This window comes from Lytechinus pictus, chromosome 18 (genome assembly GCF_037042905.1).
Source record: "Lytechinus pictus isolate F3 Inbred chromosome 18, Lp3.0, whole genome shotgun sequence".
Lineage (NCBI taxonomy): Eukaryota > Metazoa > Echinodermata > Echinoidea > Temnopleuroida > Toxopneustidae > Lytechinus > Lytechinus pictus.
In genome coordinates this window covers 21,695,156-21,836,212 of record NC_087262.1, presented here as the reverse complement: position 1 = coordinate 21,836,212, position 141,057 = coordinate 21,695,156, and the positions used below count along the sequence as shown (strand labels likewise).

Genomic DNA, 141,057 nt, shown 5'->3' with positions numbered 1-141,057 from the left:
GCGGATATTTCGTATATTGCACAGTGTCTACGGGGATTCTCCAGCTATTGCGCAATGCCAGCATGTAGTGTAGGAAAACCACTGCAATAATCCCGACCTTTCGTTGGAGAACGCGAACGCTTATTTGCGACGGTAGTTGATTTTGGAAGATTTTTGGGCCCGTCGTCATGGTCGTAAAACTCTGTCCTGCAATGCAAATTGTGTGACATGAGATTTTTTTTCGTTTCGCATCTGGAACGGAAACATTCAATCTGCGTTTTGTGTGCAAAATTCTGGTTGCTACTATGGTAACAGCGATATATCCGATTTAGGACGACTTTCCAAAGCCACATTTGGTTCCTCCCAGAGCTCGAGAGGCCGCATGGGGGGCCCACTTCCATTGAAGAGTGGATACCAGGCGCGACCACGCGTAAATAGGAAAGAGTGGGCAAGTACGTTACGTATAGGCCTATGTAACGTTATAAGGGTTTCAAAAACGATGTTTAAAATACTGAAAAGGAGGATATGTTTTCAATACTTGTAGGGTTTCACAAGCTAAATACTTGTTAAGAGATGCATTTTCATAATCTGGAAAAGACTTGCTTCCCTTGTTTAGGGTGCTTTTCGAAACCCCATGGTCGTGCCTGGTATCCACTCATCAATGGAAGTGGTCCCCCAGGGAATTCGAATCTAATCCCCATTTCTGGGGAAAGTAAAACATAATGCCCATTGCATTGTGTGCTAGAGGCATATCGTTTGTGTAGGAGTAAACAAAAGAAAAAACCCCGCAAATTCGGCTGGTACGTGTTCAGACGTATACATGCTGTGTACATAATCAACGCATGCGAAATGGTTTCGACTGGAGAGGTGATTTGACCCATGGAATCAATTGCCAGAGATCCACCAATAATCCACATAAAATGCAATATCGATTCGATAGACTGTAATGATCTATATATATCTAAGCCTTAATTCAGTAACTTATTCCTCACTCAATATGTACTCGATTTGTTTGAAAAACGACTTTCTTATCCATGTCATAATCTATTGTAGGTCCTGCATTTCGAATATCTCCAGCCATCAGTCGTAATGTACATGCATGTATGGTGCGGGTGTTGCGGGAAAGAATTTTGCACACGAAAAGCAGATCTGTAGGGCCTGTAACCCCCTGTAACTCAAAGCTTATCATTGATTGTAGAGCGGTTTCTACGTTTGATTCTATTTACTATAATGTACAATCAATCTTAAACATCAAGTGTATGATTAAGCGTTAACTTTTGTGTTAGGGGACCCTAATATTAGCGTCCGTGAGGATTGCGAAAGGTGGCTAATATATCTACACTTGAACGTCTTTTGTTATGTTGTTCTATTGTTCGTGTTCTTGTGTTGGTAGCAATCTGTAAATAGTTTCAACATAATTTCAATGCCTGAGAAGTTTCAATGAATGTCAGATCTAGTGCGTCGTTCCCGGGCCGCCGTTTTATGAAAGTTTTTTTTTCTTTTTCATGACCACGTCACTGTTCTATGTTCCGGAGGGGGGGGGGTATGTGATTATATTTTTATGCAACGGAACTGGTGGGTGTTTAATAAAGCTGTTCGTAAAGTAACGAACGACTTTAAGAACGACTGGTGATCATTTCTTTTGGTAAATGGTACACCATTGGCGTAAGAAAAGTTCACCAGTCGTTCTTAGAGTTGCTCTTAACTTACGAACATAGCTTTATGAAACGGCCCCAGGACACAAAGCAATTAAGGTTTATACGTTGTTGGTTAAAACAATGCAAAATTTTGATTTTAACTCTTAGTTCATGGACAAATGGTTCTCTTCTTCCTGCTTTGATCTATGCTGGAAGAGTGCCAAGAAATGTGATAACGAAAAACAATAACGTACTTAAAGGGGCTATTCCAGGCTGAAGATAACTATATCTGGTTAAATAAAGTTAAATTCATCGGACAAAATGCTGAAAACTTCATCAAAATCTGATAACAAAGTAATTAAATTTTAAACTTTAGTTTATAAAAGCAGTTAAATGCACGTCATCATGAATACTAGCATTCATTATGTGGGCTGATAATACCACATTCCCACTATCCTTTTTCTATTATATGAAATCATAATTATGTCATATTATATATGTGTATTAAACGTCTCTCTTATGCTAAAATAAGTTACAGAAATAAATATCTAATAATGCACTAAACCAATTATCAATTCAAAGGTTTTAGTTCGTCGAGGACAAAGTTTGAATAAAGATATAATTTCATTTAATAAAATGAAAAAAAGTGGGGACATGACATCATCAGTTTGCTCATTGAACATTCATGAAGACCTAGAACTGTTTCACCGAAATAATGCAAATCTTTGAAATGTCATGACTTATTCCTTGTCCGATTTTGTTCAAATTTATATTGTTTTGTTTGTCTGATTTTTCTTTATCCGTTGAAGTCATATTATTTTTAGCCTGCAGTACTCTTGTAGAATAGCTTATTCGTTAGAATAAGTATGTATTCAACATTTATTCATATTTATTCCTTATATTGTATTATCATTAGTTTCGTAAAACTCTCGATATCTCAAATGTTATTGAAATTAATTGTTTTGAACTTTTAACCCCAGGTTCTTGCCTTTTTTGTAAACATTAGGCTATGTTTGATAATCCTTTATCATTTTATTCAGTTAAGATACCAAAGCTTTGCATTTAATCACATAATATATTCTACGCAAGATGTAGGATAGTTCGTAGCTTAAGTATGTATTCAACATTTATTCATAAAATTATGTATATCATACTGTATTTTCATTGTTGTGCTACTATTATGTGTTAATGGTACAAGACACGATTAGCATTTCATGCTATTTTCTGGTCCCATTTATCATTTTAATACCTTCGTAAAACTTACAGTTTCGCAATGTTTTGTTACATGTACTTTTTTTGGACAATAAAACATCAAACTCAAACTCCTTTAAGATGGTCACAACCCATCGTGCGTGTCTTTGCACGTATGTGCATCCCAGCTCCAATCAGTACTAGTATCTGCGATCCGTCAGTCTTATTAAAGGCCAAGTCCACCCCACAAAAATGTTGATTTGAATAAATAGAGAAAAATCAAACTAGCAGAACGCTGAAAATTTCATCAAAATTGGATGTAAAATAAGAAAGTTATGGCATTTTAAAGTTTCGCTTATTTTTCACAAAACAATAGATATGCACAACTCAGTGAAATGCAAATGAGACAGTCAATGATGTCCCTCACTCACTTTTTTTTTTTTTTTGAATTATACAATAATTTTTTTTATTTTTACAGATTTGACAATAAGGACCAACTTGACTGAAACATGTAGTATTAAACAATGCTAATTCCACATGTTCATGGAGGAATTAATCGTTGTTTCACTTGACAATGAGGAAAAAATCAGAATATTTCATATTTCTCACAATAAAATACAAAAGAAATAGTAAGTGGATGACGTCATCAGTGTCCTCATTTGCATACCCACCAGGATGTGCATATAAATGTTTTGTGAAATTAAGCAAAACTTTAAAATGTCATAACTTTCTTATTTTACATCCGATTTTGATGAAATTTTCAGTGTTATGCTTGTTGGATATTTCTTTTTTTATTCAAATAAACTTTTTGTTGGGATGGACTTGTCCTTTAAGGACTTTTCGCTTCCATGATGCACGAGGGATTCTTTTTCTGTTTGTTTCTGTTTATGGTAACTCCCGTGGGAACTCGGCAAGACGGCAATTTTGCTGGTAAACGCCACGCTAGTATATAACCAATTACCTAGGAAACATTTAGGTCTAGGTTAATCAGTGATAATGGCTGACCTTATAGACGACAGATGTTACTCTCCGGCCGTTTTATCAAAGTGGAGACAGTGGCAGAGTGGGGATTCGAACTCACAACCTTCCGATTATGAGTCCAATGCTCTCACCACTGGACCACACGACCCGTGTCAAGAACATATTCAAGAACATATAAAATGTATTGTCAAATGCCTTTCATGACAATGCACATCCAACAAGTCTTTGTCAAAAATTGATGAATCAAAACAGCAATTTCGTCCTGGAATCGGGACAAACGACATATTTGTAAGTTTTAATAGTCAGCTTCGAAACTTAGGAAGAAAATGCTGTTCCCGTTCACCAATTTTGACAATGACCTGCCAGCTGTTCATTGTCATTCGACGGGCACTTTTCAATATATTTACTGCGTGCCTGTGCCCGTCGTGCGTCGAAAACTCCTATAATGTCGTGGTCACATCCAGCCGCACCTGTCTGTCTGCGCGGTTCTTTGACATTTGCTCCTGCGACGATTTTAATTCTAGCCCTGCATGCCGTCTGAGACCAGAGCAAATGTCGTAGGAGCATAAGTCGTGTCACCGTCTCCTCATTCTCTTTAGTCTCTTTACCATCCTACTTGTTATGATAAATTTGAGAAATCGAGAACATTTGTATATTGACTTCCTGCGAGCTTGTCAGAAGCAATCGTGGTCATCTTTTCTTATCATTTCGTTATTTCGCTACACGCGTGACACAATTTTTTTTGTGGTGAATGGTTGGGGGCGCCATAGATCTGATATTAGAGCTAAAATGATTTGCAGTGCACCATTGGGGTGATAATAGACTACACGATTTTTTCAGCATTGCATTATATTATTCATTGATTTATTAAATCCTGAAGGAAAACCGACAGGATTGTTAAATAGGTAAGATACAGCATTGACCCTTTCCCCTTTTGTGATTAAACATTACCAATACGTTGTTAGAGTATAATTTTTGTTAACAACGGAGCGTGATCACCATTCCCCCCTCATCATCAGCCTCTGAAAAGTTTTCAGTCTTCGGTATTCTGGGGTATCATTGCTCTTCAATAAACGTTGTTTGATAGTTTTTATTAAATGTATTGGAGGGGGGAAACAAGGCCTATTTATGGTAAAACAGGTGAGAAGTGGTGTAGCGAGAGAGAGAGAGAGATAGGAGGGGAAATCGTCGAGAAAAAAACGATGACACAAAACACGTTTACATACCCACCACTACACCATCACTTGGAGGCAGAGATGAGAAATCAGAGAGAGAGGGGGAGGGAGAGAGAGAGAGAGAGAGAAAGAGAGAGAGAATTCATCTTGAAGGAAGAACATGGACAGATAATGACAGGATGCCATGGGTAAAAGAGTCAAGAGAATTTATTTTTAGAAATGACTAGAATATTTTGTGGTATCTTACACATGCGTACACCCCTTACTAAAAGGTCGTCATTCAATCCTTGGCAATCGAGTATCACAGTCACAGACAAGCTGATGTATCCAATGGGTTACCTAATTTGGCGTGAAAAACATATCATACGACTGGATTACTGTCTCCCATGTGGAAAGTAATTGATTGTTAAGTTTGAAAACGCTGATTGAATAATCACTCAGTATTGTGCGCCATAGCGTGGTGATCTCTGAGAGGTGAAGATTCTTCGGTCACTGATTTGCCTTGCTTCTCGGTCAGTGGATCTATCGCCTTGCTCCAAAGAGCGTATATGATAGACCGGTTGGAGTTACTTCATGGACAATTTTGGTCAAATGACCATTCATTTATTTCATTATGATAGGCAGATTTCAAAGCAAGATATTACGTAAGCATGACTTACATAGCGGTATGAAGAAATTGAATAGACCAGGGTACCGTAACACAAAGGTTAGCGATTAATCGTACGCTTGATTTTCACGATTGATTGTGTATTGTAGTCAATGGAATCAATCGTAGAAAAGCGTTTCTACGATCATTGCTAAGCTTTGTGTTACGGGCCCCAGGTGACTAGAATATCACACCAATGAATACTCCATGAAGGTATTGTTGCATTTCTACTTTGAATGCATTTTATAGCATGTTGTACAATGTACTTGGCAAACTGTAAAATACCAGTCGTTCGTTGACGCATTGTTGTTGTTTTTTGGATATAAATGAAACACACGATGCAAAAGAATATATGAATAATCAAGACATCAAAGTTGGTGCTTATCTCATTAAATTTTAAACCACCATGTAACTTTAGTACCAATGACCTTCCTCTGATCATGCGCAGAATCTTCTGATCATGCGCAGAGTGGAACTACGAGCTGGCTTATCAACTCTGATATTGTCAAGCTTTTAATTGTCCTGATTGTTTGGACCGTCAACCCCCCCCCCCCGTCAACGTTAACGGGAGGAATCGAAAGGATGTGCACGCAGCGGACAAAGTGGAATTTGATTTACGAAATCAACCCGTCGATGCAGTGATCGGAATGATATGGCTGCAGCTGGATGTTTAGTTTGATCGTTTAATTTGTGAAGGAGACACGTACAAATGTGAACATCTCAACCTTCATTGCTTACGAAGCCGATGCGTAAGAATCATCCAACTTTATGACTTGAAAGATCAGTTCACTGGTTTGCAGTAGAAGAAAAAATGTGGAAGCGTACTTTAATGACATATGTTGGAAGTCTATCACGGCCTACATAAACAAAATGGACAAGATATCTATTTTATTCGCAACGCCTTTTATGCGGATTATATAATAAAAAATAGTAGTAGTGTGTGAGAAGCTCTCATCATCATATTTCACCATATGGTTACGGATGAGAGGAAGTGGAACTTTTATTAAATCAAGGAGAACCTGAATCCGGGATGGCGAAGCATGTCTTAAATCTTAAATTGAACTGTGTTGCTATCTGTCAATAATTGATTAATTGGGCACTGGCCTGATTCTTAGATGAAACGAATTTCAACGACATCCTCTTTTCATTTGCCTTTTAATCACTGAAGAGTTATAATTGGCTAACCGATATGGAGTTTACGAAGCTTTGTTGTCTTTTATTAATTGTTACCTATCAATATCTTCCAATCAAATGAATAAAGCTGCTGATTTGATCGCCATGAACACATGTTTTGAAAGGATATACAGTTATTGCACACCTCTAATAATCAGCGCCGGCCGCACAGAAACATTGTTAGCCTAACAGAGTGCTAACAGTAAGCCCAGTCACATCTTTCGGATTGTGAAATCAAAACATGTATTTCAATGTGTAAGTAATGCATTGTTGTAGCATTAGGCATCGCTGCCACATTACCGGTTGTAACAGGGCCTCTGTTAGCGCATTGTTAGCGCTAACAACGTTTCTGTGCGGTCAGTGCAGAAAGCTAAAGATCACTTTCAATTTACAGTTGAAGGAAATATCTGAAAGCCTTGGTAAAAGGCACGGTCATCGATTTAATACATTCAAACGAATAGATGGATGCATTCAACTCAACGGCTGGGCTTGAGGGGGAATCATCCAGCATAGTGCCAATTGTCGTCGCTGTCGTTGTGAGCCTCGTTGTCGCAGCGACAGTCACGGGTAACCTATTGGTGATTCTCGCGTTCTTTACGACGCGCCGTCTCCGGACATACAACAACCATTTCATACTCGGATTGGCCATCGCGGATTTTCTCGTAGGTGCTATCGGCATGCCGATGTTTGGAGTGGTCTTTATCCTCGGTCGATGGCCGTTTGGGGCAATTTTCTGTGATATATTTTCGTATTGCGACCACGCCTTCAGTCACATAAGCGTGGTCTCTGTAACGATCATCAGTCTCGATCGCTTTGTCGCCACCGTTTATCCTCTCCATCATCGTTCTCACTGGCGAAGTCGATCACAAGCCCTCCTTCTAGTATCAATTGCGTTTCTAGTCCCCCTGATAACTTGGGCACCTCCAACTATCTTCTGGAGTCACGTGCATATTGGGAGTGAGAACAATACCTTTATTGCCTCGAAAGATTGCTTACCCGACTACTTGGTGAGTGATTTCTTCAGCATTCTATCTCCGGTGTTGTTTTTCTGGATTCCTTTCACTATCACAACGTTATTTTACATAAAGATATACAGCGTCATACATGCTGTCGTAGTGCGAAAGGGTAACAACTGGACAATGCGGAATTTAACCAGGCGAAGATGTTTTCAGACTGAAGATTATAATCTACCAAGAAAACATAGTTTGGACCATGCTGACTTAAGCGCGATGCCGTCCGTATTTAGTTCCAGCACTTCCAGGGAAGTGAATGGCAAAGGAAATATATCAGAGAGGAAAACGGAATGTCCATCAGAGCGATATTGCAAACAGAGAAGCTTCCTCTTGCCATTGGATTACAAATGTTCCAATTTTGCCTTCGTAAACAGTGCCTTCGAACCTGACACTCAAGACAACCTAACCCAAAATGCTCTGGGTCGTCGATGGGTTTCTGAGCAATCAATGAACACAGTTTCTTACGAAGCGGGTGCATCCGTCCACCGAGTAACCCATAAAAGTAGATCTCACTCTGCTTCTTCAGTATTTGACAGATTTAGAAACGAACGAAGCAGTAGTTGGACAGTTGAGCTCGCTAGTAGCAAAACAGATGCAAATAAGTGCCATACATGTTACGGAAACATTGGTTCTAGTTTCTATACGAAATCAAATACTCCCAAACAGCTTTTTGATAGACCAACTGATCTTCAAAGTAGACCTACTCCATCGGATATTAACAAAGTTAGTAAATCATGTATAGACCTAGATAGTGATAAGTGTTACTTTTCAAATAGTTTTGATTATATGAGTTATAGCAATAGTATGGGTAACGTAGGCCTATCCAATCAAGTGATCATCACTAAAAGCCTTTCGCCTGGAGGAGCTTATGTGACCGTTGGTAGGACCAATGATGTAGTAATGGTCCGAAAGTTACCTTGCAAATTTATGAAGGATTGCCGCAACCAGAGATATATAGATAACAGTGAAATAACACGTTCAGGTGAGTTGGCTACCACTTACTCTATGCCCCAAGAGACAAACTCTGGAAATAACTTACGGGGTACGACCGGAAGTGGGTTCATCCAATCGAGGAAGGCATTGCAAGGCGAGTATTTTGTAAATGGAAGAAAGTCGAAGGTCAAGACTAACTACACATCTGAAAACGGTGATAAAATAGAAGACTTTGTCGAGGAAGGATCATTGATAATTGACCCACAAACTTCTACCAAACCTCAAAGTTTGTCTGGCAACTCTGGCATATGGTGTGGTGATGACAGTCAACAAGATGTGCCCCTGGATGGCATCGATGATATGCCTCAGTTAATCAAAAGCACAGTGACGGATAGGCGACTCAAACATCAGAACACAAAAGGTAAGTTACTATTGTATTACCTTACTATTGTATTGCTATTAGTCGGTACAACTTTTGTTTGTTGTTTGAAGCGTAATAAAACTTGTCACTTTCCTTAGAAATACCCTAAACCATGGCTATAAATCTAGATCAGACTGCTGTTTATTTAATGCATTCATTAAAATTCGAAAACTAAAATCAAGTTGTTGAACTGTTCATGAAATTTAGGAAATTAATTACATCGATAAAAAATAATAACTTCAATTGACAACACATGTGACACTTATGAGGTAATAGTTACTCCCACATAAAATATATCAATGAATCTGTATTATTCTTTTTTTTTACAGGGATTCGAACTCTGGGTTTCATCATCGTGGCCATGTTTATTACTTGGGCGCCTTGGGCTGTTATCGTCATCATCTTAAGTTTGTGTGAGGACTGCATTCCCGAAATACTCTACTCGGTATGCATGTTCAAAATTTCCTTCCAAAGGTGCAACTATGCTCGTTCCGCGAGCCAGAATTTGACTTTAATCTTGCAGTACTTCAAGTACATAAAGCCATTTTCACCCCTTTACTGTACAAAACGGGCAAGATTACCCATATACTGGCATCATTATTCTTTTAGTACGTAAAAGGGATTTATTATCCGGGACCAGAAAAACAAGTCCCTTACCATTCCGAATGCAAAATAGATAGGCAGATCATTTTGGATTTCGAGTACCAGCTCATGTGAAAAAATCCTTAAAAATCGCAGAGTTTCTTGTTTGCGAGCATAAAAAAATAAGGATAATGATAGAAATTTAGAAACTATGATGGTCACATACCATATACAGCTTACGAACAGCGGGCTTTGTTGAACCGTGTAGTAGGTCCATGGTTCAAAAGATCATATCAGATACTGAGGAGTGACACTCATTGATATGCTAAGGTGTGTGTGCGTGTGTGTATAGAATTACGTGGGGTGAGGCTGTGAGTCAGTGTATTTGTTAGGACGCGTGCTATTCTTCTTTTTTTTTCGGATGGGGGGGGGTAGGCGGGTGGTGTCCATGCCTCCTTAGGTGGCTGGGTGTCTTCTGGGGGTATTTCAGACAATCAAATATGACTGTTGAGAGGAAATAAAAATATTTCAATCTTCATAAAACTCCTTTCACAGAACACTGTGAATTTGTTTAAATTAATATATCAGATGTATATCAAATGGAGTGAAAATGTGATTTTGACATTATTATCATTGCAGTATTTGTATCCTTGAAATCATCATTACCGCACTTTAAATGTTTTGATTTCGTTTTGTTTCGACAGAGCTTTTCACAAATCACAAACATTGCATTTTTAAACTAAAGTTTCCATTAACTTACAAAAGAAAAATGTATATATGGAAGAGCCGTGGTCTAGTGATTCTGACTCTCGCCTTGAAAACAGAGGGTCGTGTGTTCAAATCCCACCGCGGTCTAGCGTCCTTTGGCAAGGCGTTAATCCACACTTTGCCACTCTCGACCCAGGTGCTAAATTGGTATCCGGTAGGATGATAAAGCCTATGTAGTATGCCTAGCAACTGAGTCTTGGAACTCTTGTTAGAATGCTCCCCAGGGAGTGGAGAAGTGCATACACTGTATGCAGGCAAGCAAGGATCCGATGTCCTGGGTAATAATATGCTGTATAGCGCTTTGGGCCATTATGGGAAAAGCGCTATATAAAAAAATAGCTATTATTATTATATCATTAAGCTACAGAGAGATTGACTTTATTCACGTGAATAAAATTAATCGAATCAATTGATTAATCTTATTTGGGAAAGAGTGTTAAAATTTAATCATAAATTAAGTCAAATTGTTCGAAAATAGCAAACGATATGCCAATACTAGTTCAATACTATTAGATGTCATGAAAATTAAACAAATAATTAAGTCTCGCCCCATTGTTTAAAAGGATATACGATGGAATAGAAATGAAAGAAAATAGGCATTTCTTTATACATGTAGAGTGCTAGGGAGTTTCATAATTTATTTCAAGAAGAATGAAAGATTTTACCATAATTAAGAAGGATTTCTACCTAAAATTAAGGTTGAAGTTGTCATGACTACAGGAGTAAGATTCCCACAAATTAACTGATTAAGGTCTAGTATGATGAAAGTATAAGGTGATTTTCACAAAATAGGGGTGGATGGGCATGTGATGACAGTCTACGTTTGATTGATTGATTGATTGATTTTATTTGTCAGGTAACTATGAACAAGTACAAGGAAATATAAACAAAAGTGTATACCTTGACAGGATTACCAATGAAAGCCGAGATGGCTTATTTCCAATGGGGTCCTTACATCAGTAATTGAAGACAATGTACATCTATGAAAAAAACACCTATAGAAATCTACAAACTACATCAATTAAGTCTAGACAACTAAATTTACACGATGAATTGTAAAACTTAATATATAAAATGACAAAAACAAATAAGTTTGCCATGAAAAACACTTACGCAGTCCACAAAATATGATTAAAATAATTGTAAAACAGGTTGAGTAAACGATCATTACTTCTAAGTTACATATGAGAATTACACTAATAATCAGTGTTTAAGTAGCGCTAAATGCATTGTAACTAATACAAGATTCATGAATCTTAAAACCTAAGATATGAAAAAGTACAATAAGTTTGACATCAAACTTTCACGCAAACAACAAAATATGATGAAACAATGTAAAACAAGTTGATTAAATAAATCATAACTAAATAGTTATATATAAGACTACACGATACACATGAAATTAGAAAGAATATTTAACATTACAGAGTGGGGACATTTTTAAAGTATTGTTTCAATACTCTTTTAAATTGTGTAAAAGTCTTAACCGATTTAACATGATTAGGGAGGGAATTCCAAAAATGTATACCTTTATAATAAAATGTATTACCAATTTGACCTTTTCTCATAGGTACAACAAAGTTAAACAGACTATTTCTTGTTTCATGCCCGTGAATATTAGATGAACGTGTAAAATTTTTTGATATATAATGATATTCGTTTGAATAGAAAATGTTATGAACATGGTGAAGTATAAGTTGTTGCGACCTCAAGTATATGCGAAGAAGGCCAGTTTTTTCGATTTCATTCTTCCCAACATGTGTTCTTGGGTGTAAGCAAGTAATAAATCTAACAATCTTATTTTGAATAATTATAAACTTTTTTTGATCAACCTTTCCAAGACTGCAGTACCATGCTGCATTAGCATAATCAAATAAACACTGTATTAATGAAAAGCTTAAAATGCGTCTGGATTTCGTATTCATGCAATTTTGGTACCGGTATAGAAATTTCAAGCGAGCATTAGCTTTTTTGACAATAGAGTCAACCATAGATGTACATGAGAGATCATTATTTAATATCAGGCCTAAATACTTCACGGAATTCTGTCTCTTAATTAATTGATTGTTATAGTATATATTGAAATCATCTGTATGCTTAGACTTACCCCGCGAACAAAACAAAATACTTTCAGTCTTACCAACATGTAAGCTAAGCTTGTTATCTGTCATCCATTTAACACAATTTGATAATTCTAAACTAAGTTTTTCACCAATCAGCTTAGGACTTGTATCAGAGTAGAGTAAAACACTGTCGTCTGCATATAAAAGTAATTTACTTTCATTAACACAAATACACGTATCGTTGATATAGCACATAAAAAGAATGGGACCTAATATGCTCCCCTGTGGAACTCCACACTTTATAGGCATAGAATATGAAAGTACATTTTGCATGGATACCACTTGATGGCGATTGGTCAAGTAAGACCTAAACCAATTTAAGCATGCTGAATTCAAACCCATCACTTCTAATTTCTTTAAGAGTATTTCATGATTAACCGTATCGAATGCTTTTTGTAAGTCAAGAAGAACCATCCCAACATAACGGCCTTCGGAAATTTCATTCCTAACAAAATCCAACAAGTGAATTAAACATGTTTCAGTAGAATAACCATTCCTAAAACCAGACTGAAATTCATAAATGATTTTGTATTCTTTAAAGTATTTCTCAATTTGAGAATACACGCATTTCTCCAAAATTTTCGACACTATGCTTAACACACTAATAGGTCTATAATTCCCAACGTGAGTTTTTTCTTTCTTTTTGTGTAGTGGTGTGACTTTAGCGATTTTCATTTCATCAGGGAATGTACAAGTTGAAATAGATAGGTTAATAATGTAAGTTAAAGGTATAAAGATATTTTTTGCACCATCCTTTAAAAATCTAGCAGGAACCATGTCAAGTCCGGTACTTTTTGATATTTTCAACTTGGATAATTCATCTAATACAAACTTTTCTGTGACAGGAGAAAAATTAAAACAGCCTTTTTGTATACCTTTATTGTCGTATAGTTTTTTTAAATTAGGACTGTCCGCCCCACGTTGTAGTGGAACTGAAGTGGAGGGGGAGGACTAGAGGTGACTGCATCATTTCGACACAACGGGTGAGGGGAGCTTCATCGAAAGGTTGGGTCTAAGGAGGGTAGTAAAATTAACGCACCCTTGGGAGACTACCGGGAACGTCTTTCACAAAATTAGTTTTCTGAACCAGTAATTTTTATGGAAATTAAATCAAATAAAAATCAATCAAATTAAATCAAATCAAATAGTAATAACATAAACAATTCAATACTGAGAAAATAGGAAAGGAGCTTGCATTTTTGCTTTTTTTTTAAAACAAATTTGCATAATTAATGAAGATCAGAATTCTAGAAACCCCCACTATCTTACACAGACACACAGCCTTCCGTGAAATCACCCCCTTCCCCGGTTGTCTCGAAAGGTTGCATTAATTTGGTTCCATGCCATTTGCACCGTCGACAACGCTCCTCTTCTCAATTAATTCCACACGCTTATCGAATGACTAACTTGATTTAACAATATACCATACTTTAAACATAGCCCTAAACCTAATTTTTTACGATACTGCAACAAATAATGAAAATTTAGTTTTAAATTTTATTCCCTTTTTTTATTACAAGAAATAGATCAATCTTACACTAAACACTTTTGAAGTGTCAGATGTGCAATCCAAAGTTATGATAGTCCTGTATTAAATCCAGATAAAATCCAAGTTGGTTGGCTAAGATTCCTTAAATTAAATTCACAATGATGGTGATGAAATTGATGTTGAAGCACGATTAATAACAAGAGTCACTATTAGTAACGAGTTGAAATGTCTGCGAAGACGATGTTGATGATGATTATAAGTAAATTTCGGCAATCCCTTGGTTGAAAAGCGTTCATTAAAACAGGTTGATAATCTCGATGAGAACTGAGAATTCCTCTCCCAAAATAATTGCGAAAACAGTTCATTGACGGCGTGCAAATAATTCCACAGAAGATAAATGTTGTATTCCAGTTTGAAAAAAACTATGCTCTGACATAAAATCTGGTGTGAAACTCTAAGTTCTGATCTGATATCATGATGTAGAAACTGTCAGCTTATATATATATGTTTTCACTATTCTGGAAGCTTCTAGTATTGTCTTTAAAAAGAACATTCTCCTTTTTTCTAGAGCAGTTCGATTCTAGAAGACTCTTGAATGACCTCAGTGAAATTAACAATGTATACAACATAGCTAATCCTATTGTCTTTTTCCACTGCGGGCAGGCTCTATTGTTTAGCAGTCTATATTGTGTACATTCCAGAAATAACAAAATTACTCAGCCTATTAAAAATGCATGCCTAACAAAGCTTTACTGAGACATTCTGGAATATTCTTTATCATTATATGCTATGAATATCCTTAAAGAGTAAATAACTAGATAAATGAATGTAATTGCTCTTACAATTCTTATATATAACACTAACATAAAACCCCAGTGCTACCCTAACCCTACCTCTAAAACGAAATGTAGCATGGATCAACTGTCGCAGGAGCAAATGTCGTGTCACCTTTCCGTCAACACACCATTTCGAGGGGCACAGGGAAAAAAGGGCACCTTTTCTTTCGAAAAGGGCACTATCTTAAACATGGCCGTATGCAGATTTTTTTCGCTGGGGGGGGGCAGCACACGTAAATTTTTTGGGGAAAAATCGAAAGTGACCGAGCTTATTATTGAGGTGCTTTTGCATTTTGCTGAGTGGAATTGATGGATTTGTGCATACTTTTGGTAGATTTTTGTGAAAATCTGCGGTAAAACAATGTGAGTTTAAAAAAAATAGGGGGGGCTGCCCCCACCCGCTGCGTACGGCCATGATCTTAAAACAAAGGGAAAAAGGCTTTTCTACCCCACTCACATGACTCATGAAACTTAAGCCACGTAGGATTATTTTTACAATTTTTTTCATTAGTTATGCACTTGTAGAAGGAGCAGAACGGCGCTAGATAAAGAAACCGGGCGCCCACGGGCACGAAAATAGTGGTTTTTATATACAAGCAAATATATGGATACAAGCCGATTTGGTGATACTCAGGAAATCATTACAGTTGAACAAAGTTGCGGATAACATTGCTCCGAATAAGCAATTAAGATTGATGAACAAAAAATTAATTTTCATCTTGAATCAGGTTTTTGTGTGTCTACACAAAAGAACAATCGGGTATACCATATGCAAATTACATTGCCAGGCAAGCTGCATTTCTCCATCCATATACATATAGGCCTATATTTATATAATGGATGGGGGTGTTAATCACAATATTAAGTGGTAAGAAATATGTTGATCAATACTGAAATCAGTATTCATGAAAAGAATCACTTTGAAGACATAATAAAATATTGCATTCAAATTCGTGCATGACTGCTAGGAACTGTTGGGAAAGACAAATGACTAGAGAAATACCCCGGGGAGAAATAGGTCTTCCACAGAATTTCTAAAAGCCTTTTGTTAAATTGTGCATGATTAAACATGCTTATAACTCGTTCCCATTGTCGTGTGATCCGTTGCGAACGCCACGATTGACTTTTCGTAGCTGATTGCGAAAAAGGTGAACCATTAAAACAATTTCTACGATCAATACCATTGCCCTGATACGATCTGACACGATCTGATACGATCACTACAATTACTCCACGATGTAGACCAGTTTGAATAATGGCTCGAATCGTAGCAGTGGGAACTGGGTATTAACGAATATGCTATTCAATCCGAAGTTGGTGAAGCGGTCAAGGTAAGCGAAGTGAAAATGACTGAAAAAAAATTATACGGAAATTCTATAAATATACTATGCTTTATCTTGTTTCTGTTTTATAAGGAAATTTTCGTAGCAAAATTGATGCAGATAGTGGAAATAAAAAAAGTGTGGCTAATGCTTATTCTTGCCTTTGTTTATAACATTTTCATCAGTGAAATGAGATTTGCCATTATTTGAATTAAAAGAGTATAGATTAAAAATTCATAAAATATGATTTGATTTTGATGTGAGAATAAAGAAAACGTTAATGCGATCTATAGTGTGACTTAAGAATCGGCAAGACCTCCGTAGCTCTGCTAAAGTAATTGTGGTAATTTCCGTTTCTACTGTTAATAAATTTTGATGATTATGCACTAACTACTATATATTATATTGAACAATTTTGTAATATATTTGACTTTTATATGTTACATGTTTGGCTGTACTTTATCAAATCTATGTAGATAATCAGTCATAATATGCTTGAAATAACACTGTGTCACACAGATTGACCTCGGTGTGTTCACGATGGACTGTGTGAAAATATAATTCATACTGTTAGAATGCTCAAAGTCAACAGTGTGAAGATAATTTCACACTATGGACATCTCGACAGGGTGACTGTTCACAGTGTTTTCACATGGTCGATTTCTCATTTTCGCGTACAGAATTTTACGCGAATCGCGGGAGTCCTGACATTTTCGCGGGTTGTTAAATTCACGATCGGAAGATGTACGAAACACTTCCACAGCATTTCAAAGAAGCAAAACTAGTGCAAACCATGTGCAAAACTATGCTCCTCAAAGTACCCATGCCGATGTGTGTTTTGTACATAACTACTATGTCCCGGTGTACCACAAAGTGTGGAAAAAAGTGGCTTAAATTTCATTTTTTTTGTACCTTTAGATCTTTAGATCATGTCACAGTTTGATCTGTAAGAGTAATCTTTTGAAGATGTTGTTTGAAGGTTTGCATGGTGGTATGTACAATCGCTGATGTGGTTTACGGTACACCATGTGTAGTGTCATAGAAACAGTGGATAGAAGAAGAGAAGAAATGGATAGGCGAGAAAGTGGAGATTTGAGAGTAGAGTATTCTTTCTTGTAAGTAGTCCTGAAAAGGACTGTAAACCAGGAAAGATTGAAGAGTTGAGAACAGCTTGAGTAGTAGAGCCGATGAGGAGATGCTGGCTTGAGTAGGCGAGTAGAGATGGTGAGTAGTAGAGAGACTCGACGTTTCGGGCAGGTTGACTGTCCGTCTTCAGGAGTGAGTGTTCGCTTGGTGTGCGGCGGTACTTATGACGTTCGTGCGGACGTGGGGGAAACCGCTGGGCCGGCGGTCACGGCGGGCTGTCGTCGTAGGTGGCGCTCTGTGCGTGGGTCGGCGGTTTTGGCGGGAAACAAGTTGGCGTGGTATGCGGACGCGGTGTGTAGACAATGGGGTGAGTTACGGCGGCGTGTGTGTGTGTCGGCGTGGTAGGTACATCAGTTATGGCGATCTGTGCGTGTTGGTCGGCGGACTCGTCGGGTAGGCTTCGGCGGGATTGAGTGGGTGGCCTGGTGTGCGGATGAGGTGTTGGGTCGTCGGCGGAGGTTGTAGCGAGGTGTCGGTGGCGGCGGTGTGTGTGTTGGCGAAGTCGGTGGCGGCGGTGTGTGTGTTGGCGAAATCGCTGGTTGAGTTGGTGATTCGATCAGACTGCTGTGTTTGGTAGGAGGGCTTGGTGAGGTGACGGTGGTTGGTGGCTTGTTGGAGTTGGTTGTGGATTGGTTGGAAGTTGGGTGGTGACGTAGGATTGGGTGCCAGATGCTGTTGATGTGGAGGCCAGGGTCTTGAGGCACAGTGTGGTGTTGATGTATCTCAATGGCTTCCCTGACCCTTCTGGTATTCCAGTGCCGGATGTTGGTGATTAGATGGCTATTGTCCCAGTCTATGCGGTGATTTTCCTGTTGTGCGTGTTTGACAATGGCAGATCGGTCCCAGTCGCTGCGTCGGTGGTGGGTCTTATGTTCCTTTAGTCTGGTGTCGAAGTCTCGGCCGGTTTCTCCGATGTAGACTTTGCCACTCTTTTGAAGTTGTGTCTTGTTCGATTCACTTTTTAAAAAGTTGGTTTCAGTGCAAAAATGTTGATTTTTTTAAACAGAATCTTACACCCTAAAAGCTCTGGTCATGTGACATATGAATATTAATGAATATGCAAATAGTGCCAATACGTGTGTATAGTCAATCAGATGACAATAAAATCAAATTATTTCATGGAAAATACATTGTTATATTACAGTGAGTGAATAAATATCCATAAAATTATGTTAAAAAATAGTCAGGCTCTGATTTTGTTTGAGAAAAAAAAAGTGAAATTCGAGCTAACTTTTTGAATCACTAACTGTACTTTCTAAACCTTATTTTTGTACATATAGAGGTGCATATCTCAACATTTTCGTTACACAGGATGTGTTCAATAACAAAGCTTTGCTGTTGGGGATATAATGTTTCAATATTTTCCCGTGTTGTGAAATTAGCGGCCAAACGGCAATTCGCGAAATCTGCGAAAATAAAACCCTCGCGAAAATAACAGCTTATACATATGTTGATCAAATGAAATAAGGAATTGAATTAAAATTGAATTTAATAGCTCAAATATAACAGTGTTAATGTGATTTCGCATTGTTTTCCTCACTGTGGTAAACACTGTGGGACACTGTGGTAAACACCGTGGGACACTGTGTTCTTTTTAGTGGGGAAAGGCGTCTTATGGGCAATCAGATTTCAGTATGTTATAATTTATTTGTTTTTGTTTTACTCACGTAAAGGGTCATATTGGCCCAGTTTTCCTTAAATAATTCAGTTGTTTTTTTAATAAACCTTCAGTGTTATTAAGCCTAAGCTCACAAACATGGAACCTGACCTCCAGCTAATAATTTATCTAATTGATTGGTAATGAATACTGTCAGTCAAAGAATGACCTTGAGGCTAGCTATTGTAGTCAGATAGGCCTCGTGAAGATCTAACCCATCGCCGATGTAGGTCCAATCCCGACCCATTCATATAGGAACCTCTTTAATCACAAAATTTAAAGTGCAAAGAATTACAAGTGAGTCCTAATTAACCCCTGTGCTTTCCAGATGCTCTCTAATTTGTTCGTGTTTTTTTTTTTTTTTTTATGTTTCGGAGAGTCGTAATGGATTTTTCACTCTTCGACCTATAGAAGATTGAAGAACAGAGAAAATGTATTGTCAAATGCCCTCCATGACAATAACAACCAAGAAGTCTTTGTCGAAAACTGGTGAATCAAAACAGCAGTATAGTCTCTGACTCTGGACGAAGGACGCGTATTTGCCATTTTTCTAGGACGAAACTGCTGTTCCGGTTTTCAACAAAGACATCCCAGCTGTTCATTGTGATTTGACGGGCATTTCCGATAGATTTACTATGTTCAAGAATTCGTTATGCGTGGCAGTGCAAAAACTTGCTATTATTACGATGCGAAGGCTGAAGCAGCCCAAAAGCTCCAAAGCTGCCTTGAAGACATTAAAATTTGGTCTCAGAATAACAAACTCTGCCATAATGAACGAAAATCTGAGATTATACACATATCCTCACAATTCAGAAACACTACTCCATTCCCTGACTTATCTACTGATAATGTTTCCCTGAAGGGCAGTGAGTGTGTACGCGACCTTGGTGTAATGATTGACAACAATCTTACACTTCAAGATCATATCAAGCAAATTTGCAGGTCTGCGTCATATGGTATTTTAAAAATTGGAAGGATTAGGAAATTACTTGACCGACCCACAACTGCTAAACTAATACATGCATTTGTTTTCTGTCACCTAGATTCCGGGCCTAGATTACTGTAACTCAATATTTTTCCACCTCCCTCATACATACTTTGTTCCACTTCAACGGGTTCAAAACTCTGCCGCTAGATTGGTCTCTCTCGGTAGGAAATCCGAGCACATAACTCCAATTCTGCGTTCTCTTCATTGGCTCCCCATACATCACCGTATCTCTTTCAAAGTTCTCCTTCTCACCTACAAAATTCTTAATGGCCAAGCCCCAAAATATCTTACAGATCTCATTTCCTTACGCTCTAGTACCTCATCAAGACCCTTTCGTTCATCATCTACAATGCAGTTAACTCCTGGACCTCGAACCTCTACAAAATATGGTGACCGCACTTTTTCTTCAATTGCCCCCTCCATTTGGAATAAGCTACCATCTTACATTCATAATGCCAAGTCTGTGAATTAGTTCAAAACCCTACTCAAAACCTACCTGTTTAATAGATGATTCACAGTTGTGGGTCGGTCAATTGGAGGTACACACCAGATTTGATTTTTTATTATTAGTATAGTTTTATTAGCTATGTCATTTTCCCCTGCCACATTTTTTTACCCAAGTACAAACCATAAACAGAACACAGTGCGCTTAGAAACATCAGTAGTAAGCACCTTATAAATGTTATGTATTATTATTATTATTATTACCATGTTTTTTTCTTTGTATAGATCAACCCCCCCCCCCCCCCTCAAAAAAGGAAAATAATAATTACATTACTGTTTCCATCTCCATCATCCCGAGTATAAAAAATAAATAAACTATCTTTTAAGCAGAAGAGTTTACTCGGACAACTCCTTAGAATGCGATACAGCCTCCTGAAATCGGTATTTTGCCGATTGCTCTGTACACCCGCTTTGCTTTGTCTATCTTCCATTTGGCCTCAACTCATATGATCTAATCGCGATTTAGCTCATTTACAGTTCCGTCTAAGGCTAATAAGGCACTATTGATTTCGTCTAATATCCACTTGGTCTGTATGGTAAGGGAATTCTGTTTGTGTAAAACAGTCATTGGTAAGTAGACCAAGTGGGAATTTAACCACTTGGGCATTAGACTAAATAAAATTAGAGTAAGTGACTATTAGACCAGTGCAGAAACGTTGTTAGCCCAAGAAGATTTTATGACTGGAGTTCCAACAGGTAACAAATTTATTCAAGCAACTGTTCATTTCTAAAGAAGCACAAAAGAAAGAACGGCAGTCAGGACCTTTTTGATGTCCGCCTTCGAAGCCGCCAGTTTCAGTGAAGAAATCAGAGGAGTGAAACTTTACGAATATCCATTTGTATCAATTTTCAATCTTTCATATTAATAAAAAAAACTGAAATTTGAACGGATTACAAGACATCAATAACCGAGCACTATTACGCCGAGATATTCTCCCAGATTATATCAATTAACCTTTAATTAGTGAAAAAAGTCAGAATTTGACCTTTACTGAAACCAGATTTTAACAATTTTCCGATCGTTTGCGGCGAATGAAAATTTCAAATGTGGTCGGTGGAATATTGTTATTTATTATTGTATATGCCAGATGAGTGCCCGTACATGCCCAGTCGAGTAAATTTGAGTCATATTTCAGGACATATTGCAGAGTTTATTTTTGCATGCCTTCGAATTATGTACTACACATATAACCACACCAAGATGCAGCGAAAAAGTAATTATCATCACAAAAGCATATTTCCCTTTATATATGACCTATAGCTGCGGAGTCATGCGGGAATAATTTATCTACACAAATGCAAGAGATGTTCAGCAAAGTGCATGCCTGACATACTTTCTGCAGGCGGTTTTTAACCTTGTTCAAACAGATTTTATTTGCTGTTACTCCATCTCATTTGAAACCTCCTTGGTTAGCCTAACAGAACGCTAACAGTAAGCCCAGTCACATCTTTCGCTAACAACGTTACTGTGCGGTCAGTATAGTGCCTACAGCTGTAAAGTGGATTAATAGCAAAACAAAAGGGTTGTTTAGCCCATTGTATACACAAGATGGGTTGCTTCGGGTATATAAGACTATACCTGAGAAGCACTGGCGGATCCAGGGGGGCACAGCCGGCACGTGACCCCCCCCCCCCCCCATTTGGAGACCCACAATCAAAATTTGTGTTGTAAAAATGCCGTTATAACACAAATGTGCACAACCCTTTAAAACCGATGCCCCTTTGTTTTTGCTTGTCAATTTTTTTCGCGGACGAAATGACCAAAAATTTTAGTTGAAACCCTTTTTTTTTCCTTGTCAAATTTTCCTCTGGAAAATGTGTCCACCCCCTTTTGGAAAATCCTGGATCCGCCCCTGCTGAAAAATATAGCATCTTCTCTGGGACAAAATGAATGTAAACCTTGAATTTGAGAACTTGGATAACTATACTAAAGAAAATATAACTGTCTACGTTCTCGCCATGTGTTCAATATTTCGGAATGGAAAATTGGTAATATGTATTGGAGGGCAACACATAAAAACACTTTATTATATCAACTTGACCTAGATGCTCTTCTCTTAACAATTTTTTTCAATGGCCAGCATAAAATGAATTTATATGGGAAGGATGTTATACAATTATGAAAGAGAGCGAATGCGTTTACAACGTTTAATTGTAAGTGGCCTGTGAGCGATAAGTGTGATAGCCTTGTAAATGAAAGTGTACTTTCCGTGAAGTCTTTGGTTGTATGAATGAATATATATATACGTAAGAAAGTAGGAATGAAATCTCAATTGCTATTCATGAAGTGACGTAGTTAAGTGCCATGACAGTCACTTTAAAATAATAGACCAAGCGCGCAAGATGTAACGAGAAAAAGGTTTGAATGCAGTTGAGAGGCGTTCGGGCTTTGTCCCATTCATCGGCATGATCGGAGATATATTTTTTTTTAAATGACCGTCTCTAATTAAGCGATTTGCAGATGCGTGTTTGTTTGTTTTTTGTTTTTATACAGAAACACTATGGTCTCATTTTATTCAAGGCATGCTTTCTAAAAGGTTCAAATCAACCAAATTTACGTTGAGCGTGTATAGAATTTCACTTTATCTCACTTTATCTGCATTACATGAAACGATTTCTCGGTATTCTACATGACATACACCCCTCATCAATTTATAATATGATTAAGTCAGGTTGCATCACACAGCTTCATTCACAATGTGTGTGGTGTTTTCATCCTTTAGCAAATTCATCCTTTCTCACTTTAGTCCCTTCACAAAATGAATACACATGTAAATTTTGACTGAACGGATATTAGCATCGGCGACAATAATAATTGAAAAGGCGCAATATACAGGGCAATACCCTTTCAACATTTTAATTTCATCTTGCTTTAAATGTTATTTTCTTGCACTTATTTCTATGTAATGTGTATAAAAGTAGTTGAAAGAGTAGATTCTCCGAAATGATGTTGAATAGCATGCAACACTAAACTGCTAAATGATACGAAATAAGTAAAATATATGAAAATAGTGTGAAAACAGTTTGTTTTCTTAATGAAGTCGGAAATAGATCAAAAGGAAAAACCAGTGTAGTAACTATAGAGGAGATATCATGAGAGTCTGTATAATAATAATATATAATAATAATAGGCATTTATATAGCGCCATCTAACTAGAAATATTCTATTCCGAGGCGCACAACAAAAGAAAGAATGAGAAAGTTTGGATGAGTGTCAAAGTGGCAATAACTAATACTGTTAGAAAAGATAAGACTTCAGTTTAGATTTAAAGGTCTCCAGTGATGGTATGATTCTTAAATTCAACGGCCAATTATTCCAGAGAGGTGCCGAGGTCTAGATTATTTACATGTAATTGCTAGAATATTAGTGACTGCGGCCTCAAATTAATTTAAATTTATATTTCACGACTGAGCATAGCAAGCGATAAATACAACTGAAGATTTTCTTTGTCTAATTTACATAGTAAAGCCCGTGCTGCAAAAAAAAAAAACTTTAAAAAAGAACAACCTTTTTAAAAACTTTAAACGACTTATGTGAATCAACGTGCTTAACGTTTCAAACAGCGTTTTACAGTGTACGCATGCATCATCCGTAAGCCCACACATCCTCCCTCACATCCACCAAAACACACACACACACACACACACCCACTCACATGTCCACTGTCACGCCCCCCTCTCTCTCTCTCTCCCATTTCTCTATCTCGGCTGTCCGCCACAAAAGCACACTCACACAAGTCATATTTGTCATTATCGTTGCCGCTACACTTTGACTATAATCCCTTGGTGATTATCGATAGATTCTAGAATACTCCGTCATCTAGCGGAGATATGAACAAAGTGTTCGTACTTTTATTCGGTAAAAGCGGAAAGATTCGACGAAAGTAATGCGATATTTTTTTCCCAAGAGGCAATGAAAAAGATTTCAACCGTACTATCGGAAAGTACATCATACAAGTGTTAAGTTATTCTGTGTCCAGTGAAGTCTTCTTTGATTTAGATCAGGCAAAGAGATTACTTCATTACTGACATACTGTACTGCAATTTTTTTTCGCATTATTCCTACCAAGGGTAATCCCAAATTAATAAAATTGAAGGAGTTGGGGTTATCATTTTGTTTCAAAAATAATAATTATATCGACTTGCTTTAGTATTTAAATCTCAAATGTGATATGGCCTTTATGATATACCTATATATCAGGTGATATGTGTTGTATAGAATGCTATTTTTCTATGTTATTCTAACAATTTTATTGTTATTATTTTCATTATTATTATTATTATTATCATCATCTACATCATCATTTTTATTGCTGTTATTGTTATCATCATCGCTTTGAATACAGTTAGAAGGCGTCTCTATCACCGAAATGATGGGGGAGTCAAGCATTCTTAGCCTTCCTAACAAAATTGTATTCCTCCCCTGGAGTTTCAACGCAACTGATTAATTCATAACCTATTCGATCAGTTTCACATTTTCTTCGACTGTCATTTCCTATTCCAAAGTTATCCTTATTCGGCAGTGAAAAAAAAGAAAACGACGGCTTTTCGAAACATTAATGAGTCATGACTGGTTAAGAAATATTGAAAATTCAGGCATGACAATTTCTAAGATATTCACCAGTTGTTAAACACGTGACAGACATGCACAATCCACACTCACAAGGAATTTCATGTCGTTGCCATGGATACATAAATCATGTTTTTATACCATGTGTGCGATGTACTTTATTATTCCAAATTGTGTGCGGCAACAGACTAATTTCCCGATTTCCTCAATTTTTTCATTATTTATGATGACGTTATGGTGTCACGTCCAATTGTTTGGATTCATGCGTTACCATGCCGACATTGCCGGGTGTCTCGGGTAGTTTTGAAACCGATTGATTATCGTTTTAAAACCTTTTACAACACCTTTCAAATCGACCATAAAACGGTTTGATGCTTTACCCCAAGAATTAATGGCGAACCCAAACCTGAGGGACATAATACATCGATTCAGTACACGAGTTAACTTTAACATTGAATAAAATTGCATTGCTGTAAAAATGATTGATTATAATCACTTTTTTGTTCCATTACTGCCGCTGTACTATTGTCCCATGTGTAGCTAGCTGTTCACACGAAGAGGAGAAAAATTGTTTCCATTTGATACGAGGAAAAATGCATAATGGTCCAGGTTTAAGGGTATTTTCCCTTTTCTTAATGATCCGCTCAAACTATACTGCATACTGCTGAGCCAGCTGGAAAGATAAAAAAGACACTCATATGTCTTGATGACGAAATGGGTTACCTCTGCAAAAATATATAAATTGACTATGTTTTAAAAATAGATTGAATTCTAACCACAATGACAGAAGACAATATCAAATATTGTTAATGATTCGATCACTAATGTATTGATTGGGAAAGGCACTCTTTAGGGAGATTCTGACATTGTGCCCCCCTTGCCATTTTTATGAGTGCTCTCACATCAGTAGACTACTTCTTGTCAGCAAATTTGAAAGGAATTTACCAAACAATTTTGAGTGACAAACTTTTGTGGAAAAATAACAGAATATCAAAGATTTTTATGCTCTTTTATTAAGTTCTGGATGCATACCTCATAATAACTATTAGGCTCATCGACATCTTTTGAATGAAATTTTAATAAATATTGTATATTATGACTTAAGCGACAGCCAGGATCGGACCCAGTATTTTTTGGCCTCCTCCTTCTCCTGTCCTCGTATTCAACTTCTAACTGATATTGTTGTAGAATGCTAAGATGTATAAGTCCAACCAAATTCTGGACATCCATCTTGGTCGGAGGTTGGCAATCGACTGAAGAATGTCTCATGTGCCGCGATTAATATGCCGATTGCTTGAAATCGTTTCAAGAGCCCATCATGAACGTAACACAATCGCTCCATTCGTAGCACCACCGTACCGAGGTCCTAATTAGCGTATGAGCCTCGTTGTACGGTCGATTTGATTGCAGAAGCAGCGCATCACATCTGCCTCGAATCGTGGCAAGAGAGTGGCATCGTCGTACTATCAGCGTATTACCATCACCTTCAGCGCAGGTCGGCCGCAGAGAAGTTGCAGTGCAATCGCCTCGCAGGCTAAAAATATAATTCGACGAAGATTCTGCTACGCTTTGCGGAATTTACACAGATCGCCATGATCGCCTTCCTAGTGAGATCTTAGTTAAAGAACAACTTTATGAAACAGCCCCCTGAAAAAAAGTTTCAGACCGATCAACCTTTTCATTGATCAACTAAGCCATTAAACAGTAATACAATTATTGCGTAATAGCTTTTGAGAAAGAAAAGAAAAATGTATGCTCGCTGAAGTGAAAAAGCCGGGTGCATTTGGTGTGAGTGGGTGTGGGAGTGAGTGTGCATTTTGAGGGGGTGTGTATATATGTGTCTGTGTGTACGTTTGGAGATGTGTGTGTGTGCTAGAATAAGCCAGTTCGTAGATCCACTCTGCGCATGATCAGAGGAAGGTCATTGGTACTAAATTGACATGGTGGTTAGTTGAGATAAGCACCAACTTTGATGTCTCGATTATTCATATATTCTTTTGAATTGTGTTTTTCATATACATCCACAAAAAACAATGCGTCCACGAATGACTGGTATATTTCAGTTTGCCAAGTACATTGTACAACATGCTCTAGTATGCATTCAAAGTAGAAAGACAACAAATACCTTCATAGAGTGTTCATTCTAGTCACCTGGTCTATTCAATTTCTTCATCCTGCTATGTAAAGCAAGCTTACGTAATATCTCGCTTCGAAATCTGCCTATAATAAAATAAATGAAAGGTAATTTGACCAAAATTGTCCATGAAGTAACTACGAACTGGTCTATATACGAGGGTGTGTACTTTGTAGTATATATTGCGGGTGTGTGTGTGTGTGTGTGTTCAGAGGTGCCATTTGATCGCAAATATTCTAATCACCGCCACGCCCGATGAATCCGCACACTGAAAGTCACCACACCATACACTCTCTAATATGAATATTCGCCATTATATTTTCCTTAACTATTTTTTTAGTTGGCTTTTTAAGAACTCCAACTAAAAATTCCCTGAATCACTTGAAGTCCGCATTGCCAAAATATATCAATCATATTCATTTTTGTGGAAAATTTCCCGAATACGACCTTTTCTTATTCCAGCGAAGAAAGGTCCATATTTTGCCATTGCATGAACTAATCTCTTTTAATACTTTAATCTGTATGTGCCCGGTTATGAATGGGATTTTTTCATTGAAATATTGTAATATGTTTACTGTCAATTCATATTTTCATTCCTACGCTACTCGACAAAAGAACATTTTCATGTTCATAAAGCGAAACCTTCTTCCTCTCTCAATTCGTAAGCTTTTATCGGCATAACAAAATTGGAATCAGCTTCCAACTTTCTAATATAAATATTCGCCATTTTTCTATGCTATTTTTTAGTTAGCTTATTAAGAACTCAAAATGAAATTTCCCTTAAATATTTGAAGTCCACATGGCCAAATGTATCATATTTGTGGAAAATTTCCCGAATACGACCTTTTCTTATTCCAGAAAAAAGAACCATATTTTGCCTTCTTGGCATGAACTAATCTCTTTTCATACTTTAATCTTTATGTACTCGGTTAAGAATGGGATTTCCATTGAAATATTGTAATACATGTATGTTTACTCTCATTTCATATATTCATTCCTACGCTACTCGACAAATTATCATTTCCATGTTCCTAAAGTGAAACTTTTTCCTCTCTCAATTCGTTAGCTTTTATCGGCATAAAAAATGGAAACAGCTTTCAACTTCTCTCAAAAATTGTATAATTCTATCCCCTTTTTAAGGACTTTGTAGAAATTATTTACTTGAAAAGCTATAACATTCACGGTTTGTATTGGTTGATGTGTGAGTGTGTGTATGTGCGTGCGTGCGTATGTTTGCAGATTGAATTTTACTTTATTTTGAAAGTTGCGTTTTATATTGTTTTGTAGCTAATTTTGTTATTTTTGTTTTTTGGGCCATTCTTTACAATTTTTTTTAATGGCCCAAACCATATACCGTATCTTTCTTATCACTTGTGCAATCATTTGTATAAACACTATGATTTTGTTGTATTTATATTTTCAATATGGTTGAATAAATTGAATTGAAAGCATATAGATTAGGAAAGCAGGGAACTATGACAACGATTTTTAAAATACACTGTGGGCCAAAATGATTAATCAAAGGATTATATTAGAACCTATCATCTTCTACGTGTATAGGCCCTATTGTTTTCCTTCCTAACGACCTTTCAAAAATATTTATTTGCAACTGATACAATAGAGATACTCTTTTATCATGTTTATGTTCTCTTCACTATTTTAATTTAGGTCACCGTATTTCTAGGTTATATGAACAGCACTGCAAACCCTATCTGCTACGCTCTCTCCGATCCGAAATTCAAACAGGCATTTCGTCGTCTGCTTCGTCTAGACTGTCGAAGATCGAAGTCGGTGTCATCCACGGCAGACCACTCGATGACATCCTATTGAGACGGTGGGGCGGACGTCTTCTTTGCCAGTAAGGTGTTCAAAGGCGATTGTCTGTATTTCGAACCGTAGATAAGGCTATATCATATACGTTTTCTGCGCATACTCAACTTTATTTATTTATTCATTTTGCTCTATTTACCAAGGGTAGTCTCTTCAGTACAAAACTGCTTTACAAGAGAGCCCTGTTGAATGCAAACATAATACAATGTTATACAATATAAAAGAGAGTAAAACACACATTTATTTAAACAAATACAATCGACTATAAAACCAGAAAACAGCAATAAATAACACCAGCATGATAAAAAGAAATATTTAAAAATAGGGTATTACATTAAAATCAGTGAAGAATGAAGACAAATCATGTAAACAGCTGCCAGTTAACGTCATTAAAAACATAATAATGGAGGTCTAATCCTTAATTTTTTATTGACTGCTTTGTTTGAATATTTGCATGATTTATTAGATCGCTGCGCTGAGCCAAGAGAATCACAATGACCTGATCAAATTTAAAGGATTATCGAGATTCTGTTTAGATTATTGAGTAAATAACTGAATTTAGAACATAATATTTGGATTGAAGCTATTTTTCCCCACTTTTTTCTATTTCAACGCTACAGTGACGCATATCGAGGCGGGCAAGAGTGTGTGATAATTAGGACGCACAGACAGGAGATGAAGGAGGAAGTTAAAGAGAAAATGATGAAAAAAGAGAACAAAAACCATTGAAGTTTGAAAATTCAAAGAAGTTATAATACTGTCAAGTGCTGCAAGGGATATGATTTCAGCCGTTTCTCGTAGGTTTGTCACTGGCTCGTGCTCACCCCTATATTTAAATATCTGAGTTATCTAACATGTCTAAAGGACCTGAATAATGTCCGATCCCATAGGATATGGACTGGCAGAGAAGAATGATGCTGACGTGTCAAAAGAAGTTCTAACCGACCAAATACCAATTATCAGAAATAGTATGACAAATCAAATTTCTCGCACTATCACATAAAACAAATTTTATGGTATAGCCAAATGAAAAATGAAATGCATGCAATCTAATTTTTATACAAAATCACTAGTATAAGAAATAATACTTCTAAATGACTCTAAATGTACTCTAAGATCGTTTACAAAAGATGTGACATTTGCAATGGATACAAAATTATCAATTGTGTGGAAATGGTTGATATCATCTCCAGTTTGAACTCTTGAGAAGAATCTCACCTGTGTAAAGGGAAAATGGATTGTAGATAAATGAAATACGTTAATAATACAGAATGTATAACTTCATTACAAAATCATTTGTAATAAGAAATAATACTCCTGAATGATAGTGAAATACTCGAAGGTCGTTTACAAAATTTACGACATTTACAATGGATATGAAAATAATTTATGATCCATTGCATGGAGATGATTGGTATCACATCCAGTTTGAACTCTTGGGAAGAATCTCACCTGTGTGAGAGAAAATATAATACTTGGTAAATAAAATAAATTAATAATAGAGAATGTATAATTTCATGAGGAAGAGTCTGGTAGTGATCCCGATTGGTGGAGAATGAACTCAATTTGCCCTATCTGATCGGAGAAACAGACTTTTTCTTGAGATAATTATTTGAGTTTGTATTCCCTGGAAGACAAGAAATCAATGCAGCTATTGTTTGGGTTAAATTATTATTCATTGTTATCATTATAATCAAATACTTGAAGGCGATTCAATGATGTAAGAGTAATTAATTAGAAAAGTTTGTCTAAACTACGTCCCAATGATGGACACTATGAAATTGTAAAGGAAATTACATTAACAATAACGACAATAGTGACAATAATAATGATGATTATCAAAAATAATAATAATTAACAATAATTATAATAAATAATAATAATAACAATTATAATAATGTTAATGATAATAACAATAATATAATAAGTTCAATAATGATAATATAGAAATAATAAAAATGATGATAATAATAATGATATCAAAATTGAAAATAAACAATAACAATGTTAAAATCTACTCTGTAATGAGCAATAGAACCGCATACACAAAGAACAAAATTGAACCAAAATACGTCAATCACCAAATTTAGCACGACAATGTGACAACAAGGTTTTTTAATGAGGTTATCATTATTAGCGTGCACATAAGTGACTGACAAGTGTCAGTAAGACATAAATCAAGAACAATAAGAACTAGATTTCTAGAGCAATGTTTGGGCGAGTCCGCTGATATGTTTTACCTTCGATTGGATGTCATAATCAGGGAAGAGAGCATCAATTATTGATTATGGTCGAAAATGCGAAGGGAAAATTTATTTCTTAAACTATCAGAAGACATCTGAACAAATAAAAGGTACAGATCCCCAGGCTAATACATAGTTGAGCTTTTTGTGCGTGTGTTTATGATCATGGTACAATGTAGCTTTCCCTTGCACTTAAAAAGCATTTTTTTCTCAATTTGTGTGTTGTGTTTAAGACTATGAAATCATGATATTCTTCATTTGTATATCTAGAATGTATTAATGTTTTCATTTGTAAGTATATAAAACGAAATGAATATGTCTTTAGTGATAGAATTCCGGTTTTAGCATTGTTAATGATGTTGCGCAATACTAGTACGTCGCACAATAATGACAATGTAAAAGAATAAGGAGATGATGAAGAAGAACACAACTTTAAAAAAAGTAAGGAGAAGAAGAAGAAGGAAAAAGAAAGAAATGACTATGAAAAGGATGAAAAAGAAAGAAAAAATAGAAAGAATGAAAGAAAAATCAATAAAGAAATGTAAGAAAGAAAGAAATGAAGAAAGAAACAAGGAAAATAAAAAAGAAAGAAAGAAGCAAAGAAAAAGAAAAAAATGACAAATAAATATTAGTATTCTAATTCAAATTACTGGATCTCCTAATCAGCTTTTTGTCCTTGTCATATCATTTCATTATAAATGACCTCCGCTTATTGTGTGTCAGCCAATTTCTTAATGGCTTGTTTCAATTTATTATTAGAACAGATGCTCATTATAGAAAAACAACTTCCAAAAGAAAATCCTTGTCATGCTTTTTCCAACAAGCTGCTGATTTTTTGTTTTGTTTTATTTTCATTTCTAAATTGAGCCATTGCCCTGTCCAGATTTCGACTCTGTGTAAACTGATACAACTAACTTATCATACTTATCATGCAGCGGAAGATATCGTATTTGCACATTTCAATTCCATTTATTTTCATTAATTCCCTATACATGTTTATTACTTTTTCTTGTTCATGATTTCAAAATGATTATCCGTTCACCCTGAATATTTTTTTTTGACGGCTCTAATCAACAGCTTGATCGATTCGTATCCAAAAATTCCCCCCGAATTTATTATTTTCCCAAGTCTTATTCTATGATTTTACATAACCTTCTATTAATATTACTTATTTATTATCTAATTCAATCTCTCTTTCTTGAATATGCAAAGTTTATGTGTACCAATCGCTCTTGAAGTGGGAGTATGTGATATAATGGGATGAGGGTCGGCTCAAAAGATAACGCAGGAAACCATTCTTAACTTTCGTCTTTATTAAGACTTAGTCAGAAGCGGTCTGAAAAATACAAGGGGAACATCCAAGTTTCGCTTATAATCACAAATTAATGCACATCAATGAATTATCATCAAGTTGAATATATTCCATAATCTTATTAGACAGATGGATTATCTACTTCTTTATTCATTCATCTGTCTAATGAGATTATGGAATATATTCAACTCGATGATAATTCATTGATGTGCATTCATTGCGATAATAAGCCAAACTTGGATGGTGTATCCCTTTGTATTATTCAGACCGCTTCTGATGAAGTCTTAATAAGGACGAAAGATAAAGCTAAGAATGGTTTCCTGCGTCATATTTTGATATATATATATATATATATATATTAAACTTAAGTCTCATAGAATTATAGAATCAACTGCAGTCAATTTCAGTAATCATCAATACAAGTCTTCGGTGATTATTATTGGATGTATGCCTTGTTCTGGTTTATGTGAATCACATCTAGAGTGACTAGATAGGGCGGTATTGATTAGGCCTATGATCATGATGATGTTATTTCTATCGTTAATTTTGGATTGACCATTAAACTATCGGTAAAGGTGATTTGTATTTAATAATTAACATGTTTTTAATTTTGTAACATTGTCCAGGTTTATTCAAATTTGTCTTCAATGGTCTTTTACAAACAACCATGCCTACCAATAAGTAAAATTTAAAAATCATTATCTATTCGAATTGATAATTTAGGGTTTTTCTGTTATCGTTGGTTCCAAATTTCGATGTCACGTTCAACATTATCAAGACAAGTAATTTTGAAGTGTTCATTTCCGAAAGATATTGATCCAACTATAATAGAGCTTAAAAATCTCACAAAATCATCATGATTATGGGTCTACTTATCGATCAGTATTCTGTAGAGAGAAGCATTGTAGAATAAATATTCAACATTACTGAACAAAAGAAAATAAGTCTGAAAAATATTAAAAATAATTGTCTGATGTCTCACACTTCGTTGAAATTGTGAATATTGATATACAGTATTGAAAGACAGTTGCAAATTGTTTTATGCTCTATCAGTAATTTATAAAATTTAGCTAGTTTGCATTTTTAATATTACTTCGTGTTATACTATGTTAATATCTATGTCTTACACTGTAAGGCGCATATACAGAGCTTTTTCTATTATGCGCTTAATATATCAATCTTTATTATTATTACTATTTTCACAAACCTAATGGATAATTCAATGTTTGATAATTATGAAACTTCATGTATAGTGATCAACATGAAAATTACAGGGGCCGCGGAACCTAGGGGCCTCAGCCTCTACTTTTTTCCGAAACAGTGTTATAAAAACGTAACAATTTACCATCTGATTGCGATTTTTGCATGATCAGCCCCCCCCCCCCCCCCACTTTCTAAAACTTTCGACGGCCCCAATATAAAAGCTGAAATTGGTTGAAGTTTGATATTCTACAAACGCATGTCCGTCAATATTGATGAATATTTTGCCAAAGTAAATGAAGTAAACTGGCTCTATTTCTTGTCGATTACAAACATTTGATCGTAAAGTCTTTTAGATAATCAAAGTCTGATTTAGTAATAAAATATTCGAACCGTATTCAATGCTATATGTCTATCCAACAGATCTGTTTTTATAATATGTCTATCTGGTTTCATTGGCGAATATAAGCACGATTCACATTCTGGCATTAGGGACAATTCTGTGAAATCCTTGCATTTTAAGTTGTCTACATATTGGGAACCCTTATGGGAATTTCAGAAGGCAGTCGCCAACCCTCCCACGTCCCATCGTGTACTATTTTGGAGGAAAATATTATTTCATTTCGATTTAAATTGCATTAATCGCAAACAGGAAATAGGTGACGTCATTAGCCATGTTGGGAACCACTAGACATCGGTCTTAAAATCGTGAAAATTTTACACGCACATGACTCCATCATCAATCCAATCCAGCAAACCATGGCACGATTCAGAATTGTGAACGTGATTTCTATTGCAACAAAATTGGTCATATCTCTTTTATTGAATGAACCAAAATAAGCACAATACCTGTGACTATATTCAAGAAGCAATTTATTGATTTTTCATGCATTCTATTAAATTCTTTAAGAATGAATTCAAATTTAATGATTTTTCAGGTATATCACAATATCTTATAGCATTAATCAAACTTATAAGGGTTCTTTTTATGCGCCTGTACTTCGCTTTGTACGGATCACTGCTATAGCGTGATTTGACTGATATTTGAAAGTTGTGGAAAGAATGAAATAAAGAGAAAGTAATTTTACCTCAGTAGCACAATACTCTAATCAGAGCAGTATAATTAGCAACCTTAATCATTATTAGGGTTAATGTATTTTGGGTGGCTTTATCACGTGTTGCAGTCGCTTTTGTATACAGCGTACGTGTAATAAAACAAAATAATAATAGCCTTGATGAAGCTATATAGGTGTGTTAATTGTGCCTGCGCTTTTATCAATCCGCTCGTCTACCCATTAATTATTTAGCTATTTTCCTATTAATCTGTGTCATTAATTAGTATTTGGCCTTGCTCGAATCCCTCTACCCCCCCCCCTTCCCCTCTTTCTCTCCGTGAATTGTTATCTTCGCTTTCTCTTATTCTGTTGCTCCCCATATTCGTGGACATTCTCTTCAACCCTCTTTCTACGGTCTCTCATTGAATTCTAACCTCTCCACCCCTCTATTTCTCTCTTCTCTATCTCTCTCTCTATGTCACTCTCTCTTTCACACACTCACATCTTTATTTATTTCAATATCATTATGATTTTATCAGCAGCAAAGTAACAAAAGGACATTTACGTTACATATAACAATTTGACTAGATTAACTTAGATAAGCTAATAAAATCTGAATGATATGTACTGATTTTTCTTTTCACATTATGAAATAAAAATCATTTGTAAGCCTAACTTTGTTATATAAATTGATTTAAAAACAAACAATATATAACAATTTGACTAGTTTAACTTAGATAAGCTAATAAAATCTGAATGACATGTGCTGGTTTTTCTTTTCACATTATGAAATAAAAATCATTTGTAAGCCTAACTTTGTTATATAAATTGATTTAAAAACAAACAATATATAACAATTTGACTAGTTTAACTTAGATAAGCTAATGAAATCTGAATGACATGTGCTGGTTTTACTTTTCACATTATGAAATAAAAATCATTTGTAAGCCTAACTTTGTTATATAAATTGATTTAAAAACAAACAATATATAACAATTTGACTAGTTTAACTTAGATAAGCTAATGAAATCTGAATGACATGTGCTGGTTTTTCTTGTCACATTATGAAATAAAAATCATTTGTAAGCCTAACTTTGTTATATAAATTGATTTAAAAACAAACAATATATAACAATTTGACTAGTTTAACTTAGATAAGCTAATGAAATCTGAATGACATGTGCTGGTTTTTATTTTCACATTATGAAATAAAAATCATTTGTAAGCCTAACTTTGTTATATAAATTGATTTAAAAACAAAGAACATATGGCAAGAAGTTCTTTGTAAATGGACCCCCCAAAATGGAAGTAGTTCAAAACGAGACAAAAATGCAGGAATGGAGTAACGTGACTATGAAATGATCAGGATGAGACAACGTCCGTCAAGGGAAAGGGTGAGGTGAGTTAACAACAACTTTCCTGGTGGGTGTTCTATAAAGCTTTTCGAAAGATAAGAGCGCGACTTTAAGAATGACTGGTGATCCTTTCTTTTGGTAAATGGTATAAGAAATTAGCGTGTAAGAAAGGTTCACCAGTCGTTCTTAAAGTCGCTCTTAACTTGCAAACAGCTTTATGAAACGGCCCCCTGCCTTGAACTCATCAAGAACGCCACTGACGTCAAGATAGTTTATAGATTGATATTTTCTTTTTCAAAAAAATCAACGAAGGTTACATGTAATTGTCTTCGAGCACGGATTCTTTCTACTCCCCTCTCAATACAAAGAACTCGAACGTGTTCAAAAGCGAGCTCTTCGATCGCTGCATTGCATTCCTGAATGTGCCCAATGTCGAACAGCTTACGTTGTACGGACTTAAAACTCTTAAAGGGGAATCCAACCCAAATAAAAACTTGTTTTTATAATGAAAAGAAAAATCAGACAAGTTGATAGGTGAAAGTTTGAACAATTCTGGACAAACAACAAGAAAGTTATGAATTTTTAAAAGTTGTTAATATTGGTAATCACTATACCCATGGAGACTTCAAATTGGCCGCATATGGGTTTCATAGTGATGTAAGGCAAGGACTACCCTTCCATGTACTCCAATACATAAAATGGCTAAAATGTCATTTTTCCCAAAAGTTTTATTTCAAATTATATTTTTCTTTCATGAGGACATACAACAATATACTACCTGGGTTATATTTAGATTACTGCCCCAGGGGAATGGGTACCTAGGAGAAAACCACAAATCCCTGATAATAAAGTACATGGCCTATGGAAAGTTGTCCTTGCCCCTTGTCATAATTTACTTACGCAGTTGCCAATTTGAAATCTACATAGTATTAGTGATCTCAATTTTAAAGCAGCTATAACTTTCTTATTGCTTGTCCGATTTCTTTCAAACTATCACCATTCTGTTTAATTTATTTTTCTCCTTCCCAACACAACATTTTATGGCCAAGGCTGGATTCCCCTTTAAAGAACGTAGAGATGACCTCCTGCTTCGCTTTGGACTTGGATTACTAAAATCTGAGCGTCATCGAGATATGCTCCCCCAGTCCCTCCTACCAGATGATCCCAGTCACGCTCGAATCTGCGGAACTCTGAATGCTTGGACATGTACCATTTTGCAGAACTCGACGATGTGAACAATCCGCGATACCATACATTGTATCTGTGTTGAACTCAAAATGATTTTTTTTTTTTATGTATTCACAAGCCTTGCTCAATTCCTTTATTTCTCAATTTCCCATTGTTTTCCCTTTTCTGATCATTCTCTTTTACTCTCTTTTCCTTTATACCTCCTCCTTTCTTCACCTTCTCTTTTACTTTACCTCAAGCGAATATATGAGCTCACTGTGATTTTAATTTTGTGCAATATTCAAAGTTTGTTGCTGCCATATTTTACCTGATTATATTTGAAATTGTAATGTTTTCTGTACCGGTTTTTATACCCCGGCAATCCAGTAATCTGCACAATTTTGAATTTTTGATCAAATTAATGTAACAGTTAACTCTTTGAATATTGAATTTTGTAACAATGCATGTATATACTAAATTATAACTCGTACCAATGCTTATCTTTCTTGCCATTATCTCATCGACCACGCATCTCACCTTTTTATTTTCTTCGTTGACTTATATTCTTGGTAAATTTTTATAAGTTACTGCTATATTTTTTACAAGGTTAAAACCAGCTTTGCGACCACATTTTCCTCCTATTTTTCTTACTCTCCCCTTTCTGTTGGTCTTTTCCATATTTACTTTCATCTTCCCCTCCTTTATCTTTTAGTTTCCTTTCTGTCTCTTTCCTCCCACTCTTCCTTTTTCCACTCTTTTTCTCATTCATCCCCTCTCTCTTTCTTTCTCTTCCTTTTCTCTTTGCTTTTTTATATTTACTGTTTCCCGTAATCTTGGTTTCCTCTCTCTCCGGCTCTCTCTCTCTCTTCTTTTTCTTTTCTTTATTTATGCATGTTCCCGTATTCCATGGTTATACATGTAATATAGCATTTAATACCCTAATTGCGTTCTGTTCGATTTACACCTTCACACTTCTTGACGTTTGTACATGCTTCATCGATCAACATGTTACTCTTAAAAAAAATCATTGTTTTTTCCTGGGGGCCGTTTCATAAAGCTGTTCGTAAGTTAAGAGTGACTTTAAGAACGACTGGTGATCCTTTCTTACGCGCTAAATAATCACCAATGAACATTTAATGGTGGATATCATTTACCAGAAGAAACGATCACCAGTCGCTCTTAACTTACGAACAGCTTTATGAAACGCCCACCTGGAATATCTTTTATGATTGTGTAATATGATAATCGATTGGTTGTAAGATTTTGCTCATATTTCATCTTTATAATATTGTACTTTGTCTTTGTTTATACTGTATACTGGAGTTTTCAGTCTTTGGACTGTTTTTCCAGTTTTCTTGATTGAATAAATACCAAACTACATACTACACATGTCCTTATAATAAGCCAGTTCACGGTTAGCTCATGATCAACTCTTCTCAAATGACCTTTGTGATTTTTCATTAGGATAAGCACTATCATTTTCAAATGTAAATGTTGCGTAAGCTCTACCAGTAGAGTATTCAAATTCTAAGAACAAAAGGCATTGTATAGACCAGGTGACTAGAATAGTACATCAGGGATAAAGTTTGGAAATCTGTTTTATTGTCTGCCTTTGGCACATTTGACTATTGTTTAGGCTACTGTCAAATACCAGTGATTATGAAAGCTCTATTTATTACTCTTCAGCTTGGATGTGATAGATATTTTGAAAGGAATACATGAATAATCATCAAATCACAAATGCCTATGTCAGTGAATTTGAAAGCCACCTTCATGGTTGTCTCCAATGACCTTTTTCTGCTCGTGCGCAGTTTACAAACGTGAACAGGCTTGTTCAGGGACAACTTCACTGGAGAATGATTCTGGCAAATTGATATAATTTGGGGTTGGAATGGTGCACTCGAGCTTGCCGTTGTCATAATGCGATACAGTGATAGCCAATTATACCAGGCAAATCAAATTAAGGCATGGTCCCACTGGCTGACGGACACAAATCGTATTCATAACGGATACAGCAAACAAGCAAAATTTCGGGGTGGCTCCATCGGTTTTCATCCGCTCCAGACAATGGACAAAATGGGCGAACAATGAAATCACAGTGGACGGATGCTCGATGGATATATAGCATATGAAACACGTATGCAAAGAGTACACAACGGATACATTACGTTTTCCAACGGATGATAAGATTCTTTTCCGCTTTACATCCTCTTGCATCCGTCTTTAGTTATGATCACGACAACTTTTGTTTTGTAACGGCCTTGAAAAGTTCAGACAATGGTTAGTACTTAAAAAATAACTTTTCAATGAAACAAACAATATTATTTTCATTCAAGCAACATACCACACAGTATGCAAGGACTCACGGCCTGTATTGACCCCCACCTCCCACAAAAAGAGCACTTGATTTCCTATACCAGTTTCATGATTTCAAAATCTACTGGACACTATTTTCCATCTTAAAGGGGAAGTTCACCTGAAGAAAAGGTTGTTGTAAAAAATAATAAAAAATACTGGTGAAGGTATGAGTGAAATCCATAAAATATTAAGAAATTTAATCGAATTTCAAGTTATGGATTTGTGACATCATAAACGAGCAGCTGCCCTATATGTTTTGTAATATAAAATGCATACATATTAATTTTTCTGATTCGTGATGACTTATTTTGGTTTCTATAAATAATTGATTTTCTGAGAAAAATGGCATTTCATTGATTTTTTACCGTTCGATATGGAAGAAAGCTGCTCACATTTTAAGAGATCACAAATCGAATAATTAAAATTCTAATAACTTTTACATTCTTTGATGGATTTTTCTCAAACCTTAGGCAATATATTTTAATACTTTTTCTGCTATTCTTACAATGAACTTTTCGTCAGGGTGAACTCCCCCCTTTAAATCTGTGCATGTCAGAGATCATTGTATGTTTGTATGTAAATTGAATAACAACGTACAAAATACAAATGCCAATGAATACACTGATATAGAAGAGAGAATTGATTCTAAATCATCTTTATTAGTCAAAGTTCATTTAGACATATGCGAAGAGGATGTTAATGTTTATAAAGACATTGTATATAAAAGAACAAAAATAGAGACTAAGTTTACATCTCAAAACGGTCACATATCATGATTGAATCATTCCTTAGCTTACAGATGAAATGTACATGAACAATGAACATAAAAAGAGTGCACAATAATTCCAACAATCCAAGTTAGCATTTCATGACACATCTGTTCCCAGCAAAAAAATATAGTTAAATCATAACATTTCTCTTCATTCATTAAAAAACTGATGTAGACAATTGTCAACTACATTTTCTGGTATATGATGTTAAATGCATGAAAAAATGAAAATAAAATGAAATTCATAGCTTTTTTGCTTGCGTCAAACAGTTTAATATGTTCAAAATAAAAAGTGAAAAACACCTTCAAAGGTTCAACTAAGAGAAAAGAAATCTGGAACATCCACTCTGATGTAATTATATTTGAGAAATGTCTTCTTAGAGTACAGCAAAAGAGATGAAAAAATATTGACTTATATACATATATCTCAGTTTGTAACTTTTCACTACGACATCAAATAAATTAGCCTAAATTTGCACAAAAAGGCATATCAATACACACATTTTTTTTTTATGTAAGCTTTTGTCATTAATCCTTGTGAAGTGGTATCATACATGACATAAATGCATAATATCAGAGGAATGATAGAAAAATATCCATGGTCATAAATGCATGACTCCTAATGTACTTATGAACTCAAAATCTGTATTTTAAGGACACCATACATGCAGATTTTGAGTTCATAAGAACATAATAAACAAAAACAACAAAAAATAGAATATGAGAATGACATGCTATGAAATGACTAGAATTCTCACTTGAAGTTTGTATTCTTCATTCAAGCATGAAAACAAAAAAGATCAAAACATACAGAGAAATTAAAATGGATTTTTTTTTTCTATTAAACAATAATATATATCATTACAAATTGTAACATTTTTATGGAAGAGTGCAATAAGTAACACAATAATACAATTCAATTAATCCTTCCCAAATGATAACATACCCAAATCTTGATTAAAATAACACAAAATAGTCATTACTACATGCCTATCTACTCCTAAGAATAGTTAGAGTATTCTATTAAATATCACATTATCCTATACATCTCCTTTCTGCAATAACAAAGATTATTTTCAACTCAATATATCAATAAGTTTTGATTTGATCAAACAATATCATTTTTGTTTTTAAAGGCAAGGGGTGCTTCTACATTACAACATGAAGAAAAAAATAAAATCCATCTGTGGTTTTATATAAAGAAAGAGAGGTTCTCCTGTTTGTCGTATTTCTTTCAAAACGATTGTGAAAATAGTTATTAAAAAATCCCTTGTTATATATCTCATTTCTGCTCTCTTTTTTTCAAAACTAAAATCTTTTGTCAGATATTATACAGATCCAATGATAGGATAGCTTTCATGAACTCTGACTCGCAAAGACAATGCACACTATAATTATGCAAGGTGGCATTGTAACAGCACACAGCCCTGTGGAACACCAGGTAAAGCAATTCCCATTGACTGCACACATATGCAGATGATAATGCAGTAGCATAAAGATAATGTGCATTAATATTCTCCTGTTCTGTTCAAAAACTATTTTCACACCCCAAATTGAGCAGGAATTTATCTGCAAAACATGAAACTGAAGTGGGATATTGACAAAGTTATCCTGCATTTAAGGAGCAAGTCATACCATCCATGCAATAACAATGATTAAAACACCCACAAATATTTCATAAGTAAACAATGTACTATCATGTGTAATGTTGACAAAAAAATTACTTTAGTTATTAGTAAGTGTGCATCATATATCTGTTAACATGAGTGAATTGTTAGAACAATTTCTACACCATAATATTGCTCAGGGAATGGTATCATATTTTTTGTGATGACCTTCTGTTATGAAAGTGAATTCATACGTGATTCATTGATGTGCTTTGAGTCGTACACCCACATCTTTGAAGTGTGATTCAATATTTAGTTCCAAGCATGACGCTTGCAATGTTCAACCATCTGTAGAAAGAAGAAAAAGAGAATATATTTTTCATCGTAATACAATGATAAGTTTATGCATCCATGAATACATATTAAGCTTCAACCTTTAACAGTCGAGGGGGAGGGGGCAACATGGAACTACAGGAATAAAAAAATGAAACCAAGGACCCGTTTAAAAAGAGTTTGAAATATGGTAACTTTGCCATCATTGTAACTACCATGGAAACCTTGACCGTGATTGGCTGCTGAGCCCTGTTATCATGTCAGCTGCCATAATGACAAAGTTACAATAGTTGTAAATCTTTATGAAACGGACCCAGCATTCAATACAGGACATAACTTCAATTAAAAATCTCCAGCAGATTCGGAGAACATTATGAAGCCCAAGGCAATATTCCATAAAACCTTCCTCAAGGATCAAATTATATTAAAGGGGAACCCAACCAAAATAAAAACTCTATTTTATAGGAAAAAGAAATATCAGACAAGTTGATAGGTGAAAGTTTGAACAATATTGGACAAACAATAAGAAATATATGAATTTATAAAAGTTGTAAATATTGGTAATCACTATACCCATGGAGACTTCAAATTGGCAGCATATGTGATGTCATAGTGATGTAAGGCAAGGACTACTCTTCCATGTACTCCAATATATGAAATGGCTAAAATGTCACTTTTCCCAAAAGTTTTATTTCAATTTTTTTTTTTTTTCATGAGGACATAAAACAATATACTACCTGGGTTATATTTAGATTACTGCCCCAGGGGAATGGGTACTTATGACAAAACCACAAATCCCTGATTATTAAGTACATGTCCTATGGGAAAGTTGTCCTTGCCCCTTGTCATAATTTACTTACCCAGTTGCCAATTTGAAACAAGCATAGTCTTAGTGATCTCAATTTTAAAGCAGCTATAACTTTCTTATTGCTTGTCCGATTTCTTTCACACTTTCACCATTCTGTTTAATTTAATTTTCTCCTTTCCAACACAACATTTTATGGCCAAGGCTGGATTTCCATTTAAGTAGTGCTTAGAAACATTGTATTACATTCTGTACATGCTGCATATCATAATTCTTACCTATGTGTCAACAAACATTTTTTCGTTGTTGATTTCGATCCCACCAGCCGCTTTGATAAAGCAACTAGGCATTCACACTGCTTGGATTAGATTGAACAAGAACATGGAAAAATTTCTCTTCTCTTTTCCTTGAATTTGAAAATGCCCCAGATAATTCTATGATTGGTAGGAACGATATTTCAATTTCTTAGAAACATCAACTGTAGACAGAAAAGTTTTAAAGGGCGAAAAATACACTCCTCTTCTCATAATTATCTGGGATGTTGTCGAGGCCGGCCTCGAGGCCTCATTTTGTCAGCTTGGGCCCAAGACACATATACAAAGTCTATGGGAGGTTTTCCGTAGCGGCCTCGTGACTCAGAACAACTGGCCTCCACTACATTCCTGATAATTATAGAAATCTTGAAGATAGTTTGCCGACACTTACGTTGCACTGGACAGCATTTTCCTTGGAGGCACACCAGTAGCCCGGTCCTCTAGTACATTCGTTACGGCCAAGCATGCGCTTTGGAGTTCTTGGTGCGTTATCAGGGTACGGACAGGCGTCAATTAGCTATCACAGGTAACAAGAAAAAAAATTAACAATGAAAATTTATAATAATAATGTGGTATGAATACATCAAAGTTACAATTGTATAGTGCATTACATTATCATATCAAAGAAAAACAATCAAGAAATTTAAGCAGAAAATCAACTTTCTAGGTAAAAAGTAGAGATCTTTCATCCCAAAAGGACTAGTTGATGAATAAATTCTGTAATTTGTACAGTCGTTAAACACTGCCCTTCCAGTTCCAGTCTTCAAAGTGTAAAAATCAATTCCCAACCCACTCTCTCTTCTCTCTCACACTCTCTTTTTCTGTCTGTCTGTCTCTTCCTCCCCCATTCTATTTCTCTCTCTCTTTTTTTCTTGTAACATTTTTCAGGGTTCCCAGCTTTTTAAGAAAACAAAATTCCCTGATGAAGTTTAGAAATTCCCTGATAATTAGTTAAAACTCATTCCCAGTTTTGTGTGTTTTCTAAGTTGTTGCAATGAATTACATGTATTTTCAGTATAAAAACAATAATGTAAAACTAATTAGTACCATCATAACCAGTCATTTAATGGATGTTGTTTTGATAAGCAACAAAATATAACAGAGTCTGACTGACTACATTGCTTTCAACTTTTGGGCTGATCAAACTTCCCTCATTTGAGGCATTTTTCCCTGATTTGAGGTACTTTTTTAAATAAAATTTCCAGATTTTTCCCTGACTGGAAAAAAGTGAAATAATTTTCCCTGATGGGCTGGGATCCCTGGTATTTTCACACCCATATAACATGGACTTGGCTGGCTCCATAAAACCTATTTCACATGACCAACAAGACTTGTCTGCAGCAAAGGTTAGATGTTACATGATTGAGAATGAAAAAGTCCATACTAACCGTGCATGTTGTGATGGGGTCAAAGAACTGAGCAATGAACTCGGTTACCAGGTCTCCATACTGATCAACATATGAAAAGCACTGGAAAAAAAATATATGAATTTGTTAACACTGATCATTGAGGTGAATATTTGTGCAATATAAAATTCCTTTAATACTATTATCATTATTTTTATTATTATCATCATTATCATTATCATTATTTTTGTATTATTACACTGTATTATCATTATTTTTATTATTAATATCATCATCATTATCATTACTATAATTATCATTATTATTATTATTATAATTACCACCAACATCATCACCATCATCATCACCATCATAATCATCATCATCATCACCATCATCATCATCATCTCAATCCTCACCATCATCACCATCATAATCATCATCATCATCACCATCATCATCCTCACCATCATCACCACCATCATCACCATCATAATCATCATCATCATCATCACCACCATCATCACCATCATAATCATCATCATCATCATCATCACCATCATCATCCTCAACATCATCATCATCATCATCATCATCACCATCATCACCATCATAATCATCATAATCACCATCATCACCATCATAATCATCATCATCACCATCGTCATTACCATAATCATTATCATTGTTATCTTAAAATCAATGTTAGAAATGTAAGAAAATCTGCTCGTCCAATCAAATTCCAAGATTTCAATAGCTTTTATCAGTAGCTTGTAACTCGCCTTTGATAACAAACTTCACAAAACAGGGCCCTAATTTAAGCAAACATGATGCTCTCTACCAAATTGATACATTACCTCTGCTTTTAGATCATCAGGGAGGAGGGGGCAGGTCTCGTTGACGATAGCGACAATCTCCTTAGTTACGGAAGGCTCTTGGATGGCGAGCATGAATTCGCGGACGGCGGTCTGGCACAGGTCACATTCGATTGAACCTATAAATGAAGAACAGAGGAAACGATTTCAAATGAAGCCGACAGAAGATCAAACCTGACAAAATTAAGAAAAAAATTCATAGGCTTCTATTTCTCTTCAAAAGCTGCGATGAATGCAAGGAATGCTCCCCAGGGAGTGGAAATTGTCCACTTGTGCGAAATTGAAATGAATCCATCGACCGGGGTAATAATATGCTGTAAATCGCTTTGAACTGTTCTGGGAAAAGCGCTATATAAAAATTAGCTATTTGTATTATTATTCTTTGCACAACCTACTGCCTATTGTCTAAAACATTGGATAAGCTTAAACATTGCAGTAAATGGGGATTTTCCAGGGCTCTCTTTTTCATTTCCCAATGCTCTTTTGAGCATTTCAGGGGCAAAATCGCCTCGAGTCTCCATTAATTTTTTCGCGGGATATTACTCTTATGCAATTGTCTGATTGTAACCTTTAGTCATATCACACTCCAGGAAGACGCACTACCATACATTCAATGATTAGATTACGTGTTCAGGCATGGTCTCTGTATGTCACACGCAAATGCACCAGTCAGACGGCAGGTCCCAAGAAAGTGGCTTCTTTCATCCAAGTGATATTCATGACGTGAGATGTTTTGCATATTTAATGAGCTTGATGCGGACCAAAACACGTCTTTTCATTCGGTCATTGCTGCTCTAATTGTGCATCAAATTTCATGAATTTGGTATCATTGTAAAGAAGAAGAATCATTCTTTCAGGTCATGTGTTTGAATTTATTCAAAGATTTTGTAATATAGGTAAAAATTCTGATCTAAAATATGCTATAAAATAATTATTTTCACCTGACAAAAGCTGCTATTTTCACACTTTATTTTTGTTTGAGCCCGAATGATTTTTAGATTATGATAAAGCTGAATATGTATGTTTTAAAATGATATAGGTTTCAAAATAAGAATTGGTTTAATCGGGTCAAGATCACACTTTTCATTTGCCAAGTACATAAAGCAGCTTGAAAACAAGAATACTGCACTCTGATTGGTCAAAGAGACCACACACTGGGAAATTCCAATGGTTCCAGTGCCTGAGTTCATGGGAAGGTCACACTTCCCATGTGGTAATCTCCTCAAATACCCCGAGCCTGTTGTTCTGTGAACCTTATCCAGCCAATCAGGTACAAAATTTAAGAAATCTTGTCTTGTACATGTACCTTGGTGGGAAAAGTGTGATCTTGACCCGATTAAAAGGTGCCGCATATCAAGAGTGGCATTGTGAGAAAGTACAGAAGTTCAGCTTTATGGTGATAAAGATTTCGTTGAGGCTCAAAATAAAAAGTTTTGCACAATTTGCAAAAGAAAACAGAGGAAGAAAATTCAGTTTTGAGGCACATTTTCAGGCCATTTACTTATTTAACAAAATATTGTATACAAAATAAATGACCAATATGAAAGAGTAACATTTACTCTATCTGATGGTGCAATAATATTTCATTTAACTTGAGGTTAAAACAGGTAAATTCTTAGAGAAAGAAAATCTCACGAATCACGAGATTTTGCAAGGAGGAGGATTCAGCCACGAGATGATTTGGATGAATCTGGCCTTTTTGCTCATTAGCATAGGGACCTGCGGTCTGACTGTGCACTGGGCCACTTACACGGCCTGTCCGCTCCGTCCGCTTAGAATGTGTGTAACTATGCAGAAGCAATTTTTATACATTGGACAAAGTTTATTCATCCTTTTAACTTGTTAATATGACAGAGAAATTGCAGCTCTTAGGAATCTGTTTGTATAAAGTATTGGCACCGTTAACTGATATATTTAAGAATATATTTGTAAAACACTTAGAAACGTCGTTCTGAGGAATTAAGCGCTATATTTTTGTATTTTTATGGAATTAGAGGGACTCCATTGTTATTATTGAAAAGTTATTTATTAAATCGTAAGCAATATGTGAGCATTGGCAATTATACATCAGCATATAGCAATATACAAATGGGTGTACCTCAGGGATCTAATCTAGGCCCATTATTATTTTTATTGTATATAAATGACTTGCCAAGTGTTAGCAGTATTTTATCATTTATTCTCTTTGCTGACGACACAACAATATTTTTATCTGGTAATGATCCTTTTAATATGAATTTTATATTAAATACTGAAATAGCCAAAATTCAACGATGGTTTCTTGCCAATAAACTTTTTATTAATTTCGAAAAAACAAATTATGTTATTTTTAAAACACATAATAAACATATTGATAACAGTGCAATACGAATAACAATTGCCAATAAAGCAATAAAGCAGGTTAATCAAGTAAAATTCTTAGGAGTAATTCTTGATGAAAATATGACATGGAAATATCATATAGATTACATTTGTAAAAAGATTTCTAGAGTAATTGGAGTATTGAACAGAGTCAAAAAAGTTTTACCATTACGCATCCTTGTAAATATATATAATACCTTGATCTTGCCACATTTGAACTATTGTCTGATTATCTGGGGTGGCTGTGCATCATATTTATTCCAAAGGATATATGTGATTCAAAAACGTGCAATAAGGGTAATAACAAATTCCTTTTTTAGAGCTCATACACAGATTTTATTTTTTAAGCTAAAACTTTTAAAGCTAAATGAACTTTATGATTCGCAAATTATTTTATTTATGTACAAATATTTCAATTTAAATTCTATTTTTCCATCTTGTTTTAATACTTATTTTATATTTAATAGCGGTATAAATAATTATGTAACGAGAAATTCAAACAAATTATATATACCGTTCTTTCGTTATGCGCTTTCTAAATCTACAATTCGTTATAAAGGACCAAACTTGTGGAATAATTTACCCGATACTTTAAAATTATATGTTACATTCTCATCATTGAAACGTAGATTGAAACAAAACCAACTGTCTACTTATAGTTAATAATTCCAACTGCCTATCTGAGGGGGGGGGGTTGATTTTGATGTGTTCGTGTCTGTTTTGTTTGTTTGTTTTCTTGGCCACTATTCTATTTGTGTTTTTAATCGTACCATAATGTAGTAATCAAGGGAGTCGGCTTTGACAGGTCAATGGCCTTTCTGACTTCCTACATCCGCTACATTTTATTTTCATTTCTTTTATATTTTGACAATTTTTTATCGCTTATACTGTGATTTAAATTATTGTACTCCTTTGTTGTTGTATACTTGTACATATGTTTTTAAAGGATGTCAAATAAATGAATTGAATTGAATTGAAATATATAAAAGCGGATTATTATTATTATCATTATTAATTATAAAGTAAAACCCACTATGAAAAACCAATTTTCCTTCAAGGGTGAGGGGGGGTTCATGTAATCCTAGGCCATACACTGTAGCTGTGTATACCCCTATTGAATTGATTTTCATATTTCACAGAGTATATAACAAAATATAATAACATAACACAAGAAATACATTTGATTACATACAGAATACAGAAGAATGGCAATGGCAGTCAGCACATAAAAGTAAAATATGAAGGAACCTGCATAAAAAGCCAAGCTTGTAATGTATGCAGGTTCCTTAAATTGACTGTCATCAAAGTCCATCTCCCTGGCCTTGGAGATTTCCTGTCCTTTAATTTTATTTTTTATAGTGTAATCTATAAATGTGCCCTAAAAAAAATGGCAATGCTCTAAAAATATCAAAATTCAAGGACTGCCCTATTTCACATTATCAAGAATATTATTTTATTAAAAGAAACGTCCACCCAACAAAAACTTGATTTGAATTAAAAGAAAAAAATCCAACAAGCATAACACTGAAAATTTCATCAAAATTTGATATAAAATAAGAAAGTTATGACATTTTAAAGTTTCGCTTAATTTCATGAAATAGTTATATGCACTTCCTGGTCGGTATGCAAATGAGGAGACAGATGACGTCATCCACTCACTATTTCTTTCCTATTTTAATATATGAAATATGAAATATTTCAATTTTCTCCTATTTGTCAAGTGAAACGATTAATTCCTCCATGAACATGTGGAATTAGCATTGTTTAAAACTATATGGTTCAGTCAAGTTGGTCCTTATTGTCAAATCTGTAAAAAATGAAATATTGTGTAATAAAAAAAAAAAAGGTATAGTGAGTGAGGGACATCATCGACTTTCTCATTTGCATGTCACTGAGATGTGCATATCACTGATTTGTGAAAAATAAGCGAAACTTTAAAAAGTCATAACTTTCTTATTTTACATACGATATTGATGAAAGTTTCAGCGTTATGCTAGTTTGATTTTTCTCTATTTATTCAAATACACATTTTTCTGGGGTGGACTTGACCTTTAAATAGCATTCTTGCCATCTCTAATGCTGCAGTCACACCGGCCAAACTGACCGGAAACCAATCACAGCTATTACATTATTACCAATGACAACCGTTGGTCGGTTTGCACTCTGTTCCGTCGGTGTGACTGTATCAGTCACGGTAGCCTAAACTCACCAAGGAGAACCTTGAAGCTTGAGGTGCAGAGCCCCAACTCCGCGCAGACCTGGTCCGGACTCATTGTCAACAGGAGTTTAATAATCTCTGGCTCATAGGTTGTCACAAAGGCATCACACTCTTGCCTTATGGTGGAAGGTAGCATGTCACATAATTTTTCTAAGGCGGCCGCAATCTCCTCCTGAAACGTTTTTAGAATAAGGGGGGGGGGGGTAATTTAGCACAGGTTAATGATAGCTATTCATTTCATTTATTCAGCATCCATTATAAAAAATATATGATATATGCCTAGGTTAAAGCCTGGGTAATCACAACATTATCATGTCAAGCAGGGCCGCTGGGAGAACAGTTTTCAGTACTGAAGTAGCTACCCTGGGTAAGTGCGAAATTCTTCTTCTTGACCTTATTATTAAAAAAACAATAGCGAATATACAAACTGAATTAAAATGATAACAATATACACACTGTGGATAATGAAACAGAAGGAGGAGGGTGGACAAAGCCAACTCCCTTTAATACCACATAATTACACTGAAAAAAAAAGGTTACCAGTATATAATTAATAACGTTCTTTTGCACAATCATCCTATTCGAACAGAGTCCACAACCATACGTCTTGTGTTTTAGCATTACATCTTTATTTTCAGTATCATCATATCAGGTTCAGTTGATCCATTTTAAGTTTAGCCTTTGATCTGTTTTTCAATGAAAGTGATACAGTTTTCTTAATATTTAGTTTGGCAGGATGGTCACATACATGTATATCCTACTTTAAGTAGAATCAAACTATCTTGTCTTGAAAGCACTTTGTCAATGCCATCAAGCTAAATAACTACAGAATATAAATTTTTTTTTGTATGTTTGTTTGATTATTATTATTATTTATTATCATTTATTTGGCCATAAAAACATACAAAAATTGTAAAATGTAATTATAAAAATACAATTTGACATTGAATAATTAAATATGGATGAGTAGAAATTTACCAGTAGATATTTACCTGTGTTGCATTCTCACTCAGGATAGTATCCAACTCAGACATAGCAAATTCACAGAGAGTACACTCAGTACTTGCAAGAGGTTTCTTGATCTTGGGTTTGGCTGCTACATCCAATATGAAAGAAAGAAATGGAAAAATAAATTAAAGGAGAAGTTCACCAAGAAATTTTTTTTTGTCATAATAGCAGAAAAATAATAAGAAATATTGGTGAAGGTTTGGAAAAAATCCATCAAAGAATTAAAAATCTACAAGAACTTTAATCTCTTTATTTGTGACATTGTATTTGAGCAGCTTTCCATGTATCACAAAATAAGAAATCAACAAAATATAACATTTTAAAAGAAATTAAAAAGTAATATGTTCCTTCAGTATATCAACGGACAATTTATTTAATGCTCATTCTTGAAAGAGGAATTTTTGTAGTCATCATGAGCCACTAAAAGTAGAAATTTATGCATTTCATATTACATGAAATTGGGGCAGCTGCTTGTATATGATGTCACTAATCAAAAACTTCAAATTCTAATGCCTTTCTTAATTCTTAATGGGTTATCCTTAATCCTTATATTTTTTCTGGTATTTTACAACTTTTCATCATGGTGAACTATTCCCCTTAATTTATTATAGAAGTGTTATGGACGAGTGGATAAGTCTCTGGACTATGAACCACAAGATGTGGAGTTCAAATCCCTGCTGCAGCACTCATATCCTTTGGCAAGAAGCTCATCTACATTTGCAACTCTCATTCCTTGAGTGCTTGAGTGCCCGATCAGGCTAAGGCGTCTTGTCAAAAGTCTGTGAGCGTATTTTCCTTTATATTCTACGGCGAACCCGCTGAGCGTGCCATCGCATTTAAATTTATACATTGAATAACTACTGTGACAAAAAAAAATACTTAAAATGCAAGCGTTTTTTTATGGAAAAAAGATGAAAACTAAGGGCATCGTTGAAATTCAAATTTGAGCTAAACATATGCCTATATCTAATTTAGCCACAGTGCACAACAATTTTAATTTTATTATACATATGTTTAAACATTAACATGTTAGAAACTTATATATTCATACATAATACAGATGTCGTGCAAAATAAAATATCATTAATTTGAACTTTTAAAAATTAAATTGGATGCTCAAGTAGTCATATCGGTCGTTGCTGATTAAATGCAAAATTCTTGAATTTCATTGCCCGATATTCAGAACAAAAAGTACTTTCGTTACTTTGTAAGACCATTACAAACATCTTTGCCTTCGAACGAAATCAAAAGCACTTAACAAATTAGTATTGAAATGATCAAATTTGATGTAGTCTTGACCATGAATTAAGTTGAATGTTTATAAACAAATTATAGCGTCTTCTAATGAATCCCATTCTAAACTTTGAATGACCGATGTCTCCAGGGGAAAAATATCGCGTGAATTAAAATGCAAATTAACACAATTCAGTGACTCCAACATGAAATTGGACAGGAAAAACTATATTATCTTTTTACCTGGGATCCCTCTTTATTCTCTTATAAATTTCCCCTGTGATCTAGAGTACTATGTGACCAAGTGTTCTTGATTACCATCCAGGAGCCACAGAACCGAAGGGGGTCTGGGGCTTAAGCCCCCACACTCCTTTTCCCCCAAATAGCGTACAAAACGTAAAAAGTATGTGATTTTATGCATGGTGATCCCCCTTCAAGACCGTTCCGCGGCCTCTGCCTTTTTTTTTTGGGGGGGGGCTTAATTATTTCTTTCAATTTTCAAGTTCTACTCACAATATTTAATTTTGTCAAATTAATTTTAATGGCTCCTTTTTTTTCATCCAACTTCATTTCTTCCTTTGAATTTTTCTAAATCTTTTCTCTACTTATTTTTTTTTAACCTTCACGTTTGACTTATACAGTACGTGCATATTGCTATTGATTTCTTTTTCCTATAAAATATCTGAATTTATCTGCAATGTGTGTGTCAAATTATTGCAAATTAGATTCCCAGTGTCTAAGGTAAACATAATTTACCGACGTAAAGTAAGTAATACGAAAGCCTCTTTGGCCTAGTTTCCTTTCCAACTTTGTACTTCACCTCTTATACCGTGTTTACATGTGATCGACTTTTGCATCGACTCGCGGTTCTGAACCAAAAGCCGATCCAATGTAAACACGGTATTAATCGTATAGCTGTATTCTGTATAGCTTGCAAATTTGAATACTCTTACACAAAAAAAAATCAATAAACGTTCATTAAATGGTAATACTTGGTCACATTTGCTCTACGGCGGCCGTACGGCGAGTCAAAAAACCTGTTTTTTTCATTTTTATTCAAACCACCTATATTTAGCTGGTACAAAAACTGTTAAAACGACTGTTTTCGACTCGCCGTACGGCCGCCGTAGAACAAATGTGACCAAGGTATTAGGTATACTAGATCAACAAGGATGGCGCGGATCCTGCCGAAGTAACACAATACAATCTAATAGGCGCCGTTTTCATTTTGAACAATAGTTGGCCTCTCAAAAGTATTGTAGTCTATTCAGTGACCTCTACTAAAAGAAGTCAGTGGGTCTATATTCTGCACCTGGCGGATACAGTAGTGAATCCCGAGGGGGGGGGCGGCGGGAGCATCCGGCCCGTGCGCCCTCCCCCTTTGAGAGCCATTATCAATTTTGTTAATGTAAATATGCCATTTTTATACAAGTGTGCCCCCTTTGAAACTCACAGCATGTATTTTAATGAGGATATGTCGTTCATACACAAGTGAGGACCTTCACTTTCGCCTGGTAAACACCCCTTTTCCAAATATATTATTAAAATGCACAGAGAGATAATAGGCAAAGAATATAACTTGAATGTTCATATTAAGAGTAGACCTATAAAGAGGGAAGATACATGGTTGATTAAAAATGTGTTGATAAAATATCAGTGGAACGTTATGTTATAATCTGCTGCGCCAAACAGGTTTTATGTAATTTTGCTCTTTATAAAGGCAAGTATTAAACTACATTAAATGTCGAAATGTTGAGAAATATAATGGAAACCATATTAACATACACATTACGAAAAGAAACAAAATCAAGGCTCTAGTATAGGGACAAAATGAGAACAAGAAAACTATCCATTTGATGCTCATTTAATTCCCCGTCATATGAAAATTATGACTATCTTCCTATTTCTCTTCCTATCAAAGCGCGAGATGAAACTTGTCGATTATCCATTCTGAAAAAGGGACAATTTTATCATTAAATTAATGTATTAATCTAATAAGCCTAATCAGAGCGCGAAATATGTCAATACTAGAGCCTGAAAACTGGCCATTTAAAGCACTTTTGTAATTATGTATAAGATGCATGAGTTAATATATTTTCAACAATGTGCGCGCAAATCGCCAGCCGAAAATTAATGATAAACTGTCATGAAATGGGGATTTTTAGTAGTTTGTTATAGAATTAATATTTAAATTTTCATAACTCACCATTCAAAATGCGAGCATGCAGCGCTAGCTGATACGTTTTTACAATCTGACATGAATAGGGATATTTTTATAACTATATGGAATACAGGAAAATAAAAGGTACCTGACAAAGCAAATTTTGTGAGCGCGCAGCGCGAGCAGAAAATGTTAATATTCAGACAATAAAAAATAAATTTTTACAGAACACTTATAAAAATGAAAGTTTGATTTCCGAGCTGAAATATGTTATGTATATTGACTTCAAAATTTGATATTTTAAGTTACATATATGTAAATCACCTAAAAGGCAATGCAAGCGCGAAGCACGAGCGAAAATTTTATATGACATGAAAGAGTTTTTTTTTTTTTTTCGAAGTCTCCACCTCATCTTATTTATTCACTCGTTTTCCTCCTCTTGTTAACCATTTTTTCTCCTCTTTTCCCTTCTTCTTTTTTTTGTCTTTCTTCCCCCCCCCCTTTTTTTTTGCTCCGCCAATAGGGGGAGGAGGGAGGGGGCGGGCCCCTTGGATCCAACTCTGGAACAATCTACCAGAAAGTATTAAACAAGCACATTCAACGGAGAAATTCAAATCCATGTTAAAACCCTTTTTTTTTTTAATAGCCTTTCCTCCACATGTGAAGCCCCTCAATTGTTTACAGTCTACTGTGAACTGTACAACTACTTTAATTTTTTTGGCGAAATTCCTTCTCTCTTTCTAAATTTTCCTTAGCGTTTAGAGACATGTTTTGTGCTAAGTGGTATACAAATAACGTAAATTATTATTAATAGCGTGCGTTTCCCAATCTACATTGTACGTATCGAAATCAATATTAATGAGAGAGCGCAATTTCATTGTTCTTGCTCTAATAGGAAGGGGGGTCAGTGTTCTATCAAGCAAAATATGTAGGCCTATATGTGCATAAGTTCATATCATTGATGTAATGATAAAGAACGTGATGAATTCTGTTTTTGTATGTCGATGTTATCATAAAGTTAATACAATCAATATGATTCTGGCGTACACCGCTTTAACTGCATGGTATCATGCATCCAGAAATCCAAATAGCCGGTGAATTCAAAACGTACGTAGCCGGGATGGCATGCAGTTCGGAGGTTACAGCACTTTAAAATTATAATAATCTCGTATTGCAAGTGTCAATTTTGCGAAATTTCACACAAATTCATAACTTGATAGACTCTGGGGGATGATGTCGTTGATATAAAAATTGCATCGACCTCGATATGCAATCATGTTTGATACTGCATCGGACTTGACAACCTGCAAAAACTTTTCCAAAATTAGATGAAGGCCATCCATTCTCTCTCTTTTTAATTTTCTTTGAAAACTGAAATATAATCTATGTATTTCAGGATCATGATATGAAAACCCTTTTATAACAAACATAATAAAGGAAAAACGCGTCTCAAGTTATACATGGTTCACTACCGCAAAATATACCAATCATCTTCATTTGTTTTCATTTAATCATCAACATTATCATTGATATTATTATTCGTATTATCATGTCAGTTAATATCACTTCAAGTTATTATTATCATTATCGTCATCACTGTTATCATCATCATTCATTCATTTTCTATTTCCAATCGTTCTCCAATATCAATTTTATATTTTATATAGTTAAAAATATATGAAAGATAATAGTATTGATTATGGTGATGCTGGTACTGGTAATCATGAACATTAGATCCGTTTTGTGAGATAATTTATGCGATTTTACATGCTTATCGCTACTCGATGATGGTGAAAGAAATCTTTTAAATAGCACAGAGTTACTGTATATACGCACTTTAATACACTATAGTACAAAAGATTCCCCATCGGAGGGGCCAACGGTCTTTTGAAGTAGGTTCATCTATTGAAATTAAGACAATAATCACGACAGCGGATATGGGGAACTATTAAGTCTGTGAGCGTCTCTCCCATTGTTTTCTGTGGCGAACCCGCTGAGCATGCCATTGTCAATGATTCTCTACTATACGGGTGAGTGATCTTGCTTTTTCATGATCACAGGCCTGGGCAATGACTAAGAACAGTTTGATGAGTATCAATGCCAAGCAATCCTGAATGGTAAATAATGTTCAATTCTCTCGATGGAAAAGACTATATCATGGCCCTATTTGCTTTTGCTGTTAGGCCAGTAAGTGTACAACCTAATATAGATAATAAATAATAATTACCTTTCATCTATTTTAGAGTAATGATCTAATGTTAATATTATTCTACATCACCCTGAAGCTTACGGCCCCATATCTTCACCCGTGAAATTTGAAGTTTGAATTATTGAACATTATGGTATCCTAGTATTATAATGATGTTTACTATCACTGCAATATAGATAAAAACATAGAGTTAATCTACTCACATTGATTTAACTTTAGAAGAAATTCACACCCCCCCCCCCCTTCCCGCTACAACCTTTCTTTCATTCCCTTTTATTATTTCCTTACCAAAATGATCCTTATTTCAATAACTATGATAATGACATATAGATGATTTGCTGTTGACGATAATGATGCTGCTCATGATAGTGATGATAATTAACACTGATGGTGGTGGTGGGGGTGATGGTGAATGTGGAAGCGGTAGCCTTGGTGATTATAACAAATGAAAATACTGAAAGTTACAAAAGTCAAACATTCAATGAATAATACAAAAACAAACTTTTTGATGAAATAAAAATCACACACAATTTATGCTACTCGTAAGCCTCCCATTTAGTTTATTCTTATTTTTGTACTGCATTGAGTCCGCTTATATTCCTTCTTGATGATGATTTAAACCTTCTAAATTTATAATTATATTGGGAAATCTCAGAAAAGTTCATGTCACCATTCCATCCCTGATTACTAGATCATAGAAGCAGGTTAAGCAGCATAATTATAAGCAGGTACATGGTTCATCCACAGTTATTCAAATCGGGCGGGATGGGTAAACTATATCATAGGTCCAAGATCTCATTGGCAATGCCAGAGGGAAGCGCGAGAAAATATTATTTTCAAATAAGTGATCTCCAGATGTAAGAGTGTTTCCTATTTGCAATCATCCCTCTCCATTTTTGTCACCTGTCTTTCTTTTTAATTTTTCCACCTCATTTTTTTATCCCTTGACCCTTAACATGTTTCCTTGCATTTCTTCTTCCCTTTATCTTTGAATCTTTAATCCATTTTTTTTTGCCGCAAATAGGAGACCGCTTCAACCCCTATAAACATTTTGCTCTTATTATCTTTCCTATCCTGATAATTATTGATGTGGTATAAGTGCTTTAGGTTCCTACATTAACAATTCTATAACTATATTTCTTCGGTACACGATTTTCCTTTTTCTCTTTCTCATGTTTTTCTTAAATCTTCTAGTTATTTTTTTCTTTTTCTCTCAATTTCTGTTCACTCATTTTCCTTCTATCGATCTCTCCTTTTTTATTCACTCATTTTGCTCTGTATATCTTTTCATGAAATATTGCTAGAAGGGGTTCGCAATGAGATTGAAGTTGCAGCCAATTTAAGTCTGAGCTGTTTTAGGTTTCATATTTTCTTCATTCTCTCCTTGTTATCTAAATGAATAATGAGCAATAAATAAAGAACCGTTTCAGCATGGCCACTGTCTTCCCCTCTGTTCCCCTTTCCTTTTCCCCTTTATTTCCCTTCTCCCCCATAGTCCACCAGCTCTCTTTCCTTTTTTCCCCTTATTTTCTGTCTCTATCCATTTCCATATTAAAATTTGTCCCCTCTCTCACGTTGATTCTCGATCCTAAATTTCTTCCCCTCTCAATTTTCCTCCTTTTTTTCTTTCTTTTCAACTGTTTTTCCTCCATATTTTTTTCACCCTTCCTCTTCTTCTTCCGCAGTAACATCCCAATATCATTTTCTTGTTTTTCTCTATTTCCCCTTCCTTTTCTCTCCCTATGACTTCTTGGTTTTCTTCTTCCTCTTTTCTCCTTCTCTTTTGATCTTGCTTCTTTAAATCAAGGAGATGAAGAAAATTAAGAGACAATAATTATGTTATCCTGGGGAAATGGTTGCCCGTCTAAAAATTGAACAAATCATTTAAAACAGTTTCTAATAAATCTTTGATCTATCTATGCCTAAAGTGCAAATAGTGTCAAGTTCTTCCGGTCATATTTATTTTATTATTCTATTTCCTTTTTTTTTTGGGGGGGGGGGGCTCCCGAGTAATAATGAATATTCCAAGTTGATGTGAACTCTACGAATGGCTTGGGCCTACGAAACGAAAATGTGTGGAATCTTATTTTCCCACCTAAAACATCATGAATTGACTCTCTTGCCATTGCACAAAAAGGTTTCATGGTTATTGTAGCAAATTCGAAAGATCAGTAACCATTTATGACATATTGCGCATGATTTTTAATTAAGCTACCGTGGCTTTATGAATGCACCCGAACTTTCATTATAGATGCGAACCACAGTACAGAACAGTGACCCGAACTCTCCGATCCGACAGTCACATTATGAACGCACGCATTTGTTTTGGTCGTAGAGGGAGCTATTTAGAATAGATTCTTCGGTCTGTCGACAGAATTTAAGACTGGCAGGAAAGACAAACAAAAGATCGGTGGTATCAATGGGCCTTTGATGGCGGCTGTTCCTTTGAAGACAAGGGAACGTTGGGCGGGAAAGCCGAAACGAAAACCCGGATGCGGTAAGAACGCTAAAGAAGGGTGCATGGACTTTTGACAAGCTACCTAACCATACTACAGCCAGCATAATAATAACATTATCATGATAAGCAGGGCTAACTCTAATAACAGTTTTCGGAACTGAAGTGGCTACCCTGGGTAAAATATTATATTATTATTTTCATTATTACTATATTATTTTCTTTATTAATATTACTTTCATTATCATTTGTCATAACGAGTGCAACAATAAGCACTTGAAACAAATCTCATTCATGGCACGACAAATTCGCATGCACTAGAAGTACAGTTGTGAATATTTCATTCTTAAAACAATTTTAGAGACACCATAGAAATACCTTTATAACATTCTCACAAAAAAGGGCAGATTTCCTTTGGGCGACAAATTGCATAGAATTAAAGTATCAACATATCATTCCCAACTATATTTGCTATTCGCTACATCCTTGGACCCGTTTTGAAATACTGGACAAGAAATAAATATGGCAAAAAGAACACACACAAAAATTAAAAAAACCATAGACGTACCTGTATCGCATTCTCCCAACATGGTGCAGATACTCTTTGGTGACAATTCCTGAGTGATGTATGATATTATTAACGGTGTGTAGGCATTCACAAATTCTGTGCATTCTGTTTTCTCACTGGATGGGAGTACATCACAGACATCATCCAATGCTTTCTCAATCTGTTGGATTGAATGGGATTGGAAATGGTTTGATCATTAAAAAAACAAGGGGTCTGAGACAGGGGGTGTTGCACAAAGATTCAAGTCCCACATAAATGTCTAGTTGGGCGCGCTATAAAAGGCATGACCGCATTGGTCAGATCATCCCAAGAGGATGCACACTACTGCATATTAATCAATAAGACTGTGCATTGCATGCCATTTAAGTGCGACTCTTAAAGGACAAGTCCACCCCAACAAAAAGTTGATTTGAATAAAAAGAGAAAAATCCAACAAGCATAACACTGAAAATTTCATCAAAATCGGATGTAAAATAAGAAAGTTATGACATTTTAAAGTTTCGCTTAATTTCACAAAACAGTTATATGCACATCCTGGCTAGTATGCAAATGAGTAGACTATGATGTCATCCACTCACTATTTCTTTTGTATTTTATTACATGAAATATTCTAATTTTCTCCTCATTGTCAAGTGAGACAACGATTAATTCCTCCCTGAACATGTGGAATTATCATTGTTTAATACTATATGGTTCAGTCAAGTTGGTCCTTATTGTCAACTCTATAAAAAATGAAATATTGTATAATTCAAACAATAAAATACAAAAGAAATAGTGAGTGATGGACATCATCGACTGACTCACCTAGTTGTGCATATCACTGTTTTGTGAAAAATAAGTTTAAAATGTCATAACTTTCTTATTTTACATCTGATTTTGATGAAATTTTCAGCACTATGCTACATGTAGTTTGATTTTTCTCTGTTTATTCGAGTCAGCATTTTCTTGGGGTGGACTTGACCTTTGAGTCTGGGGGTGAAACACCCCCAGAATAGAGTGCCATTTGGGCTATTCCTAAAAAAAATCAACATTTTTTTACATCCAATCCCATTTTTCTTTAGTTTTTTTTATACTTCAAGGACCTCCCAAGCCATGAAAATTTGAGACCATCGCAAACTTTCATACGTATGAACAAGAAAACACAGACAAATCATTACACAAAGGTCCCACATATTGGGGAGGGGGAGAGACAAACTTGCATACTTTATCGAATTGCCCATACACAATAATTTTTTTTTTTTTTATATATCACAATACATAAATATTATCATACACAGTAGACTTATTCTCCAAGAACACAACATATAATTGATATTTTCTGAGTAAATGACAACAGGAATTGCAGTTATTTTCAAATTATTTTCAAAACTTATTTCTGAAGTCTTGATAATGTAAGCAGAGAATCAGATTGATTTGTCATATGCAACATCTGAGTTTGATTTAACACAGGTTTTCTATGAATAAGTGAATTTGGTGTTTTCTTTATTTCTGTCTATCGGAATACGAGTAACCTTAACGCTTCACCCAGATTGTCCATTAATTACTCCAGAGTACATTCATGTAATAATAATAATATTCCACTTTTACATAGGACTTAATACAGTGGTGCTAAATAGTTAGTGAACCCCACACGAAAGTGAACATATTTTTTAAGTGTTCAAGTTCTGTCATGTTATAGATATTTAATTGTGAAGTCAGGTGATAAAATATAACATTCAATAAAGTTTGTTTGTCTGGGCTCACCAAACATTGTAGTGTTGTTTTCTACATTCAACACTCAGCATGAAGGAGTGCATTTTGTGGTGGGGTTCACTAACTTTTGAGCACCACTGTAATACATCAGAATGACGTCTCTAAGCACTTTAATACAAATATATTACCCCACTCATCGGATCCTGCCATGCCCGCACACAATATATGCACTTTTTCCACTCCCTGGGGAGTATGCTGATGCTGTGTATGTCTATATGATACATAACACCCCCAGTCCTGGCAAATACTCAACCCAAACAGATACACTTTAAAGGAGCTTTCATTATTGGTTTGTGAACATTTACGGCCACTTGGCTACAGTATACATGCAATTTGCAAGGGATCGCAATCAATGGTAACAAAATAGTTGCACAACCAATAGTACGAGCCACTTCATGGAAAATTGAAAAGGAAAATTCTGTTCTGTGTTATCTCAGTATCATCTATATACACATAATAAAAAGATTTATACATAACTGCTGGAATGCCAATCTGCTACATACCTCATCCACGGTGGTAGATCCGTTAAGTAATTTTTCAACTTCATACATGACATATTCACAAAGGATGCATCCCTCTGTGTCTTGAACCTTCAACTTCTTTAACATACCATTCAATTTACCTAAAAAAAATAAAAATAAAAAATGGAAAAGAAATATATCAAAACAAAATGGTGATAAATTAAAAAAAAAAAACCATAGTCATTAAAAATTTGCAGTAATTATTCAGGGTGGGGATGGTGATTTGAAGATGATTTTAATGATCATGAAGACGACGACGGTGAAGGTGATGAATGACGACGATGATGATGAATTTTATTGATTCATCATCATTTTCATCCTTATCATGTTAATTGTTTAATCAGTATCACCATTATGGCAAAGTTACAACAGTTGTGACTCTTTATGAAACGGGTTCCTGGTCCTGTTGATGATGAATTTTATTGATTCATCATCATTTTCATCCTTATCATGTTTTTTGTTTAATCAGTATCACCATAATGGCAAAGTTAAAACAGTTGTGACTCTTTATGAAACAAGTTCCTGGTCCTGTTGATGATGAATTTTATTGATGATTCATCATTTTCATCCTTATCATGTTTTTTGTTTAATCAGTATCACCATAATGGCAAAGTTACAACAGTTGTGACTCTTTATGAAACAGGTTCCTGGTCCTGTTGATGATGAATTTTATTGATTCATCATCATTTTCATCCTTATCATGTTTAGTGTTTAATCAGTATCACCATAATGGCAAAGTTAAAACAGTTGTGACTCTTCATGAAACAGGTTCCTGGTCCTGTTGATGATGAATTTTATTGATGATTCATCATTTTCATCCTTATCATGTTTAGTGTTTAATCAATATCACCATTATTAACACAGTCACTACTGTGAGAGCAAACCTCAGGAGCCTGTTTCATAAAGAGTTACAACTATTGTAACTTTGCCATTATGGCAATTACCATGGCAACAGGGCTCAGCAGCCAATCACAATCAAGGTTACCATGGTAGTTGCCATAATGGCAACGTTACAACAGTTGTAACTCTTTAGCTTTATGAAACAGGTTCCTGGTCCTGTTCCATAAATATTAATATCAAGCATTATGTGTTACAATGGGAACAGTCTCAACAGCCAATCAAAATCATGGATTCCATTGAAGTAACCATTACTTTGCAAAGTTTCCAAAATAGTAACTTTTATGCAACATGGCCCTGGGGAGCCTCTTTCATAAATAGTTTTAACTATGATATTTTGGCTATCATGCACAATAAAGGCAAAGTTATCATTATTAGTGGGATAATACGCCAAAAGGGGACAAAATTTCTCAAGCAAGTGAAAATTTTCAATTTAAAAATGAAAATCTAATTTTGTGAAAGATCCAGACATAACATTCTAAAAATATATCTTATTTTACCATTTGTCCTTTCCATTCTTTGTTCTATTTTTTGTGGGGGGGGAGGGGGGTGTCATGGAACTTTGGAGGTTAAGTGCCCCTAACCCCTATCTATATGCCAGTGATTATCAAAGCTCTAAGCATTAAAGATTATGAGAGTAGCCTGGTCCCATTCCAGAAAACTCCTTGTCAAAAACAAAATTTCCAGTGATATATTGGTTATCAAGCAAGACATTAAACACCATGAGGTTATTATTTTACGTGAGTTTTATAAAATAGTGACCTTCTTTTATCAGATCTACCAACTCTAATTCTGAAAAATCCTGTAATTTAATTCTTTTTGTCCTATGTTCAAGCCTAAAGTCCTATTTTTATTTAAAATCTTTATTCTTACAAGTTTTCAATCTTACTTCTAGGAAAAAATATCCTATTTGGTGTCAATTTCCTGTTAAAAATCTTACTAAATTGGATGAAATCCTACATTTTGGCATCTCTGCTTTAGATATTCAAACCTTACCTGAACTACACAAATAAAGAGCGGAGCACAAGACTTTAGGATTCTCTTCTAGGAGATATTTAACAAACTGTTCAGTATGCTCTTCAAGGAAGGAATCACATTCACTCCTGATGGACTCTGGCAGATCATTGCAGACCTTTTTCAATGCTTCTCTGATTTCTTCCTGCAAAAGAGAATACATTCAATTTTTTTTTTTAATTTTGACCTTGAGTGAACAATATCGTCAGCGGTCGTCTGAACTGTCGTATCACACATAAGACCATGCAAACCCATTTCAGAGGAAATCGACTTCAAAGTTTAGGATTTTTACTTTCATTTTCTGCAAAAATATCAAATTCGATTAAAAAAAAAAAATTGACTGATATGACGGTTCAGATGAATGCTGACAATATACTGACATTGTATCCAATAGACACAGAAGCATCTTACAGTTAAAACGTCAACTATCGGAAGAAAAAATATGCAACCACCGTAGGTCGCAACAACCACCACCAACCAATTAAATCAGACACAACCACCATGAGATGCAGCAACCAATATAAGATAAACCAACAACCAAAATCAGTCACAAAAACCACTATCTGAAACAATAACCCCCATTGGTCACAACAACCACCAGACACAACAGCCAATATCAGACACAAAAACAGTTATCTGACACAATAACCACCTTCAGTCACAACAATAATAACTTTCAGACTATATACAACCTTAGAACAAATTCAGACACAAAAACTACCACCATCAGATAAAACAACAATTACCATACAATAAAAACATCAGTTATCACAGACAACGAATATCAGTCATAACTATTAGACAAAGCAACAACCATCGGTCACAACAACAACAACAATCTGACGAATCAGAAACAACCACCACCATATTCAGATGAACAACCATCGGTCACAACAACAACAACAATCTGACAAATCAGAAACAACCACCACCATATTCAGATGAACAAACATCGGTCACAACAACAACAATCTGACAAATCAGAAACAACCACCACCATATTCAGATGAACAACCATCGGTCACAACAACAACAACAACAATCTGACAAATCAGAAACAACCACCACTATATTCAGATGAACAAACATCGGTCACAACAACAACAACAATCTGACAAATCAGAAACAACCACCACCATATTCAGATGAACAACCATCGGTCACAACAACAACAACAATCTGGCAAATCAGAAACGACCACCACCATATTCAGATGAACAAACATCGGTCACAACAACAACAACAATCTGGCAAATCAGAAACGACCACCACCATATTCAGATGAACAAACATCGGTCACAACAACAACAACAATCTGGCAAATCAGAAACGACCACCACCATATTCAGATGAACAAACATCGGTCACAACAACAACAACAATCTGGCAAATCAGAAACGACCACCACCATATTCAGATGAACAAACATCGGTCACAACAACAACAATCTGACAAATCAGAAACAAACACCACCATATTCAGATGAACAAACATCGGTCACAACAACAACAACAACAATCTGACAAATCAGAAACAACCACCACCATATTCAGATGAACAAACATCGGTCACAACAACAACAATCTGACAAATCAGAAACAACCACCACTATATTCAGATGAACAAACATCGGTCACAACAACAACAACAATCTGACAAATCAGAAACAACCACCACCATATTCAGATGAACAAACATCGGTCACAACAACAACAGCAATCTGACAAATCAGAAACAACCACCACCATATTCAGATGAACAAACATCGGTCACAACAACAACAATCTGACAAATCAGAAACAACCACCACTATATTCAGATGAACAAACATCGGTCACAACAACAACAACAATCTGACAAATCAGAAACAACCACCACCATATTCAGATGAACAAACATCGGTCACAACAACAACAGCAATCTGACAAATCAGAAACGACCACCACCATATTCAGATGAACAAACATCGGTCACAACAACAACAATCTGACAAATCAGAAACAACCACCACCATATTCAGATGAACAAACATCGGTCACAACAACAACAACAATCTGGCAAATCAGAAACGACCACCACCATATTCAGATGAACAAACATCGGTCACAACAACAACAATCTGACAAATCAGAAACAAACACCACCATATTCAGATGAACGACCATCGGTCACAACAACAACAGCAACTATGAAATACAAACAACAATCATCAGACAAAACTAAAATCAGTCACAAAAACAATCAGCCACAATAAACATCAGACACACAAAATAGCTATGAGACAACATCTAGCACTCACAACATCTATTAGATAAAACAACCATCAGACAAAATAACCACCAACAAGTCACCACAACAGCCATCAGATGAAACACCAACAATTGGACAACCACGACCATCAGTCACAACAAACATCATCAGTCATAACTACTACCAAAATTAATAATAACCATCCTCAGTCATATCAACTACCATCAGTAAAAAAATAAAAATAAGAACACAATTTAGAATAGAGATAAATTTGATCATATGGACTTACTGGTTTGAAACGGAGAACAGTTTCACATCCGATCCGGGACGCTTCCTCGATGTCTCAAAGACAATAACATTGATCATGCATCGCCACCAAGCAGCAACAACGATTTCCTGCCAGTTCAGACAAGCTGAAGAGGCGTCCTGGATCAGATGGGAAACTGTTCTCCATTTCAAACAAGATTTATCTCTATTCGTAATTTGTATTACTCCCTGGATGAATCAAAACATACATCAGTTTAAAAACACCATTAGTAAATTCAAGCACCATCAGTCCTGACAACCACCTTGGAGACAAAATAAACAGACATAAGTGACAAAAAAAATTCAACTAACAGATACAACAGAAACAAAGTCTTACCTCAGTTGAGTTCTTCTCAACGTACTTGTCTAGTTCTTCCACAATGAATTCACAGAGTATGCAATCAGAACTATCTTTCACTGGAGGAGGCGGTGGCACTTTTTTCTCTGAATGGGAAAGTAAAACAGAAATACATTGAAGCTGGTGTAATATATCAATGTAGTCCCACATATTTATCTAGTTCGAAACCCCTCTCTAAGATTAAATTGAATTTCAAATTTTACACCTTCACATTTACCAAGTCCAAAATAGAAAAATATACATTGTTCACAGTAAACTCAGGTGTTTTCTTACGGTCCCCACTCACTTTTTGTCGTCTTTGATTTTAACAACCATCATTTGAACATGTCATGTAGCTTCAAAGTACACCTTTATACATGTATGGCAAATGCATATGTTATCAGACAATTAATAGATAAGATATTCATTAATTACCATAATGATAGTACTGCACAACAGTTTTGTGAAACAGTACCCCGCTAAGAGACATTCAATCCTTACCTGAATCACACAAATAAAGGGCAGAGCACAGGACCTTAGGATTCTGTTCCACAAGATAATCAACAAATTGTTCAGCATGCTCTTCAAGGAAGGAATCACATTTACTCCTGATGGACTCTGGCAGATCATTGCACACCTTTTTCAATGCTTCTCTGATTTCTTCCTGCAAAAGAATGTCCAATATTTTTTTTTTTTTTTTACCTATAAGAACATCAGTACATTTAAAATCCATCTAATAAAATTAAAGATTTTAGACGAAAATCAGTTAAAAGGCAGTTCTTATGTAATTTGCATGAATTAAATGTAAATTAAAATTGTTTTAAAGCAATCCGGAAAGGAATAGTGGTTGAACTTAGTCAGAGGTGTGATTGAGCAATTTGAAGGTTATCAAACTCGTTTAAAAAAATTTGCTCACTTTTACCCAATTCAAAATAAAAATTGTTGATTCAGTTGTCAATCCATTCATAATTTAATTTTCTTCAGGTAAAACAGAAATGACCAGAGTTTTATGACATATGGTAAATTGTTATCAAGGTGCAGTATATGTATCTATCATTATTGCACTAAGATTACCATTAGAACATCAATAATTATTCCTAGTCCCAACCTTAAATATTCCGCTTATATAAAGTTGGGCCAACTTTGTGTAAGTTGAAGAATAATCCTATAGAGTAGATCTGTTTATGAGTGATAATTCTTGTAGATGATTTGGAAATGAGTCAAATGACCATTATTTCTACAAAACAGTGTTCTTAATCAATACGCAATTATACAAAACAATTATCACCCGTCACAACAGGTGCCCTCATTCACTACCACAATCATCAGTCACAACAAGTTTTGTCAATCACAACAACCACCCACAGGCACAACCACCACCAGCTACAACAAACACAATATGTTGTTACAACCCCAATCAGTCCAGTCACAGCAAACACCATCACACATAACAAGCATCATCAATCAAAACAACTGCAATCATTAGTCACAATAAGAATTACATATTCACACTATAATTCTTCAGTTACAAAACCATCATTTACAACCACCACCATCAATTGCAAAAATCACTGTCAGGCACAAAAAAATATCAATGTGTCAGAGCAAAATCCATTTCTCACAACAAAAAAACAACAACAAGACCACTAGTCACAACAGGCACCATCAGTCATAACAACAACAATCATGATTAACAATAATCATATCACTGTATGGCGCAACCACCACCTTCGGGCACAACAATATCCATGAAACAAAGCAAAGTTCACTACTCACAACAACATCAATCTCAACAACCACAATCATAAGTAACAGCAACTATCATATTGTCGGGAAATGGAATTTTGTGAAGGCGAAATTTATAAGGATTTAATTTGTGCGGTGAGATCTGCGTATCTGAACCAGGTGTTTCGAATATTTACGCTAGGTTACGTAATCGTACTAGGCCGAATTTACTTTTTTTGAAGCGCATTGATATATGCATCTTTAATTAGGTCGTACTCGTACCGTTTCACGTGTGATAGCCCTTTGGGTGTGGTTTGATTAGGAGAAGGCATTTGAAGATCTACGTGCACGGACGTGTTTGTAGGCAGAGCACGAGAAGTTTCAAACGTGTGTTGGAGATTTCTTCGGTATGTAAACTTTTATATAGCATTTTAAGTCTATAAGAAGTCACTTTAATGCTGAGAATAATTCTAAGAGTATTTGTAACTATTTTAACTGGATTTAAGAGATTATTTTGAGTACTTTCCATGTCTTGACTTTGATGCGTCTGAAGGATAAGAATTTCGATTTCTGTAACAAATTGTGGGAAATGATGCAAATGCTCTGTGGTTATCTCCAAATAGAGATTTATCGGGTTTTCAGTATTTGTTGTTAATGATTTAATATGTTAAAAGATAACAGGCTCAGATACTTGCTTGTTATAGGAGTGATTTAATTGTTTTTGGTTCAGCATTTGCGAACGTAGAGGGCGCCATTTTATCCGACTTCTCAAGATGGCCGCGCCCATGAATCGAAGATATAAAATGTATGTATAAGATCATGAAGTGATTACACTGTAACATTACACTGATATCAAATTATAAGATGATTATTCCGTAAATAATATGATAATTCATATACTTCTGAGAGTATTTCGAGTGTAGAATTGTTGGTGATGAATAAATTAACTTCTTATTTATAGCTGGGAGAATTGGGACTTCAGCTGGTCCAATAGGCAGTGGGTCTACCTGTGGCAGTGGCTGGTAGTGAGCTACTGTGGGGCTTGCAGTGGCTGTGGAGTTTGCAGTCCAGGGGTTGCAGTCTGTGGGTTGCAGTCTGTTGTACTGGTAGTGGCAGCCTGTAGTTTGAAGCAGTTGATTGACCTTTTTCTGACCTTGGGTAGGCATCTTAGAGTTTTGTTTCTTATATCATCAGATGTGTATCATGTATTAATGTCTGATATTAGGATGATTGCATTAATGATTTTATAATGTCTTATAATATTGTCAAACGGTGTTACAGAGGATTTGTTTTGACAGTTTAATTAATCTTATACGAAATAGATTGAACAGATGCAAGAGTTGAGTGAATAAGCTGGTATTGGTATTATACTAGATATTGTTCGAGGTGCTTTGTACTAAAACAAAGAGGGATTTTATAGGCTTATGCTGAATTTATAGTAGGCAAGAAAATAAGTTGTTGTAAAAACATAATTATTTTGAATTCTTACAAGGGAAATAGTTTCGACTGAATTTAACTTGGTAAAATTCAAGATTGTTTGCAGCGAGGCGTTAAACTTTAATGACAAGAAGTCTGTTTCATTTTTGTAAGCATTACAGAACTATCAAGTGATGAGATGGGAACTGTTTACATGTGAACTTTGTCATTGATTATTTGAATCTGTAATATGATACATGTAATTTATTGCGGTTTTTGTTTATGTATCTTTACAGGGTTTTTTTTTATGTTTCCTATGACGCCGATTAAATGAAACTGCCCTAGATCTGGTGTCCCGGTTTCTTTATTGAACTGTCCGGTCCCTTAGCAAGGTCCAACCCCCACCCACGACAATATTTCATAATTTTATCCATTACTCACATCAACAACAAAAAAAACATCATGCACAACAAGCACAATTGCAACCCTTCATCACAAAATAAAAAATTATAAAGACAAGCAAATCATTACCTCTGTTGAATTCTCTTTGATATATTTGTCAAGTTCCGCAACTATGAATTCACAAAGTACGCAGTCTTCAGAGGCCTTGAGAGGTGGAAGCTTACTCTCTGAATAAATCATAAAAACAGAAATACATTTTTTTTAAATCAATTCTCAAGCAACATGTCAGTTCAGTCAATTGAATATAATTATGTATCGAGTTTCCAATCTCTTTCTATGCTAACGTAAAATTTCAAGTTTATCACTTTACAATTCTGTACACTGTACAATTCAAATGTTGCAAGGAAACTTTTTCTCACTCTCTTAAACAGCATCATACTTATATACAGTACATGTATCTATTTCATCTGAAAAGTTATACATGAAATTATCCAGAATGAATGACAAATATACTTATCCTTTGCATGGTGAACATTAAAAGGAAGTTGTTTGGTGACATATACATTTATAATTATAATACAGAAAACAAAACCTAACACAAACTGCATTTTAACATTATTATGTAGCTTCAACATTTCTCCCATATCAAGCAAATTGTCTGTGGTAGGCTACAATCAAACACGACACATAAGAAAAAATATATAATTATATATATATATATATTTCTCTACATCTGTGTTTAAGGCGATTTTTTTTGTCTTTTTTCAATGTTCGTAATGCGCCTTAATGCCTTCTACCTTTGTCTTTACGTCTATATGTGTATTATGACGGAATAAACCCATTCATTGACTTCGCCCTTTCGTAGGATGTAGGCATATATATAAAACTATAGACAAGTTTTCCTACTCACTCAGTTCCTTCTTGTTAGCATCGCAGAGTCCGACATCTTTACAGAAAGTTGATGGATCTAATTGGTCAATCACCAGCTGGACGAGGACATCACCATAGATAGACATAAAGGAGAGACACTGGGTGTTGATTGGAGATGGTAGATTGCCACAGAGCAATTTCTCTACCTCTTGTTTTATCTCCTCCTGTAAATGAGAGAATTTATGGCAAAATGATAATAAAATTAAGAAATTGCCATTCTTAGTGTTGTTGCATTGGGTATTGATTGGAGATGGTAGATTGCCACAGAGCAATTTCTCTATCTCTTGTTTTTATCTCTTTCTGTAAATGAGAGAATTTATGGCAAAAATGATAATAAAATTAAGGAATTGCCATTCTTAATGTAGTTCTAATTGTGCAAAAATCTTCAAACTATCTGTGACTGGTTAATCATCATTTATTTTCTCTGCCAGGGATAATAATCATAACGCATGTAGTAAATACAGGTAGAATGAAAATGGGATGGTCTTTCCAGTTATTTGTACATTTTCATCTTTTTGGAGCATTAAATATGGATACATTTAGATACATTTTTTCAGGGATTCATTCTTACAACATACACAGACACAGGTAAACAAAATTTTCATGGATGAATTTTTTTACAAAATACACAGACCTCGGATTTTTTTTTTTTACCTGATACACTGTACGTGTAGATCAGATTTTAAAATCAATGTTAATCAATCAATGCCTTGAAGACTAGAATTGATATCCAATAATCAGATGCAAGTTTCTTTACACAAGGCAATTTTATTCCATCACTTTGATATCAATTTCTTTCTGTTTCCTTCCCTGGACTTGAGCTCCAAAGCATACAGATATTCAGAGATACAGAAGATGTTAAAACACCAAATTTTCTCTAGAAACCTTTTCACAAGGCAAAGACTGGATGTATCTAGCACTAACCTTGGATTTGTTTGATGATAAAATGGTCTCCAGTTCACCAACACCGATTTTACACAGGGTGCAGAAGGTATCATCTCTGGGGAGCTTCAAAAGCACCTCCTTCAGGTCTGTTTGATGAAATATTAATATTAAAAAAATAATTTTTACATTGTTGGTCAGTGTTTTGAACAAAATATGCATTGCAATAATGATCTTTGACTGGTTATTGTCAATCATCAATCAATTGAAAACTTTTGTGATACAGTGCCCGGACATCTATTACAGACAAGGAATTCCATGATTGAATTAATAAAAAGAGTGGCATCCCTGATTCATGGAAATGAATCTTCTCTTTTTAAACCTAACATCCAAATTCTTAATCCATTACTGACTGGACTTGCGATTCCCAGAGTAGGGCTTGATTTAACCCAAGACCACCGAAGGCCATGGCCTCCGATACCCTTAGAATGGCCTCCGGTGGTCTTGATACCCTTCCTAATATTTGTAGACTAGAGGCCAAAATAAGGGCCCCTTATGCCTGAGGCATTGGTGCCCTGTGGAAATACAGTACACGTATCCCATTGAAAATACATTTTACCATTGATGCCCTTTCTTAATGGACATGGATGCCCCTGTAACTGAGGTCCCACCTCCCCTTTCCTGTAAGTGCCCTATTAAAATATGTCCTTATCCCTTTGAATTCTTCATTCAAGCCCTGCCAGAGGTTCTGTGCAGGGATCAACCAGGTGCAACAGGCAATGGATCAACATCTCACACTCAGTGGGACTTACGTTTCATAGGCTTCAAGTCCATGAGAGAGGTACATGCACCGATTGTCTGGCAAACCTGCTCTGCACTCAAATTATCCAGGAAGAGATTGAATATCAGCGACCCGTAGGTTTCTATGTAATTGTGGCATTCTCTTCTCGTGTCGTTATTGCTGAATACATTGCACAGTTCCGTTATGTCATCCAAGAACTCTTGCTGTAGGTGGGAAATGAAATATGTCAGTGGGTCGTATTACAAAAAAACTTTTCACACATTCGGTCATATCAGAGGCAATATTTTCTTGAAATTCATGAAACTTCCACCATGGATACACAAATACCTACCAAAAAAAATGGATGTACAATTTTTGCCAAAATCAGTTTTATTTTTTACGATATAAGCTTCCAATCGCATCCCTCTTCACCTGTGAAATATTTTGGTCACTTGAAAATGGTATCGTATTATCAAACGTGTGTTCCGTGGGAAAAGTTGGAAAATTCACAAAATCACTGAGTAGCTATTTTGATCCTATTTTGTTGTTTTAGGAAAATAAAGACTTTTAAAATGTGTTTTTGTCCTTTTTCATCATCTTTCAATTCAAATTCCCTTTGAATAATCCGTAAGTGCTTTGGTACTCAACCTTACAAATTACAGTATTGATATATTATCTTTAATATTTCATATTGATATTACCTACCTCTGTCTCATTGTTATTGAATTCATAGAGGAAAGCACCAACAATCCATTTACAAAATGTGCATTCTTCATCCGATGATGCCTTTGAGCTTGTTTTCTTAGGAACGATTGGTTGAGCCGCTTGAAGGGTTGCCATAGGTTGAACTGCCACAAGAGAAATGGCTTTCTGGAATGACCAAATTGAGTGACAGAGGGAGAAGAGATCGATTTTAGAATGGATTAGGTATGAGGAGGAAAGGGAAAGTCCCATGACAAGGAGAGCAATCAGGGGAGGGTTTCATAAAGCTGTTCATAAAGTCGTGCATAACTTTACAAAAATCTTTATGAAACATTCCCCTTATCCCTGGTGATCCTCTCTCAGGTGCTAAATCAACATCAATGAAGTTTTGTGGATATCATTTACCACAAGAAAGGATCACCAGTTGTCGTAAAGCTGTTCATAAAGTAGACGAATGACTTAGCGCACGACTGGTAACCCTTTCTTGTGCTCAAAGACATATCCCTATGTGCCTGACGTAGCAACTTACAGTCTAAGAACATATTACAGTCATGCTCAAAGTTGTGTGTAATTTAACAAAGAGCTTTATAAAACACCCCCCTGGTGCATGTTTCATGAAGCTCTTCTTATGCAAGACTGGAGAGTTTTCTTACGTGCCAAGTCAGCTACATAGCATATATCATTTAGCACAAGAAAGGATCACCAGTCGTGTATAAAGCCATTCGTAACTTACAAACAGTTTTATGATACACATTCATGCATGCATGTTAGAAAACTATGTGGTGTTATTAGCAGATAAGCTATCTTTGATTGGCAGATTATATCCACTGATGCATAGTTTAGTTTTATTGGATTTTCCTCAGATTTCCATGATTTTCACCATATTTTTCACAATTCCAGACATGAGAGGCCTGAAATTTGGGTATCTGTGAAATACTGTGTTCTGTGAAATTCTGTAAAATTGTTTGTTTTCTGAATCACAGAACACTGGGGACTCTGCTCTATACAGTTAATATATAGCATTTACAGGGCGCTGATTATGGAATTAATCCTGCTGGGTACCAATTCATCTCACCTGGGTTGAGTGCAGCACAATGTGAGTATAATTCTTGCTGAAGGAAAACATAGCTGGGATTCACGCCCATACCCCTCTGATTGTAGGGCATGAGTCGTAACCACTAGACTATGACACCCCACAAATGATTTTAAATTCTTCATCTGCAAAGATATGTCTGGGCCAGACGACTTGCTGGACACACTTACCGTGGCTGGAGCAGTATTACCAGGGCAGAGACCGATTTCTGTACAAACGGTGTTGGGATCCTGATAAGATAGAAATCACAATATAAAAATCATGTTAATAATAATAATCCACTTTTAAATAGCACTTAATATATCGAACGACGTATCTAAGCGCTTTACAGATATATCATTACCCCGGTCATCGGATTGAATCAGTCGTTCCTGCACACAATGTGTGCACATCCTCCACTCCCTGGGGAGTATTCCAGTCAGTCGCCGGTGAGGCGCACACAGTACTGGACAAGCTACAATGACTTTCACATCGTACCAAGTACCCATTCCGCACCTGAGTTGATAGTGGCAAAGTGTGGATAAATGCTTTGCCAAAGGACGCCAGACCGCAGTGGGATTCGAACATACGACCCTATGTTTACAAGGCGAGAGTCAGAACCACTACACCACGGCTCCTCCAGAGGAATTGTCTAGTTGTGATTTTCTTTCAGAAATGTTATTTCAATGGGAACTGAACCCTAAAGAACCTCTTCAGCAGGACATCTTTATCATCACCATAACAAGATTCCACCATAGAATTTTTTGGAAAAAAAATTCAAATACGACATGAAGAATGATAAAATAGTGTCCATGAAATGGAAAATATCAAAACAACACAGTAATTTAACTTTATAAGAGGCAGAAGAAAAGGAAGAAGAGGAAAAATACAGGAAACACAAAAAGAAGATGGAGGAGGTGGAGGAAATGAAAAATTTAAAATAATAAAGAAGAATAAGGAAAGAAAAAGCAGTAGAAGAAAAAATTGTAAAAAATGAGAATAACAAATTAATTCTTTTAAATAGAACAATTAGAACAGTGATAGTTACAAGGACCTAGAAAAAACATTTCAAAAATTGGGGGGGGGGGAGAATGAGAAGCGTAAATAACCTACCAGTTCTGCCTCAAGGTATGAAAAAGCAGCAAGTCCATAGGTTTTTACCAAGAGTTCACATTCCGCTTGAAGACTTCCAGCCATTGCACATAGTTTCTCAACCTGAGCTAAGATCTCATTCTGTTAATACAAAACATATTTCAACAAAATTCAAAAATTGCCTTGACATACAAATTTATTTGACATATCAAAGCTAGTCGATCTTCCTTATTCAAAGCACTGAAATGATTTTGATGTAAAGAATTTTAAGCTTTATAAATGTACATATTCTGCATGAAGACTTTCAGTACTAATTAAGCATAGGATCCCCACCTAAGTAAATATCTCATTCTGTTTATAAAGAATTAAATTAGCTCATTAACCACTTGACTGTTAAAGGCTGTAATGCGCACTGACCCCCCTGGTGCTACTGAATGGGACTAACAAGTTAGATCTATTTGGGACTACAACCGATAGCAACTTGGATAGAAATTGTAAATAATCACAATACTTTCCTCATCACTATTTCCAATATCCTTCCAAAAAAATCATCCTCCCCTTCTGACACAGATATTTTACTAAATTTATTACTCCTATTGTCTAAAGTTTCGTCAAAATATTTCTGATTCACTTCTCCACTGCGAGTCACCATTTTGAACCGAGCGCCATACACTATCACTATGGAAAAGTGAATACAAACATTTATAAATCACTGCAAAAGTTTTGATAATTTTTGTGGAATAGCACCATCTGGTGACCATAGTCTGAATTTTGATATACATGCACTGTTTTCATCGTAGGGGTATTAACAGCACGGTGCTGACGCCTCAAACAGAGGATAGGTCAAGCACGTAATATTACGTGCCCCGCACAGATTGTACCTTCGCCCAGCACGTAATATTACGTGCTACGCAGTCAAGTGGTTAAGCTAAATCAAAACAAACTATTCACACATTGAATACATAAAGATTTTTACGAAATATCACACAGCCCTTATTTTTCTAATGATTTTTTTTATAAATATCATAGCCTTACTATTTTATAGATAATATCAATAAACGCAATTTATAAGGCGCCATATCCATCTCATTAGAGATGCTCACAGCGCACAAGTGAAGGGTGGAGCACACAAAATTACAAAGGAAAACATAAATATAACAAAATCATTGATAAAAAAGAATCTGTTAGACTTTCAGCTACTTGAGCATAGACTCTCAAACTGAGCCAAAATCTCACTGCTTATAAACAAAATATAAATCTGAGCATTGTGGCATGCACCTGTGATTCAAGCTACAATGTAATCCAAGTTTCACTTTCAACCAACCAGAAGGGATGACAAATAAAAATTCTGAAGGTCAGTGATATACATGCACTGTAGAAAAGAAAATACAAGTACCTCAAAAGTCTGGTTGCTAAGCAATGAAACAACATCAGTAAGAAGGCTTTTGCACGCACTGCAAAATTGTGGGTCTGTCTTGGTCTGCAAGGGATGATGGATAGAAAAACAGAAATGGATCAAAATATTGAAATCCATGTGTATTATGTGGTAATTTAAAAGGGAAGCTAACTGACCAACGCCTAGCCTTTTAACAAGGCCTTGTGACTTGTCTATATTCCTCACCAAGTAGTTGCTGACACAAGACTAGCGACCGACGAAGAGAATTGGCGCGACCCGAGTGAGCGCAAGATCGAGCGACTCTAGTCTCGAGGCCTTCAGGAACCTGGAGGAGACGTGAATGTATAAATTATTCATGACTGTGCCGATGCGCCAATCCGCACCGTCGGTGTTGATGACGTCATGGGACCGGGAATGTTCGCTTCTGTGGTAAGGAGTCATACAGGTTTCTCAATATGCTCGGCGATTGGCAGCCACCTGAGAGGTAGCGATCGCGAGTTGGAAACAATGGTTAACATAAGAAATCATAGTCAGGTTCCTATAAAAGGCCCTGTGACTGGGCTCACAACCCCTGCATTCATCCAGCCTTTCACAAAGTCTTTTTTTCCTGTCGGTAGGCATTTGATATAAATATCATGACAGGCACAGGGCCTTGTTTAAAGGATAACCAAGGTCATGTGTGATTTCTTTTTGGCTGTGCGTTACTTATGAATAGCAAGTCTTGAAATATACCTTTGGATGCAGAGGATACATCGGCCTATAATGTTATTTCTACAGAGAAAATAAATATTTCGAGAGGAACATTTTTGTAATTGGTAACACAATAATTGTAGAATAAATGTGTTGTGTATTTAATTATTGTGTCATCAATTGAGTGGGCCTATATTAGAAGACTACACTGCGGGAAATGTTGCATTATGGCTCAAGAACCTTGCCCCATTCGAGAAGTTGAAATGAGCCAATACATGGCTGCTGGTTCATATTTGCAAGAAAAAAAATCTTTACTTACAAGTGCAACCATGGGGGCAGAACCGCCTGGGCACAATTGAATAGCTGTGCACGCAGTAGTGGGATCCTAAAATGAGACATAAAATAAAACAAAGCCATAGCCATGTGTTAGAGGACTATTCCTTACAAGTTTGACAATTTTTCTTTGTATATCTTACAGACTTTAAGATTGTACTTGTTCTTTGTTTATGGTTTTTGTAATTGAAATAAATAAAATGAGCTGAACAGAACTGTTTCACTCACTTTTATGTACACGTCAATTGATAATCATTTTTGTAAAATTGTTACAAGCTACGGGTTGTAATAGACACCGTTCTCACTACATGTACCTTCCTAAAACTAGTTTATTGGAAACTAGTTGAGTGGAAACTTGTTTAACGGTGTCATGAGAATGGTCAAAACAATCTTGGAAGCAATCTTCCAAACCGATTCAGAAAACCGTCTCGCCATATAGTTTTCAAGATCGCTTTCCCTCGTTAAACTGGTTTTGAGCGCGCTACTCCACATGACAGGTGTAGAATGCCTACGCTGCGGTTTAGAATTTCGCGCAAAACATGTTACCCCACTGAGAGCATTTCCAGAGCAACAAGATCGCTTTACATGAAGTGTTTTTGAAAACCACTTTCATGTGATCAGATGGGAACGCTAGCAAAGCGATCTTCCAAACTGGTTTCCAGTAAACTAGTTTTAGAAAGCGTAATAAGAATGGTGTCATAGACTCTTATTTAAAAAAAATAACATTGGGCTCAGAAGGTTCTGTAGCCTCTGCCAGTGGTCATTGAACTTTTGATAACCTTCAGTTCCCTAAGAGAGTTCTCAATTTTTTTCACAGCTAGGCAAATATTAAAGGCTGTGCACAGATATAGGCCATAATAGCAACAACTTCAAAAAATAAAAATATCACAGAATAAGATTTATACCCTGCAATAATAGCAGGACCCGCTGGGAGAACAGTTTTTGGATCTGAAGTGGCTACCCTGGGTAAATACACCGTTATTATTATCATTATAATTATTATTATCATCATTATAAGCAAAAGTGCAATATTCACAGGAAGAATATATAAAAGAATAGTATACAAATATACAATGACACTCGAGGATCTGGCTAAAACTATTCGCATCGAAGGAACATCATATAATACTATTCTCCCGAGGGCCATCGGCCCGAGGGAGAATAGTACTATGTGATGTTCCTGAGTGCAAATAGTTTTAGCCAGTTCCGAGAATGGGTCATTGTATATTTGTTTTATATCCCTTCCACTCATATATATTCTTCATACGATATTCTTCGTTGATACCCAACTTTTACAGCAAAACGATTTTTAATAAGTCGATGATGGAACAATCGTTTAGAAGTTGAGAAAACAATATGCCTTGCCGTATTGATCGTCTGTTCAGCGAGCGCCCCTGGTTAGAGCAGCTCGCCGAAAGTTTCCCGTGGCATGCAGTAGAGAGTACCGTTGGGCTGAGCAGCGCTCTGCTCGCATCGCGCCGCACAGCTTGCGAATCGAGTAGGGGGGCGGGGTCAAAAACGTATACAGCTGTAGTTCACTTTTTCCCGAGGGAAAAATGGACTATGCGTGACGTCAGCAAGGAAAATGAACTATTTCATGGCAAATGTTTTTCGTAGTAAAACTATTCTTTTTCTCCTTGCGTACACTCTCAATACAACAATCTTAAGTAAGGGATTTAATGGGGAATAAGTGGAGCAGTTAAGATAGTGTAACTTCTCCAATAGACCTACCAACTCAGAGACAATCATAGCAAAGACTGTGGGTGCATATGTCTGGATCAGAAGTTTACACTCAGCTTCGAAACTTCCAGCATTGACGCACAGGCCTTCCAATTCTTTTATTATCCCTTGCTGTAATTAAAGATAGGATTTAGACAAATACAACATTAGCAGGTGGATTTGACTTGAGGACTTAGAGCGAAAGAGCATTGGTTGTTAGTTACCCACAACTTTAAGACAGTAATGATAAAATGCAGCATTTATATAGCGCTTAATACATTGTTTCAAAGGGCTGCAAACTAATGATGATGATGCACAGCATTTGTATAGGGCCATATATCTGTCAAAGTCACATTTTTGGAGGAGCCAGCGAATCTGGGTCGCCTAGAAGGGCGCGCACATAGAACTGTGACCTACAGGTCTCTCCTCCTGATATAACTGATTGGGGGAATGCAGGTGGACCACTACACCGGGGTTTCCCCCTACTCTTATTTGAATAGTTCAGTGGGTTCTTAACGTTCAAAGGTGGTGACTCTCCTCTACACAGAGCCTTCATTTAACATCCTATCCAAGGGACAGAGTGTTTTCCACTGTAACATAGCCTGCATTTATGAAACAGGGGAGAGACATTTACACACAACGCACTGGCTGGACTTGAACCCATGATCTTTGGTTCGACAGGCAGACACTTTACCGACTGAGCCAACTTCCCGGCTTTAGCACGGCTACCCTGATTGGACGCTCGAGCAGTTAAGGAATTCCTTCCTTCCAGGTACCCATTTACTACACCTGGGTGGAGAGGGGCAAATGTAGATTAATGCCTTGCCAAAGATCGACTGGTGACCCTTTCTTGCGCTAAATGACATACCCCAAATTTTCAATAGGTGTTGATTTGGCTTCCAAGAAAGGATCACGAGTCGTATATAAAGTACATTGCAAGTCCATGAACAAGGACAAAGGACTACCAAACAATGAAAAATAAGGACATTTTAAGTCCATGAACAGGGACACATGAGTACCGAAGAATGAAAAATAGGGACATTGCTAACTTTTCTACACTATCCTATGGGTAAACTCGCACAGGGTCAGGACTGTTAAAGATTGCTTTTTTCTTTCCCCAAAATAGGGACTGTCCCTGTTAAATAGGAACAGCTGGCAATTTACAGTTTTCTCTGACCCATTTGTATGTGCAAAGATAAATGCCAGTTGTGGTAATGATTTCAAAATGAGTTCATAACAGAATCCAATCAAATGAACATCCGAACGTCAGTATGTATAAAAAAAAATGTGAATAAAGATTCTGGAAGAAACTGTGTAAATTACAGAAAAGTTCGCAAAACAAGAATGAAATTCAAGCATGATGTCGGGTTTAATTGTATGATGTCGTACACTGACCAAAATAATCTTCCTTTAATGTATTCAGAAATTTATTCGATATGAAGTTTATACCTGGAAAGTTGTGTTGGTCAGCAAGGCTTGAATATCACCCATGAATTTTTTGCAGTCATCACAAAATTCCGAATCACCATTGATCTATATAGAGAGAAAGAGAGAGAGAGAGAAAGTGAAAGATTATTATTTGCTTAAATCATACAATCTTAAAAGAAACAATCAATAATTATATGTGGATGGGGGCTCCCTAACTTAGATGTATAATGCCAGTAATAGAAAGATGTAGGTTCTTATATACAGCATGGGGGAAGGTACATGTAGTTGCTGGGCAACCTGGTGGGTGTTTCATTAAGTTGTTCGTAAGATACGAATGACTTTACGCACGACTGGTGGTCCTTTCTTGTGCTATGTGATATCCCTATATAATTGATTTATGACCTAAGAACAATCGTGCATATAGTTGTGCGTAACTTTACAAACAGCTTCATGAAACACCCACCAGCTTCAAAAAACTTTTCAGTCTACCGGGGGGGGGGGGGGAATTCTAACTGGCATTAGAATTGGCATTTTAGCAAGAAACAGTTAGAAAAGTGCAAAGTAACAGAAGGAAATATATATTGTGACATGTGAATGCGGGAGAGAGGAAAAATCAAGGAGAGGAAAATAGAAGGAAAGAGAGAGAAAATCGACAAATTGGACAAAAAAAACCCTTGATATCTTTCATATTTGTGAATAACATAAAATAAACCATTCCAAAAAATAATGAAAATGACAGATAAGACATGTATATGAGAAGTCCATGTGGGAAGAAATAAAATAAAATAAAAATCAACCGTAAATTAATAACCAATGAAAGAATTTACCTTCAATGAACTTACACCTGGACACAACTTGATTTCAGTACACAACATCTTTGGCTCCTACAAAATAGTGTAAATTTTGAAAAATGACAATTTATTTCAAATACATACATGTATACACATTCAGCATTGCAAAATACCATTATGATCTTAGTATGAATACTTTTGGTATTTTAGGGACCTGTAACAATTAATGGACAACAATCTGCAATAAGAAAATGTCACAGAAGGCCCCAAGCACAACACCATTGTGTATTAATAAGTAAATACCATGGCAACTAAGTACCCAACACATCTGAAAAATTACCCAAATGCATGCCACATCAAAAAACTTTTTAAAAGCAAATTTTGATTGTTCCACAGGAATTATCCCTAAATCTATTACCATTTAATTGTCCTTTTCATGACAACACAGCATACTGCACATTATGAAAAAATATCATACACATCTTGCACTCCAAGACCAATGAGCGTGCCAAGACTCATGAGCATTCGCAAAAACTCAAAAAATAGTTCTATAGGGAAAGATTCCAACGGACTGACCCACCAAATGACTGACCACCATACTCACTGACTGCCCGCCCACAAGACTATTCAATCAAACACTAATTGCTATATAATCAATATGAACTTTGTTTAGTGAGGCAAAATAAATTGAAAGTCACGCATCAAAATCATCATTATCATGGTCCTTGCCATCATCATCATCACAATATCACCATCATAATCATCATCCTTATCATTATCATCATCATCATCATCACCATCATTATCGTCACCACCATCATCAGTATCATCATCACCATTTTCATCATATTCATCATCATCATCATCACCACCACCACAATCATCACCATCATCAGCATCATCCCCATTATCATCATCATCCCCATTATCATCATCATCATCATCATCATCACCAACACCATCATCACCAACATCATCATCATCATCATCATCACCACCACCACCATCATCACCAACATCATCATCAAAATCACACAAAGTCATCATCATCCTAATCATGATCACAATCAACATCGCCATCACTTACAAAGTATGTAAGAATGAGGTTGATGATCATGGGAGTGTAGGTTTTCACCAGAGACTTGCACTGAAGCGAGAGAATGGATGGGAGATTGGCACAAACAAGAGAATCCAGTTCTTGAACAATGAAATTCTGCAATTAAGAAGATAAGAGATAATTTATAAAGATGGGACTATAAGAAAAAAATCTTCATGTATTAGGCAATTCCATTAAGCATGTATGTCTGACCCCCTCTATGTATGCGGCCTTCCTTAAAAGTGCCTCTGTTTTCTAATTTATTTGAAATTTGTAATAATTCACAAAATATCAGCTTGACCAGTTCATGAGATAATGTGCTAATAGAGAAAAAATTGGTTAGGACATACAAAAAGGCCATTTTTATGGAATTGCATATTTGCCTTGGTTAATCTAATGATTATTATTCATGTTTTCAGGAATCATAAAGCATTTTTAATGTAATTTTAGCTATTTTATAAAGCTAATGTAAGTTACATATAACTTTACACATAACTGGAACATGTTCTTGGGCAATAAATAATATTCTCAACCATTTTAAATCCTGTCTGCTTTAGTTAATAAGTGACCTTTACAGATTCAAATTTATTTGAATGCAAAGTTTATTTTCTGGTTTATCTCATTTACCACAAAATAAGTTCCAAAAATTCATATTCATGTGTAACTTGTACCAACAGCCTTGAAAATCACCACCTTAACTATTGAATTACATCAGGGCCGGTAATCAATTTAATACTTTTAAGTATTTTACTCAAGTATTCTGCTTAAGTAAAATGCCTAACCATCTTTGGTAATCAACTGTATTTTTTGCTAAGTATTTTGTTTAAATCTAAGTCATCCGCATACCTGGCTTTAGATTGGGTTGCGTGCAGTTTACATAAGTACATATGTGAAGACAACCATGCTGCGCACAGCTGGATACATACATTGCGCATTATTTGGCTTGGGCTTTACGACGTCAAAAGGGTTGTTATTAAGTCTTTTGTTTAAAATTGGCTTGAAAAAGTAAACTTCTAAAAAGGGAATTGAATACAAGCATTTTGCTAAGCCAGGTAAGATGCTAAGTAATTTACTTAGTCAAATCTTTGAATTGAATTCTGGTCAGGTACTCAACTACATATGTTAAAGTTATTCTTAACTGAAAACATGCCACACTAATTTGTGTTGAAAAATAGATTTTCTTTTTGTTCTTTGAGATAACATGAAAAATCCTTGTTTGGTGTGATTCACTGGAAATTAATCTACAGACAAAATACAAGAAATATAGTTGTTTTTTAAAGCCTGTATTGCTGGCATTAAAGAGAAAATGAATAATTACTACTGTATAGATAATAAGTACATTTGCACGAAAACATGTCCGTGTCACGCTAGTGGAAGCTCACCTGATTAGCCTGGCTTGATATGTAGGTCTCGACAGCACCGACAACGTTCTGACAGAGAGTACACACCTCACCATTATCAACCCTCGGCGTCTATGAAAAAAAGGTGAGGTATCAAGAATTAGTCCAATCTTGGGCATTAAAGATACAATCTATTATCACAATAAGTCAATATTCAAGTTCATTTATCAAAACCAATATAACATACCACTTGAGTACAAAGCATAATATAAAACCAAAGATGGTTAGGAGCAACGAGAAGCCGAAGCTTGTGAAAATTGGAACTTTACATACAATGGTGAACAATGACATCGCATTTCAGAAAACAATCATGGCAGACCTGCCAACCCCTGGAAATGAAAAATTGTATTCTGTGATTTAAAAAAGTGTATTTTCCCCAAAAAAGTGTATTTCATAATAAAATGCGTGGCGCACTCGCTCATCGTGGCGCTCAAGCTGCATGCAAGCTAAACTGCGCACAGCTCTTGCAGATGAAAAAAACAACATTTAAACATGTGTATATCTCACCCTGGTTTTAACAAAATGATTGAAAACAAAAAAACAAGTTACCTGAAATCACATTGATCTAATAACCACATTTGTGTAAGTTTTATGAAATACAGACATATAGAAATTATTTTTCTCAATAAATTATGATTTTGTAAAAAAACAAAAACATATTTTTAAAAGAAAAAACGTACTGCCATATTTTAGTTGCAATAACGTACTGGTTGGCAGGTCTGTCATGGCCTTTCAAATCTGATCAAATTCAACATCATGACAATTCTGGATAAAAAATGATTATCTGAACAACAATAGCAGGAGAGAGAGAGATGGAGAAAGAGAGATGCAAAAAACTATAGAGGCAGCGATCAAGACAGCAAGACAGGCGAACAGAGAAGAAGACAGAGACTGAGAGAAAAAGAGAGAGCAAAATATCAGGGCTTGAATTAATGATCCAAGAACATCCAAGGTCATGGCCTTCAATGCCGTCTCAAAAATGGCCTTGATGCCCTTCCAAATGTTTGTAGACTGAAGGCAAAAATAAGTGCCATATTTGCCAGGGGCCTTGGGGCCGTGCTGTAATCCATTTCATGTGTCTCATTGAGAAGTATATTTTACGATTGATACCCTTTTTTAAATTGCCTTGGATACCCCCCCCCCCCACTGCCTTCCCTTTCTTTTAAGTGACCTTTCAAAAGTATTGACCTTGCCTCTTTGAAATTCTGATTTCGAGCCCTGTAATTAAGATTGAAAAGAAAAAGAGAAAAGAGAGACATGGATTGACATCCTGGGGTCTTCACATTCATACCTGAAATTTCAAGTGCGTCTGCGCGGGGCAGAAGTCAATGGTGGCACAGATCTGATCTGGATTCTGTATGAATCGAAATATGAAAATTTATTATTTATGTGTACCAAACCAAATACAGAAAAAAAATCTTATATTGTCCCATGTGAATGAAGAAAAATCAACAGTTATCAATGATTAACAACTGATGGAATATAGACATTGTTCCTACAATGGTACAATCTTATTCATCAAATGCAGAAATGGTGGATATTATTGAAAAGCAAAGATAAAATTGTTAAGAGGGAAATTAGGGAGACGTAATACAAGTGATAAGCAATATATTAACATGTAAAAATGTTTAAAAAGATATTGAGAGTTGAATGTTTTCTTCATCATCATCATCATCATCATTATCATCACCATCATCACCATCATCATCATCACCATCACCACCATCACCATCACCATCACCATCACCACCATCATCATCATCATCATCATCATCATCATCATCATCATCATCATCATCATCATCATCATCATCATCACCATCACCATCATCATCATCATCATCATCATCATCATCATCATCATCATCATCATCACCATCATCATCACCATCACCACCATCATCATCATCACCATCATCATCATCATCATCATCACCATCATCATCAACATCATCATCACCATCATCATCACCATCACCACCATCATCATCATCATCATCATAATAATAATCAGCATCATCATTTTTTTTCAGTCAGCATATTCTCTCTTACAAAGGGTTACTGACCCTCCCGCAATGATGTCACTCCCTCCATCCATTTCCTTGTTCAGACCAACCTCGTAGTACACAAAACACAGGTTTGATTTTGCCCAAAGTTCGAACGGAAATGGGCAAAGTTTTTCCTTTGCTGGTACATTCATTTAGAATAATTAATTCAATTTTTTTATGAAATGCCCAATCAGAATCCTCATTTAGTCTTACATGTATTTTGGCGTTATAATAGACTTAATTCATAAACTGGCCCTTTGTGCGGTTCTCTTCTTTACAGTTGTTTGTCTTTTCTTTACATTGTATACTTTGCATAATTATGTTTATGTTCGTATTTTTGTTTTAGGGCCTCAAAGGACAACGGTATGCCAATTACTGATGGAGCCACCCTACTAAAAAGATTAATAAATAAATAAACAAATTAACAAATAAATAAACAAACCTTACTGCTTTCCATCTTTAACATGTCTTTCCATGTACTCTTTGCCCTTCCCTTTCCTCCTATGCCACCCACAACCAGATCCCATGCTGTTTTTAACAGGTTCATCATCTTTCTTCCTCCTCAACACAAGCCCCATCCACCTCAAACCACTTCTCTTTACCACTTTTACAATCAATAATTTCTTCCAAACCCAACCTGTTCATACTTACCAATTCAGAAGCTAAGAGGGAGTACACCAAAGTGGCATACTGGCTAACGTAGGTCTGGCATTGGTCAGCGAATGATCCAAAGTAACTGCACACTTGAACCAACTCTGCAGTAATCATGCTCTGAGAATAATAACAAAATGTTAATGTGGTCAGTTTTTACAAAGGGACGCTGAAATATTTAAGGCTTTAATGAGACAGAATGAAGAAGAGAAATAATCATATCACTGGCCAATGAGAGATTACTTCTTTTGTGGTACACAGCCTAACTAAATGTACTAAATCCTTTACAATTAGAAAATTTACAACAAAACTCACAAATTACACTGACCTCATTTGAGATTTAAAATTACTATAGGAATAATAAAATGAAAATTCATTTATAATGTACATGTAATTCTTAGGTTTGGAGAAAAGAAAATGGCTTCAAATTGTAGTTGACTGCAAGGTGGGGAAGATGTCAATGCAATTAAGAATTAATTTAGTTTTTTCAAGGTACCTTACATAGTTTCAACACTTTATTTTTCTAACAGAGATATGAAATATTTTATGATAAAGGAGATGACATCCATGAACTTCTTTAATTTTCAACAATTTTGGAACAATGATTAGAGTGTACTTACTTCTACAGTCTCGTTCATGAGCATGCCTTGTACATCAGCAATGAAAGTTTTGCAGTCTGTGCATGGATCAGCGAGAAGGGACAACCTCTGTAGGGAAAGGAAAAATATGTATTCAAAGTTACATTATGTCTATGTGTGATTAGCTTGCGGGGATGATTCGGCAGAAATATAAAATAACAGCTTCTATTCAAGCTTAAGAAGAAAAATTCTACTAATTCCATTGAAGGTTCATGAATTTTGGAGGTTTATCCAGGGAATTTTTAAAGGCTTCATGTATTCAATGAATATTTCTTGACTAGTCATGATGAATAACTTTCTTAAATTCTTAATTTAGGAAATCCTTAATTCAAGATTAAAAAAAGAACTACTGACGATTCTCCCATCTCAGGCAATCTGTAAGTTTTGGGGTTCAATAGTCTAAAGTTTGATCACATGTTTGCTTTCTTTCAGTGGGTGATTCCATACGTGTCATACGGGACATTTAGAGAACATTTGACAGTTTTTTGACAAGAAAAACAAAAAAAAAATATTCCAGTAACTAAAGGTGATCATCAAGTACTACCAGAGTGTTAGGAAAACCAAGACTTAACATGACTTGAATTCACATCCTGTATAATACAGGTTTAAAATAGTAATGTGTCGTACGGACGCAGAAAAAGTGGCTTTTTTAGAAACCTCAAGTTTGTACTCTAAAGTCTGTGAGTTGGACAGATAATTTTCATAGAAATTGAACTCAAATTGATATTCAATTACCCAAGAACAAACACATCTACTGTATGAAAGAAAGTAAAATAAACATTCATGAATAAATAAAGCAAATGACAATTTTCAAGAACATTGTCGCGTACGGGACACTCAAAATGTGTCGTACGGGACATCTCCAAATTGAAGCCAAATTTTCTTACTTTATGTCTCTTTGACTTCTTCAATCACTTTATTTGGCTGATGATAATGATAATCCTTATCAAACTAAAGACATTCATTATGTTAGAAACCGCTATTGGCTGAATATTTCTGTCAATATAACATTAACGAAATAATGTGTCGTACGGGACACTTGTGTGTTGAACAGGCACTTGCGTGTTGTACTGGACAGCCTGAATAAAACAATGAACTTTTAATCAATCAGAAGGGGAGCATTGCCCCTAAATTCTTCCTTTTTTAATGGAAAGCCTTTTAATAAGTAGTCATTCAGGACAATATAATTAAGTAACCTCAATATATACAATCGGGAGCAATATATTATCATTTTTTTCATGATGGGAAATGTACAATGGTTCACAGCATTTTTGCGAGCTGAAAAACTTGAGGTTTTGTGTGAAGTTATATTTTAGTGAAGTAATTGATGATTTCCAATACAATATTTAAACAATGAATGAATGAAACTGTTTGTGTAAATTATGGGGCTAAAATGTTATGATTTTTCATATAAAATGTATATATACATGATATATGTCACAACTGTCACTTGTAATTCCACAAAATATTTTTTTTTTCTAAAGAAATGCGATTCTACTTTTTCAAACCTTTCTGCATTTCATGAAACCATATGGTTTGTCTTATTTTCCAGATTTTTTTTTGAACAACATGGTTTGTCTTATTTTCCAGATTTTTTTTTCTACAACTTGAAAAAAAGTAAGGAGTTTCAATACTGCATATAAAAAAATTAGTGATCATCAAGGGAAGTCCAAATAGATGATAGATATGTAATTTTTTTTTTTACATCTTATAATAATTTCACATTAGCATGCAAGAGGAAGTCATCTTCCAGGCTAGGGTGAATCAATTATAAAGGTTTTCTTTTCATGCTCAATGACAAAGAAGTTAACCTGCTCTGACCAGTGAAAATCACCAGTTTAGCTGAAGGGATTCACAAAAGAATACGCCTACATGAAGTCAATTAAAATGGTTAGAATCACCTATTTCATGTTCTATGGGGATAAAAAAAGTACTTTTTCAGTTCACTTTATGTCAAATCAATTATTGAAATTAAAATAGGCCTACTATTTATAGTTTCTGAATCCAAATTTGCAATTAATTGCAGTATATATTGTGTGTCGTACGGGACAACTTTTAATAGGACAATTATTGAAAAATGAAAGGCAGTAATTAAATCCTTATGGGATAAATCGATCACCCATGGGTCAAAGATAGAGAAACTGATATTGTGAAATTGCATCATCAAAAATAAAATTGTAGGAAAAACTCTTGCATTTTCATGTGTCGTACGAGACATTGCCAAAAATAGGTTCGGAAAAATCAGGGCTGCCCCTATTATGGATCATGAAAATGTTTTATTTGGAACCATCAATGATACATTATTCCATTGACCTGCAATATTTTCAATCTTCTCGTGCTTTACCAATAATCGTTTCAAGCAGTGTTTGTACTTGACTATTTAATTAGCAAAATTATTGAAAATTGAAAATTCCATTGTTTCCCCCAAAAAAGCTATATCTGACTTCACTTTTGGTTAAAACTCATAATTTTCATAAAATTTAGGTACAGTATCATAGTAAAATAGTAAAAGTTCTAGTGTAAAATCGCCCCAGTAATGTATATTTTCAGACATATTTACATCACAAAAGCATCAAGGATTTTACACAATATGCAGATTCATGTTGCATCAATTCTTCTGAAGTCACCTTTATAACCCACTTCCAAAGAACAAAAAAAAAATTCCTGCTCCATGAAATGTATAAAATGCAAAGGCACAGACAACATTTATTCAAATGACTGACATCAACAGAGAAAGATTAAAAAGAAGGAACGCATGAAATGGCTCAAGGGGATAACTTCATCAATAATGGTCTGATAAAATATAATCTTTAACATAAAGTCAACCCTGTACATGAAGACTACCCAAGGGAGAGCAGTGGGGCACTTCATGTAAGTTTTCAGCATCGACTAAATTGTCAGCACTGATAATTTCAGGGAATCCTTGGATTTTATTGGTTAAGAAGCTCTGGTCTCTATCACTATGGTAACTGTCAGACAAAGACAACTTGTCAGTGCTGACAACTTTGATGAAAGGTTCCATGGTAGTCTCTATGGACAGGTTATTGTAAAACATATTTCAATGTGGAATATCATTCAAGGGAAAGAGAAAGTTGTGGTCTTGATAGACCTGATGGTCCTTCTATACAGGTGCTTGCTAAAAGATAGTACTATTATTTTAACTGTGCCATCCAATAGTAACTACCATGGTAACAAGGCTCAACAGCCAATCAGAATCAAGGATTTCTGGGAGGTTACCATTGGATGGCAAAGTTACTATAATAGTAACTTTTATGCAACATAGCCCAGGTTTGCCTGTAAAAAATCCTTTAAATTCAAATTTAAATGAAAAAAAGTCCTACACAGCGATATAATCAACCGAGATTAACACAAAGCCTAAAGAAGCAGGGTGGGCCCTGTAGTTATTCAGGTTATCCAGTAGTCATCGTAGTAAGAACCTGCAAGAAAACATTTCTTCACTCTGATCATATAAATACATGTTTATAGAGAAAAATACAATACAAACAATTTAGATATTCTTATATTTTCCACATTATATCAAACTCAATAAGAAAAAAAATATGTATAAGACAATTACAAATATTATCAATGCCGAAAAACATAAGGCCAATACTTCTCAAAGGAGGTTTCAATTGTATTATGGTACAAAACCATGGACTGTGCTGATTTTGTGTACATAATTATGCTTATTTCATCTTGTAAATACACATTTTTGGCAAAGGGTGCTAAATTTGTACGCGATAATATGAGAAATCTGCATAGTCTATGCTTTGTACAATTGAAACTTGTTTTGAAAATACTGGCCACATTGCATGTGTATGATTACAGTGAGGAAAAAAATAAACATTATCTGAAAACGATGATCAAATCTGAATAAAAAGGTGAATATGCTCTGCAGATTTGATTTACACATGTATACTGGATGTTTGATTGATGAATCGCCATGGCAACACAAAACTTGCCTGTCTTAGCATCGTGATGGACATGCAGAAACCAAGGTCATTGCAAACTGTGTCAGGATCCTGGCAAAAATCACATACAAAACAAGATAGAATGAATAGCATGCAAAGAAGATTAGATTAGTGGATATCTTGAGCACATTATTTTTAAAGATATGTGAGAAAAAGAGGTTTGTAATTAAAGTACACATAAAACACCTTTTTACTTCCTTTATCTGAATCTAGCTCCTTCAGGCTTTTTTTCTCCATTTTCATTTTCTCTCCAGACTGTTTTTCAATAATGCATTTCAATCCCCATCCCTCTGCTCCCCCCCCCCCCCATTCTCTCTCTCTTTTCTCCTTCCTCCTCCTTCTTCTACTTCTTCTTCTCTATCTCCTACTCCTTCCTCTTCTTCCACTTCTTCTTTTTGTTCTCCATCCCCATCTCCTTGCCCTTTTCCTTCCTCTTACATGTATCTCCTTTTTCACTTTTTTCATTCTATATTTTTTCACTTGGATATTGAGGATTGGCAACTATCTTTTTTCTTTGATATCATTTCAATTCACCCCTCTTTCTTTACAAATAACTCACCACTGATGATACTATAAACTGAATGACAAGGTCACCATATTGTGCAACATAGGCTCTGCACTCATCTGAATTTTGTCCAAACAACGAACACACACTCATTATGGCATTGACGATGGTTGCCTCTACATTGGGGTCATTCAGTTTGGTTTGAACGTCAGTGAAAAACTGGTCGCAATCAGTGCACACTTTGGACGGTCCTTGAACTTCCTTGAACTGTTTCGGGGTGGGGGGTCGAGCCAATGACATACAGAATCCAAGATCGTTGCAAACCGTGCTTGGATCGATGGAGGAGATGACAAACTGAATGACGAGATCGCCGTACTGCTCGACGTAGGACCTGCATTCATCTGCATTCGGACCAAACAGTGTGCAAGCGTTCTCAATCGCATTAACAATGGTATTCTGGACGTAAGGATCATTAAGCTTCATCTGCACATCAGAGAAAAACTTGCCGCAGTCTGTACAGACTTTAGAGGGTCCTTTTAGTTTCCTCAAGACCATGGGTTTCTTTGAGGACATACAGAATCCAAGATCATTGCAAATTGTGTCTGGATCGATAGATGAAACGATAAACTGAATGACGAGATCGCCGTACTGCTCAACGTAGGATCTGCACTCATCCGAACTCTGTCCAAACAATGCACACACACTCTCAATGGCATTGACGATAGTGTTCTGAACATTAGGGTCGTTCAATTTTGATTGGACGTCGGCGGCAAACTGTTCACAATCAGTACAGACCTTGGAAGGTCCCTTGACATGGATTCTCTTTTCTACGACCTAGATTTAAAACAATTAACAGCTTGAATAAAAGCTCATATCTCTTCGGAATAATAATTATCCATTGAATTTCAGAAATATATCATCATTAGAGACTTTCAAATTTAAGCTGAAGTCTTTTTAACTTTGCTAACATTTTCAGTTTCCAAAGATGTCAAGCCTAACAAAAATTATTGAATGTACAAGTGGACCTTTAAAAACCACTCATTTAAAATGTGATTATCTCTTTTTATGTTTCTTTTCAATTCATGATCATACTAAAATATATATACAAAATATACAGTGTACATCTTTATTCCATTCTTTTTAATTGTAAATATGGCATTTGATTGTGTGTGCATAATGGTTTATGACAGGTGCTGTGAGTGAAACTATATCATGGCTTGGTGGTGTAATGTAAATGAGGCATGTCTACATAATGTTTAAAGAATTAAAAATGAATTCATTAATTAAAAAGAAAAATATTTCACAATTACATCAATGAGGAATTTTATATTTCACTTCAAACTAAATGTATAAGCAAAGTACATGTATACATGTAGTATGAAGATGAACTTTATGAAACAAAAGTTGTAATTATGATGGACACATGTGTCTAAAATCATATATGTAGAACACTTCAACATGTTGTGTTTTAACATTTTGAGATGTATCATGTTCATGTATATATGTATGCATACATTGCTACACTGCAAGTTTAGATGAAATGTTTATTTTGCTTCTGGTGTAACAACACATGAATTCCAAAACAGAACTATGCAATTTCAATTAAAATGTGATTAATCTGACCCCTCCATTCTTCTGTCCATCCCAACACTTTGCTCCTCCACTCTCCATCTCCCTTTATCTTTCTTCCTTCTGCCCTGCCTTGCCCATCCCTTCATCCACTCCTCTTCCAACTCTCCTCCATCCCTCCCTTAATTTTACCCACCCCCATTCCCCCCCCCCCCCCACTCTCTTTCTCTCTCTCTGATACACACACACCCATGCTCTATTGCATCTTAACTATTAATGTATTTTCTTTTGTTTTTTTACATCATTTTCCAATTCTCGAGCAATTTGATATATGGATAGGGTTTATTTCATCTTTTCAATATGTACATGTACATGTACATTGATGGAAGGTGCAGCTGCTTCGTTCTTTCTTTCATTGCAAATGAAATAATGCCCAAACCACAATTACACATCACATCTCACAGAAAAGCACTTATGCAATAAACCAGTAAGTGAATTTAAGGGTATTCTTGCCTAAACAAGATAATAAAAAATATTTGGTACTAAGGGCCTTTCTTACTCCGACACGATGAAATGCACTTCAACTTCAACATTAGGGCCCCATCTCATATATTTGCCACTAATGCTTATTTCCATAAAGTTTACCGTAAGTAACGGTGTATTAACCGCACCCGTGTATTAACCGCACCCCCCATTTTCGGATGAAAAAAAAAAAAAAAAAAAAAAAATCATCCAAAAAAAAAGTCATCAAACTGACTTTCTATCTCTAATATGCGTATTTAAGAAAGAGTAAAGAACCAAAAATGTAAAAAAAAAAAATATCAAAGTATTACTGGTAAAAAAAATGATGGGAAATCAGCGCTTCGTCACTTATCTGCAAATTGCCAACATTATTGGCCAACTACACACTCACCTCACACACACATATGGTACCGGTGTTCATTGCAAGTACCGATACCAGCATCAACATGGGGGCTCACCCATTCGAGAAGATCGTTCATACCATATTTTCTGCATCACAGCCCCACTTTTGCTTTCAGAATTCTGTCTAGCATTCAATGTCTTGACATGAATTTCAGACACGGGAATATGGGAAGGTTCAAGATACAAGAAATTTGCGATTTTGTTCAGGTGTTTTTCTTGTCTGCTTTGAACCACTACTGGTAGTTCTCAGTACGTGTGTGGCGGTATCTTACAGACAGCAAATAGGAAAAAAATGCTAGTACCGGTATACCGTATTTTCAATGGGAGCTCTGGGCGGGAATAGTCGGAAGGAATGAAGACGGGGATTGAAGATTGATTTTAAGTTGATGGATGATAGAGAGAAATGAAGGAAAGGCAAATGAAAGAAACTTTCTTCCGTTTACCTCCCTCCTCATGGCACAAAATTGTCAAATAATACCAATAATTTGTCAAACATTATAACAGCCACGGAAATGTAAAGCGCCAGCTTACGTTGACGTTCCTATAAGCATTACATATATGCGTGTCTTATTCGGCTAGCCGCACCGCGCTGTTCGGTCGATTGTCAATCGGCGTCTGAACTTTGCAGCGTTGACTAATAAATGACAACAAAGACAAAGTCACACCATTCAAAATGTCAGTTTCATGAAGGTAGGTGCGTTTGTTACCGTAATCTAACTTTGAGGGACATTTACGGTAGATACCGGTAGTCATAGTTGCTTCCCTTTTATACCCGCGGCTCATGCCCCTCTAAACGGCATTGGCCCAAGCGGCTATGCTCGGCCACCCGACGCAAGTTGTAAACTGGTAGTGGTATCGGGCCGAGATTGGCTTGGCTCAGACCTGTCACCGTGTATAAACCGCACCCCCGACTTTTGATTCTGTCCCGCCGAGAAAAAGGTGCGGTTAATACACCGTTACTTACGGTAATTTTGATTGAGATCCTGAGCCATACCATAAAGATTGATAGTAGAATGGAAATGTCTTTTAACAACAGGGGTCGACAGTTATATTATGATTATTAACAAACAATATATAAATATCTTCTTCTCCAAAAATTGCATGAAACGGAATGCACACTGATAAACGTTGCTATAATAAAGCAGGACAATTTTTACTTGAAATATGAAAAGTGTGGCATTTTGGTGTCTAATAGTAAGAATTGCTGTGTTGAAAAGCAGAAAATGGAGGCATAAAATTAAAAAATAATTAGACTTCAGTGGACATCTCCGGAAATGTGTGCTCTTGGTGTATCTGCTATGAAAAACAGATAAATTGCTAGGGAGAAACTGCTTTTATTTCATGAAAGAAATAATACGAATGAAGTTTTACAAAAGACTTGATAAAATGGACAAAAATATTAATAAAAGACAATAATCAATGTGGCGCACCAGTTTACAGGTAACACATAGATAAAAGACATGTAGGCCTATACATACATTGTCTGCGCTATGTATTGAACAGAGTCCACCTATATCACTAATTATGTTGAGTGATCAAAAATACATTTCCAGATGCACAGACATGAATCTCTTTTATACTGAAGGAAATACTTGTCAAACCTTTGGACAATTTAGTCGCCGCTAACTACAGGCCTCTTTAAAGTTCCGTTGACTGCCCTGTGAATTCATTAATTGTGTGCGCTTATCTCATAATGGAAGAATGGTAAACCGATGGAGGAAAACAAAAAGTTGTTGTAAGCACATTCTTGATTATGCAACATTTCTGTGGTGGTCAAGATGATATGTACAGTGGCAGAAAAGGCTGAAAATGATGCATTGGCTAATACTCTATATTTTTTTCAATATACTGAATATACATGTACTGAATAGGTCAATGGGCAGTTCCATAAAATAGTTAACCTTTTGTTTTGTCCGAAAACTATTTTTTCTCCATTCTTTCTTCAATTCATGAAGTGTTCAAACCATAATAATTTTGAATCATTTTAATTTTTCATATGAACTACAAAACATACTTAACTGAATTACCCTAATATATACTTTGTAATAGCATACATGTACATGTATATATGTGTGACTAATGATAAGTGAAAGTGATTTAATGGGTGACTATTTACACTTACGAATATATATACATATTTTAAGTTTCAATTCATTAGCATAATCACTCTTTGTTTTGTTGATGAATTTGGTTTTGCTTTTGTGCTTATGCAATAACATATAGAGAGTGACTGAAGAGATTGCATTGGTGGATTCTGACAAATTGAAAAAACTTTTTCCATTAGCTTAGCAACTTGTAGATGATGAAAATTATGTTAACCCTTTTGAGACTGCGCTCGCATGTTTTTGGGTGGGGGTCTAAGCAAAATGTGCGTTATAACATGACCAGCCAGTATCAAATGGGTTAAGATAATGAGAATACCACCTTGAAGATATGATAAAGATTCATCTATAAAGCAAAGAAAAGCCAAAGGTTGAATAAAAATTGAAAAGTTTTCTTGTTTAATTCATTTGTTTAAGCCAAAAGTATTTGTACAAGAAGTGAAATACATGTATATTTTTAATAGCATGTTTATTGTTTGAATATGAATTTCAGGGATGAGGGTTAAAACCCTTAGCCAAGCACATACACACGTACATTTAAATACTTTAAGAAAGCATCAGTCTCAATTTGCCATAATCGACCCATATCTTCATATGGGCCTCGGGTGATATGTAACTTGAGATTTGCAACATGTTATCCATCGCACACTTAATTTGGCAAAAAACTGATCCAGACAACTGATCTCAATTTGTCTCCAATTTTAGTGAAGGAGATTGTTAGAGAATTAAAACCTTACAATGGTACTCCATTGTTAAGGATTTATATTGAGATTATTATAACAAGCTAATACTCAGCATCATATTGACATTCAAATTGCATAAGGCTATACTAGAGATTTCACCATTGGTATCCACTTTGATGAACTTCCTGAAATTAATTCCTGATAAAAAATCTTAATCATCGGTCAAAAGTTTCTTATTGATGGACAAGCTTTTTTTTTTATATAGAAAAGAGTTAATAAGCTGGTGAGATCCAGAAGGATGCAACTCCTGCTGATGGTACAAACCTAAAACCTTACTGCCTTTAGCCTGACGACACCTAAATTTCTACAGAGACTGCTAAAAGATCATCTGTCAAAACTCTAAATACCTGAGGAGAAACAGGAAGTAGTATGTTGTTAGAGGTCAAAGGTCATGACCTTTATCTTACCTTGGTCTTTGGCTTCTGAGTAGATGAACAGAAGTTGATGTCAGTACAGACTTCCTGAGGGGACTGTTCAGAGAGAAGGGGATAAGGAGATAACAATGGAGAGAGAGGGGAAGAATGGAAGGGGGAGAGAAAGAGCAATAGAGAAGGGGAGAGAGAGAGAAAGAGAGAAGGGGAGAGGTAGAAGACAGACAGGTAGAAGACAGACAGATAGAGACAGACACAGAAAGGGAGAGTGGGAGGGAGAAAGAGGAGACAAATATAGAGGGGGAGAGGGAGAGAGAAAGATAGAAAGGAGAGAGGTAGAAGACAGACAAATAGAGACAGACACAGAAAGGGAAGGGGAGAGAGAGAAGGGGGTCACAAGGAAAAACAGACAGAGACAGAAAGAGAGAGTGGGATGGAGAGGGAAAGACAGAAAAAATAGGAAGAGGAGAGGGACACAAAGACAGACAAATAGAGACAGAGAGGGGGAGGGGTAATGCACAAGAGGGAATGAGAAGGGGAAAGAGAAGGACACAGATAGATATGGACAAAGACAGATACAGAAAGAGAGAGGGGGTGGGGGGAGATCAAGAAAAGAGGGAAAGAAAGAGAGAACAATAAGTATGATATAAATTTTGTATCATTATTTCATCAAGCATTTAAGAGCGTACAGAGGTACATATATCATGTAATTCATTTGAAATTTTTATTTTGATTTCAAAAGGAAGTCTGCCAATATACTGTGGACTAAACAGGTCTACACTGTATGTAAAACAATTTCTATACATCAGCCCTCTAATGATAAATTATAATGATATCTCGTAGTTACCCAGGGTAGCCACTTGAGCTTTATTAGCTGGCCTTCAAGCAAGCCCTGCACAATGTAATATATATTATCGTTATCTTGTGACCTTTATCATCCAACTGCAAAAATATCTATTGATATCTCACAATCACAGCTTTTGATAGCCATTTTTAAAATTATCTCTTAGTGGGAATATATTCTCAAAATATCCCTTTTAAAGCTACATGTACATGTTTAAAATGCACTTCATTCATTGTTTCTTGAATACATGTAAATACATTTCAGCATCTACATTGCACACTTCCATTTAAACATGCTTTAGAGTATATATAATAATGAATTGTTAGTTCTACTCTTCAAGTGCTTACAATATATATAAACAGGATGTTTAAGAGAAAATAATTGAGGTTTTTTTAGCTTGTTTTTTGAATAATCGTACTGTAACACATTAATTGAATTGCTGGGGAGACAATGTCAAATACGAAGACCTGTGAAAGTATTGCATTGTTGACCTTTCTTGGGGTTCATTTTGGAAATTTGTAAATGAAAGGGTCTGGTCTAGAACACAACACATGGTAATATTGTTGGACGGGAAACACAAGCATGAGATGTATTGTTGTGTCAGACTAATTTGTTGCTATCCACAATATAAATCTCATCATGAATTAAATTTTCAAAGCATTATATACTAACAGTATTCTCTTATGTCTATAAGGCAAGATTCGGTGTTTCACAAAGATGACTTAAGATCGCACTTAAACTTTAGTTGCATGCAGTATATAACGAATCACTACCATTGGTTAGATCATGCGCATGTGACGCACACTACAGCATATCCATCACTCATATTATGTGTTAAATAACATGTGCGTGTTGGCGTTTAAGCACTACTCTAAGTCACTTCAAGTCACTAATCACCCCCAGGGGGCCGTTTCATAAAACTGTTCGTAAGTTCAGAGCAACTTTAAGAACGACTGGTGATCTTTTCTTACACGCTAAACCTTCGCCAATGAATATACCATTTACAAGACGGGATCACCAGTCGTTCTTAAAGTCGCTCTTAACTTACGAAACTTATGAAACACCCACCAGGTAACAATTATTTAAGAAAGCTCACCAGCTCCGATGCAAGGAAGTCAAAGACTAAGTATCCATATTGGTCCACGTAACTCTGACACTGATCAGAAAAGTTTCCCAACACTTCACAGACCTTATCAACAGCATCAACAATGATGTTCTAAAAGGCAATATAAATACACATTAACATATCATAATTAGACAAATTATACATCTGAACATATAAACATATATAAATGCTTGTTCATACCAATTAATTGCAAACTGCCAATTATAGTCTACTTCTCATAACAGAACATATTAATTGATTTGCTATAATGTTATTCCACAAAGTATTACACTCCCCCTCCTCCCCCATCTGTAGGAAATCCCAAAATTGTTATATGAAAGGTGTAAGGCCATCAAATGATTACAGCTTGAGCAGTTCATAAAGTGAATCAACAATGGAGAAAAAAACAGTCAGTGGTACAAAAAGTCTGATTAATCTATGAAATTGCCCAATAGATACAATTATCATCTATATAGAGTGTTTTAGCGATACATTAAAGAAGCTTATTTTGGTCTGCATCAATTGCCCGTGCAGTATCAGAGCGTATCCCTAAAAAGGACAGAAATCTGACGAATATCCCATAGGCTCCTGTACAAAATTTGCCGTTGAATACGAGACCATATTCAACAGTCTAGTGCGCATGCGCGAATTTGTGAAATATACAACGTGTACAATGAAAGCAATGTGATGCGCAGCATAGATCACAATTACATGTACGCTCAATGACGTCATAATAAACTACACGAAAGTCGCATGTCAATGACCTAAATTGATCCTATGAAGTAATGATGCCATAAAAATAAGTGATATGACTTGCTAAATAAAATTTCTCCCTCTTTTGGGGGGGAGGGGTGGGATAGATGATAATATTTATATTGGATGGCTATATTTCACGAAATACCATAAATATTCCACTTGGTAGGGCCAATATTTTCCCAAACTCTTGGAATATTTCTGGTATTCCATTCCGAGCCATCCAATATAATATAAATATTGAATGTAAATTTGTAATTGATATTTGCAATTGATATGCAAATGTTACTTACAACACCCCATTCTAAACTCTTATGCCCATATCCTGAAGTCGGGTGTACATTAGACTATGGTCTAACTCTGTGCTAAAATCACGGGAAGCCAAAAATGTCCAAATATTTGTTTAAATTGCATGTTTCTTATGTTTATTGTGCCCTTTTCTACTTCTTTAATTGTAAAGACAACTGTCTTTTATATCTTTTCCAGACAGTTAAGAATGATTTGAGAGACAAATATGCTTTGAGAGTCAAATTGAGCCTCTACTGATTTATGTCACAGTCGGCTTTCCATAGTTAAACCTCAACTTTAGACCTGACTTTAAATAAAACCTGACTTCAGAATACAGGTCTAAATCATTAGATTACAATGTGAACCTACCTGAACTGTCTCGTTGGTAAGCATGCCATCGATATCTCCGATGAAAGTCTTACAATCAGCGCAGGGGTCGTTGCCAAGATAAACATTCTGTAAGAAAGAAATATGAAGAGGGATTCTGGATTCAATAGAGGGCTACAACAATTTTCACTTTAAGGGTTATGGTGAGCACCCAGGTAGCCTATGATATACTGTATGAAATGTTTTTTATTGCCAGGGGCTCACTTACAGGTATCAAGTTATGCTTACATTATCTTAGAGCCCTGGGAAGTTGTGTTTTCTGTTATGTCTTATTTATTTGTTATGTATTATCACACCTTTATTTCCTCCTTCCCTGTAGGTCTAGTGTCTTTTTTGACACTTTATTTACAGGTATTTACTTAAATAAATTTCAGATCAACTTTCCCTTTGCAAATGATACTAGACATGAACTTCCTGAAGATTTTTTTTTAATATGAAAGGTTACACGAGTTTTGAAACTTCCTTACTTAGTTCATAATTATAATGCTTATCTAAATGCATGGGAAAAAAGCAAACATTTTTATTTTCATACCTCATCTGATGAGCAGAATCTAAACTCATGGCAGAAGGAATCTGGGTTCTGAAATGGAACAAGAAGACAACAACAAGTTAGGCATGAGTCTTTACATTTATTTTGACAAATGTCTAACCGTCTTAAATGGCCAATTAATGGGAGAGTGGGTAAGAGGAAAAACATTCCTCAAAAGTTTATGAAATTTCTATCTTAAATCCTTTATTTATGAACTGGCCATCTATTGTCCACATTCTCTTGAAAGTATTTTGATACGGTTCGAAACTACAGTACCAAGAAAATAATGAGGAACATTCCCTAAGTTTTGTAACTTTGAAACATTTATTTCTGGAAGTGTCAGTTGATGTTAAACCACTAACATCAATGTGTATGTGTGGGACTTAAATTGGACAAGGATAACATTGTGGTGAAGCCAACCCTCCAAAAATCATTCTTATAGGAATAACAATTCATTTTATGCCAATTAATAATTAAAAAAATATTTGATATCCAAGTTATTTAAGCTTTGGGGCTACTATCATTCACATGAAAATAAAAATGTATCAACTCAGAGATTTGAGTTGTAGGGTATTATGGGTAATGCAAAAGTTAATTGACTCCATCCTACGGCTGATCCCTATTGTTATCATCATCATTCTTGTGAGCATGCATCATTAGACTACATGATATAAAATGTTGCATTATGGAAAGAGTCTGGCTTTGTTTGAAAAATACAGTGTTGGATCTGAAGCTTATCAAGATAGCTGAGAAATGGTTCGCGAACCATGAGTCTCATCTGATTTTGTGATCAATAAAACATGCAATATATTTTTACCCCTAGGTAACCTTTGACCCCTTTGTCCTCATGAACACACATGCGGTATTACCAAAGGATCATTTGTACTAAGTGTGAACATAACTGAAACAGAAATAAAGAAATGAGAGCAAGTTGAACAAAAACTTTAAAATATTTGTAACAGATCAAGATAACAACAGAATAACAGAAATACAGACTAACGGACTATCAGACCAACAGAAAAAGGAATTACTAGGTCTCTGCTACACTTTGTTCAGAAAAGACAAAAACATACCAAGTATGAGATGACAGCAGTGATGATCTCCTTGGTGTAAGTCTTGACAGCATAGATGCAGACTGGGGTCAAGGGACCAAACTGGTAGCAGAGTTGGTCCAACTCAAGAATAATAGCTTGCTAAAAGAAAAGAATGAATACAGACGGCTATGATAAAATAAAATAAACAAGTGGAACGCCTCTGGCGGTCTCACCTGCATCACGCAATTCAATATACTGTAGCAGCAGTGCTGACTTTGAAAACTACTATAACTCGCACAAGATGTTCGGTGAAACTTGGTTACTCTTATTTCCACGTTTTATGAACTAGACCAATACACTTACAGCTAGATATGATGGTAATTCAACAAATACCCCCAATGTGGCCAAAGTTCATCGACCTTACATGACCTTTGGCCTTGATCATGTGACCTGAAACTCGCACAGGATGTTCAGTGATACTTGATTACTCTTATGTCCAAGTTTCACGTGTCAGATCCATAAACTTTCAAAATTATGATGGTAATTCAACAGATACCCCCATTATGGCCAAAGTTCATTGACCTTTGACCTTGGTCATGTGACCTAAAATGCGCACAGGATATTCAGTGATACTTGATTACTCTTATGTCCAAGATTTATGATCTAGACCAATAAAATTTCAAAGTTATGATGGTAATTCAACAAATACCCCCAATTTCGCCAAAGTTCATTGACCCTAAATGACCTTTGACCTTGATCATGTGACCTGAAACTTGCACAGGATGTTCAGTAATACTTGATTACTATTATGTCCAAGTTTCATGAATCAGATCCATAAACTTTCAAAGTTATGATGGTAATTCTACAGATACCCCCAATTCGGCCAAAGTTCATTGACCCTAAATGACCTTTGACCTTGGTCATGTGACGTGAAACTCATGCAGGATGTTCAGTGATACTTGATTAACCTTAGGTTAAGATTTTGATGTTGATTCCCCCAACATGGTCTAAGTTCATTGACCCTAAATGACCTTTGACCTTGGTCATGTGACATGAAACTCAGGCAGGATGTTCAGTAATACTTGATTAACCTTATGGCCAAGCTTCGTACTTTCTAAGTTATGCTGTCATTTCAAAAACTTAACCTTAGGTTAAGATTTGGTGTTGACGGGTGAGACAGGTGAGACAAAAATGGTAGCAATGGTGACCAAACTAATCTCTTTCTTCCCCTCTACTCCTCCACCACTATTATTGCTGCTGCTGCTGCTACAACTACTGCTATTTTCCTATGAACACTAGGGCCTGTAATCTGAACTCTGGTTTGATTAAATCTCGCATCTGAAGTTGATGATCCACAGCATTTACACTGTGCTATATTTCTGTTGAAAACATTCATAAGGTTGTGGTTTAACTAAGGAGAGCCAGATGCAACACAGATTTTTTTTCATTGCAGGATGAATTGATCAGCTCATTTTACACCCAAACCATTCATATCTGTCTGAAAATGATATTCAAAACAGTTTTCTCCATCATTAAAGCATTAAAAAAAAACATAGAAAACAAAATTTTGATATTTTTCAGCTTCCCATACTTTCAGTAGTTAGACCATGGTCTCATTTAAAATGGGTTTATTTTCAATCGGTCCAATGCCAATTTGTTCAATTACCAACCTGTGTACTATCATTTGGTCTACTCAGTCAGACCGCAGGTCCCTATGCTAATGAGCAAAAAGGCCAGATTCATCCAAATCATCTCGTGGCTGAATCCTCCTCCTTGCAAAATCTTGTGATTTGTGAGATTTTCTTTCTCTAAGAATTTACCTGTTTTAGCCTCAAGTTAAATGAAATATTATTGCACCATCAGATAGAGTAAAAGTTACTCTTTCATATTGGTCATTTATTTTGTATACAATATTTTGTTACATGTAAATAAGTAAATTTCTGGCCTGAAATTGTGCCTCAAAACTGAATTTTCTTCCTCTGTTTTCTTTTGCAAATTGTGCAAAACTTTTTATTTTGAGCCTCAATGATACATGTATCTATATCACCATAAAGCTTAACTTCTGTACTTTCTCACAATGCCACTCTTGATATGCGGCACCTTTTAATCGGGTCAAGATCACACTTTTCCCACCAAGGTACAAGAGGAGATTTCTGAAATTTTGTACTTGCATGAAATCCAGAGTTCTGATTGGCTGGATAAAGTTCACAGAACAACAGGCACGGGGTATTTGAGGAGATTACCACATGGGAAGTGTGACCTTCCCACGAACCCAGGCACTGGAACCGTTGGAATTTGCCATTGTGTGGTCTTTTTGACCAATCAGAGTGCAGTATTCTTGTTTTCAAGCTGCTTTATGTACTTGGCAAATGAAAAGTGTGATCTTGACCCGATTAAACCAATTCTTATTTTGAAACCTATATCATTTCAAAGCATACATATTCAGCTTTATCATGATATAAAAATCATTTGGGCTCAAATAAAAATAAAGTGTGAAAATATTTATTTTGTAGCATATTTTAGATCAAAATTTTAACCTATATTACAAAATCTTTGAATAAATTCAAACACATGACCTGAAAGAATGATTCTTCTTCTTTACAATGGTACCAAATTCATGAAATTCGATGCATAATTAGAGCAGCAATGACCGAATGAAAAGAGGTGTTTTGGTCCGCATCAATCTCATTAAATATGCAAAACATCTCAAGTCATGAATATCACTTGGATGAAAGAAGCCACTTTCTTGGGACCTGCAGTCTGACTGTACTGTACCATCAGTTCGCCCCACTATCTACATGGTCTAATTGTCTTTTTGTCCAATCACCATTTTGTCTAATAACCAAATAGCCCAATAGCCATTTAGTCCAAATTCCACTTGGTCTAATTGGACTAAGTGTTAATTAGGCGAAAAAATGAGTGAAAATAAAATGGATATTAGACCAACTGGTTACGGTTTTAGAAATGGTTTTAGATGAACTGGTGATTAGACGAAATGATGATTGGACCAAATAGTTGTTAGACGAAAGCTATGTGATAATTTGGCGAGTTGGCAATTCACCTAAAAATGGCTTATGAACAAATAGAATATTCTATGAGTGAATTCAAACACACCTGTATGGCTGCATTGCTCAGCATGCTGTCAATGGTCCCAACTGTGGATTTGCACGTGGAGCAAAGGTCTGCACCCTCACGGTTTTTCTGCAAACAAATTTTTTTTTAAGGAAGTTGTTATTGTGACTGTAATCATTGTTTAAAAATGGGGCAAATCCTCACAAAAAAGAGGTATGTATGCATGTATGTAATCTACTTGTATTTGTATGTAGTATGTATTTCAATACTCTAAAAATATACAGTAATACTTGAACATTGATTTTCTTAGATTTATTTTTCACAGCTAATGAATTTCATAATCTACTCATCCCGATGGTACACTTCTACATTAATTAAAAACTTGTGTTACAACAGCTTACAATAAAACTAAAAGCTAGCAATAGTTGCATGTATAAATAACATTTGATAAGTGTCTTTAAACAGAAAGCAAAGGTTGCTTTCATTGTTTACAGAAGACCAACGTGACAGATTGGTATAATCATGGGATCGAAACTTTGATATGGCACTAATTAGATAAATTATGTTACCTCATTTAAAAATAGGCATGATAAAAAATGACATCAATCTACAACCCACTTATAATCTGTTGATATCTTAAGGTTAGGGTTAAGGGCTGGTATATCAAGTTCACTGTGTTCAACACTACTAATGACTAGTAATGTGTAGTATAGAAAGCTACAGGGTTCCCAGCTTTTCAAGAAAATAAAGTTCCCTGATTTTTCCCTGATGAAGTTTAAAAATTCCCTGATAATTATTTAAACCCGTTCCCAGTTTCGCATGTTTTCTAAGTTGTTGCAGTGAATAACATGTATTTTCAGCATAAAAACAATAATATAAAACTAATTAGTTCTATTACACAGGCACGTAATGGCCTCCTTTCTCCCCATACAGCTATCCTCCATACCCCATAACCATCATAACCAGTCATTCATTGGATGTTGTTTTGATACATGTATGTAACAAAATATAACATAGTCTGACTGACTACCGTGCTTGCGACTTTTGGGCCGATCAAAATTCCCTGATTTTTCCCTGATTTGAGGTATTTTTATCAAATTCCCTGACTGGAAAAAAGTAAAATAATTTTCCCTGATTTTCCTGATGGGCTGGGAACCCTGAGCTAAAGGGGGACCAAAGACAGGTTCATATACATATTGAAGACGGAAAATAAAAATGCATCATTCTTCTTATTACCAAATCACTCAGTATGCAGGTTATATAAAATTCATATTGACAAGCTCCATGCGATGTAAAATCGCCATAGAATTTCTTCATTTTTTTATCATTTTGATGTTGAAATACAACAGATCAGCCAAGTGTAATAACTTGGATAAGAAAGGGAATATGATTAACATTGGTACATGCAGCTGCAACATTTTCTTTCTCCCTTTCATATTTTTTTCTGCAAGTAGAGAATATACCTACCAGCTTCTTGAGTTGAACAAGGAGGTTTCGCAGTTCCTCTGTTCCAGGACAGAGTCCTATTTCACTACATGTGTCTGGGTTCTTGTTAAGAGCAAACAAAAATTCATTAATTTATTCATTCATTTATGTATTCATAGTTCATGTTATTCATGTATTCTTTCATTTATCAATGCTTAATGTATCCATCCATCCATCCATTCCTTCATGCTTGATTTATCAATTTTAATATACAAGTTCAGGTATGTTCATTAAAGTTTAAAGACAGTAGTTGCAGCAAACGATTATTTCATGAAAAAGTCTTTTAAATCAAGATCTTGTCAAGATATTATCATACATCTAGATCTGGTACATTGATGTAAACTTATCTTTGTAAAATCATGACATCATGATGGAATTCCGTGCTTATTTTGATAATTTCTCAGCAATTACATATTTTCTTCCAGAGTTATTTGGCATATATTTTTTGATTTATACATACAAACACTTTGTTGGTAATTTCATTGGATTCTGTTCGAACTCATTTTGAGATTGTTACCACAACTGGTATTTATCTTTTAGTCATTCATCACAGTTCATTTGTGATTTATTTATTTATCTATTCATTCATGCTTTATTTATTCACTTATTCATTCATTCACTCATTTCTGCCTGATTCATTCATTCACTCATTTACATTCATGCTTCATTTATTCATTTGAATATATTCACTCATTCATTCATTCATTCATGGTTCACTTCAAAATACATCTAGTATGCATGAGTGGCAGTCATGTGCTAAACTGTAAAGTGATTACAATGATATGGATACAATCATATGAAAGATGAAATATTCACTCAATTCTCAATTTAAGCACCCGTTTAAACTACTCTTATACATTTTCTCCATTTTCCCAGAATGCCATATATTACTCCTTAATAGAAGATATGTGAAATGCTTGAAATTAATTAACAAATGAACAATTGTTAAAGAATATGTTTGGTGACAATTATATTGTCATTCTAATATCACTGTGCCTTTGAATCCAGTTTTGTCCTTTAATGGCCATACTAATTGACGCTTATGAATATATTGTGTTTGCCCGTGGATGCAATTTCATGCAGATCAAATCAATCATAAAACACAGGTGTACATGTTGGAATTCAAATAGTGATAGCAGCAAGAGTGAAGATGATGCAAACATTCTAGAATACCACCCAGGCCAAGATCTCCAATTCAATTGTACAATCAATAATAATAATACCAACATGCTTATAGCGCATATCACTGCCAAATGCGTCCCTATGGGCTTAATTGGATATTATTACCCTGGCTTTAGCCCCGCAGCCTTTTACAGCACGTTGGCATTTCAAGGAATAAATTCCTGCCAGGTACCCATTTACCTCACCTGGGTCAAGGGCAGCACAATGTGGATAATTTCTTACCGAAGGAAATTACGCCATGGCTGGGATTTGAACCCACGGCCCTCTGTTTCAAAGTCCGAAGACTAATCCACTGGGACACAATGCTCCACAATTGATTGTAAATCTAGGTCTATGGTACAACCATGTACAAAATATTGATTTTATCTCTTTCTCTTTTTTTTACAAAAACAGAGGACTCTGAATAAACATGTAGTTACTGGGCTGTTCAAAACTTAGAATGGTTTAATGTCATCAGACAACATGAGGTTGCCATCACTGCAATATTTCTAAAACAAAGCTTTTTGAGTTGCCCTTTAAAAGGTTTAAATTATGAGAAATGAGGTTTTGAATAGACAAGCGAAGATGTGATATGACAAATATTTTATATTCACACTCGCAATAATTACAAACATGAAAATAAATATTGTATGATTAATCTTTTATAGACATATGAGGCATTATCTCAATTAGAATATGACTGATGGTATGGGACAGCTGGTTACCTGTTAGCAACCACTTTCACCACTTACAACATAAGTCAGCAAAAATTCTACCACGGTTGGGAAGTTGTCCTCTACAACTTCAGGACAATTGGGTATAAAGAGATCCAGGAACGGACATAGGAACAAGATGGTGTTCTCAACTTCTTGCTGTAAAGAGAGACATGATTCAAAGTCGGTAGGTTGGTGTGAGTTTACTTACTAGGTAAGCAATCAAAAACTGAAAGATACTGGGGATGTCATCTTCAACGACCTGGACGCAGTTCGGGAAGATCTCGGACAGGAGCGGGCAGAACTTGAGGAGAATGTCCTCAACCTCTTGCTGTTAAGAGACAGAGAGGGTGGGTTCTTGGATAATGAACATGAACGATATAAAACCCAAGTGAGGAGGAAAAGGGGGATAATAAATATGATGATGATGATGATGATAATGATGATAATGATGATGGTGATGATGATGATGGTGACGATGATGATGATGGGGATGGCGATGATGATGGTCATGGTGATGATGGTCATGGTAATGATGGTGGCAACTATTGAGATGATGATGACGACAATGAGGATGATGATGATGGTGAATGATGATGATGATGATGGTGAATGATGATGATGATGATGGTGACAGTGACGATGATGGGTATGGTGATGATGATAACTAATATGAAGATGATGTTTATGATGATGATGATAAAGACAATGATACAATGGTGACAAAATGGCAAATCACGATAATACATGTAACAATGATGAGGATGAAGATGGAGATAAAGATGATATTCTGACAATAATGATGATGGCGGCAATGACAACGGTGACAATGACATAATAATTTTAAAAAAGACCCAATATGCATCCAATACTAATTTGCTCTGATGGGAAAACTTCACATTGAAAGGGACATTATGTGCTTAAAATCTACATTACAACATGCAGTTACACGAAATCTGACAATAGTTATCTACACCGTACATGTAGTTACCAATTACATATATTCATCATACATTTATAATTATATACTGAAATTTAAAAAAAAAATAGATGTGGTTATTTCATGGCCCCCTGTACATAAGTTTCTTCAGGGAAATTTATAGGCGTAACAAACTTCTTACTTTAATTTACAACAAATGAGTCTTGAAAATGAATATAAACAAACATTTTTACCTGGATTGTAACATCAGAGAGGAATGAATTCGCTTCAGTCATTGCATCTTTACACAGTGTACATAGCTCATCATCGTTCTGTAGAGAACAGAAGTATTCTGAAAATTAATCCTTGAATGACCCACTATAATTTGATAATTATGTGTTCATTAAATAATAAAAACAAAACAGCTCTATATATCATACATGTACATTGAGTTATTAAAGATAAACACCAGTTGTGGTAATGATCTCAAAATGAGTTCAACATGATCCAATAATATTACCACCCAAATGTTAGTATGTATAAATAAAAAATATGTGCCAGATGGCTCTGGAAGAAAATGCGTAATTGCTGAGAAATTAGTAAAATAAGCACGGAATTTCGTCAAATGTCTGGCATTTTCCCTAACCAAAATTAATACACCATCCCACATATGCTCTTCTGTATTAGTGATCATAAGAATTATCGGCTTTGGAATTCATCATTTCACAAAGATATTTTTACATTAATGTAACAGATCTAGATATATGATTACGGGGACACTTAGCCTTGATTTAAGATACTTTTTTCAGGAACTAATTTTTTGCTGCAACTATTTTCTTTTACCTTTAAATTCAAGCAGCAAGAGAGGGGAAGAATGGGAGAGGTGGGGGAAGAGTAAATTGTGTATCAAAAGTAAGGACAAGACCTAGTGAAAGAGTGTTGGAGAGAAGAGAAGAAGGCAAATAGCGTGTCCAATAACAATAGACTATTACTGAACTATTCACAATGCAAATGTACATAGCAATGCTGTGCCAGTCACAACCAAGTACATGTAGTTCTCTCAATCTCTCTCTCTCTCTCCCTCTCTTTCAAAATAATATTGATGAAGAATGAAAGCAAATACAAATTCTAACAGTTCACTTATTTTTTTCTTCATTTCTGCTTATAACTTAAACCCATTCTACATGCGTACATTCTGCCGAATAATAGAAAACAAAGAGACAAATAATACAACACCCACACCCTTGACCAGGAAAGGATATGGAAGTCATATGACTATGATTGTAAAGGAAAAAGGGAAACAATTTGAGAATAACTTCCCACATCAACCAAATAATCACCTTTTTTATATCAAACTTCCACCATTGTCTTCATATCACATGATTAAATGAAAATCAAACAATCATCCACTTGATGCAAATGACATGTGTCACTCTGAACACAATATACAGTAGGCCTACATATACCAGTGAAATCAGAAATGGAACTGGATTCTACATACAAAATTCAAGATTATATATTATTTGCAGCCTTAATTGATTATCATGTGCTTTTATCTTTTTTTTTATTAATAAACAAACTAAAAATGCATGAATTTAAAATTTGGTTGAAAATTTTATCTGAATTTAAAAACAAAAAAGCTATTTAAATGTGTATTGTTCTTTGGCAAACTATTTTGTTACTGGTACTTATATTATGGTGAATGTTTAAGTGCAAAGTATACAGTGTATTAAAAACGTTGTTCTATCTGGTTTGCATTTCATTATATGCAACATATTGACTAAATCCATCAAAAAAGTGTATTCTGGGTACAGAACTTGGGGCTGTTTCAGTAGTATAGACTATTATGCTAAATCTGTATCCAGAGATTAATGATGAAGGGATGAAACAAAAACAAAACTCTCAACAATCATTACTAAGCTCTGAAAGTAGCATAATTTCTTCCTTTATCGATTAATTAGAATAGAATATCCATTTTGAGTATCCATCGAAACTGGAATTTAAAATGGCACTATAAATTTTATAGGTTCATTAAAAGAAATTCAAAAGAAAAGGAATTAAGAGATGTTGGCAACTGAATAATGTATTTCCCATAGGTTTGTCAAGGGAACATTGTCACCAGAACTCTGTGCCCAGTTAAGTACAGTTATTTGGGTGAACTACATATCAAAACAGAAAGAAGAAATTGAAGGCCAATAAAAATACGACATAACAAATTAACGATGGATCCATAAAAATAAACTTGACAATCTGATCATGTGCAAATTACAATTCATCATTTCATTTTAACATGCATAATGTACATGTACATGTATGTATAGATTCATTACATTACTCTAATAAAATACAAGAGGAATATAAACTTAATTATGATTATAGCTGAAAGCTTTCAATAAAACAAGGTGATGAAGGCACACTTTAATAGAACGACCTTACTGCCCTCAAGTTTTGTTTTGTGTTTTAATTGCTTAGTCCTCTCGAGCGCTTCCTGTGAGGGCTAATTCAAAGCAGGGATTCATGTTATTTTAAGTTCACCTTACAAGTTCCATATTGACTCAATCTACAATATCTGTCTAAAATTCTTGATATTAATGCTTCACATAGAAGTTTAATACAAAAAAGGTCAACAATTTTTTTTTCAAAGATTACAAAAAATTGATAAAAGATGTATCACACCATCGACTATCAAGCAAAGTATAGGAGTCTATTTGATAGATAATGGTGATATTATAACCTTTGCTCGTATAGTCTGACCCACATTTTTTTTCAAGGACGACTGACTAAAGTGTGTTTACATGTACAGTGCGTCCCACAAAAAACGAAACCGAGATTTATCAATGATTTATCATAACTTAATCACAAATACAGGAGACAAATGACCTATCATTGTAAAGCTTAGAATCTCCTCTTTCATCTGAAATTACTTATATTATTTCTCATTCACGCATGAGTGAGCAAAAACAATTTGAAGAGGGGATACCAAAAAGTCATTTGGCGGGCTGTATCTGGGTTTAAAAAAGAAAACCACATTTGTAAAAAGTTCAATATCTGCTTAATTTGATATCTCAATTACAGACAATGGTCAAGAAATAACAAAGTTCTGGTTATTTGAAATAAGAGGTTTTACAGGCTAGCGTTCAAACTCACTCGAACTCCGTTTTGTTGACGATCAGCCATGCATTAAGTCTTTTGTTTAAAACCATGCGATAGCTTCTGTGGGAAACCGGTGAAAACATGTTTATTTAATGAAATTATGGAAATACAAGCATTGTTTCGAAGGAACATAACTTTTTTACTTCTTAACCATTTTTTGTGATCAAATAAAGAGCAGATATTGAACTATTTAGGCATGTGATTTTCTTTTTGAAATTCAGATACCCCCCGCCAAATGAGTTTTTGGTACATGTATCCTTTCTTCAAATTATTTTTGCTCACTCATGCGTGAATGAGGAATAATTAAAGTAATATCAGATGAAAGAGGAGATTCTAAGCTTTACACTGGTAGGTCATTCGTCTATTGTATTTGTGATTAAGTTATGATAAATCATCGCTAAATCTCAATTTTGTTTTTTTTTCCGGGACGCACTGTATACCCAATTTTGTGGGCAAGATCGGTTGAGAAACGGGTTTAAATAGCTCAAAACATAGCATGGTGCACCCTTTCTCACTTTTCTACAGGTACATGTACTAGTACCTGTAGAGAATGCTGATTATAAACTTACGTAACAGGTGGTTTTGAGATTGACATTCCTCTGTAATGTATCATTTGTTGGGAAGCCATTCGCTGCATTTTTAATCTCAATATGTATGCATTTCAAAACATCTATTCTGTCTTCAGAAATTAGGAAGCTATGTATCAACACATCCTGATATAGAAATCAATCTAGAGTTTGATCAAGGAGCAAACTTTAAGAGATCAAGGTGTCCCAGTCACGAAGAGGAAAAATAATTAAGAAGATAAAGGCCCTCTTACAAACTTAATCTATGCCCCTTTGTGGCACGAAAAGACACACCATTGAGAAAACAAATACTTAATAGCAACTAAGTTTCAAGTATACCCTAATGAAAGTTTGTTCTGAAAAACATGAGAGAAAATAATAACAAAATATGAGAGAAGGTTTGAGATATATCAATTATTTTACTTTAACAGTGGCGGATCCAAGGGAGGGGCACATCCGGCCCATGCCCTCCCCCCCCCCCCTTTGAGAGCCATTCAAAATTTGTAAGGTAAATATGTTCTTGATACACTAGTGTGCCCCCCCCCCCCTTTTGAAAGTCACAGCATAGATTTTTAATGGGATTATGCCTTTCACACAAGTGAGGACCTTTTTTTTCTTTTTTGCTCGTCAAATTCTATGTGGACGAAATGGCCTTAAAGGGATGGTCCGGGCTGAAAATATTTATAAAGTTATTGAAGTTTAAAGTTTAGCAATATTTTGTGAAAAGTCGTCATGAATATTCATTAGGTGGGCTGATGATGTCACATCTCCACTTTCCGTTTTCTTATGTTATTACATAAAATCATATTTTTTTCATTATTTCATACTTGTGTGAATAATATGTCTCCCTTATAATGAAATAAGTTGCAGCAATAAATATCTAATGCACTAAATCAGTTGTCAATCCAATTTTTCTAGGTCTTGGAGGAAAAAATTTGAATAAACCTAATTTCATAATAAAATACAAAAGAATAAGTGGAGATGTGACATCATCAGCCCACCTAATGAATATTCATGACGACTGTTTTCACAAAATATTGCTAAACTTTAAAATTCAATAACTTTGTTATTTGTTATCCGATTTTGATGAAATTTTCGGCATTTTGCTCAGTGAATTCTACTCTATTTATTAAGCTATACATACTTTCAGCCCGGACCATCCCTTTAATTTCTAGGTAAAAACCTTTCTTTCTCTTTTTTTTGCTTGTCAAATTTTCCTCGGGAAAATGAGTCCCCCTTTGGGAAAACCCTGTTAACAAATTAATTTTTTTTAAATAAAATTTGTGACTTCATAATCAAGCAGTTACCCCATATTATGTACTTAGGCTAAATGCATAAATTTACAATTTTTTTAAATGGTTCATGACGATTAAATGTTTGATTCTTTCAGCAGCGGGCGTGAAATAATTTGCCATTGATATACTGAAGGTAAAATTAAAACGATTTTCAATATTTTGAGAAAATTACATTTTATTTCATCAATTTTTTATTTACTACATGTACATGATATAAATATATGGGGAAGCTGCTCGCATACACGTATGATGTCAGAAATAAAAAAATAATTCTCATAACTTTTTTATCTTTGATGGATTTTCTTCAAACCTTCAAAATATTTTATAAATTAGTCTCCTATTTTTTGCAATAAACTTTTCATCAGGGCAAACTTCCCCTTCAAGCTGAACGTCTTTAAAAACCATGATTCAAGGATGATAAAAGGTCACTTGAACGAATCAATTCATATTGGTGGTGTATCCTGCCTAATTCAACAATAAAAAAAATTAAAAAAATTGGGAGACCTCTAGGTTTAGGTTCATCCTTCTAAACAATAATTGTAGATTATTCCTGGCAGCACAATAAACATGGAAATCCTCACTGCTTACTAAATTTCTATTCACATCTTAAGTTATCAAAGGGTGGGTAAATGAACAGTTACAGGCATCTCCATCACAAATTTTGCAACCACAATGATCTTAAAGAAAGATAATCAACTCTTATCTGAGACATGATATATTTCTGATGGCAATTACGAGGTTTCACATGTATCAAGATCTTAAAAATCTATGAGTACTTGGACAGAATTTTTGCTTGGATTTTATGTGGCTCTTCAAATCAGTACATGTATCTCACTGTCCACATAATCCTGTTTCATATTGGAATAGATTTGCAACTGATATTTGATCACGAGTGGGAACAATGTTATTCTAGATGACCAATTATGGTGTTGCTTGTTTTTTTATGATGGAGATTAATTTGGTTTGATGACCCTAATAAACCAAATAAGCACTGGTTCAGTAATACTTCTAATAGTGCAGTGTATTAGGCCTTCCAATGAATGATGAATTACATGTATATGTACCGCTACATGTGTATCTAAAATGATTACATATAGTTTCAATTTGGACAAATCATCTTGGAAAAAAAAAAAACTCAATTACACTCAGAAACTGGACAAATCCAGGATTATTTTTGTACCGGTACCTAATGTACTTCATTTCAAAGAAATTGAACACTTAACACTATACAGTGTGTATCAAAAAAAAGTTTACACTTTGAAAAAGCCCTCGGAATTAAAAAAATATACAACATGTGGGTAATTTTTTCACATATATTCTTGGATTTGGGTCTCATCTATCCAATGAAAGTAACAGTTTTGACAGAATGTTACACTTGAGTGAGCACTGTCCATTTTTGTAAAGCTCGCAGAAATCTGTTTGCGCAGAAATGCTCGTTTTCACGTTGTGTCAAGGGGAAAAGGCGAAATCAAACTTACTCTGCGAAACATTTCTCATACATTTCCCTTGCACTTTTAGTCAATTGAAATAAAACGGATACATTCAAGCATTTTGTAACAATTTCAGCACTTAGTAAGCACAACATTTACCCTTTTTGTGCCAGCTGGATCTGAGAAAATAACTTAATCTGAACAAAAGTTTATTTCAGACATTTCCAGCATTTTTCACTAATTTCTTATCATTTAAAGTGGGTTTACATTTCATTTTTCAGTTATTACTTGTTTCTCCACACTTTTCCCAAGCTCGATAATGATTAACAAAATAAAAATCAAGCCAAAGCCATTTCATGTAAATCACAGCTCAGAGTAAAGCAAATATCGTCACAATGGCTTGGTGTGTGAGGGAGTGGGGTGGGGCGCGCAATTCACTCTTCAAAGTGTTTTGGGCAAGGAAACATGTTAAAAAAGGTAAAAGATATCTTCAAATCAATTTTACTAGCTAAATTCCATGTGTTCTTCATTATTAAGGTCTATTTTTCTTCACATAACTATTTCAAAGTTCTGCGGAAATCATTTTTCGCTAACTTTTCAAAAGTAACTGGTGCTCACTCAAGCGTAAATATTTTTCGACACTTTTATCGTCATTTGCTTAAATGGATCTGTACTAATGTTAAAATGTGGAAAAATCTTCAGGGTATTACAAATGTATAATTTTACAGGATTTTTCCTAAGTGTAAACTTTTTTTTGATACGCACTGTATAAACTTGGCAATGTTACATTAGTTACTTGTACTATACAATTTGTCTATTGATAGATTTATTTGATTTGAAACTCTATTGGCCAATCATTGTTCATTACTTTTTCCTATTTTTTACTCCTTTTTTTAAAATTGATTCAAATAATTCATGCAAATAGTTTTAGTTTTTCTGTTCCATTTCAGAAGAACTTACTATATTTTGTGGTTTGACTGAATAACTTTAAGGAAGAGACCCCCAAAACATAGAAAACAGTATCATAAGATTTTCCAAAAAATATTTTATTGCATCAGTATCTCTCACTTGATGGTAAAAAAATGACTTTAAATAATCGCTAAGATCCCTAAAATGACAAAATTTGAAACCAGAAATTTATCTTTATTAATCCCTTCTTTTAATTAATAAAATCATTATTAATTAATTATATAAAAGTGCACTGTAGCGATGAAAGGACAAATGCTATTTGTTTTGTAAAGTTGCCAATTTGAAGAATAAAAAATGATCACCATTCCTCAAATAACTTAGTAATATCCTCAATGAGAGAAAAATATATTAACTGATCTTACCACATTAGTTTGGAGTGAAGTCTTCTTCTCTTGGCAGAATTGAAGAACCTTACAGACCTCATCTGAACTCTGTGGGTGTGGAGAGAGTGAAGGGGAGGGGGATGTGACGTAGAGGGGATGGGACAGGGAGGGGATGGGACAGGGAGGGGAGGGGAGGGGACATGGAGGGGAGGTGAGTGAGGGGAGGAAGGGGAGGGGAAGGAAGGAGGGAAGAGGGAGAAAGGGGATAAAAAGGGAGGGAAGGGGAATAAAGCAAAATCATATTTAATCATGCTCATTGTTAATTTTAATTACGAGGCCTATTGGGAAACACAAATTAATTCCTGCATCTCATTTAAAAAAAAGAAAAAGTAGCTGGAGATACATGTATACGAGTGAAATGTACACAGAGTAAGAATCAGGGAGGTTGGTCATCAAAATAGATACTTGAAAAAGAAAGGGGAATGTTCTTTGTGTTTAAAAAATGGCTTTAAACGTGAGTCACAGGACATTATAAACATAAGTAAACAACACTTATTCACAAACCCAACTGTTTTCATTATTTTTCAGTTTATTATCCAATTCCAACATAAGTTTTTAAACCAGGAGGAGGAAATATGATCAAGAAACAAGAAGGATCAAGAAAATGCAACCAAAGTACATGTACCATTTCCTCTCTAGCAGAAAAAATAGACCAATATAACTGTCAGATACGAAACTAAAAGAGAAACCTGATAATTGTCCCACAAATCAAATATTAAGATTAGTGGTAATTAGCAAGTCACTGTGTTTAAAAATACCTGGTAAAATTTAAAAGAATTATATCAAGAAACAAAACCAGAGTTGTGGACTTGTGGTCACATGCTGATGATTCATATCATTTGTAGATGTATATGTTTAAAATATGTTGATTTATACGTAAAATTTGGTCTTCATTTCAATAAACCTTGTTGGAGCTATTAAAATGCATTACTTTATCAAGATCTTTGTCTTCTTATGCTACATGTACATTATTAAACAAATTCAAAGGTGCAGACTTCTCAAACAACTTAGCATTTGAATTTTAGAAGGTGAAACTAACTTGAAATGATTTAAGACCGATTACAAATGCAGCAACACCATGTAAAACAAGAACAAGTGGAATGCCTCTGGCCGTCTCACCTGCATCACGCGATTCAATATAGCAGCAGTGCTGATTTTGAAAACTACTTTAACTCGCACAAGATGTTCAGTGATACTTGGTTACTCTTATTTCCACGTTTTATGAACTAGACCAATACACTTATAGAGATATGATGGCAATTCAACAAATACCCCCAACGTGGCCAAAGTTCTTTGACCTTACATGACCTTTGACCTTGATCATGTGACCTGAAACTCGCACAGGATGTTCAGTGATACTTGATTACTATTATGTCCAAGTTTTATGAACTAGACCAACACACTTTCAAATTTATGGCTGTAATTCAACAAATACCCCAATTTGGCCAAAGTTCATTGACCCTAAATGACCTTTGACCTTGATCATGTGACCTGAAACTTGCACAGGATGTTCAGTAATACTTGATTACTATTATGTCCAAGTTTCATGAATCAGATCCATAAACTTTCAAAGTTATGATGGTAATTCAACAGATACCCCCATTCGGCCAAAGTTCATTGACCCTAAATGACCTTTGACCTTGGTCATGTGATGTGAAACTCAAGCAGGATGTTCAGTGATACTTGATTAACCTTATGTATAAGTTTCATGAACTAGGTCCATATATTTTCTAAGTTATGATGACATTTCAAAAACTTAACCTTAGGTTAAGATTTTGATGTTGATTCCCCCAACATGGTCTAAGTTCATTGACCCTAAATGACCTTTGACCTTGGTCATGTGACATGAAACTCAGGCAGGATGTTCAGTAATACTTGATTAACCTTATGGCCAAGTTTCATGAACTAGGTCCATATACTTTCTAAGTTATGCTGTCATTTCAAAAACTTAACCTCAGGTTAAGATTTGGTGTTGACGCCGCCGCCGCCGTCGCCGTCGGAAAAGCGGCGCCTATAGTCTCACTCTGCTATGCAGGTGAGACAAAAATGGTGACAACGTTTAAAATAAGATTTGTTTTTTTTAAATCAGCTGAAATGTTGGGCAACCATTTTTGTGTACATTAGTCCAATTAAAAATTTTCTGAGTGCAAAATACATGTATCATGTGACTGTTTGTAAAATGGTCATTTTGGCGATTCAAAAATTTGACAGCATACACTGATACAGTAAACAATTTTAAGATAAATCCATATTTTCCAATCACTTTAAGACAGTTTTGTCACACGATTCAATCATGTCCATAACTTTGTATCTATTAAATAGAAGTGAAACTTGATTTCGACACTTCAAATGTATGTACATGTACATGTATACAAGTTATTACTGGCAGATAAGTTTTGGGTCAAATGACACTTTTAGTTCGCACACATCACACATTTTTAAACTCCATGCTCAGATTATTTTATAACTCAAGTCAGTTCCTCTTTCGACTGAGAAAATCACTTATCAATACAAGAAAAATCCTATCATAACCTTAGATAGGTTTAAAGATTTAACACTACACGCAAGCAGTTTTCTTAGTTCAATCTTCATCCAAGCCTAAAAGATTATCGTTTATTCCAGGGTGGGATGTCATTTTGACCTCTTTGTATTAACTGAGATTCTGTGGTAAATGTTCTCATACAATACATGTAAGTATATAAAATAATCAACTTTCTGCACTGTCAGTTATGTAACATGATGCATTTCAAGGTGTGTGTGTGTGTGGGGGGGGGGTGTAACACAATACAATGTATATCATTATCACCCCCTTGCCCCTTGAATAATACATGTAGGTTCACTACTCCAATCAACATCAGTGCTACAAGCATACATTTTTTTAAATAAGGATTCCAGGACCCCGAAACATAAAGCTTAGCAATTGATCGCAGTGCTAAAGTTTACAATCTATCACAAGCCCCACAATCAATAGCTTAACTTTATGTTACCATGCCAAGGTCGATTGACGGTGACGTTTAGTCCTGGTTGTGAGACTATATTGTATTAGGCACTGTTTCAAACTTAGCATAAGGACAAATTCAAGTGTTTTGCACATATGGTGAAGAATTGGTGTAAGGAAAAAAATTATCAAAATGAACAAAATGATAAATTGATCCAATTCTGTCAAGTCTTTGTTAGTGGGACTACACACACAAAGTGTTGTCCCAACCATTACATTGTGTTTAAATATATAAAAGGTAAGAGGGGGAGTGGCTTTGTAGAGCGATCCATTGCATCCACAAATATATTAACGTTGGAGACCATAATCCAGCATTCTATTGATAAAATTAGCTATTTTTTTAAAGGAATTGGTCTATTTCTCACTAATCTCACGACATTACCGTCCCAAACATTTTATTCCACCTATGTGTAGAGGAGTTGTGGCACAGTGGATACATGTAAGTCTCTGGGGTCAGGGGTTCAAATCCCAACACAGCATGCACATCACTTGACAAGACATTTATCTACAATTGCCCACTCTCCCCCAGGTGTGTGTTTCATAAAGCTGTTCGTAAGATATGAATGACTTCACGCACGACTGGTGATCCTTTCTTGTGCTGTGTGATATCCCTATTTAATTGATTTAGGACCTAAGATCATGTTCCAATGGTGCGTAAAGTTGTGCGTAACTTTACGAACAGCTTTATGAAACACCCACCAGGGCCCCGTCTTACAAAGAGTTACGATTGATCCAATAAATCGTAACTCTATGGAAATCCATCAGTGTCATAATTTATTCTACAGGAAATTTGAACAATGTCCTTTCTAAACAAAGAAAAGCACAGTGAATTTTCAAGAAAACAATGAATGCATGAATATACATGTACATCATATAGTATTTTGAACAAACATGCATAATAGATGTTGACGTTACTGGCCGTCCATAGTTGTGATTGATCGGATCAATCGCAGCTCTTTGTAAGACGGGGCCCAGGTCAGGTGTGGTAAATTGGTACCCAGGAAGAAAGAATTCCTTGAATACTCAAGCACCTGATCAGTGTAGACTTGCTAAAGCCAGGGATATAGTATGCAGCACTAAGAAAAATTGAATTAAGTGCTATATGTTGGATATTATCACAGCTTCCGCCTCAGGATAGTAAAATAAACAATGAGATTGTGTTCATGCCAAAAAGGAGAGGAAATCCTGGTACACAACAGGAAAAGCATTTTATAATTGTGCTATGATTGAAACATAACTCTCTTGAGATCAAACACCACTGCTGCAGAAAAAAAATCGAACTGCATGTTAAAGACCCCCCCCCCCCTCTTCTAATCCCTTTCCTCTCCTTTGCCATCCTCCCTACTTGACCCCTCCCCCTTCCCTATTTTCCCTCACATTCCCTACCCATCTCTACTTCTCTTCCTTTTTCCTCTTGGCGTGTACCAGCTGCACCGAAACATTGTTAGCACTAACAATACTCTAACAGAAGCCTCTGTTACAACTGATCTGATAATGTTGCAACAACATCTTTATTCACATCTTGAATCATTGTTTGACATCACAATCTGAAATATGTGACTGGATCTACTGTTAGTGCTCTGTTAGCACCAGTGACCAATTTCTGCAGGACTTCAGCTCCAAGGTTTTCAACCATAGACTGGCAGATACCCTCCAGACTTTCCATCACAACGCAGGCCTGTTTGGTGGTATTTCTCCCCCCCCCCCCCCTCCCCTCTCTCTTTCTCCTTGCTCACACACCCAGAATACCCTTCCTCCTCTTACCAATTCAGTGACCAATTTCTGCAGGACTTCAGCTCCAAGGTTTTCAACCATCGTCTGGCAGATAGCCTCCAGACTTTCCATCACAACACAGGCCTGTTTGGCAGCATCAATGATTTCCGTCTGATGGAAAAATTAAATATAAACCTTTAAAGTCTGGACACAAAGTCTTTAAGGTTAACCAGTTCCCTAACATACATGTTTGTATATCACTCTGTTATTAGATATTCCATATTGAAATTATTGTATTAAATAACGTCTTGAAGTTGTTATTAAAACAGTTGACTTACACATAAATAAATATGATAATCAAATATCATACATCCTACAACAGGAAAATATACCCTGGGGGCAAGAAAATTCCCTTTTTTCAATGATTTTTTTTAATGCCCCCATTAGTTGCAAAACAGGTCATGGGAATTTCTTGTGTAATATCTGATTATTAAATCAATGCAGACATTGACTTGAAGTGAACAGACTACAGGAAAAGGGTCCCATAAAAATAATGAGCTTTCGATAATATGACGAAATGCACACACACAAAAAATCAGCATAACCAAGCATGTTCAAAATACTGAATGTACAGATTTATGTTTTATTCATCTGATCTGTCCTCTTGATCTTTTTTATTCTGTTTTCAAACACTCCCCATAATCTCCCCGGTCCTACATGTACTGTACATGTGTGGCAACGAATCCCAATTGCATAAAGAAGACAAATGTATTGTAAAGATAAAAACTTACCTGAACAGAAGTCTGTTCCAGGATATTCTGTACTCCATTGATAAAAGCTTCACAGTCTGAGCATGATGTTGATTCCTATGAAACAGGAAAAGAATTCATGAATAAAATAATATTAATGAAATAACACAGCCCTACATGTATGTCATTTACAGTAGAGCTCCAGTCAAACCTGTCTATTAAAGGCCATCCAAGGAAACATATTTAAAGTGACCACTATAGACAAGTGACCACTGTAGACAGGTGAACTTTATAACCAGGTCCAATATAAACACACATTCCTTCCAATTTTGGTGGGCACTAAAGACAGGTTTTCATTATAGACAGCTGGCCATTATTGACAGGGTTGACTGTAATGGGTCCCATTTCATAAAGACTTGTTACAGTAACAAGTGCCAAATTTTGAAACAACCAATCAAATTGCAGGATTTCAGTAGCTTTAAACTGTTATTGCAACGTTGTTACTATAACAAGGTTGATGAAACAGGACCCAGGTCCAATATAAACACACATTCCTTTCAAATAGGTTCGACTGTACAGTAATTAAATTCTGATTCAAGTTATGTCATAGTTGTAAAAAAAATCAACATATCAAAACAGTGTTGTGTTTGCTTCATATGGTTTTACATTTTAAATGGTCTTTTTTTAATGCTTAGTGATGAAACTTGCAGTTATAGCCCTCACAGGTGGTTGTGTGATTGTTTGGATATAGCTCCACACTACCATAATGGCCACAAAAAGCCACACAGTCAATTTTATGAGCTCCTTTAAGGCGGTGCTGCACCATCCCAAGTATGCTGAACCACGAGATTTTAGCCTGATCGGCCCTCTTCGCGATTAATCTCGAGATTCAAGAAACCCCGTCTCCACCATCGCAAGAAGAGCGATTCCTGCTCGAGCGAGGCTTCGATGCATTATGGTCTGAAGCCGTGAATAAATAATCCCGAGTGCGTCTGCACCTACGAATTAGCGCGATAATTCGTAAAATAGCGCGCTATTTTGCAAATAATCCCAAGTTGACTTGGGATTGCAATCTCGAGATTAATCCTACGAACTAGCGCGATAATTGCGTCTCCATTGCAAATAATCTCGAGATTGTTCAGATCGGGATAATTTGCCGGATCAGAAATAGCGCACTAATTTGAAAACTCGGGATGGTGCAGACGGCTCTTTAGTGTCAAATATGAGAAATAATATGTAAATTACTGTACACTTCTACATGATGTACTGTCAAAATACAGCAGCAATCCAAAATTTCAAATGGTTTCCCCATAGGAGTAAAGATTTAAACTAAAGTTTAACTTCAGAATACAGGCCATTGTGTCAGATTAAAATTTGAATCTCTTTGTCCTTTTGATAGGAAATACATACATGGGAAGTACATGTTCATTCATTCCAACCTGTCCCATTGACCCATTCCTCTATGTTACAAGAAATTTAAATCTAAACCAAGTTCTGTTGCATTACATTACATGCCTTCAATACCTAATTTTCAATTTGATGATCGGACATTATCTTAATAAAAAAAAACATTAGGTCATTACATATAATGTAATGCATTAAACTTTGTAGAAAATTTATCCAACATCATAAATTTAACACTTACTTCAAAAGGTATCAATGCACACTAATTATCCTCGATTTTATATTGTGTAAATGCTGTTCTTGCCTCAATGTACTCATTTAATCTAGAAAATTAAAACCCAACCCAAACAACTATCCTGGTTGTTATGTACATGTACATGTTACACATCTTTCGACAGTGACCCTATTGATACAATACAGCCCTTTCACACAGTAAAAATATCGTAATTTGAATGATGATTCCAGTGAAAAATAAGGCTAATGAAGAATATTTAGCACGTGTGAAACCAAACTAGAACATGATTAGAATCACGAATGCTAATCAGTCACGATAACAATAGCAATCATCATTACAATGATGATTCAAGACTCGCGTGTGAAAAGGCCCTTAATGATATTGTTGATCTGTACATGTAGATCACAAGATCATGGACTACAGGGTTTCTGAGATACAGATCTGACCCACCAAAATTACTTCCCAGGGATTTGAAAAAGGATTAAAGGGCATGTGACATCACAAACAATAACACAAAGATGTGTTCATTATACTGGTTATGGTTGGTTGCTTTAATCTACATGTATGGTCCAAAGCTCAGCCTTAATACATCTTATCCAGACAAGACATTTCATAAACTTCCATTTGTTCATAAAGTCAGTTTTGTAGGATTTACATAATGTAGCTTTGAATGCCTGAAATTGTGAATAATTTTTTGTTTTTGAGCAGCAGTAAAATAACACGTACCCTTTTGTACAAAGTTTCTGGTGAGTTGCCCTGTAACTATTAAATGTTACATCTCATAATCTCCTGACTACAAGTATTTCATTTTCATGGATTTACTTCCCTCATTTTTGTTTGCAATTCACTTCCACTTTATAGCATTATACAGTAACATTAATAGGTGATGAATAAATATGCAGTCCATGTTTCCTGACTTTTTACGTCAGAACAAAGATCAAGACATTATATTACAAACGCAGGGAATTCCTTGAAGTCATTTACAAACATGTTGGTAAACTGCACATATTGAAACAAATGTGTGAAATTCCCCATAACAAGGAACTTGATATAAAAAAATAACTTAACGAGACATTACAACACTCAACCTACATGTAGAGTGCATCAATATCCTACATGTAGAACATGTTAACATGTAATTCCTCTCGATTTACATTTTGCAACTTCCAAATACCCAATGCTAATATTTTTATGGCATTATACTGATCTGATTATCTAGCAACATGTGATTGTAAGACAAATTTAGACTATTTAACTGATTACTGTACACCTACCACATCCACTTGACATAAATAAGTAAACAAACAGACTATCAATAAGAAGGTCCCTGGAGATTAACAAATCAAAACTTGAAAGATAACAAAAGGGGTGGATATGTAGGATGAGCAAACTCTACTGCTGGACTCTTCAACAGTTTTAAGCAGTGCACATTGTCAGCATTTCTTACAAAGTCCATTTTATTCTCCTCGATGATGATGACTGATGAAGGTGTTGATGGTGATAATGATGATGATGATAGATGATGATAATGGTAATGGTGATGATGTTTATGAAGATGATGACGATGATGAATGATGATGATGATGATGATGTTGTTGCTGATGATGATGATGAAGATGTTGTTGCTGATGATGATGATAATGATGATCATGACAATGGTGATTACGATGATGGTAATAGTGATGATGTTGATGATGATGACGACAACGACGAGATATATTGGTGGTGGTGGTGATCATGTTATTAATGGTGGTGGTGATGATAAGTTTGACAATGATTTGACAGGGAGGCGCGATAGCTCAGTCGGTAGAGCGGTGGATTCGTATTCCGGTGACCCGCATTCGATTCCCACTTGGTGCGCTAGTGCCCTTTGGTAAGGCATTAATCCTCATTACCAGGTCCTTCGGAGAGGACCTTAAGCCGTCGGTCCTCTGATTGCTTGCTTACAAGCATTCATGCTTTCTCAGCAATCAGGTAAAAAATCCCCACCGATCACCAATGACGGTAACAAGACATGATAATGGTGACTGTGGTGGTAATGATGTTGATGATAAAAGAATCTGCAGCAATAGTACTCACTTCAACAAGTTTGCCCCTCCAGTAGTTCTGGATACAGTACTCTACAGCTCCACATTCATCTGCATGTGATGCACTCTGGCACCAATACGAAGCACCTTCGCTGCATTTTGATCTGTAGATTGCTGCAGGGTTTAGTGCACTAGCTGAAAAGCAAAAGAATATCAAGATATCCATGTTGTTTAATTGTCGAACTATTGTACGCAGATTGAATTTTTTTTAATCAGTAAAATTCATTTCGAGGCCCCCATCACTTTCAAGCTTTTAAGCTCCAAGCTTAAGATGGAGGTCTCCCACATTTCTATATACATGTATATGTGTTCAGTAATTAAAGAAAATGTATATACATGTATAGATATAATTTTCACAGTACAGTTGATATTTTATAATGATTTATGTACATTATTCATTATGTTTAAAAAAATATTTGCCTATTATGTAATATTGAAAAAAAAAAATTATTATACTTGTATATACCGGTACTTTGTTTTTGTTTTGAAATGTGGAAATAAAATAAATCAAATCAAATCAAATCAAATATTAAAATTAAAGGCATCAATAGTTTAAAGATAATGCTCAGAATGAGAGGAATTAACAAATGACACTTTTGAAGGTGTGGGGTATATCAATACTACTCTTTCGTTGTAAGGTATCAAAGCTTGGTATTTTTTTGCTATGATTCTGAGGTTATATTCCATAACTTCCAATGATTGCCTCCTATGCCATGTTTACATTGTAGGTGCATTTTGGGAATCCATATTTAATTTCCTATCAGAAAATGTATAGTTTTATAACTGGCCTAATACAAAACACATGGCCATAACATAGACACATATTTTAACATTAGATTTAGCCTATGTGTAAAAATAATGTATTAGATATTGAACATTCTTGATTTGTACATTAAATTGTATTCATTTCATAGCAAAATACCTTGAAACCAAATTTATAATCATAATACATGTATGCCTACGAGGATGAATAAAACTTTCTGACTGTAAGCTTACATGAAAAAGAAGAATGGAAGAAAAAAGAAAGAATACTATGTATGAAAATAAGATTTTGGGGCATAATCTGATCTTCCCAGTGATAAATTGATTATAGCAAATTAGTGTGGATTCTTCTACAGAGATAACGCTGCCCAGATTTTAATCTCTGAAGAGAGATGGAATTTTTTTATACAGTGATTGATGAACAGACATTCTTATTTTGTTTTATAATTGCACAGAGGTGATGTTGATTACTAGATTCTAAACATTTTCAAAAACTTTAATCGTTCAAATGCTTTTATTTTGATGAAAGTATTGCATTAACAATAAACACTCAATAATAAATTTTAGGGTATATGTTCTCTGTACAGACTGGCAGAATGACCTCAGTCTATGGTCTTTTCTTCTCTCTTCTCTTTTTTTTTCCTTTATATTTTACCCAAAAAAAATATTTTGTTTTATTTTTAAAGTAATGTTTGTCACTGAATGATTAAAGATGTCACATTCAAAGATGTCTCCTCGCATGACTAAGTACTTTTCAAGTGGTATTTTGGCCAAGTTTTTTCTTCAGTGAAAATGTACTTCATTTGCCACAAAGAGGGGAAATATTGACGGGTAATTCAAACCACCCAAACTCTGTGGCTTCGTCCCTAAATGCTCAAATTGACATATGGTACCCGTATATCTTCATGTAACTTGTATACTTGAAATGAAAATGCAATCTTGAGATAGACCCTAGTTTCACTTCATTTTCCATTCAAACTAGAATAATTTCTAATTAAAATATACATCTGAAATTCATTTCAAAGCAGCATGATATGAATTAAGGAAAAACATGGACAAGTAGTTTAAGGTATTTTTTTGTCCCTTTTTCCCAAACATTTTTAACGTTTTGCAAAATTTGCACATTTTATTGGTGTTAGAACTGTTCATGTAAACGTTTTGATTCAAGCCCATTGCACTGGGTATGTATCATCCCATATCATGGACATCGACATCATCTATTTTTTTTTTTTCCTCAAATTTATACAGCATCATTTCTTGTTAAAACACATTGTCATTCACACAAGTGATTCATCATGTTCATTGACATTGACATACTAACTTCTAGGTATATAAAGAAATATATCAAAATAAGCTTTAGTACAATATAGAAGATAGACCTAATTTCAAGTCAAATTTTCAGTGCACAACCACAGGCCATATCAGACACAGCGATGCATGACGACGCGTCACATAGAGCTCAGAGCCATTTCCAGCCAACTAGGCCTTGGCCGCCTTAACCCAGGGAGCTCCGGCCCGCTTCGCGGGCTGGAGCCCAGGAGTCCACCGTGCATTTAGACATAGACACGGGACTAGGGTAGATTGTGGTCTCAATAACTTGGAAAGAAAATTGTGAAAACAGAAATTATGTACTTACCACGATTATATGGATGAAGGTCTATCGTGTGGCAGTATCCTGACATCGAGGCACAGACTGGAACCTCAAAAAACGAAAAGTTCTCTCCTTCTACCCTAGTCTCGAACGGCCATTTTGTTATGAATTTTGAAAGAATAAAAAAATAGGAGTAATACTACTTTTTACTAGGAGGTATCGCGACAGAACTTTTCGTTTTTTTGAGGTTCCAGCCAGTCTGTGCCTCAATGTAAGGATACTGCCACATGATAGACTTTCATCCATATAATCGTGGTAAGTGCATAATTTCTGTTTTCACAATTTTCTTTCCAAGTTATTGAGACCACAATCTACCCTAGTCCCGTGTCTATGTCTAAATGCACGGTGGACTCCTGGCGGCCCGCTTTGCGGGCCGGAGCTCCCTGGCCCTGGGTTAAGGCCGCCTGAGCTTCCCGTGTGAAATAGACACATCACCGCTCACTTTTTCTCTCTCGTGTTCTCAAATAACAATGATACTCACTGGCAGCAAACAGCGCCACAAATGTAACAAGGATCTTCATCTTCGTAGAATTCAACCTTTCGTCCCCTTGATCAGACAGAAAGTGGCGAAACCCTCATAGATTCAATGCTGATTAAAGTTAAGAAGTTACCAGACAACTTCCGAGTTCAGCTCGTCGCGCGACGTTGTATCACAATCATGGATCATGTGATATTCTCATAGATCATACACGGTATGGTACGCGAAAGATTAACCATCGTCCCAAACACATTATAGTGTAGTACGACATACGACCAATGAGTTTACGCATGAGAGCGCATTCATGGCGTGGGCGAAAATAGCAATTACATGCAGATATCTCTATGTTACAGTATATTGATAGACGTGACCATTATGAACCGAAATCTGTCTCTCTTTCATTTTCCCAATTTTAGGGGCAAGGCCCAGGACTGGTATAGAGTACCGAAGTGATGACGTCACAAAAAACTTTTTTTTTAAATCATTTCAGCGTTTTTTATACCATATTTTCCCAGAAGGAAAAACCAGTAAGACCAGTAATTTTTTTTACTGGTTTCCAGTAGAATTTTACTGGTTTCCAGTATATTTTTACTGGGCCAGTTGATTTTTAACTGGACCAGTAAAAATCAACTGGAGACCAGTTCCAACAATTGCATTCCAGTTAAAGCAATTAGTAATACCAGTTAAATTGATTTTCATAAAACTGGTGTTTCTGGTCCAATAAATGGTTTCCAGTAGATTTTTACTGGTTTCCAGTATATATGTTTACTGGACCAGTTGATTTTTAACTGGACCAGTAAAAATCAACTGGAGACCAGTTCAAACTATTGCATTCCAGTTGAAGCAAAGTAGAAATACCACTTAAATTGTTTTTCATCAAACTGGTGTTACTGGTCCAATAAATAATGACTTTATTTCAAGTCAGATCATTTGACGAATTATGGAAAATGAATCTTGCAATTCAGAGAAAGTTATTATCGTTATCATTGTTATCATCATTCTTCTTATAATTATCATAATTATTATTATTATGATCATAATTGTTGTCATCATTCTTATTACTGTTATCATTGTTATCGATATTGTAATAATCATTATTAATATTATCATAATTATCAAGTATTAACATTATCATTAAAATAATTATTTCCTTTAATTATGATTAAGATCAAAGCAAGATATATTCCTCTGATATAGTCAACCGGTCTAAAGTAATTCATCCTTTGAAATTGAACTGGTCAAGACCAGTAATACCAGTAATTCTGGTGATGCTGATCACATGGTTTACCTCATTTGCATATTTCCTATTTTAAAAAGGAAAATCAGGATTTAGAATGGAATATCCTTGCAATGGCACTCATTGTTGTTTAAAAACTTTCCAAATAAGTGTGTGAACTAATTCACAATGAAAATGTGTAATTTCATATATCACATTTAAAATAACAGCAGAAATATTAATTTACTAACCATCTTTTCCATCACATTTCACTGACCATGGTATATAACAAACCAAATGCATGTAATAAATTGATCCAGTAAGACCAGTACGAGGACCAGTTCGACCAGTTTGAGGACCAGTCAGACCAGTTCTAAATACCAGTAAAGACCAGCTTGAATTGGATACCAGTATGAAGACCAGTGAGACCAGAAACAAGACCAGTATAAAATTCCAGTAATTCAAGACCAGTTTAATTTTTAACTGGACCAGTAAAATTTTAACTGGACCAGTATGACCAGTTAGACCAGTAAACCGATGTTCCAATTTCCAGAGTTACCAGTTAAAATTCTACTGGTCTAACTGGTCCAGTGGAACTGGTTTTTCCTTCTGGGTTGGTATATAGCATGATGAACCCCCGACCCCCCCCCCCCCCACTACCAAAATTTGGTGAGAATTGATCCATGGGTGCATTAGATATGTCCTCATGAGTACACAATTAGCCCCATTGAAGTCAGTGTATATTGGCCTGGTTTTAAATAATATATTGACTTCAACAGGTATGACCCAGGACTAAAATCCAGTTGAAACCAATTAGAGCAAAACCAATTGAAACCAGTTGGCCAACTGGTTTCAATAGGGAAATTGGAACAACTGGAACCAATTAAAACCAATTGCCAACTGGTTCCAGTTAAAACCAATTGGGCAACTGGAACCAGTTGGCAATTGGTTTCAATTGGTTCCAGTTGAAACCAATTAAGCAACCAGTTGGCAACTGGTTTCAATTGGTTCCAGTTGTTCCAATTTCCCTATTAAAACCAGTTGAATCCAATTGGAGGCAACTGGTTTCAATTGGTTCCAGTTGAAACCAATTGGAGGCAACTGGTTTCAACTGGAACCAGTTGAAATTAATTGGTTTCCAACTGGATCCAATTGGAAATTCCAGTTGGAATGAGTTAATTAGTTACAAATTAATTAGAATTTGCACTAACTATATTGCTCATGCCAACAAAGAAGCAGTGATATATGTTTATTAATACCAATGTAAAGGGCATTGATAAAATAGACTTTTTAATGTATATATATTTATATGAAAGATCTTCAAATATATGTATTTGTATTTGATGTAATTTGGTAACAGTTAGTGGTGTACTAATTATCTTATAATCTGTTTTAATTATAATCTATAACATTTATGAACATGGTTTTCACTGCTAAGCATTCTAAACACTTATTTGAAACAAGTATGGTACTTGAATTACAAAATAATTAAATAGATACAGTTTAAATGATGATGAATCACATAAAACATTAATCTGTGCACACTGGCAAATAATATGCAAATTAACTGGTTTCAATTGGAACCAGTTGGGTAACTGGAAAATTTCCAATTGGAAACCAATTGGAAGTCATTTCCAGTTACCCAACTGGATCCAGTTAGGATTTCCATGCAGTTACCAAACAGGTTCCAATTATAATTAATTTCCAGTTAATCACCTTTCCAGTTAGAAGTCATCTCCAGTTACCCAATTGGTTCCAGTTAGGATTTCCAGTTACCCAACTGGTTCCAGTTAGAAATCATTTCCAGTTGGAAGTCATTTCCAGTTACCCAACTGGTTCCAGTTAGGATTTCCAGTTACCCAACTGGTTCCAGTTAGAAATCATTTCCAGTTGGAAGTCATTTCCAGTTACCCAACTGGTTCCAGTTAGAAATCATTTCCAGTTACCCAACTGGTTCCAGTTAGGATTTCCAGTTACCCAACTGGTTCCAGTTAGAAATCATTTCCAGTTGGAAGTCATTTCCAGTTACCCAACTGGTTCCAGTTAGGATTTCCAGTTACCCAACTGGTTCCAGTTACAAATCATTTCCAGTTACCCAACTGGTTCAACTGACAGTTAATTCTTTTTTTAAAACCTCCATTGAAACTTGCCTCACCTCCTTTTAAATCGGCTTCACCATAATACAGTTTATTTTTTAAAACCTCCATTGAAACTTGCCTCACCTCCTTTTAAATTTGTAGTACAGTTTATTTTTTTTTAAACCTCCATTGAAACTTGCCTCACCTCCTTTTAAATTGGCTTCACCATAATACAGTTTATTCTTTTCAAAAACCTCCATTGAGGCTTGCCTCACCTCCTTTTAAATTGGCTTCACCATAACTTGTAATACAGTTTATTCTTTTTAAAAACCTCCATTGAATCTTGCCTCACCTCCTTTCAAATTTGTAGTACAGTTTATTCTTTTAAAAAACCTCAATTGAAACTTGCCTCACCTCCTTTTAAATTGGCTTCACCATAATACAGTTTATTTTTTTAAACCTCCATTGAAACTTGCCTCACCTCCTTTTGAATTGGCTTCACCATAATTTGTAGTACAGTTTATTCTTTTTAAAAACCTCCATTGAAACTTGCCTCACCTCCTTTTAAATTGGCTTCACCATAATTTGTAGTACAGTTTATTATTTTTTAAAAACCTCCATTGAAACTTGCCTCGCCTCCTTTTAAATTTGTAGTACAGTTTATTCTTTTTAAAAACCTCCATTGAAACTTGCCTCACCTCCTTTCAAATTTGTAGTACAGTTTATTCTTTTAAAAAACCTCAATTGAAACTTGCCTCACCTCCTTTTAAATTGGCTTCACCATAATACAGTTTATTTTTTAAAACCTCCATTGAAACTTGCCTCGATCACCTCCTTTTAAATTGGCTTCACCATAATACAGTTTATTCTTTTTAAAAACCTCCATTGAGGCTTGCCTCACATCCTTTTAAATTGGCTTCACCATAATTTGTAGCCGGTTAGGATTTCCAGTTACCCAACTGGTTCCAGTTAGGATTTCCAGTTTCCCAACTGGTTCCAGTTACAAATCATTTCCAGTTACCCAACTGGTTCCAGTTAGGATTTCCAGTTACCCAACAGGTTCCAGTTAGAAATCATTTCCAGTTGGAAGTCATTTCCAGTTACCCAACTGGTTCCAGTTAGGATTTCCAGTTGCCCAACTGGTTTCAATTGGTTTCAATTGGAAATTGTTATATTCCAGTTAAAACCAATTGAAACCAGTTGAAACCAATTGAAACCAATTGAAACCAGTTGGAAATCCAACTGGTTTCAATTGGATTTTTGTCCTGGGTGGGGTGTCCAAACTTCGCGCACTTTTCAAAAATATTCATCAGGCATAATTTTGTTCACAAAATATTCATAATTTATACAAAACCAATTCAAGAAATAGTTACCACATTGACGGCAAGATCGTAAACTATAAAATCATGGACGAAAATGTAAAGTAGGTCAAGGGGTTTCGCCGGTATCGCGATCTCAAAATTCTATTCCGATCGGCGAATGCGGGCTGTGCTGGAAAACCGTTCAGAAAAGTGTGACCTAACTTTGCGCACCAAAGCTTTTGTGGAGATTTAAACAAAAACTCAAGTTCAAAAAGTGAAAAATTAAATCAGATTGATGGCAAAATGCTATGGAATCGGTTAGTACCACATTTAACTCACATTTTTGATGATTTCTGCTTGCAAAATGGTGATATCGTGATGCTTGTGATTTCTTCAAAACGGGCGCTAGCGGTGACAAATTTGCCGATCTTTTGCCAATATTTTCATGAATACTGAACTCATCCTAAAGAAATTTTCATTATACGGTAATTTTAGGTCGCTTTTCACGTTGATGATGTCAGATTTTAAGGATATTGGCTAGTTATTTGAGATAAGGACCGTCCGCGAAGTATGGACACGCGCGAAGTTTGGACACACTGCCATACAATATGGGACAGGTATGTATTCATGAGGTCATATCTTGGGGCCCCATGGACTGATTCGATCCACCAAATTTGGGTTGTGGCGGTTTTTCATCATGTTCTACCAAAATATGGTGTCAAAAACGCTGATGTGAAAAAAAAAGTGAAAATTGATGACGTCAAACTTTGGTACTCCTCAATACGAGCATAAAATTATTTTCAAGTCTGAAGTCCTTTATAGTTTGAGCTGAATGAAGAACTATGATGCTGAAAGGGGTGGCGATCAGGCGATGGACACTTCACCTCCACCCCCCCCCCCCCCCTCCCTCTCGCACTCGGCAAGCTTTGCTCTGCAGGCCAAACATCCATTTGATTTTAATAACGGGATTGGCCGGCACTTCCGGTTTTTTTTTCAATGTTACGTAAATTTTTTGTGATCTCACGTACGAAGAGCAACCATCATGTCACGTCATACAAATTTCCTGAAATTCCATTTTCTGAAAAAAATGAAGGTAACTTAATTTGTGCAGATTTCATGAGAAACATCATTTTCATATTCCCTTCTATAAGAAAACTAATTTTATTCATCATGTTCCATTACTATGTAAATTTATATTATGATATATGGGAGAGCTGTCCGTATTTGATGTCACAAATTAAAGTTATAAAAATTCATAACTTTCTTATTCTTTGATGGATTTTCATTAAATCTCCACCATTATCAAGTAGTGAAAGAAGAAAAAGAGATAAACGAGGAATAAAAGGGAAAAGAGAAGAAGGAAGAGTGTAATTTGTGTAAAATGGCAAGGTCTGGGCCAGTGGCGTAATGAGCCAACATTTTTGAGGGGGCCAGATATGATGTATGAGTGGGGAAAAAATAACAAAAAGTTGCGTGCGAACAAAAATTGCAAAATTTCTATTAAAAAGAACCAATTTTTTTGAAAGATTTAAGCATAATATTCAGAAAATAATATCATATTTCACCCTTCTTTCCTTTTTCTATTTTATTCTCTTGGTCGTGATTTTTTTTGGGGGGGCAAGCAGTCCCCAAGCCCCCATCTGTACGCCACTGGCCTAGGTTATATTATTATATACAACTCGTTTTATTCAAGTGAGAAAAAAATACAAAATCTTTATCTTGACCCCCCCCCCCCTCCCCATCGCAAAACATTATGGTGCCGCCCCTATTCATGCATGCAGTTCATGCTATTCATAGTGGACAGAGTGGGTATTATTGACCAATTAGAAAACAAGTACACTAATTGGCTATTCCTATTGGACCAACTAGTTATTTGAAATGGCGACAATTGGACCAACCCATGTGAATTAGGTACAATATAGTAGTCGACTGAATAGGTGACGTGCGCATTCAACGGCGCGCCGTTTAATGCGCACGTCGTATTACAATATTTCGATGAGTGTGTCATCTTGTTTGTTATTCGCAATGCTTTGATGCGTCGATCGAGTTCAGTAAACTCTCGCTCTTCATATAAGTTCAACCATGGACCTATTACCATGGTTCAACGCAGGGATCAACGACCAAAAAGCCACCGGAAAAGTTAAAAGGGGAGAAAAGAAAATTGAAAAAGAGTGAAATACGATATTTTCTGTCAAAATCTATAAAAGAATAAGCTTTTCGTATTAAGAATATCATAGTCTTTGCTCACTTATGAGTGGCTATTTTAGAAGGAATTTGCATGCCCTACTCCCATGCATGGTCCTGCAAAGGAAGTGGGGGTGCTTCACAGTGCTCATGCACCCCAGATTTGTCTAGGTGGGATCAGCGAATGTCATACACGGCGTACATCATAGGCAGTGGCGTAACAGGCGGGGGCAGGGGGGGGGGGAAGTTGCCCCCCTGGCGGATTTAACCGGGAAAATAAAAAACGGGAAAAAGAAAAAAAGGAGGGAGAAAGAAAGGGAAAGGAGGAGGAAAGGGGAAAAGGAAAGGGACAATAAAAAGAAAACGCAGATTTTTTTAATGGAAAGAGAAAAAAGCGGGAAAAGGTACGAAAGAAGAACATTTGACAAAGAACAAATCCTTCCGAAATAGGCTTATGTAAAGCAATAGCATGATGGGAAATGAATTAAAAGATGACAAAATGGCAAACAATAGCGGGAAACGAAGGTAGAACGGAAGTAGTCAAAAGCTAAATAAGAAAACAAAGAAAAGGGACAAGAAAAAAATAATACCACGACCGGGCTGCCGAGGATTGAAAATAAAGAGCGGGAAGAAAGATGGACTGCATACAAAATTGTGCTATAAGCTTGCTAAATTTTATGCAATTAAGCTACCGGGACTTTGCCCCGAACCCCACGCAGTAGGGGCTCGATCTTCATCTATAACCATCAAATGGCTCTATAACGCCCCCGTTCAATCACTGGCGTACAGGCGGGGGGTCTTGGTTGGCCACACCCAAGAGGAAATAAAATAAATCATAGGAGACAACGTATAATGAAATGAATGGAAACAATGCCATGTGCTATTTTCTGAATATAATGGAAAAATCTATCACATAATTAGAATTCAATTTCAATATAGGCAAATTTTTTTCCAGCTCGCTTTGCACGCTGGCGACTTTTAAAAAAATCAATTCAATTCACTTTACTCACATCCATTAAAAAGGTACAATATACAATATTATATGAACAATAAAAACAATAAATAAAAATCAATATAATGACAAATAGAAAGAGTAGAACCAACATGCAGTGGATGTAAATTTTCCCACATTGCTATGTTTTGCCCCCTCAAATTCATTTGGTTCATTACGCAACAGGGTTGAATAAATGTGTTGTGTAAAAGCTACATTCTGTATATACCCACGATTTGATTAAAATAGCGGCAATCTGCGAGGTTTAAATGGCTTTGATATCAAGAAGTTCCGGGGGCTCCGCCCCGGACCCCAACCGCACAGCACTGCCGTATATGAGTATGGAAGGGTTGGGCCACTTGCCCCTAAAAGTTCTACAAACAAAAACGGAAAAAGGAGGAAAGAAAAGCAAAGGAAATGTGTAGGATATCATTTTATTTACTGAATATAATTTATCATGAAAAGGTGATTTTTTTTCTCGCTCGCTTCGCTCGCTCGGGACTTGTATTAAGCAGCTTTTTAGCATATGTGTCATACTGCGCCCCTCTTTTTTTTTTACTCTTCACGCTACTGCCACAAAGAATCCTGTTCACATGCAGTGGTGCACAGACCACAAAAAAGGAATGGAAAGAGAGAAGAGTGAAATATATTATTTTCTGGATATCATGTCAAAATCTATCACAAAATTGGATTTTTGTATCAAAAAGGTCAAAATTGTTGCTCACTCGCTTCGCTCGCAACTTTTTTTTAAAATATAAATTCTGCCCGATACGCAATATCTGGCCCTCTCAAAATAGTCACCTCATTCCACCATTACGCCTGTTTATACCATGATAACATGGCCGAGAAATTTTTGGCTCTTTGCCCCCCCCCCCCCCCCCCCTGGCCACCGACCCCTGTTTCGCCGCTGATCATAGGCATCACCCCGGCCCTGGAAATCCGGTTGGTATGCTAAAAAGTAGAAATTTGACAAAAATCATCTTCATTTTTGAGCAAAAACCTTTTCTTTTCCTTTCCTTTCCTCTCCTTTCCTCAATTCCTCTCCTTTCCTCTCCGTTCCTTTCCTTTCCTCTCCTTTCCTTTCCTTTCCTCTCCTTTTTTCTTTTTTCCCCCCAAAAACCGGCACCCTCTTCAAAAACCTTGTTCCCTTTAGGGGCTCTGCCTACTCCACGTTTACCCCCTGGTCGCTATCAAAATTTCCTTGTCAAAACTTACGAAATTTTCCTTTAAGGATATAGGCTTATCCTTTAGCTGTCATCGAAGCTAGCCGCGTTTGACATAATCAAAATATTGGCATTCAGTAAAGTGCTTAATGTTGTTCAACGTTCAAGGAGCCCGTTGAAGGTTTCATGGAAAATTTTGTCAATGGTTTTCACGGGGTTTTTCACTGCTCCGGCCCAGCCAAAACTGAAGCCAGTTCTTATATAGTTCCACTCTGCGCATGATCAGAGGAAGGGCATTGGTACTAAAATGACATGTGGTTTAAAATTTAATGAGATAAGCACCAACTTTGATGTCTTTTGATTATTCGTATATTCTTCTGAATTGTTGTTTTAATTTACATCCACAAATAACAACGATGCGTCCACGAACGACTGGTATTATTTCTCAGTTTGCCAAGATTGTACAGCAAGCATTCAAAGTAGAAATGCAAAAAAATACCTTATAGAGTGCTCATTGGTGTGCTATTCTAGTCACCTGGTCTATTCAATTTCTTAATCCTGCTAGGTATGCTTACTTAATATCTTGCTTTGAAAACTGCCTATCACAATGAAAGAAATGAAAGGTCATTTAACAAAAATTGTCCATGAAAGTAACTACGAACTGGTCTTTACGCTGTAGCTTATATATGAAATCACTGACAATATATGACAATTTTTAAAAATTAAAAATGTATCTTCATCTACCATTTTAGCAATTTTATGAAAGTTATACATTAGATAGGGCCTATATTTTGCACAATTAACACGTACAGGGTGACAATACAAAGATTTTTTTTCAAAAGAATACTGATATCTCATTTTGTATTGCTGCAGAGTGGCCTGAGCGGTAGGGCGTGGTTCAAACCGTAGTATGCAGAGACAAACCCTAAGGACAACCTTTTATCTTCACATGATTCATGATTATGACACTCGAAATATCTCGTTTTCAAATCGACATAAAAACGAGATTTAGCTCTCGCTTTCATTACTTTGTTTAGCTTATAATGTCTGCAGTCTTTACACAGTCCAGTGGCGTAACAGGCGGGGGGGCAGGGGGGCAAGTTGCCCCCCCTGGCGGATTTCACCGGGAAAATAAAAGAAAAACGGGAAAAAGAAAAAAAGAAAAAAAGGAGGGAGAAAGAAAGGGAAAGGGGAAGGAAAGGGGAAAGAAAAGGGAAAGGGAAAAGAAAACGAAGAAAACCTTTTTTTTAATGGAAAAGGAAGGAAAGCGGGAAAATGTACGAAAGAAGAACTGACATTTGAGAAAGAACAAATCATTCCGAAATAGGCCTATGTCATGCAATAGCACGGTGGGAAATGAATTAAAAGATGACAAAATGGCAACCAATAGCGGGAAACGAAGGGAGAGTAATTAGTCAAAAACTAACTTGGAAAAGAAAAGGGACAAGGAAAAAAAA

General features: G+C 35.5%; 2 protein-coding genes across 8 annotated transcripts; one reads left to right on the top strand and one right to left on the bottom strand.

The window, feature by feature from the left end:
- Window positions 1–6,244: 6,244 nt before the first annotated feature.
- Window positions 6,245–18,191, top strand: LOC129282115 (uncharacterized). The gene is made up of 3 exons (XM_064112794.1): window positions 6,245–9,149; window positions 9,479–9,594; window positions 18,072–18,191. The coding sequence occupies exons 1-3, from the start codon at window positions 7,244–7,246 to the stop codon at window positions 18,189–18,191; spliced, it is 2,142 nt and encodes a 713-aa protein (XP_063968864.1). The 5' UTR covers window positions 6,245–7,243.
- A 22,236-nt stretch (window positions 18,192–40,427) lies between these two features.
- LOC129281952 (uncharacterized) lies at window positions 40,428–130,900 on the bottom strand. 7 transcript variants are annotated; one of them, XM_064112771.1, is made up of 45 exons: window positions 130,671–130,900; window positions 127,769–127,911; window positions 124,093–124,167; window positions 123,353–123,472; window positions 118,570–118,638; window positions 111,049–111,126; window positions 110,087–110,206; window positions 107,984–108,064; window positions 106,559–106,645; window positions 103,484–103,603; window positions 102,414–102,461; window positions 101,864–101,950; window positions 100,445–100,564; window positions 98,541–98,603; window positions 97,713–97,736; window positions 92,850–93,629; window positions 92,282–92,341; window positions 88,302–88,388; window positions 87,682–87,801; window positions 86,274–86,336; window positions 84,965–85,054; window positions 83,574–83,699; window positions 82,523–82,579; window positions 81,717–81,800; window positions 80,280–80,399; window positions 78,535–78,600; window positions 77,526–77,609; window positions 76,151–76,270; window positions 75,229–75,288; window positions 73,969–74,133; window positions 73,295–73,487; window positions 72,525–72,631; window positions 71,581–71,764; window positions 70,800–70,897; window positions 67,629–67,791; window positions 67,128–67,234; window positions 64,217–64,379; window positions 62,306–62,424; window positions 60,051–60,210; window positions 51,409–51,512; window positions 50,408–50,588; window positions 45,820–45,956; window positions 45,005–45,085; window positions 44,008–44,133; window positions 40,428–42,512 (listed from the first exon to the last, which is right to left on the bottom strand). In XM_064112771.1, the coding sequence occupies exons 1-45, from the start codon at window positions 130,708–130,710 to the stop codon at window positions 42,477–42,479; spliced, it is 5,316 nt and encodes a 1,771-aa protein (XP_063968841.1). In that variant the 5' UTR covers window positions 130,711–130,900; the 3' UTR covers window positions 40,428–42,476. The 7 variants fall into 7 exon arrangements, with proteins under 7 accessions (XP_063968841.1, XP_063968842.1, XP_063968843.1 ...); XM_064112772.1 differs by having other exon boundaries at window positions 51,409–51,509; XM_064112773.1 differs by lacking the exon at window positions 97,713–97,736.
- Window positions 130,901–141,057: the final 10,157 nt, after the last annotated feature.

What these genes read in the sequence shown, in the direction of transcription:
- LOC129282115 (XM_064112794.1), top strand. Translation starts at nt 7,244, where the DNA reads ATGGATGCATTCAACTCAACGGCTGGGCTTGAGGGGGAATCATCCAGC. An exon ending in CAAACATCAGAACACAAAAG is followed by an intron (nt 9,150 to 9,478) that starts GTAAGTTACTAT and finishes TTTTTTTTACAG; the next exon opens with GGATTCGAACTCTGGGTTTC. An exon ending in TTCCCGAAATACTCTACTCG is followed by an intron (nt 9,595 to 18,071) that starts GTATGCATGTTC and finishes GTGGTGACGTAG; the next exon opens with GATTGGGTGCCAGATGCTGT.
- LOC129281952 (XM_064112771.1), bottom strand. Translation starts at nt 130,710, where the DNA reads ATGAAGATCCTTGTTACATTTGTGGCGCTGTTTGCTGCCA. An exon ending in TTACCAACGAGACAGTTCAG is followed by an intron (nt 100,565 to 101,863) that starts GTAGGTTCACAT and finishes ATTGCCTTTTAG; the next exon opens with AACATCATTGTTGATGCTGT. An exon ending in CTATGATTGTCTCTGAGTTG is followed by an intron (nt 78,601 to 80,279) that starts GTAGGTCTATTG and finishes GTCTCATTTTAG; the next exon opens with GATCCCACTACTGCGTGCAC.